The sequence below is a fragment of the Oryzias latipes genome, chromosome 1, assembly GCF_002234675.1.
Source record: "Oryzias latipes chromosome 1, ASM223467v1".
In the NCBI taxonomy this organism is placed as follows: domain Eukaryota; kingdom Metazoa; phylum Chordata; class Actinopteri; order Beloniformes; family Adrianichthyidae; genus Oryzias; species Oryzias latipes.
Window position 1 is genome coordinate 17,596,852 of NC_019859.2, and position 142,755 is coordinate 17,739,606.

Here is a 142,755-nt window from a genome sequence, read left to right on the forward strand (position 1 = left end):
CAATGTTAGCTTTTAAGCAACAAGCCGTAAGCAGTAATACCCCCCCAACACAAAATCCTCCGGCGGGCGGCCGTGTCGCGCACTCAAGAATGCACGCAGCTTGTAATGGAAATGAATACAATGGAAATGAATAATTAGAACGCAGCAAATTTGTCGTATTTCCTCGCAAGACACAAACTTATGTAGAATGAGGACATGTGTGTTTCTGAAACAGCGCACGTGCCGCGTGCTTCTGAGACAGTGACAGCCGCGGGCGCGCGCAGGCGGGTGCGACGAGGAGAGAAGAGTGATAAAAGGTTGTCCATATAGAAACTATGGAAGCGATTATGTAGCATATATAAAACGCAAAGTCAAAACCAGAAATGCTTTTTAATTTTCAAAATGAAGCTGCATTTTTTGACTCAAAAATTAAGTGAAAAAGCAATCCACCAAAATGCTTTTTCATTTCTTTCCTCAACACAGCTTCTTTCATTTAATTAAAATGAAAATGGTATTTGACATTTCATTTTAAAAAAGGTCCATGGTAAATGTGTACCAAAATTCATTTAGAAATGTCTAATTTGACAGTTAAAATGGACCTCATTTTGATGACCTCATCACCGCGGTGATGCGGTTATCGTCACAGCCCTAGATCTAACATAACTTTCTTGAGCAAAAAATGACAAATGTTTCTATTCAAAAAAATGAAAAATGTTTCTATTTGTACATAAACTCAATTAAAAAGGTGTTCAAATCAGAAGTATACATTTCTAATTATTACTGAAACGTCCACATGCAAATTTATTTTTTAAAAATGAGACAAAAATGTGTGTTTTTGAGTAAATAATAGGAATTTGTTGATTTGAAAAGCCTAGTTTTTCTATTTTTTTCAAATGTGTAATAATTACTGGTGATGGTTTTCTCATGCATTTATTAATAAACTTACCATTTTAGTTAGGACCGTAAATTCTCAGGAGGCGGCGCCTCTCCTCCTCATTCCGCGCCAATGGGAGCAGCATCCTCAGAAGAACCTGACGACAGAATAAAAAACAATATTTGACTTCACAAGGAAAAACTTCAGACAATCTGCGTGTATAAAATTGTTTAAATAAGAAAATGACGTGAAATTTTAAACGTTGGGCCTACACAAAGCATTTCTACATAGGTCAGTGTAATAGACGGGAAAAGTTTAATGATGAAAACTCTAAAAAGGCTAAAATGTTTCTGTTTTCCTTTGAAATCAATTTTAAAAGAGTATTTGTAACTATAAATTGTACTTCTTTGAAAAAAAATCGTGGAGAAATGAGGTGTGTCGTATGTGAGAAAGATGACATGTTTTTGAGCAAACACTTTCAACTCACCTGATTTTCCCACGCGATTCTTTGGTCGCGCCTCGCCCGAAGTATGGCGGAGTGCCAGACTAGGGGCCTGGGGACAGGGTTGGGGGCAGGTTGGGGGTTCCTTGGAGGGGGTGAGGGTGGGGAGTTATCTTCCTGGGGGGGTGGGGGTGGTGGGGGGGATTTTGATGTTCCATTTCTTTCTGTTATTCTGCAAAAATGCATGAAACGGTTAACGTTGAAGTATCTACAAGCTGAGTGGTTAGCTTACATTTTATTGTACAATGGGCAAAGAAAAAAAACACTGAAAGCATATTTATCTAACAAACAATGTATCTAACTATAGTTTGTTTCCACACACAACAAATTGTAATATCAAGACAAATGTCTCACCTTGACGGGGTTCTCTTCTGTGATTTGCATCCGTTAGTTTGAAAAGAAAACAAATATATTGTTAGCATTGTCGTTATTAATTGTAACTATGGATGTCACATCCAGCAAAATTATATCTATTGTAATGATCCGGCCGGACCGTCACTTTAGTGGGGTAGCGAAAGCCAACTGCTCATTTGGATGGCTTCGTTGGAGAGCTGTCCGTGCCCCATACACCGCACGACCCCGGACAGTCTCAAGCAGAATAAACAGGAGGAGAGACAATGTTAGCTTTTAAGCAACAAGCAGTAAGCAGTAATACCCCCCAACACAAAATCCTCCGGCGGGCGGCCGTGTCGCGCACTCAAGAATGCACGCAGCTTGTAATGGAAATGAATACAATGGAAATGAATAATTAGAACGCAGCAAATTTGTCGTATTTCCTCGCAAGACACAAACTTATGTAGAATGAGGACATGTGTGTTTCTGAAACAGCGCACGTGCCGCGTGCTTCTGAGACAGTGACAGCCGCGGGCGCGCGCAGGCGGGTGCGACGAGGAGAGAAGAAGAGTGATAAAAGGTTTCCCATATAGAAACTATGGAAGCGATTATGTAGCATATATAAAAAGCAAAGTCAAAACCAGAAATGCTTTTTAATTTTCAAAATGAAGCTGCATTTTTTGACTCAAAAATAAAATGAAAAAGCAATATTTCAAAATGCTTTTTCATTTCTTTCCTCAACACAGCTTATTCTGTCACTTAATTAAAATGAAAATGGTATTTGACATTTCATTTTCAAGACGTTCTCTGGTAAATGTGTAGCATAATTTATTTAGAAATGTCTAATTTGACAGTTAAAATGGACCTCATTTTGATGACCTCATCACCGCATTGATGCGGTTATCGTCACAGCCCTAGATTTAACATAACTTTTTTAAGCAAAAAATGACAAATGTTTCTATTCAAAAAAATGAAAAATGTTTCTATTTGTACATAAACTCAATTAAAAAGGTGTTCAAATCAGAAATATACATTTCTAATTATTACTGAAACGTCCACATGCAAATTTGTTTTTTAAAAATGAGACAAAAATGTGTGTTTTTGAGTAAATAATAGGAATTCGTTGATTTGAAAAGCCTAGTTTTTCTATTTTTTTCAAATGTGTAATAATTACTGGTGATGGTTCTCTGATGCGTTTATTAATAAATTGTATGAGTATTTGGCAAAAACCTTAAGTTGGTTTCAGGCTTGAAGTATCCAGTAGAAACAAGAAAATCTATCGTTTTTTGACTTAAATAAAATGTTGATTTCTTTAAATGAGCTAATAATATCATAAAAGAGAACAAAAACTGTAGGTCAATCTTTTCTTTGAATTATTATTTAATTATTTTCTATTTTGTTTTTGTTTTGTTTTTAGATTTCTTTTTTTTTAATGCACATTTGATTGAAAAATAACATCACCGACTCATCTGTTCACACAACAAGCAGGAGTCAAACTTACAATTTTAGTTGGAACCGTAAATTCTCAGGAGGCGGCGCCTCTCCTCCTCGTTCCGCGCCAATGGGAGCAGCCTCCTCAGAAGAACCTGACGACAGAATAAAAAACAATATTTGACTTCACAAGGAAAAACTTCAGACAATCTGCGTGTATAAAATTGTTTAAATAAGAAAATGACGTGAAATTTTAAACTTTGGGCCTACACAAAGCATTTCTACATAGGTCAGTGTAATAGACGGGAAAAGTTTAATGATGAAAACTCTAAAAAGGCTAAAATGTGTCTGTTTTCATTTGAAATCAATTTCAAAAGAGTATTTGTAACTATAAATTGTACTTCTTTGAAAAAAAATCGTGGAGAAATGTGGTGTGTCGTATGTGAGAAAGATGACATGTTTTTGAGCAAACACTTTCAACTCACCTGATTTTCCCACGCGATTCTTTGGTCGCGCCTCGCCCGAAGTATGGCGGAGTGCCAGACTAGGGGCCTGGGGACAGTGTTGGGGGCAGGTTGGGGGTTCCTTGGAGGGGGTGAGGGTGGGGGGTTATCTTCCTGGGGGGTGGGGGTGGTGGGGGGGATTTTGATGTTCCATTTCTTTCTGTTATTCTGCAAAAATGCATGAAACGGTTAACGTTGAAGTATCTACAAGCTGAGTGGTTAGCTTACATTTTATTGTACAATGGGCAAAGAAAAAAAACACTGAAAGCATATTTATCAAACAAACAATGTATCTAACTATAGTTTGTTTCCACACACAACAAATTGTAATATCAAGACAAATGTCTCACCTTGACGGGGTTCTCTTCTGTGATTTGCGTCCGTTAGTTTGAAAAGAAAACAAATATATTGTTAGCATTGTCTTTATTAATTGTAACTATGGATGTCACATCCAGCAAAATTATATCTATTGTAATGATCCGGCCGGACCGTCACTTTAGTCGGGTAGCGAAAGCCAACTGATCATTTGGATGGCTTCGTTGGAGAGCTGTCCGTGCCCCATACACCGCACGACCCCGGACAGTCTCAAGCAGAATAAACAGGAGGAGAGACAATGTTAGCTTTTAAGCAACAAGCCGTAAGCAGTAATACCCCCCCAACACAAAATCCTCCGGCGGGCGGCCGTGTCGCGCACTCAAGAATGCACGCAGCTTGTAATGGAAATGAATACAATGGAAATGAATAATTAGAACGCAGCAAATTTGTCGTATTTCCTCGCAAGACACAAACTTATGTAGAATGAGGACATGTGTGTTTCTGAAACAGCGCACGTGCCGCGTGCTTCTGAGACAGTGACAGCCGCGGGCGCGCGCAGGCGGGTGCGACGAGGAGAGAAGAGTGATAAAAGGTTGTCCATATAGAAACTATGGAAGCGATTATGTAGCATATATAAAACGCAAAGTCAAAACCAGAAATGCTTTTTAATTTTCAAAATGAAGCTGCATTTTTTGACTCAAAAATTAAGTGAAAAAGCAATCCACCAAAATGCTTTTTCATTTCTTTCCTCAACACAGCTTCTTTCACTTAATTAAAATGAAAATGGTATTTGACATTTCATTTGGATGGCTTCGTTGGAGAGCTGTCCGTGCCCCATACACCGCACGACCCCGGACAGTCTCAAGCAGAATAAATTGGAGGAGAGACAATGTTAGCTTTTAGGCAACAAGCCTGTTTATTCCAGCACACATACATCCCAAACAGCATGGACGGTCACTTCAGCTTCCAGCCCTCTGACTCAAGGTTTCACCCTTAAGCTCCCCACTTCCCATGAGCCTTTGGGGCTGAAGGCAGCGCTAACCCCCGGGTCGCTACACTATCTATATTTATTAGGGGTGTAACAATAAGCTAAAAATCTCAATAATTTGGTTGGATTCAGAGTTCGGTTCCATGCGGTTCGGTACAGGCCACGGCTGTTAACAAATCCGCTTGATAGAAGTTACTATTTGGGAACCATAAATCTTAACTCTTTCTATTTTCCATCTAACAATCTAAGCATAGTTTACACACACAAAAAATTGTAATCAATGAAATAGAAAAATATAGCTCACCAACTGTATGCCTGGGATGTCAGTCTGACTCTGAATCGTTTTTTCAGCCGTTGGTATTTTATATATAACTGACAAAATACCCGCGTGCCGTTGATTCGGAACATACCATCATCACGGATATGACTGCTTTGTAACTGTATCTGAAGGATTACAAATCCCGGGTAACATTTCAAATAGTTTAGTTGAAAATTATTACGGAAAACTAATTTGGAATTTGTTGCCCTCTAGTGATAAAAGTCATTAGGAAGATTTGTTTTAACCCTTGTGCTATCTTAGATGACCCCACCCTTACATTGACCTGTTCTCCCTACCATGACAAAGGTGGATAAAGGTGGAAAGATTTCATGTAATTCATGGACACCAGTGAAGATCACAAATCATTGAAGAAAAAAGGTTCAGAGCACTGTCTAGTGGGTCTAGAGGCCCACTCCCGATGGTAAAGTGATAGCACAAGGGTACCAAAAACAACTATTTTATTTTTAATTAAATCCAGCTTTCTAGTTTAGCATTACCTTGCCTTTTTTAAGTTCTTGCTGTTTGTTATGCAACAATTGTGATCAAATTAAAGATGTTTTACTTTGCTTGATAGTCAGAGCGCTTCTAGACACACCTGTCCACACTGGAGGTTATGAAAGAAGTCCGACGACCCTGGACTTCTTTTTTTAAACACTGCAGAAGAGAAGAAAATTAAAACGTTTTTGCTATGGAACCGTCCTACATAAATGAATCTTCATAGATAAGCTGCAGTAGAGGTTTCCCCTGGAGGAAGACATTTATTTGAACTTGTTTTAAAAATAAAATACTGTTTATCAGGCCTGACCTTAGTAGATTAATATATTCTTGAATATACCGGTAGTCAGATTCAAGAAAGGCTCTTCAGAAGCATCATAGCTAGAACAAATGTCTTTTAATGGCGTTTCTCAAAACCTATTACTGGGCCCCCTTTGTATTCATCTACAAACTCATGTAGGTGCTTCAAGTAAGAACTGAAACATTAAACCAATAAAATATTATTTGTTTTATACATAACCCATTAAAAGAAGACTGGGGCTGGGGGTTAATTTAGACAAAAATGTTTTACTAAATTAATCAAATCAGATGGAAAAATACCATTATAAAACATGAATGATGTATTAGACATTTTTTAAGTAATCCTTTGAAATACAAATAAAAAAGAGAAAAAAGAGAAAAAACAAACATAAGATGTTCTATTAGATGTATGAACTGCTTTGATAATCTTAAATCAAGATACAATCAATATAAGTCTCACTTTGGATTTATTAAAATTTAATAAACAAATAATCCTCCATACAGTGATGACAGTCTTCCGGGAATTCCCGGAAATCCGGGTTTTTGAGCAAACCGAACGTACTTTCCGGGAAATAAAGACCTGATCTCTACGGACAAATCGCTTTCCGGATTAGAAAATGGTCTGAAATCAGCTAATTTAGCTTTATTTTCTATATTTCTCCGCAGATCGCTTCCTCTATGGTCGTGGCCATCTCTCGTCTTCCCGGCCTAATTGACCAATGACGGGACGTTTTAGTTGCTTTCGGATGCGTCGACGGGTCTGATTGGCTCTGTCTGCACCACGTGGTCAGCGTGACTTGCTTCCCTAGAGACCAAAACTGGCGGACCCACGCTAAACTTTCACAAACACATCTGAAGAGTTTGCGATCAAATTTGTGTTAAAATAATGGCAGGCATCGTCATTATTGAGCGTGGTCACGACCTCAGTTGTGAGAAGACGATAAAAAACAAATTGAAGTGGTCTTGGCTGGAAAAAAAAAAAGATTTTTAAGGTAGTGTAGGTCAAATACTTTTTTGTGTAAAATAATCTCAAAACCACATTTTGAAATAATTTCAATTTTAGTTTTGAGTTTCAGTTTTTATTTTGAATACATTTCTCTATCTAATTTATTTGTATTTCCTAATTACCATGATTTAGTTCAGTATAGTTAACATTAATTATAAGTATTTGATGGTTTGGACCCGCATTCCCTTAAAAAATAATGTTTACAATGTTTTGTTTAGTTTGTATGTTTGTTTTGATATTTCCCAGATTACTTAGTATTGGTGTTAAAGAATTGATGTATTATGTTATAGAATTATAGTTTAAAGCAGATCCCATATTTTGATGTAATTATAGTTTGAGAAAACAGTGCAAGTGGATGTTGTACATCAGTCATTTCTAAAGCAGAAATAATGTATAAATAACTGAGGTATTTTCATAGAATATCAGTTACTGGTGTTCTTTTTGCCATTTGGGGCTTTGATGTTACTATATTTTAGCAATTGTATGTTTTGCAGCTTTAAGGAAAAGCGTAGATTGTAGGATTGTGTTACTTTGAGCAATTTTCCAAATTCTTTTTTAGGACCAGCAAGTCCTTAATGGAGAGTCAAACTAGGGGTTTGAATGACAAATCATGATGCTCCAATTAGTCTTAGTTTCTTGATAAAGAAGTGAATAACTAGCTGCCAGAATGCACCAGAATGCATCTAAGACCACGTATTTTTCCAAAATTTCGCTCTGTGCCCGCCATATCGCTCAAAGAAAAGTTCAGGGATTTTTTCCTTGCCTGACTTTCATCACTGTCCATAGGGCCCACATTTAGATTATTTTATTCATTTCAAGGTGGCTCGTAGATTGATAAATTACACAATATCATACAGAAGCTGGATACCAGTACTGAACAAGAACGCTGCAAAAAGAATCCATTTCTCTGACTGGTGGATGTTTGCAGCATGTTGCAGAGCGGCTGGCCTGAGCTGTGAAGGGGGAACGCAACTCTATACTTGGAATGCCGACGTCACCCCGACAACGAGGGCGGAGCAATCCAGGATGCAGAGGCGTGGCGTGTCGCAGGTAATCCTCACCGGCGCATCCGTCACTTTTCTAATCTGGGCTCATAAATTGGGCATCATGACGACCCCTCTGTGTTAAAATGAACACTTCTGCTCATTTACTTGATTTTATAATGAACAAAAAACATAATGAATAAAGTCGATGAGATGAAAGCACTGAAATTGCTAAACGCCACTGAAAGTGGAACTGTTGGCAAACTTTAACAGAAAAAACAAGTGCATGTAATGCGCCAAGACAAAGGAAAATGAAGACAGCGCGGCAGCTGGGAAAGAAACTGCTTCCATGTCTAGTGTTGAGTTTCTTCTGATGCGTTTCTGCAAAGTCTTTTCTCCCTCCATTCTTTGTTATTAATCATCTTCATCCTCCTCCTCGTCATCATCATCTGACGTCTGGTCCTTGGTGTCGAGGTCGTCTTCATCTTCCACCTGGAAGGAGAGAGCCAGAGTCTAACTACAGCAGAGACGACACAAAGCTGAGTGACATCTTTCACCAGCTGAAACAGCTCACTGAAAGTCAGAAGAAAACCGTCAATGGCGCTGCTGAACACTGACGCCGACCTAAAACCACCATGTGCCTTGCCCAAGGGCACTTCGACAGATGGGATGGCAGACCGGGAACTGAACCTGAGGCTCTCCAATCAACCTACAAAACGTTTTCAGAAGAAATGATCCGAAGCGACCTTTAAATTTGGTTTACTGCTCAAGTTAACCAGGAAGTCGACAGAAAAACCGCTGAGTGTGACTTTGTTTCAAGTGACAGATATCGTTATTGTATTTTAAAATCTTTGTGTTTTGCTGATTCTGATCTCCTGTTTTACATTAAGCTATAAATGTTGGTGATTAAATGCTTATTTGCATGAATAATAAAATTCATTAATTTTATTATTATTTGCATTTATTTTTATTATTATTACATTCTTTTTACTTTGTTTATTATTTTAACTAATATAATATATATATAATATTATCTTATTAGTTTTATTCTTTCTTTGGGAAGCACTTTGAGATGCTATGAAGCATGAAAAGCGCTATATAAATAAAGTTGAAATAAAGTTGAATTAAATGTTAAAGGACATTTGTTTTAGGCTTATCCTCTTTTTCCATTAGTGCCTACACTATATTACCAAAGTATTGGCTCAGCCTTCCAAATGATCAGAATCAGTTCTCTAATCACTTTGTCCAGCCACAGGTGCATAAAATCAAACACTTTGGCATGCAGACTGTTTTTACAAACATCTGTGAAAGAATGGGCCGCTCTCAGGAGCTCTGTGTATTCCAGAGTGGAACTGTCATAGGACTCCACCTGTGCAACAAATCCCAGTGAGAAATTTTGGTGGAGGAGGAATTATGGTGTGGGCCTGTTTTTGCAGGACTACTTAGACTACTTTCCTTCCTTTTTATTGTTTTATGTCGGAACGGGACGTTTCATCTGGAGGAGGGGGCGTATGTGACAGTCTTTACTTCCACATTGGTGTTCGGATGACAGGTTCATGACGTAAGGTGACAAGGCTGTGTGAATGAAAAGGAGAATAAAGGCTACACCCAAACACAATGAGTTATATTGCCAGAGGAGACCACGTGGCTCCTCATGGGAGGAGAGCACCGTCATCTTGGTGAGGTCAAGTTACTGCTGCAGTGCATGCATGGGAACATTGCTCCACCACCTTCAGCCAGGCTTCCCAAGTGGGCGTTTCTCCTCTAGCTCAGTGTTTTTCATCCTTTTTTGAGCCAAGGCACACTTTATCCTTGACAAAAATCCCGTGACACACCTGCATCCAAAAATTTAAAAAGGAGAAACTCTATGGTCTGTATTGATCTAATGTCCCTCCACAATCTCACTTGCATTTTTGTGATAATTGTGGCAGAAAAAACTGGAAGTTGCAGCTGTTTTTTTCTAAAAGATGTAATAAAAGTTAAGTTGGTTTTCAGTAATAATTTTCAACTAAATTGTTTGAAATTTTACCCTCTTCCCCGTTCGAACGGTAAAAAACTGAGGGTTCGAACAGGGAAGTGAAACCTGAAGGAAGATCCGCCTTCCACAGTCAGAAAGGTCATTTCAGTTCATGTTCAACTGCTGTTAGGTGACGGAGGTGACAGTGCGTATGTCCACAGAATCAGCATGCCTAAGGCAGACATGAGGTTCCCCCCAGCCCCCCATCTCCTTACGCTCTTTGGATTTGTTGTCATCATCAATGAAGGGAAAAGAGAATTGGATAAGTCGAATGCTGCGTGTCGACATTGTTACACAAAGATAGCGAATGCCACATTAATTTTTTTTCAGGCCAGTGTTAAGTTTTTGATTTCTGGCAGCTAATAGGTTTTCTTATTTTATGAAGCAGATTACCTGAATAAGTCATTTTTATTTATTTTTATATAAAACCAATAAATGCATTTTGCAAGTAATTTTTTACTGCCTTTTTTGTACTGAAAAATAAAACAAAAATAGATAGAAAAAAACTTTATTAATCTCCCAAGGGAGAAATTCAGGTGTCCGACAGCAAAACACAGACAATAAATAACAATAAAATAATAGTTCATAAATAGCAGTTCATATCAGATTTGTTAAACAGCCGTACCGAACTAATTACACCCAAATGTGTATACATACATACATACATAAATATACACACACACACACAATCTATATTAACAGGCTATCATTCTAACGGCAGAAAGATGATAAATTTGTTATTCTGGGAAATGTATATAACTCTGCAGCAAAAACAAAATCACGTTTTCAGACTTTACAAGCTCTGTTAAGGAACTTAACCAAAGATATCCTAACAGTAATCTCATCATTGGAGGTGATTTCAATATGGTGGAAGATGAATACCTTGACAGATTTCCTTCAGCATTTCAAAACCATCATTATAATCCTGTTCTTCATTTATGTAGAGATTTCAATGTTTCTGATGTCTGGCGCCGTGATAATCCTGATGTTCAAGCGTTCCCCTGGTTTAAACCAGACGGATCTGCTAAATCTAGGTTGGATTTTTGGTTGACATGAAAATCAACAGAATTTTACATCAATAGCTAAAACTTCAGCTGCACCATTAACAGACAATTCTATGATCAAGCTCATTATTCAATCTCGCAATAATCCTAAAAGCGAAGGTTACTGGAATTTCAACGCTAGTCTATTAGAGGAGGAATTTTATTCTCAGGCGATTATAAATGAAATCCAAAGGATAACTAACGACTGACAGTTCACCACTCAGAGGGAGAAATGGGAATTTTTCAAATTCAAAGCAAGACAGATTTCAAAAACTCATAGCAAAAGATTGAGCAGAGATGGTAAACAAAAAGAAATGGAAATGATCAGAGATATGAACTCTATTTGTTGTAAATCTCTATTGAGTGAAGTTGAGAAACAGAGAGTTGCATTCCTGTAAACCTCTCTGGATAATATGAACATCTCTAAAGCCAAAGGTGCTTTTATTAGATCCATAGCTAAATGGGTTGAAGAGGGAGAGAAAAGTTCAGCTTACTTTTGTAGACTGGAAAAAAGGGGACAAGGGAAAAATGCTGTTAACAGATTGCTAATTGATGGCAGAGAAAGTACAAATATGGAAAACATGAAGAGAGAAATTTTCCAGTTTTACAGTGGGTTGTACTCTTCTTCTTATTCATTTCAGGATGCTGATCGCTTCTTCAACCACATCAAGGGTTTGGCTCCTAAAGTGGATGAAAATTTTAAACAAGTGTGTGAAGCAGAAATCACTATGGAAGAAGCAGAAAAAGCCATGAGAAGTTTAGCTGTATATAAATGTCCAGGATCTGATGGACTTATCATGAACTTTTACAGACATTTTTGGGAACACTTGAAAGAGCAGTTTTTGTTGGTCATAAGTTGAGTTGAACATCCTTCCAACTACCATGAAGCAGGGTGTCAGTACCCTGATTCCTAAACCTGGGAAAGACGCCAGACTAATTGATCATTTGAGATCAATATCCCTCCTCAACAGTGATTATAATATTCTAACCAACATTTATGCATCTAGATTAAAAACAGGACTGAATCAGATCATCTCAGACACACAATCAGGGTTTTTAAAAGGACGTTCAATTCACAATAATAGTTCTTGATTTGATTGACTATAATCAATAAATTGAAGATGATGGCTTCATTTTATTTTTAAATTTCTTTAAAGCCTTTGACACGGTTGAAAATGTTATCAATACTTATAAAAAAAGCTCTGGTTTCTGTAAACTCAATGTCGTGGGAGAACAGTTAGCCATCACTCAGCTGGCAGACGACACGGCCACATTCAAGAAAGACAGTCATCAAATACCAGAGATCATTCAGACTGTGGATTTCTTCTCTAAAGCATCTGGTTTAAAACTAAATCTCAGCAAATGTGAATTGTTGCCAGTTCACTATTCTGATCAGTCAGTTCTTCATAACACAGCTGTTAGGACTGTTGTGAAATATCTTGGTGTTCATATTACCAAAGATAGTCAAACAATGGAGGAAATGAACTTATGGAAAACTTTAGAGGAATGTAATGTCAATTTAAACATGTGGTCACAGCGAGACATTTCTATTTTGGGCAGAGTGTTTCTCACTAAATTAGAATGTTTATCCAGATTCATTTATCCAGCATATTCACTCCCAATTCCCTAAATCTGCAAAGAAAGCAATAAACCAGGCCAAGTTCAACTTAATCTGGAAAAATAAAAATTATTACAAAAAAAGGAACTATAATTCAGGATTACAGTGAAGGTGGATTTAAAGCCATAGACTTTGAAAGTTTGGATGGTATGATTAAGATAAATTGGCTTAGGTCTTTTCTGCAAAATGGAAGAAATATTTGTTTTCATATTCCTTCAAACATTTTCTCTCATCTAGGGGCCACTGAGTTCCATCTAAAATGTGAAAAAACTTCCTATTAAACTTTCTACTTCTCATCAGCAAGTGTTACTGTACGGCAAACTCATATACAAACATAACTTTAGTCCACATAACACTCCCACATGGAAGTGTCGGTTTAATTAATGTAGGAACAAATCAATATTTTACAAAAACTGGATTGATAACGGTATTTGGTCATTACTACATATTATGAATGACAATGGAAACATTATCTCACTGGAAACTCTTTCCAGTAACTTTAAAATAAATGATAGAAAACAATAGAACAACGTGATCAAAGCAATCCTTCAGACTTTGATCAAAATGTCCTCCAGTCTGGTTCAAAATGTTCAAGTTCTGCTTTTATCTCTGCTGTTCGATGGTCGACCGCTTAATTCAAAACTTCGAAGCTCATTTATACGATCTTTGTTTGTTAGATAATTGTTTCCAACATCTTACAAAAATCTTTCTATATCACGGCGTTACACAAGAGAGGAAATTAGCAAGTAAAGATCTCAGTTTATTAAATATCCAATTTTCCCAAAATACAAAGAAATCCATTTTGAAATAATGAATGCAGTCTATCCATGCAAGGAACTGCTACACATACGTTTTGGTTTTCCTGAAAATAACTGTTCTTTCTGTGACATAAATATTAAAACACTTGATAATATGTTTTTTGAATGTATGTATTTTTACTGTTTTTGGGAGGATTTCTTTTTTTGGTGCTCCTCAAAGTTTCCCTTTGTCAAAGAGATCATGTATTTTTTTGTCTTTCAAGTATGTGTATACAGCTGGCAATGACATGAAGAAGACTGCAGTGTCATCCAGTGTCTCTATCCATCCACTAATGAAATAAAGAAAGAAAAAAAGACTACATACAAACATTATGTTGTTAACCAGCATAGATGAAGTGGGATTGCCACCAGTTTCTGGTTGATCTATAATCAGGCTTTTCAATTTAAAATATCACCAGGCTGCAAGGTTTGTTGGTTCTCTTTTCCTTCAAGGCTTTGAAATTCTGCGGCGACTGATGAGAAGTCAACACTACATGTTCCTGTTGAACCTTCACACTTGCAGAGCTTTTTTGAGGGAGGCTTAGCACCTTGAAGCTCTCCACTCTTTAGTAAAAGTGAAACCTTTGGGTGAAGTCAAGACATGTTTGTCAAAACATACAACTTCAGCCAATCCCCACCACCAAGTTATACACAGAGATTTCTTATCTAACACAAGTTTATTATCTATGAATTGAGGGTTTTTTAACCCCGAAGGCAGCACACCTTCAGGAAGCCTTTATTTGCAATACCTCTTTGTGCCACGAGAGGTCCCTCTACACCAACTACTCAACCTGTTTACAGAATGACAGGATGTAAGAGCTCCAACATTTTTTCCCCAAAAGTTTTCTTTATTCAGAATCCTTTTTGGGTTTCCCATTTTATTGCAGCAATAATCAAATCCAGCCATGGGGTTCCTTTGAATAAAACTCCTCTTCTAATCTTGAAAAAGTGTTCAAAAGAACACCCAGACAGACAGAATTCATTCATTCATTTATCTTAACCGTTTTTTCCCTCACAGGGTCACGGGTCTGCCGGAGCCCATCCCATCCACTTGTATATGATATGGCTGTTGTGTATTGTTATGCCATTGGTTAAACATAATTCTGTTAAAGAACTACAGGGTCGCATTGTTATGACGTCACAGTGGTGCGGGGGGCAGCGGGAAGGAGATGCTAAATGTGTTGACAGGGTGCACAAAAGCAGCAGAAAGTTTAAAACCAAATCACATCCAGACGTCAAACAGAGCAAATCGTGGAGGCCTCAACACAGTAAACCAAATGCACAGTGTCATAAGTGCGGCAGCTCATCACCCCATCCAAAACGTGAGTGTCCAGCTAATGAAACAGTATGTCATGCATGTGGAAAAAAGGGACATTACATGAGAGTGTGTAAAAATAGGAAGACTTTGAGTGAAGTGGAGGAAGATGTCAATGCCTTATTCCTTGGCAGTGTTACCAGCAATGGAGAGCCGTGGATGGTAAACATAATCATAAACAACAAAAGCGTGTCATTCAAAATAGACACAGGAGCTGATGTCACAGTATTGCCACTTCAGGTGTTCAAAGAAATCTTCAGAGACAGTTGCCCACCCACTCTTCAAAAACCAACCAAGCCTCTGTTTGGACCTGGAAGAAAGCCGTTGGAAGTCCTGGGGTTCACAGAGATGAGACTAAGGAAATGAGCTAAAGAAGCAAGAGAGGATGTGTACATCCTGAAACACCTGCACACAGCATTGCTGGGGAGACCTGCTATTCACAAGTTGGAGTTAGTTACTCGAATAGACACTCTCAGCATCGAAACACTAAAAGTCAGCTACCCAAAGCTGTGCAGCGGTCTTGGTGAAGTGAAGCAGCCATACAACATCAAGTTAAGGCCAGATGCTCAGCCCTTCTCATTAAAGACACCTCGGAGAGTTCCATTGCCGCTCATGGACAAAGTGAAGCAGGAACTGTCCCGCATGGAAGACTTAGGTGTGATAACCAAAATAGAGGAGCCAACAGACTGGTGTTCTGGCATGGTGGTGGTACCCAAAAAGAAAACAGACAAGGTGCGTATTTGTGTTGATCTCACACACCTCAACCTTTCTGTGTGTCGAGAAAAATACATCCTGCCATCAGTGGAAGAGACACTAGGCAAATTGGCTGGAGCCAGGATTTTCAGCAAATTGGATGCTAATATGGGATTTTGGCAAATTCCCCTTACAGAAGAGTCAGCCAAATACACCACCTTTATTACACCTTTTGGCCGTTACTATTTTAGGCAGCTACCTTTTGGCATTGCTTCTGCTCATGAACATTTCCAGAACAGAATGTCAGAAGTCATAAACAGTCTGGAAGGTGTGGTTTGCCACATGGATGATGTGTTGGTTTGGGGCAGAACACAGGAAGAACATGACACTCACCTACATGTTGTGCTTAAAAGGCTGCAGGAGGCAGGCATTTCACTGAATGTGGAAAAATGTGAGCTGTCAAAGCAGGAAGTGATCTTCTTAGGACATGTCATCTCAGCCAATGGCATTAGTCCTGATCCAAGCAAGACAGAAGCGGTGAAAAAAATGAGAGAACCAACAAATGTTTCTGAACTGAGGAGTTTTCTTGGAACAGTTAATCAGCTTGGAAAATTCATCCCTCAGCTGGCAGAAAGAGACAAACCCCTGAGAGATCTTCTTTCTAAAAAGAAGCACTGGGTGTGGGGGATTGACCAGGCTCAAGCATTTCAAGGTTTAAAAGACTCTTTGGCTTCACCTCCAGTGTTGGCCATGTATGATCCAAATCGGGACAGTAAAGTCTCAGCAGATGCATCGTCGTATGGACTAGGGAGCGTCCTACTCCAAAAATGGGGCAGCGATTGGCGTCCTGTGGCTTATATCTCACGCTCTCTCACGCCAACAGAGCAGAGATACGCACAAATAGAAAAAGAAGCCTTAGCACTCACTTGGGCTTGTGATAGGTTCAGAAACTTCCTCATAGGCAAGCACTTCCAGATGGAGACTGACCACAAACCTCTCCTGAGTTTGTTAGGGTCCCAGCAACTGGATGCCCTTCCTCCACGCATTCAACGGTTTAAAATGCGCCTTATGCGTTATTCCTACTCCAGGAAAGAGCTTGTGGACGGCAGACATGCTATCACGTGCTCCCCTGTTGAATAATGAAACACCGGATGACAAGGAGTTGCTGGAGGACACAAACATATATGTGGACAGGATAATGGAGAACTTACCAGCAAGCACCTTCTATTTGGATCACCTGAAACAAGAGCTGCAACAGGACAGTGTGTGTGCATGTGTGATGCAACTCTGTGAGCAAGGATGGCCGACTCACTACAACGGTGAACCAGCAATCAGACCCTACTGGGCGGAACGAGCGTCACTCTCAGTACATGATGGACTGCTGCTTGAGGGTGACAGGCTTGTTATCCCTTCTTCACTGAGACATGGGGTGCTCACAACACTGCATGAAGGTCACCAAAGAGTCGTGAAATGCAGGGAACGTGCACGGCAGTCGGTGTGGTGGCCTGGATTAAGCCAGCAGATAAATGAGTCAGTTCTCTACTGCCGGATCTGCAGTAAAGAGAGGCATAATCCTGCAGAACCGTTGTTGCCAACCCAGTACCCAGGAAGACCGTGGCAAAAACTGGGAGCAGATTTGTTTATGCTGGGAGCTAAAACTTACCTGCTAGTAGTGGATTATGCATCCAGATTTGTGGAAATTGCTTTGCTTTCAACCACAAAGTCTGCAAACGTGATTCACCATTTGAAATCTATATTTGTACGCCACGGCATTCCACAGCAGCTGGTGACGGACAACGGGCCTCAATTCTCTGGAGCTGTTTTTGCAGAGTTTGCACAATCGTATGGATTCCATCACATCACCAGCAGTCCCAAACATCATCAGAGTAATGGTGAGGCTGAGAGAGCAGTCAAGACCATAAAAGAACTCCTGAAGAAAGCTGCTGATCCCTATCTTGCACTGCTCGCATACAGAGCTACTCCACTCCAGAACGGATACAGCCCTGCTCAGCTTCTCATGGGGAGGAGGCTTCGCACCACAGTGCCGATATTTCCAGCTATTCTAAAACCTGCTCTTCCCGACATGGAGGCTGTTTCTCAAAAGGAGAACAAGAACAGGATGAAAGATGCACAGATGTTTAATCAGTGCCATCGAGCACGGAACCTTCACCAACTTGTTCCAGGACAAGAAGTGTGGATACCAGATTTAGGATCAAGTGGAGCTGTGGTGAGCAGACACACAACCCCTCGCTCATACATGGTTGAAGGACCTCATGGGACAGTAAGGAGAAATCAACGTCACCTTGTTGCCATGAAGACTTTACCCGAACAGAGCCAGAGCGACACAGAGCAACTGGTTTCAGGTTGTGCTCCAGAACAACAACCACCAGAGTTGCTGATCCAGAACTCATCTGAACTGACATCTACCCCCAGAACCAGGTCTGGGAGAGCTGTTATAAAACCAACCAGACTGGACTTATAGATTGTTTGAATATGAAACATTTTCAGGGATGTTGGAGAAAAAGAATGTTTTGTAGTTGTGTTTTTTTTTTAATAACTACTTTCTATAGAAACACTCTTCAACCTTAATGCAGAGTTCCTTGTGAGGGTTGTTAAACAATGATAGTCTAATGATTGTTTGTTCTATTTCAAAAAGGGGAGATGTGGTGTTATGCCATTGGTTAAACATAATTCTGTTAAAGAACTACAGGGTCGCATTGTTATGACGTCACAGCGGTGTGGGGGGCAGCGGGAAGTGTGGCTAGACCGAGACACACATGTGGAAGGCTGTCTAACGAATGTTCGAATAAAGCGCCCTAACAAGCAAACAGTTGGACCCTTATTTGCTTCCCTCAGTTAAAATAACTGAATTAAATTTAATTTAATTTTTTATCTTCTTATTTTTTTTTGGGGGGCAAATCTGTTGTTGACTTTCTGACTTACTGTTGACTTATTATTGATATATTAATATTATTTATTACTATTGACTTACATTTGATTTTATTATTATTATTATTTACTATTAATCCATTATTATTATTATTGAATTGTTACATATGCATGTTGTCATTATGTATTGTTATTTACTTACCATTGAATTATTGTAGGGCTTTTCTAAATCATTTAAATTACACGTCAAAAAGGTCTAAAACTTCTACATGATGAAAAATTATTTTTAAAAATTCTCTGTAATAATTTTTTTCTTTATTAGAAGTCCAAAAAACATATGATGTATATATATATATATATATATATATATACAGGGCCGGCCCTGGTCTTCTGGGGGCCCTAAGCGAAATTTTATTTGTGGGCCCTCTAACTGATCTGCAGCACCAACAAAGCGCAACTGTTGTTGTAATATAAATGAGATATCTCTATTAATACATTTGTGAATTATTGTTGCTGCCGAAGAATTGAATACAGTAAATTGCCTGCATGTTGGATGCACATTTAGTGGTGCACAACAAATTTTAAATGCAAAGAAATAAATATGAATGACAAATGCATATAGATATATATATTTTTAATGTAACATTAGGCACTCAACAAATGACATTCACAAAACTCCAACTTATTTAAAACAGCAACTTAATAGAAAATCAAATAACAATAAAACAATCCAACATAAAGAACACAACAGCTCAATGAGGGGGATTTTGGAAAGTCAGAGTCTTTCTCAGTCTGAAAAGGACCTCAAGTTTGTCAATTACAAAAGGGGTTTCTTCAGACATACCTTTGGTTTGTCTGAAGATGAATAACCCCTCTTGTTAAAATAAAATATGTCCAACACAAGAGGCCCTCAGCTCTCATCTGTTTGCCTAGCTGTTGGACAGGACAAGTTAAAAAAAAAAAAAAAAAAAAAAAATGAAAAGGACCTCTTTGCACCAAATCCATTCTTACTGGATCAGAGAGTGTGGTTGGCCATTCAGCTGGACCAATTGGATTGGAGGAAGGTGGAATTTTGGATCCAGTCTGCTCCTCTTCCATACACGCCTCTCTTGGAGCCTCTGGAACATGAGATACAGAACTTCAATAAAAGCAAACAGTGAAAAGTAAAACAGTCAAATGTTTGCCTTTCAACAGTAGAAGTGGTGACAGCAGTTTCTTCTGCAGCTAAAAAACAAGAAATATTATTATAGAATAATCACTAATAAAGCCAATAAAAAGCCAGTTTTTCACAATTTCATGATCTTTTTATACATTTATGAGAGATTTATTGTTTGATTATTTGCATGAGGTGATATTTATTAATTTAATTATGAAGAACTTGGGACTCCATTCTCTTCAGCTGCTGTTTATGAAAAAAGGGGTTATGCAGACACTGTTTTTCAAATTACTTTACATGCTATAAAATTACCTGAGATTACATCCTTAGTGATGACAAGAACATCTTGGGATGTGGACGCTGCACCTCCTCCAATACGTTATGAGAGCAGAAGAAACTGTTGGCTGAACATGAACATCCTCATTATGTAAAATCAAAACTGTAAAATACAAATAAGAAAAAAATGTACCCATTTATAAATAATAAATGTGAACACTAATTTGAGTATAAATGGAAATATAAGCATTTATACACGTCCTTATCTATTATTTTACGTTCATGATTTTAAAATAAGTACATTTATTTTGTTTATCATTTATAAATGAGAACATTTATTTCCTATTTGTATTTGGCAGTTTTGATTCTCCATATTCCATGCCAATGCAAGATTTAAAAGACACATTCAATGTTGAAAAAGTCAGACTACCTGACCTGCTATAATAAACAGCAGTTTTTTAATGACATAAACCGGAAAATGTAGAACGCACTATATGTGTTAGCAAAACAATTAAACAATACGATTATAACATGAGTAAAACATTTTTCAGCCACCATACCATAATCATTATTTACTTTTCTCTGCTATTAGACGTTTTGGAAGGTCATGTCCGACCTCATGATCTTGGAAACTTGGATATCAGAATTATTTTCGAGTTTTCCATTGGAAATGACGACAAACGGGATTGTTTATGCAATCTTCACCTCGGATCGATTAGTATTTATTTGACGTAAATTGCGCAGCTGCACCGAAATGCTGGATAATGTATAAATACGGCTCCAACATCCTCCAAACTTACCTTATGATTGATGTTAAAGTTCTTCATCTTTTTTCAGCTCCTAATGATGGATAAAATCTCTTTGGCATGAAGTTCTCTTGTCGTTTTGATCAGTGTGATAAAATGTGCTCGTATTTTTCTTTTTCCCAACTTTATTGAAACAAAATGCGCTCGTAAATGCACACTGTGTATGGCTCAGATGGAATGATGTTGACCAATCGTTGCTAAGAGGGGCGTGACGCCCTTATTTGGGTTGCCAGATTGGTTCAGGTGTGTTGAAGGGGGGATCACAAAAGTGCAAGCAAGTTTCTTTTGCACAACATTCAGAGCGCACGTTGGTACGGAAATTCTATCAAATGGGTTGCCAGATTTGGGTCTTTCTTTATTTCATTTTTTTCGCCACTTCGGGGCCCTGGTGATGACGGGGGCCCTACGCGGCTGCGTAATTCGCGTATAGGGAGGGCCGGCCATGTATATATATATATATATATATATATATATATACGCAGTGCTAGGAACAGCTAAGATACTGCGCAGGACCCTCAAGCTCCCAGGTCCCGAGCTTGGAGGAGAAACAACCCGCGGAGGGTGAGAGGGGCGTTTTTATATATATATATATATATATATATATATATATATATATATGTAGTGTTTTTCGAACTTTTTTGAGACAAGGTATATATATATATATATATATATGGTGTTCGGGTCTGTGGGACCCGTTTTCATTTTTTATTAAAAGAAAAATGAAACAAACAATTAATTTTTCAAACTCAGAATCACTGGCCTTGGCTCATTTTCTGTGAAGAACATTTATCAGAATACATTTTAAATGACCACACACCGTACACCCCCCAAACACATTTCTATCACATATAAGATGTTCGGGTCCACTGGACCCGGGGCTAAAAGAAGTGTGGAAATTGATGTTTTGTGTACCTACACTCTGTCCTCCACCTGTCTGGGCCTGCTGTGTGTGTGTGGGGGGGGGGGGGGGGGGGGGGGAGTGACCAGTGAGAAAGAGAGAGAGAGTTTGACTGTAAATGTGAGTTCTGTGTTTCTGCACCTGCGGTTCCCGCACAAGGTTGCAACATCAATGCAAAATTCAAGCATCAACTATTTTCGCTCTCGTTCTCCAGCACATTTGACCATTTGACTTTCTTGCGGGAATTTTTAATTTTCACTCTTTATCTGCTACAAATTGGAGGTGGGATACTATAAATATAGCTTTGCCAGTGTGGTTTCTTATCTGAACTGATCAAAATGGCCAAAAGACACTCTGTGCAGAGGGCCCTGGAATTGATTTTAGAAGAGAGAGCGGTTTTTGATGATGATGTAGAGGGAGAGGATTCAGAAGAGGTTTCAGAATTAGAGGATCACATTTCTGAAAATTCAGAGTCTGACATTGACTCTGAAGAAGATGATTAGATTGAGCATCAGCCAGTTCCAAAACGAAGCCGTCAGCACCCGTCCACAGGACCAGAACAAGACAGTCTCTGCCCCTCGGCAGTATATACCATCTAAACCTGCAAAGTATGGTATAAAGATCTGGGCTGCCTGTGATGCCACTTCCTCATATACTTGGAATTTACAAGTCTACACAGGGAAACCTGATGGAGGAGCCCCTGAGAAAAACCAAGGAATGAGAGTTGTCCTGGACATGTCTCAGGGACTGAGTGGACACAAAATCACATGCGACAACTTTTTTACCTCGCACAATCTGGGACAGGAGTTCCTAAAGAGGAAGCTGACCATGGTGGGAACAATACGGAAAAACAAGTCAGAAGTTGAAAATTTGTTCCCACTCATATCCTGATTTTAATGGATTTTCCTTATAATTTTTTAAATGATGATTTATGAATGTGATCTAACAAAGGTAAAGGGCAAATATTAACTAAATATACTGCTTGTAATTGGATGAGGTAAACATCTGTCGAGTATTTTAACATCAAAGTGTTTTATTGTGAGGCATTAAAAACCACAACATGCAACGGGTCCACCAGACCCACGAACACTGGCTGAGTAACAACAATATGAACACCACACAAGGGTTAAACTGCAACTTTTCTTTTGGAACAAATGGATTTAAAGTTTTTTTAAGGAATTAGTAGCAAGATTACTTTCATAAATCTCATAAAACTGCCAGACAATTAGATTAGACTAAATGTTTTTTTTAATTCTTTTAATTCTGTTTTAATATAAAAAAATATGCTGTGAATAATGCACATTAAAGTTGAATACTCACTTCTTAGTGTCATGAAGGTTTATGTGAAAATTCTAAAGATATATATATAAATTGACTTTGAAGCAAATTGTTATATAGTTTACTTACAATAAAAAACATGCTTCATAGGTTAATTGGCAACTCTAAATTGTCCATAGGTGTGAGTGTTGTGAGTGTTAGAGTGAATGGGTGTGTGATTGTGGACATTCTACCCTGCGACAGACTGGCGACCTGTCCAGGACGTCCCCTGCCTTCTCCCACAAGTGGGCGGGATAGGCTCCAGCACCCCGTGACCCCAAAAGGGAAAAACGGAATAGAAAAGGGATGGATGGATGAAAAATAAAATTGAATATTTATGTGATAACAAATTTATATTCCAACTTTTTTTATTGAGTTTCTCAGAACATATTAACATACAGAGCATGTTTTCAAAAGGTAAACGTGTTTAGACGACAATACAGCTCTGTTTCCCCATTCCCCTCCCAACCCGAAAAAGGTAGTGAATGCTAAAGAACGTGTGCAAGGTCCAGAGAGATTCATATCAACCGCAAAACCAAAGATAGCGGACACTCGGTTAGGAAGTAGCCTTGTTCCATATGCCTGGCTGAGAGTGTTAAAAACATGTGTCCAGAAACGTCTTAATTTAGAACAGGCCCAAAACATATGGGTATGGTTTGCTGGCGAGTGTCCACAACGGTTGCACTTATCAGAGATGGATGTGTAGATTCTGGATAGTTTTGCATTTGTGTAATGTATCCTGTAAAATACTTTGCACTGGATCAAGGCATGTCGGGCACATATAGAGGACGAGTGTATTAACTTTAAGGCTGTATCCCATTGTTCTTCAGATAGTGTCATACGTAATTCCCCTTCCCAGGTGGTTTTCATGAAGGAAATTGACCTACTGACTATTGTGTCAATCATTCCAGTTAGAACTGAAATACAGTGCTTTTGCTGTGGGTCCACCTTCAATAAGGTATCTAAAAAAGTTTCAGGGGGGCGGTTAGGATAATGAGGGAATTTTTTCTTCACAAAATCTCTTGCCTGGAGGAAACGGAAAAAATGCGAGTTGGGTAAGTTATATCTGGCTGAAAGATTAGCAAAGGTTGAGAAGATATTGTTGGTATATAGGTCCTTGACCTTTTTAAGTCCTTTACTATGCCATATTTTAAAAACCGCATCAGTGGTGGAGGGAGCAAAATTACAACTATTTAGTAGGGGAGATAGTATTGAAGGACCATGCAGACCGAAATATTTTCTGAATTGTCTCCAGATGGCAACTGTTTCCTTTACAATGATATTGCCTCCAAAAAGAGGTAATGTCAATGGAAATTGCGAGCAAAGAACTGAGGACAGCGAGTAGGGACCAGATCCCTTCTCCATTTTTTCCCAGACAGGCAGGGAAGTATCATCATCATACATCCAGTATAGGAGCTTCTGTATATTTGCTGCCCAGTAATATTGTCTAAAGTTGGGGAGGCTAAGACCTCCTATGTTCTTAGGTGACTGTAATACAGATTTACGGACTCTAGGTGTTTTCCCGCTCCATAGGAAGTGAGAAATTCGTTTTTCCAGTTTGTCGAAAAAAGCTTTATTAATAAGTATAGGAATGTGCTGGAAGAGATACAGGAATTTAGGAAGGACGGTCATTTTGATAAGATTCACTCGCCCAAGCAGTGACAGAGGCAAAACTGACCAACGATCAAAGTCTTCTCCAATGCTCTCTAGGAGGGATTCAAAGTTGCATTTTTTCATTTCGGAAGTAGAGGAAGATATGAATATACCTAAATATTTAAAGCCAGTTTCCACTTGTTTAAAGGGGGCTATTGAATGAGACATCTCTCTGGCTGGGAGGTTTAAAGGAAATTGTTCACTTTTCTGGTAATTAACCTTATAACCTGAGAATGATCCGAATTTATCCAAAATGTCCAATAGTATGGGCAGGGACTTAAGTGGGTCAGAAATATAAAGGAGAACATCGTCTGCATAGAGCGACACCTTGTGGGTAATGCCAGATCTAACAATACCTTTAAATCTTTCTTCTGCACGCAACCAAATAGCAAGCGGCTCTATCGCGATGGCAAATAGCGCAGGCGAAAGAGGACACCCCTGTCTTGTACCCCTCCTGAGAGGGAAGGGAGGTGATAGGGTGTTATTTGTCCGAAATGATGCCATTGGAGACGAATAAAGCAGCTTGACCCACTCAATAAAGTCATTGCCCAGGCCAAACCTGGACATTGTTTCATATAGAAAGGTCCACTCAACGCGATCAAAAGCCTTCTCGGCGTCGAGTGACACTATGACTTCTGGTGCTAAGCAGCAAGGTGAATGAATAATGTTCAAGAGCCGTCTGGTGTTATGGTAAGAGTGGCGCCCAGCCATGCAACCTGTCTTGTCCAGAGAAATTATTTTGGGCAAGACATGTTGAAGACGGGAGGCAAGAACTTTGGAAAGAATTTTAAAATCTACATTGAGCAGTGAGATGGGCCTGTAGCTGCTGCACAGGAGGGGATCTTTATCTTTTTTTAGAATCAAGGATATGGTTGCTTCAGACAGAGTATTTGGAAGTGATGATTTCAAAAAGGCCTCATTGTACATCTCTAACACTGGAGCCAAAAGGTCTGAATTGGCTTTATAATACTCAACAGAGAAGCCATCTGGGCCGGGTGATTTACCTGTATTTAAAGAATTGATGGCTAGTTGAATTTCAGCTATTGTGATTGGTTCACCCAAGCTTTTTGCCTCCTCCTCGTCTATCTGTGGAAATTCCGCCCTTTCAAACATCTCTCGAGCACTAGGTGGTGAGTTGGAGGTGTATAGCTCAGAGTAGAATTTTGCAAATACTTCATTTATTTCCCTGGGGTCTGAAGTGATTTCGCCCGAATCACGCTTGATATTCGAAATTAATTTATTAGATGCTGCAGCCCGAGCTTGATGGGCCAAAAGTTTCCCTGCTTTATCACCGGATTCAAAAAAATTCTGTCTGGTCTTCACAAGCTGGGTCATAGCCGCAGGGGTTGTGATTAAATTAAGACTGGTCTGAAGTTTTACACGTTCAGTATAAAGAATGGGATTTGGGTAAGATGAGTGTTTACTGTCAAGATCCTTAATATTATTTAATAAATTGGTCTTTTGGGATGACTCCTCTTTTTTCATTTTAGAGACAAAACTTATAAGCTGACCCCTCATGTAGGCCTTGTGCGTCTCCCAGAGGATGCCTCTAGATATTTACGCAGCGTCATTTAATTCGAAGAAAAGTGTAATATGAGTTCTTAAAAATTGCTTATAGTCGCTTCTTATCAATAAGTTAGAATTAAATCTCCAATGTTTAGGAGGTCGGGGTTGTGAACCGAGTGCCAGTTCTAATAGAACTGGTGCATGATCTGATATGGCTATCGTGTTGTAAGTAGAGGTTTGAATTACAGAAAGCAGTCTAAGGTCAATGAGAAAAAATCTATGCGTGTGTAAGTTTGGTGGGCATGGGAGAAAAAGGAGAATGTTTTGGTAGTGGGATTCTTGCATCTCCACGGGTCTATCAGTCCTAGTTCTGTTTTAAAAACATCGAGGGCATATGAGGATCTGGTTGGTGGAGTGGCCTTGGTAGAGGACCTATCCAGTATAACATCTCGGACTAAGTTAAAATCTCCCCCAATAATAAGTTGGTAATTTTCAAATCCTGATAATATAGAAAATAGTTTCTGTATGGTAGCGTCATCATCGAAGTTTGGTCCATAGAAACTCGCCAGCACCACCATGGAGCCCTGTAAGTTCCCTGATACAATAACATAACGGCCGTCTGTGTCTGCTATGATTTTATGCTGTTCAAATAAAACGTTACTACGGATAAGTATAGCAGATCCTCTGGCATTAAATTTTGAATGATATATTTGAGCAACCCAATTTCTTTTTAAACGCATTACTTCTTTTAAACGCAAGTGGGTCTCCTGCAGAAAAATAATGTCACCTTTCAACTGTTGTAGATGAGTTAAGACCTTATTGGCTTTAATTGAAGTTCCAATACCTCTCACATTCCAAGAAATAAATTTAAGAGTGTTAGTCATACCTTATGATATGTTGACTTTTCTGTTAACAAGTCTGCGACGTTCTGACCCTTGAAAATGTAAGGAGAGATAGAAAAAAAAAAAACACACACACACACACAAAATATTCACACAGACCCACACATACTTATACTTGACTTGGATCCCCTTAGAAAAAATAATAACATCTTGAGTGTCCATTGCACTGCCGGGCATGGCCATCACCCAGCCTTCTAAACATAGCAAAATAGTGAAGGGAGGAAGCAGAATTTAAGAAAAAGGGGCTTCCTGTCAATAAAGACTCACTAAAGTGATAAAGAATATATCACCGTGTGCAGATGTAAACCAATAAAAAGAAAGAAGAGAGATAGAAATAAAATAAAAAAATTAAACATCCTCCTGAATGCAAATTAAGCATATATGTCAAGGCAAGAAACTTTCCTATTAAATAAACAAATTGCAAAACGCAGAACCTGTGAGACAATACACCATTTGTAAAGTAAGGACCGAAAATCACCTGAAAACACAGTCAGAGCTTCTTAGCTAGCTGGCTGGTGCAGTTTAATGTGGTTCTTGGCGTCTTCGGGCGAAGCTAGCCGCTTCCAGTCCCCCTCTTTGGTCATAACGAAAAGCCTGGCCGGGTAGCGGAGACTGGGCCTGAGGCCCAAGTTGTACAGCTCTTTCATTACTCCACGATAGGCAGAACGCTGCTCAAGGACTTCTGGGCAGTAGTCTTCCACAATGTGAAGAGGCGAGTCCTTGTACCGCAGCTTCCCTCTCAGCTCTCGAGCCTTGCGCACCACCAGCTCGCGGGTCTGGAAATTGTGGAAGCATGCCACCACGGCCCGAGGCTTAGCAGTAGGCCCCGGCTTGGGCAGCAGCACGCGATGAGCTCTGTCCAACTCCGGAGCAGTTTTCAGGACCTCTTTTCCAAACACCTCCAGCAGCATTTCTGAGAAGAATGTAGTGGGGCGAGGTCCTTCTGCGTTCTCAGGGATACCGATTATTCGAACGTTGTTGCGGCGGCTCCTACTCTCGAAGTCAACAAGCCTCGCCTTAAGCTTAGCATTATCCTCCATCACCGCCGCTAGCTTTACTTCCATGTCGAGTATATCCTTACGTGAATCGGTGGCTGCGTCTTCCAGCGAGGAGAGTCTTTGATGGCGGTCTTCAATAGCAGACTGGATGTTGTCAAACTTTGATTCCAGCTGTGCGATGGAGGCATTGAACTCCGCTGAAAGAGATGCTCTGTGTTCTTCTAGCATTGCCTTTAGCATAGCCACGACAGGATCGTTGGTGATGTCATCCTTTTTTTGATGTTCTGTTCGCGATCTTGTCGTCATTTTTGTGGTCGGAGGTTCTTTAAAATATATTGAGACACCGTTCACTGCACTTATTTTAGTATGGAGAGTGAGAATTTTAAAGGTAGAAATGATAAAGGCAGGAGCCCAAACGCATCGGTCATTCCATCAAGGCGGCCATCTTCCCTATGTGATAACAAATTTAAATGCTGAAATAATTTAAGGATGTGATTTTGTTTTTGTGATTTCATGGAGAAGAATCCAATCAAAGACCCTTTGATTGTTTTTATTTTGTTGTGTTTTTTTTTGGTGTTTTGTTGATGTTCTATGTTTTAATAATTTCGTTCATAAATTATAAATTTAAACATTCACCTCACTACTCTTGCCTCTTCATTTCTGCAATTGGGTCATCCAGATACCTTCGAAACATTACACTGTGACCATGTCAGACCCAGCAGGAAGGAGTAACTTCAGTGAGGTTTTCCTCCACCTGAGGAGGGATCTGCCTTGATGCAGGACAGGCGCAGCTGTTTGTCTAAGCAGCTGGAGAGCACCAGAAATTTCGTTGTCACAAGTTTCTTGTGTTACAATGACAATAAAGGCTTTCTGATTCTGATTCTGGTATGCAGCAGCTTCATGATCGCCTTTCCATACTGGTGCAGGCACCCCTGTCTCCGCCCCAGCTGACTAGACTGGGACACCCCGAGCCGTTTGATGGAACTGCTGCTCTCTCCTCGTCATTTCCGCTTTGACTTTTGTCCGAGTGAGTTTCCTTCCCAACACAGCAAAGTGGCTTTCGCTTTGAGCTATTTGACGGGTCAAGCCAACAGTACAGAATTTGGGCATTTCTCACCAGAGGCAGACATGTACCGTTCTATATCCGGTGATTAAAGATTCCGATTGGCTATAAACACCTGGACATGAACGGGCAGGATGTTTTCTAAGACCAGACATAATTGTTGTTGATTACAGAATGACCTGGAGAAGGTGGCTGTCAGAAGGTCAGTGATTAAACTGATGGAAAAAGGGCTAGAGCTAAAGAAAAAAATGAAACCACTCCAGAAGCAGACATGCCAGCTGCTTCTGCCAACAACAAAAAGGTTCTTGGTTCCAAAAATGTTAATGTTCACAATACTTACAATATTGATTTGCATTCAGAGTTGCTCATCTGCTCAGAACAATTGCAAAAAGCTTTCAGCTCATATTCCATTTTTTAATACCTCCTTTTTTTGATAACCTTTTTGTTTCTTTATTAGAAATGAAATGATGGAAAATCACATTGTACTTGAACTTTTTAACAAAGCAAATGAATCTCATAGGAACAAGTCTCCATTTAAAACTTTCATATAAATATATCTGTAAGCTTTAAGACCTGAATCTGCTCTGGCCTTCAGTTCACATGATCTGGAATTCATGAGAATGTCTGAACGGTTGCTGGATGAGCACTTTGATGGATGTACAACTAACTATGGAACTGCCAAAGTCAAAGCTATTTTTTTTAAACCATATTTCACTTTTCTTTTTAACGTAGATGTACTTAAGACTTGTGTTTGTCCTTCTGAAATAAAGTCAGTTATGTTCCTCCTAATTTTGCCTCACAGTAAATCCCTAAACTAAAATTCTAACCTAAGGTGACCCCAACAAAGACGTTTTTGCTGATGTTTATTAATGTTACAGAAAAACAAGTCTGGAAACAAAATAACTTTATTGGAAAAATGTTACTCAGAACAAATTTACAGCCTGTTAGAACACAAAAACAGTCAAACATAATTCCCTGAGGCTTCAGCACAGAAAAGCTTTAGTTTAAAGCACCTCGATCCACATGAGGATAAGCTGAAAACTCTCCCAGTTTGTTGCCGTCAGCATCGTAATGCAGCATCCGGAAGCATTTGTCACAAAAGAGACACGGGTCGCTGGGAGCTAACTGGTCACTAGTGGTTTACCATCTAGAAGTGTCAAAAAGATGGAATTATTAGTTTAAGAAAAGACTAATATTACCGGGAATGTTTGTTTTTCCAAACCTGGCAATAAAGAGATGGCAGACGGCACACTTCTGTGTGAGGACTTTGTGTTTGTGTGTGAGCATAGGGTACAGCTTCTTATCCAAGCAATCGTATTTGTGGACCAGCCTGTAATGAGTCAAGAAAGTTAGGATTTTGAGATGTTCACATCCACGATTCCAAGAGCTGCTTTCAGCTGTGGTTAGATGAATGCAAGGCAGTTTCACTTCAGCTTTTGCTCATTTACGCCACAACCAACAAAGAAAACCAATGAGACCAAACCAAGCTGGTGTGCCAAAACTCAACAGTTTACTGTTTACTGGGTTTTCTTTCAGCGCCTTCTTTCAGGGGTTTGTCACCATCAATCACACCAGAATTCACTCTTGTGATTGGGCTTCAGTTGGAGAGCGGATGCACTTCCTGACTCAACCCCCTGGATCATGGAACCATGTGAGAGTGCCCCCATGTGTTCCCTGTAACTTACTGCATCTGGTGGTCCCAGATTGTCATTTATGTGATATAAATGTAGTAATATGGAAGGAAATGTCTAAATGTGGTGAAACTGAGACATAAATTTCATGAGGTTAATTTTTACATTCGGCGCCCCATACTTTCTGGCATTTTCAACGTTCAAATGCTAATATAACAGACTATTTTCAATCCTCTTTATTGTTATATGTTATAACGGGACATTTCATCTGGAGGAGGGGGCGTATGTAAAACTGTTTACTTCTGCATTGGTGTTCGGATGACAGGTTCATGTCGTAAGGTGACAGATGAACTTCAGGATATGTGAATGAAAAGGAAAATAAAGGCTGCAGCGGTCTACTACACCCAAATGTGTCTCTGAGCTCCTTATTTTATATATGAAACTCCGCTTTACTGACACCGATATGGAGAGAAATTAGACTCAGTCGGATTTGTGCGTGCGTAATTCATGATTTGTGCGTAAATAAGGATTTGTGTATGCATATTCTTGCTTTGTGCGCGCGTAGATGAGGATTTGTGCATAAATTTGGATTTGTGCGTGATTTGTAACTCACATAATACCTTTTGTGTATAAGTTGAAAAAATATAAAATGAAAAAAATACAAAATGCAATTTACGTATGCACAAATTAAGATTACAACAGCTTGAAACTACTTACACACACACATCTTTAAAAAAACACGCACGAATCCCTTGTTACGCACACACGAAGCCAAAGTTACGCACGGATCTACCGTGAGACTGTTTTCACGTCTCACACAATCGTCCGTAAATGCTGCGTTTAAATACCAGTGGAATGCTTGGTCATTAGAATTTTCCTATTAGCCTTCCTTTTTAAACGTATTTCCTTCAGTGGGTGTAGCAGGGCTTAACAATTACTTACTTTTTTTACAATAAGTAGGAGATACCTTGCTACAATACATAAGCTTTAAGCTTGCTTTTTTAAAAATAAAACTATATTACTACTAAGCTAAATCGTTAAGATTGATCTTTTTAGGTCATTGGATCTGATAGGTTACAGAAAGCAATGTAACACCACCACTTCCGGTTAAGTGAGCCAATTGTTGATTATTTGGCACCAGGCTTGGTGACGTAGGACTTAAAGGTACTTCCTCGTTTGTTTTCCTAGCCGGACCGAAACCAAACATCTAAATTCAAGATGCATCTGTCCAGGTAAACACTGCGTTTCAAATTTATAGAGAGCGGTTGCCTTTCTCTTTACCTCAAGATGCTACGTAGCGGATAAGAACAAGATAGAACCGCTTCGTTTCTTTTGCAGAAGAGGGCTGCTTAGCTAGTCGTAGTAGTCTGTTAGCTTTGGGGTAGCAATGTTTGGATTTTTAAAGATGAGTTTTTGATTTCGATGAGGACACAACTCGATTAATGTTTAAAATATTTAGACAAGTGTTTAGAGAAGACTATTTTTCTGCGCAAAAAAAATTAAATTGAGCTAAGCTAGCACTTGGGAATGACGAGCAGATCATCAGTTCTAGTTAACTTTAGCTTTTAGCATAAGTATTTACTAGTGATAAGCAATAAAAAGCATGTATAGTTAATAGTTTCCAGGTCAAATCCCTTTAATCTTTAATCTAATAGATACGACGTATGTTCTATAAATTAGACGCCGTGTCGTGTGTGGTTAGGAAAAACTAAATAATGTCTCCAGTCTGCTGGTGTCAGGCAGAATTCTGTAAACAAAACCTTTCATAAACCAACAGAATGTGCTTTATATCACATCACTCTCATACATTTATTTTGATAAAAAGCAAAGCTTAACTGATAAAAAAATAAACACTTTACGCTTAATATTTTAATAGAAAAAAAGGTTTGAATTAATTTAGTTGAATTATTAGATGTAAATATTTCCATGTGGTAAACACCCGACAGAAGGGATGTTCTGCTGAGTTTTAGTCAGCTGAACAATAAGTTTATTTAGCAATAAAAACACAAAGTAGAGCACCAACAACAATCTAATTCAGTCTTTCTTTTTCATTTATTGAATATGTTTGGCATGTTTACATACTACATACTTATATATTGATTTATATTTTGATATCAATTTCTTCATTTATCTTGACTCAGTACAGACAAATACAATGTCATAATATAATATAGTACTTAAATTATTATGTATAAAAGTAAATGAATCAGGCATTTTAAGTGTTTTTTATGTGTTATCTGAATTGTAGTTTGTTTTTCTTTCTCATCATAGAGGTTTGTTTCTATTTTTTTTATTATCATCCGTGGTTAACATCATGCATGCACTGTGACTGGATGGTTATGAGGGCGGGGCTGTTTGAAGCTGCTTAAACCAGGATTACAGCGTCAGGGCTTTTTTGGTTTTGTTTTTTTAAACACACTGCCTGTTCCTCTGCTATTGTGTTTACATCTTTTTAGTCACAGTCATCTCCAAATGTAATCTCTACCTCATTGTGAAAACATTGTAGGGATCTACAAACAAGGCAAAATTATGTGGAAACATTCCATATGAACATAACAACAGAGTCCCTTTTGGTTTCTTCTAGGGTTGGAATGTACACCAAGAGGAGAAAGCGGGACGTTTCTCACACTTAGACATTTCTCTGTTCCTGAATTTGACTGTCACTCGCTCTGCTTCTCCATATCGCTCCCCCATTTCCTCTCGCTTCGCCACCATGTTGTGCTGGGGGAATGCCAGAGACGGGCAGTTGGGCATTGGTGTGGAGGGGAATCCTGTTTTTGAACCAAGGATCTGTCATGTGTTCAGCGGCAGAGGGCTGAAAGAGGTTGCGTGTGGCGGGCAACACACGCTGTTCTTACTGCAAGATGGTAGTGTATACACGTGTGGTTCCAACAGCTGTGGACAGCTGGGCCATGACAAAGCTGGGAATTCTCCAGGTAAGCTTTAGGTGTCCACAAAGATGCAGAGATTCACAGAAACCTGGAAAGTTATGAAATATTTCTAAAATGTGGAAGAGTAGGACCACACCCGTTTATTATATCGGCTTTGATGCTTGCGATAGAATAAGTGAATGCATAATTTATTCATCTTGATCAATATTTTCAGCAATAATACCTACATAAACTTGTTATTACAATTTTTCAAACCCAGTCAGATATTTATAAACCTCCCATATGTACAGAAACCATATTACAGATGGGGTTTTTTAAATAAAGGTTAGCTAGTTTTCAATGTGCACTGTAGGGATGATTGGAAGCTCCAGTTAGTTCTTTTGCTTTTTTTCGTGTAGCACAGCCTGCAGAAAACACAATCTCAAAAAATCTGGAAAAAGTCTTAATTATACTTTGCGATGCTGTAAAAAATAGAATGACAGAGTTGTAGAAACTGCAAGCTTAGGTAAGGTAGAAATTGCTTCCAAATCCACCTAAATAAAGTTCTTAATGAATTTAAAATGTTCAAATGATAAAATTATATAAAAAAAAAAAGTAAAATGTTAAAATGAACAAATTTTTCTAGTCAAAAAGTTCTCACATTGTAACGTATTAATCTAAAACATCAAAACAGCAAGTTTCTTTTCTGCATTTCCTCTGGATTTATGCTTTGTAATTACTTTCTATTTACTGAAACATAAAAAAAAACAGTTTTTATGTCTTGAATTTCATGCTTAAATGTCTTTTCTCTTACCTTTTATATACCTTATATCTTCCAATAGTAGCCTCTGCCTTTATTAGAGACAGGAATCTATTGGAAACCGGCATTTATCCCATTACAGACGGAGTGATGATGGCTAATGGTTTCATTTTGCTGGGAAATTTGGTCAAGAAATACAGAGTAAAACACCAGATGAACACTATATGATTTATTGAAATGGTGAGAAGGTTTCTTTTCCCTTTAAGCATCAACCTCCGTATCAAAAATCCTTCTGGCTTTCATGCAGATAATTTTCCCGGAGACACGCACACCTTTCCATCTTTGCTCAATCATCCAAGTTCAAAGCAGTTCTTCCAATTTGTTGCTGACTTTCGTTGCAGCTTCACCAGGAAATCGGTTTTCTTCTTTTTCCTACAGCCGTCTTCTCAATATCGCCCATCTGCTTGCGCCTATTGGAAGATACGCGGTAGCTAACATTAGCTGTGTGGACTGATAAATGAATACGATGTTGCTGGATGGCTTTCCTCAAACGGGTGTGGTCTGTGAGGATGCTACAAAAGTGTTTTTTTTGTTTTTCAAAAACACTTAAAAAAAAAAAAACCTTTGTTGGGTTAAATGAACAGAAGATTTAAATCTAAATGAGTTGTATAGTCTAGACCAGAAAACAAGAGGATTTAAAAAATACAAATGTTAAAGTTTTTCCTGTTTTTATCTAGAGATTTTGCTAAAATGTAATCTTCTCTTCTCAGAGCTGGTGGGGGCTCTGGATACCCAGAAGATTACCATGGTGTCGTGTGGTCGGGCCCATTCAGTCGCGGTGAACGAACAGGGTCAGGTGTTTGTGTGGGGGGCTGGAGATGGGGGTCAGCTTGGTTTGGAGACTGCTGAGACGGCTGTTCGAATCCCAAGGTGACTCTTTTATTAAAGACAGGAAACTTTTTTTTTTTCCTTTTTTTGCAGAAAGTCTTAGGGGGGGAAAAATAAGTAACCTAGACAGTCAGGGTATGAGCTTCTTAATGCTGGACTTTATTTTCAATTATATCAAAGGATGATTCTTTAATGTTTTTCAAGATGATGCTAAATTGAGGGGAGTTCTGGACTTAACAGTAAGTTGCAAATGAGCAAAAAACAGCATAAAGGGGTTGAAACTTTTCATTAGCAGGTTCCAGTTACCTTATGCATCAATTTGCACATATTGGAACAGCTGTGACTGCTGCACCAGAATTCTGGGTAAATCCCTAAAATAAAGCTGTAAAGCTGCTGAAAGGAGGAGATAAAATTGGAAGAATTTTTAAAGAAAAATCTGTTTACTGGTTGTTAGCCTCCTGAATTTGGTTAATGCATGGCATGAGAAAATGTAACATACATTACATGTCCCAACTCTTTTCAAATGAATTTATCTCCAGTTATGAAAAAAAAAAGTTTTTCCTTTTGGAGGAGAAGTGGTTTGATGCGTGCTTGCATCAATGGATTCATGTGCTGTATTTATCCCGGCCTTCTGGTGGTCAAATGTGAAGTTTATTGTTTTTTTTTCTTCTCTTTCTAGCTTTTGGTTTAGATTTTTGTCCTTTTCTCCTCAGGTTGCTTAAAAAACTGTGTGACCACAGCATCTCCCAAGTAGTGTGTGGAAACCAGCACTGCATCGCACTTTCTCGAGGTGTGAACGATGCACTCTTCACGACGCTAAATCCGAAACTCAGAAACCTTTTAGTTTCTGATTTAGATATCAGAGCAGTTATCACTCCAGTTCAAGATCAGTCACACACTCCCAAGGAAACTCTTTTATTTAGGTTGTAATAATCTTCACAATTACTTGATCTTCTTAGTTATGTTATCATTATTTTTCATCCCGTTTTTATTTGGGGTGATTATGAGCGCTGATTTAATAACATTCTAAAATGAAATGGGGCTGAATGACATCAATAGAAGTCGGAGCTCAGCAGTGATAATAGGCTGTGTCAGCCGGCTCCATCAGGGAAACCTATACCTGAACCCAAAGCAAAGCTCTCTCAGCTGAAGTGATGTATTAGAAATAGATGGAGATGAGAATTCAGGCTCTAAGGTGACATTTTTTTAAACTTGAAATGAATCAAGATCTGTTTAAATTGAACTATATCTTATGGCACGACAAAATGTTTGAATTTTTCCCCCCAGATAATAAAGTCTTATAATCATATGAAGGATTGTATTTACCCATATGAAAGCCCTTATAATCAAAAGCTTTAGGGACCCACTCCAATGAAAATGATGTTTTTAACATGTTCTTTTAGCAATTATCTGATGACGGAGGACATGTATAAAGAAAATTCAGCTTAAACTGCATTTCTGAGTATAAAACTGACAATTAAAAGACAACTGGGATGGATTTTACAATAGATCAAAAGATGACCAGTGAATGCTTTCCATGTGTTTATTGGGGTTTTCTGGATGTGTGAATGGGGTTTCTCTGTGTGCTCACTCTCAGATGGCCAGCTGTTCACATGGGGCCAGAACAGCAGCGGTCAGCTGGGTCTGGGCAAAGGAGAGACCAGCAAGCTGTCTCCTTCCCCGGTCAAGTCCCTGGCAGGAATCCCTCTGGCTCAGATAACCGCGGGGGGAGACCACTGTTTTGCGCTCTCCCTGTCTGGAGCTGTGTTTGGCTGGGGCAAAAACAAGGCTGGTCAGCTGGGGCTCAACGATAAACAAGGTACGCATAAGACATAAAATGTTTGAAAATAAAGGATTTCTTAAGAGATAGGTACGTTAAAAAAATGTATACAGTAAAACTGACATTATATACCATTTTGGTTTCCTTTTATTCTTTATTTACATGCTTATTAAAATACCTTTTCATTCTAAGTAGTGCCTAAATGAGGAAGCTTCAGTGTGCCATTAATCCCATCTGATCTGACTGTGAGTTTTGGCTGTCATTCCTGTTCCCAGATCGGGCCGTTCCATGTCACATCAAGTTTTTGAGATCTCAGAGAGTTGTTTACATCAGCTGTGGAGATGAACACACAGCTGCCCTCACAAAGGTATGAACCCTGACCTGCAACATCATGACCAAATAAGACAAATATGTAGAGGCTTAAAACCTTGACATAGGTGTGTCTAGCAGAGGTCTGAAATGATGTTTTGGAGACTGTCCGTCTGTCCCGCTCTGTGGACTTTTATTCTTTTTGTTTTATTTTCTTCTTTTGGTTGTGAGGAATCGCGTGTCTTAAAGCTAACACAGAGAGAAACTTGGTTTCTTTGTGGCTTTTCTAGATGAAGTCCAAGGTTTTATTTCCTCATTTGGGAAATCTTCAGCATAACTAATCCCTGTCTTTGTATCTTTGTCAAACTTTGCAGTTTTTTTAAAGAGGAATAATAAAAAAAAAGCTTTCAATTTCAGTTATAAGCATAGACTGTAATAACAACAGACAGATCGAGGTGTGACGTCACCCATAGAAATGAGGCAAAGTCCCTCACCGTGGCGTCCTGATACGGGCGCCACCATGTTGAAACCAGTCGACAGTGATTGGTCCGAGTCACTCTGAATCCTCGTTTCTATGGGAATGGCGAACACTTCCTATTTGGGAACACGAGAAGGGGGGGTGATGAGCTGTCCATTGTTTTTACAGTCAATGGTTAAAAGCAAAAGTCATATTACTGTGCAAACTAAGAACCATGAGGAAGTCTTTGGTGTAGGTGGGGTAATTTTAAGAATTAAAAAAAGGCCCCCTACATTTCACATCATAGGTGGTTTTAAAGCATTTGATTTGAATCAGATAAAGATCAGCATCTTTTCTCTGTTTACTCACCAAATAACATTCTCCTACTGTTCGGCAGAGCGGGGGCTTATTTACCTTTGGTGATGGCTCCAGGGGGCAACTAGGTCATGGCTCCAGCAATAATGAACTTTTACCCAGACGAGTCATGGAGCTCATGGGAACTGAAGTGTCCCAGATCACCTGTGGAAGGTGCTGTCTCTTCTTTAACTTTCTTCTTTTTTCTCCCCATAGAACATAGACAAACTTTTCTTTTTCTTAAGTAGTTATTGATTTTCCTGTTTTGGTTTTGACTTTTTGTCCCCACTGACCTTACAAAAACAACAACCTGTTTTGAGAAAGGTGTGTTGTGTTTGTTGATCTCCACATTCTTGAATCTGCTGTGGCTTTGACCACATCATGCTCAAAGAATGAAGATGCGTTTTTAAAAAGATTTTAACATTTTAGCCACGTGTTTTAAGACTTTTCAATTCAATTTAAAATGTTGAAACCCTTTAAATAGTTCATAATCGTTGATCTTAAATTAGGCTGTGCACAGTTTCGTCTGTCTATCTCTAAATGTCTGTTTTTCCCGTTGGTAGGCATCACACTCTTGCCTTTGTTCCATCCTCTGGTACGGTGTATGCATTTGGTTGTAACAGTCACGGTCAGCTGGGAACAGGAATACTGGCTGATTTAAGAAGTCCACATCCCGTTAAAAATGATTTCTTGACTTTAAATCTCCGAAAAGGTAAGGTTTATTTGAGGATTGACACAGGCTTTCTGTTTCCATTCTTGCTGAGTTTCACATCAGAAAATTTTCTAGACTTGAAGAGCCTATATCATGCAAAAATGAACTTTCTTGAGCTTTTAACTGTATTACAGTATAACGTTAATTCCTGTAAACAACCCCAAAGTGGTATTTTGATCCACTCATACACCTTTGAGCATTCCTCTAAAACTCTGCTTTCTAAGCACCAGCCCCTCCCAATCCATGAAAACGAGAACCGCCCCTTTTTTCAGGAAGAGTCTGCACTGCCAGCACTGCCCCCAGGCTAACACACACACACACACACATACACACACTTTCTCCACGGAGCTAGCGGTATTTGGCAAAAAGGCTTTCCTTTTATTTGCACATCCATCATTGCAAAAGTTCAGATATTGTCACTGCCGGCTCTATGTTGACGTCATGAAATGGGCAGTGCCTCAGAGATCGGGACGTCTTACCTCCGGGAAGGAAAATGGCTCGCGAGAAGAACTAATATTTAATAAAAAAATCCCTTCTTTAGTGTATCAAAGGTAACATATTATCATATACTGTACTTATATAGTTTACTCTGAAAGGCTCAAGTATAGCATGATATAGGCCCTTTAACAGCTCATCACTTCTGCTAGTTTAAAGGAGCAGTTTTATTTACTGAATTGTCAAGTCTAAGCAAGAATAACTTTTCTAAAATTATTCTGTCTTTTTATTTTCAGAATAATTTAATGAAAGATTGAAAACTTTTGCAAAAATACTTTCTAAAATATTGGGTTGATTGATTATTTTTACTATTAGGTGATCACGATCTTCCTCTTTTTTTGCCTCAGATTTAAGGAAGTATACAGTGATCAAAATCATCTGTGGAGGAGACCATAGCTTTTTAATGTATTCTAGTGAACAGGTATGTGTTTCACTCTTCTTTTATTAAGCTATTATTAAAACTTAATAAGCCAAAAAAAAAGTTTAATCTCATTTTTGGAGAATTTCCGTAGTCACAGTGTTTACAGCATAAGGATTAAAATCATTTTTTTTTATTAGCTTTTAGTCAAATATTACGAAATTGAAGCTGCTAATGCCATTTTAAAGAGGAAATGAAATGATTTGTTTATTTAGCAAAATAATAAAAACTAAAGCATTATTTTCTGCTGCAGAAAAGGTTTGGGTTTTCCATTGAAACCACACGGTGGCAGTAGCATCCCAGCTTTTGGGCAGGACCTGTGGCGGATGTGGAGCATGCATTGGGGCTAACAAACAGTTAGGAATGCTGACTGATAAAGTCGCAGAGTTCTCTGCGTCTGCCCGCTAACCCTGGCAGAACACTTAAACCTCGGGCGTGGCTTGTTTATTTGATCTCCTCTGAGGACATAAACAACACTACCCGCCCGCAGAAATGTGCCACACAAGTTGCAACGAGCAGCTTGCTGTTTGATGTCTGTGTGCTTCTGCCTCTCTGCATGTCTTTAGTGTCCTGAAGTTCCAGAAGACTTCCGAGTGTTTAATGTCAGTAAAAGCCTCTCCCCCATCAACCACGACTGCTTGAACTCATGGAGGTTAAAACTGTTGTACAACACAGACTCTAATGTTACAAAGTAAGTCCAGTTGCCAAAATAAGCAACATTTCTTTACATTTGAATGTTTATACACAGAATATGTAGTTGTGAAGTCCTTTTCAATGACTTTCCTGTCGTTTCTGATTGGTTTCTTTCTCAAAGAGACATGATCGTTCACCTCTCCTCAACCGCTTGTTGGAACGCCAGTTTCTTAGACCAAAGGTAAAGGAAGGTCGTAATCATAATTATTTGATAAGTTTTATCCTTCTCTACAGCCAATGAAGATGAAGTAGAGGTGTGTGTGTGTGTGTGTGTGTGTGTGTGTGTGTGTGTGTGTGTGTGTGTGTGTGTGTGTGTGTGTGTGTGTGTGTGGGGGGGGGGGGTCATCCCTTTGTCAGAAAGTCATTATTGGCAATCGGATTTTATTTATTTATTTATTTTTCACAAAATTACATATTAAAATGATATTTTTGACCTATAGATTTGGAATTGTATTGTTTAGTATCAACCCTTATTGAGTTTGCTAATCACCCTGGTAGTTTACACCAATGTGCTAATGATGCAGAAACGCCATTAGTATAGTTTCCATTTCAAATTGACCCTAAAGGTCTCATGAAAAATTTTAGCTTTGAAATTTTTGGTTTATTACAAAAACAAGATATGAAACATAATTGTGATTCCCAGTAGAGTAAATCCTTGGAACACTGTATAGCTTATAGTGGAGGTTCGCCTGATTTGTACACATTTTTTGTAGACATTTTTGACATAGTTTGAATTTATCTGTGCTTTGTTTTTAAATTATACCTTTTTATTTTGTCTCTACACTTTTGGTCTTTTGTTATAAGACATAAAAAATAGTTTGATCTCAATTTTGTGTGACTTTTTGCTGTGAAAAAAAATGACAAAATGTACTACTCAGGACTGAGTTTTTGGTTCATTGTGGAAATATTGTGTAATATAGTGAAAAAATATCTGTCTAAAAAAAGAAGCCAGAATGGTTTTAAAAAGATGGACATAAAGCGTTGCCACAAAAATTTAGTTTTAACCCATAAGAACCCAAAACTCACATTTTCAGATATTTTTCTGTTACACTGATGTCACCGTGGGTTCTTATGGGTTAAAGATAAATCATTAGAGCAAATTTCAAAGTTGTAAAAAAAAAACTTTTAAATGGGCCAAAACTACTAAAAGGTTTTATAGTTGCAATATGTTTATAAATGAGGAAAAGAACTGCTCACAAACTGAAATAAACTAGAGCAACATAATTAGCATTAAATGTAGCTGCTTACCTAATGAAATATGTCTTCAAGAAGGATTCTTGGAAATCTATTTTTAAAGCCCTAATTATCGAGGCTTTCTCATGGCACTTAACAAATGTTTAGTAAAATATTCAAAACTAAAGAAAATTAAATTTAGTAACACGTTTTATGATTAAACTATGTTTAAATGAGTAAAATAGGGCCAAACGTTTCTTTTTAGCTGCATTTGACAAATGGATCACATAAAAAACCGTAGAGGGCAAAACTCTAATTTTAATGGATGAATAGGAGCAGACTTGGTGAGAGCGACCATCTGCTGCGACTGGCAGGGGTCAGGGAGGACAGAAAAAGAAAACAGAAACACTGAGACATCAAGGAACTGGAACACTGACATGAACATTTATAGATGAGAAAAAGAGCAGATTGGAGAAAGATCCACAGAGAAGGGGTGCATCCTGGATTTAAATGCAATAAAAGTAGATGTTCTCAATTTATAAACTAATGTGAACAAAATTGGGCATCAAAGTTCAAATCTTCAAGACTCTCGCGGACTTGTCATTGACCTTTTTGTACCACAAGCTTCCACATAATCTGATGCAGCAAAACCGATCCGACAATCTGCAGACTTATTTTAACTCGTGTTTAGGTAATTGCTCTTCAAAGCGGACCCATCAGCAGATACTTATCATGAGTTGTGGGTGTCCACGGAGCAGAAAACGGATCCCCGCAGATATGTCAAGACCTGAATACCGGGCGTTCTGCAAGCATGGGGAATTATTTGTAGCTCTGCGCTTCATAAACCTGTGGACTGTACATGAAAGAAGAAATATGGACTTAGCCAGGGAAACCAAAGAGTGAACCATCTGAAGTATGTACAGTTGTTTGGAGGACTGCATGCAAAACACCTCCGAGTCCTAACAGACTTAATTAAGCCGTCTCCTGACAGAGCGAGGAAGGATCTGGTCAAAACAGCAGTTAACAAGTCGGGGGATGTCAGGGTGGCTGTTATTTTGTTATCTTTGTAGATGTGATGCAGAGAAGTGTTTACTAGCTATATTGTTTTTCAAGATGGTCATTAAGCAAATTGTATTCATCAATTCAAATCCAATCAAGCTTTATTTACATTAAAAAAACATGCACAACTTGAAGCACTTAACATTAAAAAAAAATGCACACAATATAACAATAAAAACCAAACCCTTCCCACTCCCCTCCGTTGATGCATATGCCTCATGAATACTTATAAAAGTAACTAGATGAATATAGATTTCTTTCTCTCACACTGATTTGGTATCAGAATTCATTCTATAAAATTTGTGGCTGTGTAGAACACATTTTTGAAATTTCCTTTTGAATAAATGTATTAAAAACCAACATACACAGTATAGACCAAAGGTTTGACACACCTTCCCACTCATTTGAATGAGAATGTGTGTCCAAATTTTTGGTCTGTACTGTCATTGTATTAATTAGGAATAAGCTTAGCAGAGGAGCTGCAAGGTGGTGTCATAGTTAGTACGGTTGACATGGTTATGGTTCGAATCCCAGCTGGGCCCCTTTCTATCTGTGTGGCGTTTGCATGTTTTTTCTTTTTCCAGGCACTCTGGTTTCGTCCTAAGTTTAGCACTTATCCATGAAAAACATGCTGCTCATGCTGATTGGTGACTCTAAATGGACTCTTATCCCTGCCTGTTGTCGCAAATATGCGGCAAACCACTTCGGCTCTAAAATGACCAAAATATAGCTACTATCCACTTACAATCAAAGACAAACGCCAATGTTTTTGTTTTTTCAAAGATGGTAATAAATGTAGGCGTTAAGGGGTTAAGAATGAATGTGTGGCAGTCTGTGTGTGGCAATGGACTAGCAATCCAAACCAGGCTGCATCTCCACCATAGCCCTGTGTCAGCTGGGATGGGGTCTAGAAAATTTTTCACCAGATTCATTCATTCATTCATCTTCTTCCGTTTTGTCCCTTTCGGGGTCACGAGGCTGCCAGGGTCTATCCCGGGCTCTTACGGGCAAAGGCAGGGGACACCCTTGACAGGTCGCCAGTCTGTCGCAGGGCCACAATCACACACCCATTCATTCTCACACCTATGGACAATTTAGAGTTGCCAATTAACCTATGAAGCATGTTTTTGGACGGTGGGAGGAAGCCGGAGATATTTTAGATCCAAATCCTTCTTTCTCTTTCGGCTTTTCCCATCAGGGGTCGCCACAGCGAATCATCCTTTTCCACCTCACTCTATCATGGACATCTTCTACCCTAACATTAGCCAACTTCATGTCCTCTGTTAAGACATCCAAATATCTCCTCTTTGGCCGTCCTCTTGCCCTCCGGCCAGGCAGCTCCATCTCCAACATCCTTCTACCAATATATCCACTATCCCTCCTCTGAACATGTCCAAACCATCTCAGTCTGGCTTCTCTGACTTTGTCGCTAACACAGGCAACATGAGCCGTCCCTCTGATGTACTCGTTCCTTATCCTGTCTAACCTGGTCACTCCTAAGGAGAACCTCAACATCTTCATCTCTGCTACCTCCATCTCAGCCTCTTGTCTCTGTCTCACTGCTACCGTCTCTAACCCATAGAGCAGAGCTGGTCTCACCACTGTCTTGTACACCTTTCCTTTGAGTCTTGCTGGCACTCTTCTGTCACACAACACTCCTGACACTTTCCTCCAACCGCTCCAACCTGCCTGCACTCGCCTCTTCACCTCTTTTCCACAATCCCCATCACACTGAACTGTTGACCCCAAGTACTTAAACTCCTGCACCTTCTTCACCTCAGTCCCCTGTAACCTAACGCTTCTACCTTGATCCCTCTCGTTCAGACACATGTATTCTGTCTTACTACGACTGACCTTCATACCTCTTCTTTCCAGAGCAAACCTCCACCTCTCTAGCTGTTCCTCCACCTGCTCTCTACTCTCACTGCAAATTACAATGTCATCCGCAAACATCATTGTCCAGGGAGATTCCTGTCTTACCTCGTCTGTCAGCCTGTCCATCAGCATAGCAAACAAAAAAGGACTCAAAGCTGATCCTTGGTGTAGTCCCACCTCCACCTTGAACTCCTCTGTCTGACCTACAGCACATCTCACCACCGTCATACTTCTCTCATACATGTCCTGAACTACTCTGACATACTTCTCTGCCACTCCAGACGACCTCATACAGTACCACAGCTCCTCCCTCGGCACCCTGTCATACGCCTTCTCTAAATCTACGAACACACAATGCAGCTCCTTCTGACCTTCTCTGTACTTTTCCATCAACATTCTCAAAGCAAAAATGGCATCAGTGGTGCTCTTACGGGGCATGAAACCATACTGCTGCTCACAGATCTCCACCTTCTTCCTAAGCCTGGCTTCCACTACTCTTTCCCACAGCTTCATTGTGTGGCTCATCAACTTTATTCCTCTATAGTTGCTGCAGTTCTGCGTGTCACCCTTGTTCTTAAAGATCGGAACCAGAACGCTTCTCCTCCATTCCTCAGGCATCTTCTCACTCTCTAAAATCCTATTGAACAACCTTGTTAGAAATTCCACTGCTGTCTCTCCTAAGCACTTCCATACCTCCACAGGTACGTCATCAGGACCAACGGCCTTTCCGCTCTTCATCCTTTTCAGAGCCTTCCTAACCTCATCCTTTCCAATCTCTGCTACTTCCTGCTCCACAACAACCACATCTTCCTCCCTTCTTTCCCTGTCATTTTCCTCGTTCATCAGCTCCTCAAAATACTCCTTCCATCTTTTCTGTACACTCTCTTGGGTTGTTAGCACCTTTCCATCTCTGTCCTTAATCACCCTTATCTGTTGCACGTCCTTCCCATCTCTGTCTCTCTGTCTGGCTAGCCTGTACAAGTCCTTTTCTCCTTCCTTTGTGTCTAACCTGTCATATAGCTCATCGTAAGCTTTCTGTTTGGCCTTTGCCACCTCTCTCTTCACTCTACGCTGCGCTTCCTTGTACTCCTGTCTATCTTCCTCAGTCCTTTCTACATCCCACTTCCTTTTAGCCAACCTCTTCCTCTGGACGCATTCCTGTACTCTCCTCATTCCACCACCAAGTGTCTTTACCGTCTTTCCTCTTTCCAGATGACACACCTAGCACCTTCCTACCTGTTTCCCTGATAATCTCTGCTGTAGTTTCCCAGTCCTCTGGAAGCTCATCCTGACCACCCAGGACCTGCCTCAACTTCTGCCTAAATTCCTCACAAGTTTCTTCATTCTGTAGCTTCCACCACTTGGTCTTCTTTTCTGTTTTCCCTCTCTTCTTCTTCCTGACCTCCAGAGTCATTTTACACACCACCATGCGGTGCTGTCTGGCTACACTCTCTCCTACCACCACTTTGCAGTCGTTAACCTCTCTCAAATGACCTCGTCTACATAGGATGTAGTCCACCTGAGTACTCCTACCTCCACTTCTGTATGTCACTCTATGTTCCTCTCTCTTCTGGAAGTAAGTGTTGACTACAGCCATTTCCATCCTCTTCGCAAAGTCCACCACCATCTGTCCCTCCAGATTCCTTTCCTTCACACCAAACCTGCCCATCACCTCCTCATCACCTCTGTTGCCCTCACCAACATGCCCATTAAAGTCTGCTCCAATAACAACTCTCTCTCCTCTGGGAAAACTCTCTATGACCTCATCCAACTCACTCCAGAATCTCTCCTTCACTTCTAAGTCACAGCCAACCTGTGGCGCATACCCACTGACTACATTCACCATCACCCCTTCGATTTCTAACTTTAGGCTCATCATCCTGTCTGAGACTCTTTTCACTTCTAGAACACTGTTTACAAACTCCTCCTTCAGAATCACTCCTACCCCGTTTCTCTTCCTATCAACACCATGATAGAACAGTTTGTATCCTCCTCCAATACTACGTGCCTTGCTGCCCTTCCACCTTGTCTCCTGCACACACAGTACATCTACCTTCCTTCTCTCCATCATGTCTGCCAGCTCTCTGCCTTTCCCTGTCATTGTGCCAACGTTAAGAGTCCCTATTCTCAAACCTATGTTCCTGCCTTTTCCCTTCTCTCTCTGGCCACGGACCCTTCTGCCTCCCCTCTTTCTTCCACCAACAGTAGTCAAATTTCCACCGACACCCTGTAGGTTAACAGCATCGGTGGCGGTCGTTGTTAACCCGGGCCTCGACCGATCCGGTATGTCTAAAGTGTTGTGGATGATTCGCATGGTTATTTTGGCAATTTTTACGCCGGATGCCCTTCCTGACGCAACCCTCTCTATTTATCCGGGCTTGGGACCGGCACAGAAGTTACTGGCTTGCAACCCCTGTGGCTAGATTTAGATCCAAATCCAAATTTTTAAAATATTACATGAAATGAAGACATAATCAGTACATTTCCTTCTGATTTTAACGGCTTTAAAAAAAAAGAAGGATCAGTGGACATGTTTTGAAAAATGAACTGTTCTCAATGAAGATTTACTGCAGTCAAAAGCACGTTTTTTTAATTCATATTTTCCACCTGAAGATCCTTTTTCTTGAGTGTCAGAATCTTCCTCGGATACAGTTGTTATAGTAAAATAAACATCCGTTGAGCAAATGAACATCAATTGGTCTCATTTCCAGCCAAAACCTCATTCTAGCCTGTGTGTATATTACAGTTGTGTGCAGTTTGGCTCTTTTTGTGCCTTTTAGAACTGACATTCACATGTTCTTTAATGGAGAAACTGTGTTGAGGCTCATTGCTGTGGGTCACGGCGGCGTCCGCTCACTCTCTGCATTAGTGTTGTGTTTGGGACACAGTCCTTAATGGATGATAACAGAAACGTCTCTGTTGTGGTTAAATAAAACCTCAATTGTGAGAAAAGCTTTACTCTCAATGCTGACACTGTCAATATTGTCATTTAGCTTTGGTTTAGTCATCCATGATGCCAAAGCAACTTCATAAAAGAGTCACATGGCCTCAATTTTTTTTTAAGTTGAAGACAGTTTAGCGCTTATCCATGAAAAACTTTCTCTGTGTCAATTTATAAAAAATAAGTACTCTTCAGGCCGAGGAAGACATTTTCTTGTGTGATTATCAAGAGTCACATTGATGCTTGTTTTCTCAGTGATGATGCTCACTTCAAAACCAACCCAAAAATCCCCGGCATCGATCTCAACTCTGTCAGAATGCTGTTTGCAACACTGAGCAAACCCGCTTTCGCTGGAATCCAGGAGCAGGTATGACTAATGCAGTTGCATATCAAACATGTCGGATATTTTATTTACTTTATGTTCTTGATACATCGACAGACATGAAGCCATTTAAACACTTCAATTATTCACCTGGTTGAGGACTTCACTGTTTGTTTTTGGTGGCAAATTCGACTAAATTCGACTATTTTATTTTAAATCAAACCAAAGAAATCTGTAGTATTGCAGATTTTTGTAGAATAGTCCTTTCATGAGAAAATATTTGCCTTTTTCTTTTTTTTATGCAAACCAACTTCCTTTTTAGAAAAGAATTGTGGGTTGTTTTCTGTCAGAACACAAGCACAGAGGAAACACTGCTGTTTTGCAACAGAAAACAGCATCCATGTCATATGGAATTGATCTAACTTTGAACGTACATCAAGATTTGCCGCAGATCGTACTCTGGAGACGCTTTTTAGGGAGCTGTGTTGGTGAACCTTACATGCATTATAATTAGTGGGTGAAGTGAGGCCCCAGTCCAAACCTCATGAAGCCTCTCCCAGCATGTCATAATTCATATTCTCCCTAAAGCAGCAAGATGGGTCCTGTTTGTTTAGAAAACATCCCATGAAGCTAATGTTCTCTGGTTACAGCTGAACGTAAATGATTTCTTTATGTGACCGCTTTGCTTTTTGATGTGCAGTTTTGAAGCTGGAAGTCAAAAACCTCTAGAGCTATAAAACCAAAGAACAAGCTAGAAAAGTAGATATTTATAGTTTTTACTTTTAACAGTAAAAGGTTTAGGTGTATCTGTAAATGTGTTTCAGTGTCTGATGCATTTAAGATTCTGTGCAAACTGATTGATGTAACACACTGTAGAGTGAGAAGAACTCCAATCCCATTCAGTTGATGTTCTGCTATCTAGCCTCTTAAAAAACTTTAGTTTTCTTTCATATTTCTTCTAAAGTATATTTAGTTAGATGCAAATGCCATAACAGTACATATTGTGTTTTTACCTCATATGTCGCTTTAAAATGCTCCCTTTTTTGTCATGCAAGTGACAGAAAACAAGTCATGATGACTGAATTCTGAAGCAATTTGAGCCAAAAAACAATGTTCAATGTATTTTGACTCTGATTATTAAAAAAAAAAAATTTAATTACTGCAACTTTTTGAAGGAATTATTTTCCTATGTGTCCTCCGTCGTATTTAGGCAACCACAAGTTTTGAGAGTCTGCTGATCCCTCAGCTGCCTCGCTCCCCACCTGACGTGGAGGCCATGAGGATCTATCTCATCCTGTCCGAGTACCCAGCCCTGCAGGACTCCAAGAACTACATACGCCTCACTATCCCACTGGCAATAGCCATTCTCCAGCTAGACACCAACCCCAGCAAAGTATTGGGTACCATACTTTCATATGTATAAAAAACGAATCACACCTCATCAATTATGAATGTGTAACACCACCACTTCTAGTAATGATTTGAGGCGATCAGCCTCCTAAATACTCCGAATTGCATTTTTTTCTTTATATATGCCCTCAATCATCAGAAAAATGCCACAAGAACCTGGTAAAAACACTAAAAAACACTATTTTTATCAGAGTGGGTCTTTAAGCTCCTAAAATGTGATCCTCAAGACGGTCAAATAACATTTTAGCCTTTCTCTTGATCTCTACCATCCTGCTCAGGATTGTGCCTAAATGACAGGATATAAGGAATAGAAAGCATCAAATCCATTCAATTAGCACCTTCATTTTCTTCATTTTCCTAACCTCTAAAGAGGGAAAGAGTTTCTTAGTTTTTTTTCTATGATTTGGCTTAGTTGTTTGACAAATCATATGTAATTTGCCCCATTTTGCGATTTTTTTTCTTTCTTTTTTCTTTTCTTTTTTTCTTTTTGAGATGACACGTAGAAAAGGCTTAAAAATATCTTCTCTATTCTGATGCATGAAACTGAAATTAATTACTTTCTTCAATTATGCTAGTTTGAATTGTTACAGGTCTGGTCTTTGTGCAGATAACTGGTGGTGTGTCGTGGACGTCGGCGTCTTCACCAGAATGGTGGACATGTACAAGAGCATAGTTGTGTACATGCTGACGGGAGGCAAGACGGTCCCTGCGCCCGTGCTCCACGAGAACTATTTCATGGCCACGCTTAGACTGCTGGAGAAGCTCCACAAGGTATCCGCAACATGGATCCGTGCTGGCCCGCAGCAGAAGGAGAATTAGACTTTAAGGATGGTGTTTGCTTACGTTACCAGGTGAATTTAAAGGCCCATCATGTAGAATACAACCACTTTTATATCCCTGACATCACCAGCCTGGTGGACATCCAGGAAGACTACCTCAAATGGTTTCTGAGTAAAGCCCAGATTGTGAGTATGAAAGGTTACGTAGTTTTCTTCTGGAGTTTGTTTGGCCTCACTTGTGTCTAAATTAAATGTAGAAGTTTTGTTTTGGTAAGAATCTGAGTTGAATAATACTTTTCTCTTACATTAATTAAGATAGTTGGATTCCAGAAAATATTTAAAACAAATTTAATATGTTTTTATTTTTGTAAGATCAACATTTTTAAATGTATTCATAGTTTGGCAAAAGATTAATTTAAGAAAACATGCAAAAGACAAAGGCAAAAAGGCTTCTCTGTGTCTGAAATCCCCTGTTTTACATATTTGACCTCAATTCTTTCAGCTTTCTGCGTTTTTAGGATTAGTCAAGCAATAATCAATTTTTAAGAGCGATCCACTTAGTTGTTACTGCAGATAATTTAAAGAATTGAATTGAAAAGATTCAGTAGAAAACATTTAATATACATTCAGATTCGAGACATGAGGTCAATGTTCAATATAAAACGGTAACTTTCAATATTTTTCTATGTGAAACATAGTCACATATCTAATTATTCTGCCTTCCTGTTATTTCTAGAAAGTGGGCTCATCTCCTTCACAGGTAAAAACTATTTGTCAGAAACAAAAGCAGTATTGACCTTCATTTGTACGGGTTGGTTGTAAGTCTGTTTTCCCTGCAGAGTAACCTTCCCCCAGTGAACCTTTGTGCCTTCCCATTCATACTGAATGCCCAAGCCAAGACGACAATGCTGCAAACAGATGCTGAACTGCAAATGCAGGTACTTGATTACAGGTCAGTCAGTTCCCACCTAACTGTCTCACACTTCTCATAGAAATACATTTGTTTTGGTTTTTCTTTAGATGGCAGTAAGCGGTGCGAACCTGCACAATGTTTTCATGCTGCTCACACTGGAACCCCACCTCGCTAGGAACCCATACCTAGTGCTGCATGTGCGCAGGAATCATTTAGTAAGCGACACGCTTCGAGAGCTGACTGTCTACTCTGACGTGGACCTTAAAAAACCGCTCAAAGTGAGTGAAGCGGCTCTAAGCCCCTGCTTTTAACGAAAATAGACTTCTCGGTTTAGCTTCACTTCCATCTTCCTTTTAGGTGATCTTTGACGGCGAGGAAGCCGTGGATGCGGGCGGGTTAACTAAAGAGTTCTTCCTGCTGCTCCTGAAGGAACTCATGGATCCCGTCTATGGGATGTTCACCTATTACAAAGAGTCCAATCTACTGTGGTTCTCAGATAAAGTAAGTCGTCATGCCGAGCTGATCGCTGCCATGGCAACGGCACCACATCCACTGGCTCTTGTGTTTTATTGCCATGACTCATCAAGTCCACAGATTTACAAGCAGCAGCTATGAATGATTTTTGCCAAAAAGTGCTGCAGTTACTAAAGAAAATAGTGGTAAATACAATTTGTGCTTTGGAGTTTCAAAATAGAAGCCATCAATTCATTTTCTCAACCCACTATATCCCTCTGGGGGTCACAGGGTTGCTGGAGCCTGTCCTGGCTGCTGTTTTAAAATGATTGGGATTTTGTACAACAGATTCCCAATTAGTAGATCAAAAATTCCCTTTAAAATGCTTTTCTTCAATCAGACGAGATACAGGCATGTACATTTTTAGACCTGAAACCCGTCAGCCTTAAATTGAAGCATAATTTGTGGTCATTTTTCAGCTAAAGCAACATTTTACCTGAAGTTTTATAGCAGCAGATGTTTTTACCCGCTTGTTTTGTTGATAGGCTTTACCTTGTTTAGACTGCTGATTGTTTGGACAATTGTTCCTCTTGAATTTCTTCCACTATAGATAAGAGGAAACGTTAGCAAAGTGGAATTCCCTCTTTAATTTTTTTCTTTAGCATGAATCTTGTGTCCTCTAAGTGGATTGTTAAAGGGACAATAACAAATAAACAAAAAAGCAATCGGGGCAAATCTGAGATAAAAGCTGGTACAATTCTGCAATTGTGTAAATATTGCAGTGCACAAAATTCTGCTATGGTAACGTCGGGCAAAAAATAACGAAATGTAAAGGTGAGAAAATCTCACCTGAACTTTTTCTAACCACCTTCAGTGGATTTGACACCTGCTCCAGAGGAAAGCATGACCCCCAACTTAACAACTTGTGAAGAGAAGCCATAACAGCTTGATCATTTCTTTATTTTTAACCTTTTTTTGTACAGTAAAAGGTCAAAAAATTTTCGCCTATAAGCAAAAATGTGGTTAGAAAAATGGACTTCCCAAGAATTCATATTTTAGGAAAAGAAATGTTCTTTTTTCTTGATAAGATTTCTTTTCTTGCAAAACAGAAAATAAGAACATTTACTCTTTTAAAATGTAGTTTTTGCAGTGTGGTAAAAAAAAAAATTCTTTACCGGCCAAATGCTGTAAACTTATGGCTTGAGCTTGAAAAACCCATAAATTGTCAATTAGCTGTGATCCATCACTCTATGACCTTATGAAGATCCAATTATGCGTCTCCAATTTTATTTGATTGTTCGATAAATGTATCTTTGCCAAACAATTGCTGGATTCCATGCAGAAGCCTTCAAAATTGGGGGAAAACATTTAGACTTTGTTCAAATTTCCTTACTACTCGCTACTTAGTGCAATTTATAGAGCATTCACCATTTTGTTGGGGTGTCCGAATCTACATTATTAAGATCCAGAGCCATGAAAATTTCCCTGAAATCTCAGAGAAAAACATTGATGGTCACTCGCTTGGCGAATATAGACCACAATGCACTGTGCTTGAACTATTTGTCATTTGCAAAAACGAATGTAAATATATATATATTTTTTTAAAAGTCCGCTTTTTCCTCTTCAGAACACAATCGATTCATAAATATTCATAAAATGTTCATATTTATTAAGTTTGTACTTCAGCAAATGGGTGAGTGATGTCATATAAAAGAAAAGTAGTGAGCGTGGTGTTCAAACTACAGGGCACTAAGATATTTAATCTTTTAGTGTTGGTGATGGAATTTGGACACAACTGGAGTCTCAGATGTCTTTTTTTCTTATGCTGACGGTGAATCTAACAGGCATTTTATTTATGCCTAATTTTGCAGCACATCTAGTGGTACTTGATGTTTATCCTAATGCTGCTTCAAATGTGAGGGAAGGAAAGCGCTTTAAACCGAAGAGCAAAGCCAAAGTAAAGCAAAGAACTCTTGTGTATTTGCAGTGTTTTGTAGAGCAGAACTGGTTTCACCTGATCGGGATCATTTGTGGTCTTGCCATCTATAACTCCACTGTGGTGGACCTGCACTTTCCCCTGGCTCTCTACAAAAAGCTGCTGGATGTCTCCCCCTCACTGGAGGACTTCAAAGAGCTCTCACCCACTGAAGCCAGGTGGAACAAGCTTTGATTCTCTTGTTTTTCATTGTAAGCCTGAATTAAATGATCTTGAATAGATCAGAAACTGATTTTTTCCTAATTAGATCTTTTTGAGACGATTATATTTAAACTCTATAGTCTTAAAGGAGCACACTTACCATATTTACATTTTTAAGAAACATGCATCTGTGGGAAAAGCAGCAGGAACGTTGTGGATCAGCTATTTGGATACATTTTTCATGAAAAGGACATGTTTCTTACAAACGTGGCTCCATATAAAAGGGAGATCCAGACTCTTCCAGAGCTTTAAGGCCATTACCAAGAAATATTCACATATGCTCACCACTGATGCCTGAGCATAAAGAAGACTCTATTTTAATGAAAGAATAATGGTTAAAAAAAGATGTAAGTTTTATAGATTGTCCTTTATTTCTGCAGGAGTTTACAGCAGCTTTTAGATTATGAAGGGAGAGATGTGGAGGGGACATTCCTTCTCAACTTTGCTGTAAGTATCCGCTGATTTTTACTTGTTCTTTTCCGTTTACTTACTGATGAGTCATTGGACAGTCTTAGTTTGAGATTAGTCAGACTTTGCAGACTGATCAATCCAGAACAAACTTTCCAACCACACAGTATTAAAAGGACGAATAAGTTAAGGTTTATTTTGAAATTGCCTGAGTCTTGTGATTTGCCCACTGGACTATAAATATCTCTGTGTTTATGTGAACTGGTGTTTTTTTTAGCTGGGCCAGAGTTTGACCTGTTGTGTTTATATCTCAGATCACCAGGGAGAACTATGGGATGACGGAGGTCAAAGAGCTGGTCCCTGGAGGAGAGAGCATCGCTGTGGACAACACCAACAGGTTTGGCGGCTGTGTTTTCTCCTGCTGTCAGACTTCCACGTGTTCTCATCTGACTGCCTCTTTTTTAAGTGAAGTCTGCAACCTGCATTGACTAACAATCACGTTTTTCGTCCCAAAGAAAACTGTCACGGCCTCAGCCTCTGCTTGCATCTTTGTCCTAATTTTAGTTTTGATCCTCCAGAGAGCAGTGGGGTGGGCGGCCTTCACACGCCGGCTGCTGAACAGATGGGGGAGAGCAGCAGCAGAGCCCTTTTTTCTTTTTCTTTTTCTTTTTTAACTTCTCAAACCATGCCATGAGAGTACAGAAAAAATAACGTGTTGTGAGGCTGCAGTGTACATCTCACCATCTCAGCTCTATTCTTGGGGCTTGTTGTGTCTAAAAGAAAGGTTCCTGTGTTTTTTTTAGCTTACCTGACCTAGATGTGACCCGTTTCTATAATATTTACGGGTTTTAAATCCATCCTAAAACCTATTTTTAGTCTTTGACCCAATCTAAGACTGATTCTATTCTTTTGTTTATTTTGTTTTCTTAATTTTTTACTTTTTTTTATTATTTAGATTTTTTACAATTACTAACTATTTTTATAGCAAATGAACTGTTTTATCAAAATTCTACGTCTAAACCAAACAGCCATTTTTGTTTTTATATTCTCTTTCAGACAATGGTTCTGCAGTTTTCACTCAAAAACATTAAGAACTTTCAATAAAAGCTTCAATAGATGCGTTTAATTTCCACTTTCATTTGTCCCCGTAGGGGTATAAAGAGCCACTGTGTTAATTTTAACTTTTGTTAAATTTTTAGATGAAATAGTTTATTTTTGTGAGGATAAAATAAGTCATAAATCTGGAAGTAATTGTTTTAGCAAAAAAGTTCCATACATTTACTGTCCAGCTTCTAAAAAAGAAAGTGATTAAATGATTAGATTCAGCTGCACTTTAGAAATGAAAATCTTTTTTTTGTTTTTTTGTTCAGAAAATTCAATCAAAAATCCTGTCGCTGCTACTCATATCTAAGACTGTTTGTGCTAGTGTAAGGGATTATTTTTATTTTTTTATTTTAGCTCGTTCAGGTTGTTTTTTCCGCGTGTCTTTGGAAAAAAATAGTCAGATTACTTTAATTTTCAGTGGATTATGAAGGTTGAAATCCAATTTTATTATGATTATTGGGCCTAAAATAGCTCCTTTGAGCGAAATATGTATTTACAACCACTAGTGATTATAGTCGGTTATCACATTTACATGTCTAAATATTGTGTTCCTCTTTTAACGGTTAACTGAATTCCTGGAATAATTTATTTTTAAACATTTATAAGAACCAGAAAAAAGCACATGGAGATTAAAATTCCTGTCAATACGAGCTTTTTGGACAAAAGACACGTGAAGAATTGAAAACAGATGCACAAACATTACTGACGTTATGGAAATGACAAAAGCAAAGCATTATTAGGCTGATGCCTCTTCCTCCGGTTCTTTTCGAATGATTGAAGCGGTCTCCATAGAGACTGGCTCCTTCAGCTTACTCTGTAATTTAGTCTCAGCTGAGGAAGCTGCAGTTTCAAGTTTAGTTTTTAATGGTTCGGTGCGTAGGTTTAGCACAAAAGAAAAAAACAAAGGGAGCAAAGGCTTAAACCATCAATCTATTTTTACAAACAGTTAGCCGCATAGCATATGTGTGGCTGACTTCAATGATTTAGTATTGATTAACAAATATCAATCTTTCATACATTAGCATCCACTATGAACATGGGAAACATACTTGTGTGACGGTCTGCATGGACACAATAAAAGGGACATAATAGAATATTTAAACTTCTTTCAAGGTTTTTTGATGCGGCGGCGCAGATAAATAGTTCACTCGGGTGATGCTCTCGTTGCTGGATCCAACAGGATCTGAGCAGATTAGGGATTTAATCTAGTCAAACATCTTCTGGAGAGAAACAAAGTGAGGTCATGCTGCTCTGGGAGGGTTTCGATGAACTGTCGGCCTGCAGAAAACATTTAGGTGCTCGTAAATGAAGGGAGGTGGAAACATGGCAGACACGATGAGGGAGGAAATGAATGTTAACAATGTGGGTGCCGATTGCTAGCTGACTTTAGGGATGCAGCTGCTCTGCAGAGGTAATTTGTTTAGTATTTACTGAACCTTTGTGTGTGTTTCAGGAAGGAGTTTGTGGATTCTTACCTGCGATACGTCTTCTCGGACTCTGTGGATGAGCAGTACTCGGCCTTCTCTTCTGGTTTCCTGAAAGTGTGTGGAGGGGAGATCCTGTCGCTCTTCCAGCCCTCCGAGCTCATGGCCATGGTGGTTGGCAACAACAACTACAACTGGGAAGAGCTTGAAAAGGTCAAATCCTTTGCCCTTGAGACCTTCTGTAGTCGTCTTTCCCAAAAATCCCATTTGAATTTGAGGTTTTTGCAGATTTTGGTAAACCGCGGTGCCTTTTGACTTTTTCTTTTTTTTAAACAACGTAATCCTGAGAAAGATGAATTCCATTGGAATGGAATTTAGATTTTTATTGCAGGTTGAAATTTAAAGGAACTTTCCAAGAAATTCCTCTATTTTTTTTTTCAGTCCAAAACTTCAAAATCTGCAGAAAAGTTTACAGACATGCATGTCATTACCCTTAAAGTCCTCCTCTGATCTATTTAAAAAGCATTCCGAATGGTCTTTAAATTATGATTGTGCCATTTTTAAGCAAAAAAAAAAAAAAATCTGTCGTTTTCTAAAATGAAATTTCTGCAGAGCGGCAAGAGATTAATAGAAATTTGTCTCTTGAGTTATGTGTGGGGTGAGACTGTCGGCTCTGAGTAAGCCCTACCCCACTTCCCGTCACCCAAATGTCTACATGCTCTCCTGCTAGCCTGCAGCCCCTGACACCCGCAACCTAGCATTAGCAGTGCAACAAAAATGGCGTGCAATGTTAGAATTATTCAGCCGTACGGTTTTGAGCCAGATGTCAGCTCGGACGAGGAGAATGAAGACGTACATGGATCTATTTTTCTGCAAGTGGATGCATCTGGAGTGCAGAAGGGAGCCTGTGGCTTGCCATAGTAGGTTCTACGTCACACCTGCAAGTCACAACAATTTGAATAAAGAAATACTCAGAATTGCAATTTTTAGCTTAATTTTCTTTATTAATGTCCTCCATCATGAAAAAAAAAGGCTACAAGAACATGTTAAATGCTATTTCTTACAGTTCCAATTAATCTTAAACATCAAACAATGTGGGATCCCTAATTAGCAGGAAAGGGTTCACACTTTTTTTTCTACTTTTCCCAGAATGCTGTTTACAAAGGAGAGTACTCTGCCACTCACCCAACAGTGAAGTTGTTTTGGGAGGTTTTCCACGAGTTTCCCCTGGAAAAGAAGAAGCAGTTTTTATGTGAGTGGTCATACATTTCATGGGCTGGATCGTGCTTTGCTTCCAGTTCTTACATGTCTGTCTCCGGGCCGCAGTGTTCCTGACGGGCAGCGACCGCATTCCCATCCACGGCATGGAGAGCCTGCGGATCATCATCCAGTCCACCACAGCGGAGGAGCACTACCTGCCTGTTGCCCACACCTGCTACAACCTGCTGGACATGCCCCGCTATCAGACCAAAGAGATCCTGCGCCGCCGCCTCACTCAGGCGGTGGAGCAGTACGAGGGATTCAGCCTGGTCTGAGAGGAGCCTCGATGCACTTTAGCAGCCATATGACCACCACGTGAGTGTCAACAGTGAATGTGGGTGCAAGCTGGATGAAGACGAGGCCCCTCTTGCATGATTGTTAGGCTTTTTTTTTTTAAATATTCCAAGGTCTATATGTGTAAATGCAGGTTGATTTTAAGGTTAAAGGTTTCTCAACCTTTCGGGCCAACAAAGATGGTGGTTGGAAATTTAACAGACATTTAAGGAACACGTTTGCATCAAAATAAAGAGAACAATATACTGGAGTCTTCATTCAATGACTTGGGGTCAGATGAATTTCACAAAGCGGAGAAACTAAAGCTACATTCACACCGGGCTTATGACGCACGTTCTTGAATGCGTACTCCACACTAGCGCGTGTTCGCCGCCTACAGTTACAAGAGGTTTGGCGTGAAGTGTGAATGCGGTGCTAATTGCGGTGCAGGCTTTTGTATGACAGACTTAGTGTTATGTAATTCCGACCAGACACAAACTGCAATTATTCATTTCTCCTCCATAATCTATTTTCAAACGGTTGGCTCTTCTGTGAATCAAAAAGAACGGCATGCACACGCCAAATCAAATCAGAGTTCCTGATTGGTCGAGGTTTGACCTGGCTTAACTTTCAGCGTGCATTCAATGGACGTGTTTTGTACATAGTTCCTGAAAACGATCATAGAAATTTGAGCTTTGAACTAAAGCCCAGAGCGTACATGTATCCGACTTTACATAGACTTTTCATTGGAAGTTGCCACTTAAACGCACATTGCCACGGACGGTGTGAACGTAGCTTCAGGCTTCTGGGAAATTTTGTCTTTTTGTTTACTTTTGCAAGAATGTTGTTTTTAAAGATATATATATATAAATTCCTTAAATTCTATTTTTCACCTTAACATTTTATGTTGATATATTGAAATAATATATTTCTTTTTATTATTTTAAATTATTTTAATAAAATGATTCTATTTTGGCACAAGGTGTGGTTTGAACCCCCCACCCCTTTTGATCATTTGAAACCCAGACACCAGCACGTCATCTCTGCCAGACTTTCAGAAAGGCTGAGTGAGTTTCTGGCTGGCAGGGTGACGCGGGGTGAAGCCGATCTCCAATCGCTCATTCCCTTTGTCAGCTGTGGCTAAAACGGAGCAGCTGACGTATTAATCCCTCATTCAACAGTGTTGCCTTCAACAGGGAAGCTAGTGGTAAAAACATAAAGCAGGCTTTTTAAAGCAACCGGATATTGGGTGAAGACACTTAACCCTGCATTGACTTTCTTTTTTTTCCTTCTTTTTTTGTGTTAATATAGGGATTTGCTGAACTGCTTTACCTAATATTAAATTATTTAATCCCATGAGATTCAAGGGATTAAACTGGAGGAAAAATGGCACACGGCTTGTTTAGAATCCTCTAACAACAGTTTTACACCCTGCAGGTCTGTCGCTCATCTGCAGGTCTTAACATCTAAAATGGTTTGTGCTTCTTTTCAACACTTTGATATGCTTCAAAATCCAAAAATAAACAACAACTCTTTATTCTCACCAAAATTATTTATTTAGTTTATAATTTATCTCTCTTTGTTTATAATTTATCTCTCTTTGGAGGCAAAAAGAGTTTGTGTCAAATGACTGATTCCATCATTTTTTTTAGTTTTAAAACCATTAAACTCTCCTTTGTTTGTGTTAACAGTCTGTTTTATGAGCCAGATTCAGATTAAGTGTTTTTAAAGGCCGGGCAAACACAAATTAAATTTAAATCGTGTGTTTTCTGCTATTTAATAGCTGTATCTTTATTTGTTGCATATAAATTTAATTTGAGAAAAAAAACACATGTAAAGTGTTATCAATAGAAATTTTGATATCAGAGGTCTGTAAACATCCAACATAACCTAGATTGTCCATTCTACTAAAAAAAAAACAAAGTAACTTTTTTAAAATGTCAGTAAGGAAACCAAATTTTCCTTTTCTTTAAGATTTCATGGAGCCAGGTCACCGGCTTTTTAAATATTTTTCGAAGGAAAAACCTAATGAATATGATCATTTTACGAAGACTATTTATCAACCCATTGTATTCTGATGGTAGAAACTTAGATGGTTTATAAAAAATGAATTACGATAATTTATTTCAGACAAATATGCGTTCAAACGAAATGCATTGTGGTCTATATTTGCCAATCTAGTGAGAATTGATGCACACTGGTTTTTCGCCGAGACTTCTGGGAAATTTCGAGGGCACTGGATTTTGGTATAAGTGGTTAAGAAATGAATGTGGAGCCTACAAAAGGAGAAAGTTTTGAAACAATACCTTTTGAGTTTTCTTTCTGTGTCAAGATGAATAATCGTATATTTTCCCTTAAATTTGAATGGAACTTTTCCTTAAAACGCATTTTCAAAGCTCATTTTAAAATAACCTGTGACTGGCATCAGAATGCCGATACTTCTCTAGTTTCTGCATCTCTTTCTAAACTCATTCAGCTCAACTAGCCGTTTCCTCCAGTTCCCTGTACATTTATGTATCTATTCTGTTGAAAAGAAGCAAAAAACATAGTTTATGTCCCAAAAGTGTAATTAAAGGGAAACATAATCAAATCCTAGCTTCAGTATTTGTTAATTGTGTCCATATTACCGAAGTGATTGAAATGTAAAATTCAAAAGCTGCATATTCTGACTGTGTAAGTGAGCAGATTTATAAAAACTTGATGATGGTTTTTCTGTAACTTTTCCTCCTTATATTTTTTCTTTTTTTTTTTTACCCCCCTGCAGTTAAACCTTTACTCCAAAATGTCGTTTGTTTGTTAAGTATATGAAATGGTCTTGCATATACACACATACATATATTTTTTTATACTTTCCTACATACCAGATGTGTTCAAGCGGTTCAGACTTGATCCATTCAGCAATAACCAATCCGAAGCAGGCATTTCTGCAAGGTATTTTTGGACACTGCTTCCAATAGCTTGACTCAATATTGCATGTACACAAGCACACACACACACACATGTGTTCAATCTTTTTTTTATTTTGTATTCTAATTAAGGCTAATATCTCTGGCAGACTTTAGTCCTATGCAATTTTTTTGTGCTGTTGTGATTTTTTTGCTCTTATAATGTGATCCAGAAGATGTGATTCTTGGGATGTTTGTCTGCAAGTTACATTAAACTCTGTTCCAGCCTAAATTTTAAATAAAAGACTGAAAAAAAAAGCTTTCTGCCTCTTTGTTTCATGATTTCTAGGGAAAGCTCTGTGCTGGTTCTGGCTTTGAAACCTACTTTGGACTGGCAGCTGCACACGAACCATTAAGTAAAAAGCTGGTTCCAAGCCTGAAAAGCTGATTCATCCAGGACCTGTGACCTCAGGTGGGACATACATCATCTAGCCACATTGATCCTGCCTAAATTTGAACACTGGCTTACATCCTAGAAAGCAGGAAGATTCTGACCCCCCCCCCCCCCCCCCCCCCCCCCCCACACACACACACGTGTCCGTTGTATTTTTGAGTTTGTGTATATATATTATATATAGCTATAATAAAAAAAAATAACCTAAAAGTTTTAGCAATGTCACGACAAAAAATGACCCCATGTTAGAATTCTAAACTAACAATAAAAATCTTTTTTTGATTATTTTTTGCACGATTTTACAAAAACGTAAAAATTTATGAGAATATTTTAAAATAAAGTTGTTTTTAATTTTATTGCATTTTTTTAAACACAGTAAAGATAAGATAAGGTAAGATAGGACTTAATTGATCCGCGGAGGGAAATGAATTTGTTAAAGCAGCCAAACAAGAAATATAACATTTAGAAAAACAAATAGCAAGAGTAAGAAAAACAATATTAGTGAAAAATAGTAGTTAAAGTACACGTCATAAATAAACAAGTAAATACTTCAGCAGTTAACCATAATACAATATTCTGGTGATGAAGTATGTGAACTGCTACTTAGTTTTTGTAACCCTAGTGCTATCCACTTTAACGTTGGGAGTTGGGTCATCTAGACCCACTAGACAGTGCTCTGAACCTTTTTTCTTCAATGATTTGTGATCTTCACTGGTGTCCATGGATAACATGAAATCTTTCCACCTTTGTCATGGTAGGGAGAACACATCAAAGTAAGGGTGGGGTCATATAAGATAGCACAAAAACAATCGTATCATTCTGACTGCCAGCCATACACATTTGTCTTCTGTAGAGGACATTTCTGACCCAAACATCTCCCAGCCACTGCATACTACTGAGTTAACTCTTTATTGTATCTACAGAGGACATTTGGGGCTTTTCAATGATATCAAATGTGAATGGGTGGGGCTCTGGGAATTGTAGTTTTTAGTGGATTAACAGAAATTTTGACTTGAATTTTTTTTTTTCCTCTGGTAGTCTGGTGGACATCTTTGTCATCTTTAGTTTTTATTTCTGTCTTTCCTGAGATAATCATGACAGAGGTACAACAGCATTTCATGCAACTCCTTTTCACGCTGTATCTGAACTCAGTTTAACCTGTTTTTCTGCATAAACGTCAGTGTTTCTTGATCATTGAGGCTTTTCCTGCTTTGTGACCTGCAGTGTCAGTCACTGATCAGGGGTCAGTCAGGTCTCCGGAGATTTGCTTTTGTAGAAGTGACTCTTCAATGGCTGCAGGAAATGGGAGTCCTCAAAAGCAAAGAGGAAAGGCTTCTCTGCTCCTTTAGATTGTCCTGTGAGTTACGTTTACACAATGCGGGGAAGTCAGTGTTTTTCCTTATGTTCTATACAGTATGAATGTTTGTATTATCCTAAAATAGGCTGAAGACAAAGAAAATCTTTTTTTAATCAGGTTTGTTTTGGTAGGTACTTTTTAGTTACGTACAATTACAATTAATTATTTGGAGTCAAAAGCCCTTTTTGCTCAGTTATATTCCCGTCGTTTGTTTAGTAATAAACTGTAAAGTATTTGGTATGATTTAACCCTTGTGCTATCTTAGATGACCCCACCCTTACATTGACGTGTTCTCCCTACCATGACAAAGGTGGATAAAGGTGGAAAGATTTCATGTAATCCATGGACACCAGTGAAGATCACAAATCATTGAAGAAAAAAGGTTCAGAGCACCGTCTAGTGGGTCTAGATGACCCAACTCCCAATGGTAAAGTGCCTAGGATAGCACAAGGAATCCTGGACATTTTGATTTTTATCATAAGATCTTCTGGATTTTTCTTTTAAAAGTTTGGATCTCACCAATTTCCTGTCTCTAAAATCTAATCCTAAAAAAAAGAGAAAACAAAGGCAAACAATGTCAGTAAAAATAGGATTTCATTTATTATGTACAAAATCCAATTTATGTACTAAAATGTACACACTCGAGGTTTCATTCGGCCTGGCCAGTGTTTACATGAAGTGAAAAAAAAATTCATGCTGATAATCATCCACTTTGGAGAAAAAAAAAACGAGTATTCGCTCACAGAAATGTAAACATAAGAGGTGATCAGTATTTACAAACGACCAATCGAACTCTGAAGGCGATGACAGATGCACCATTTTTCCTCTACCGTCGCGTCAGACCAGAGACCTACTAATAGCTTATTGGACATGAAGTGAAGATGGAAACATGTTTGGAGCAAAAGTGCGCAGAGGCAATCCTCCCACCGAAACTTCTGATCTGCTGTTTGCATCCAAACTTTTGGGGTCGCAGTGAGACGGGGGGCCATTGTGACGAAGCACAGAAAGCCGTTTGTTAAATGAAAGCATTGAAGCTGACACACAAAAGTAACGTCTCCCTTAGAAAAAATACACATAAATACACAAATTCTGCACAAAATTCTTCAATAACTTTTTAACTATGCTTTAAATTTTTTCTTTTTTCTTTAGAGATTTCTACAGTTAAAACAGGAGAAAAATACAATTTGTTACTTTCAAGATGTAAGGAATAAGTTAATCATTCATTTAATATAAAACGGATTAATTGTGCGCGTCTGGGTTTGAAGGAACATCCATCTGAAGGCAAAAGAGGACTTCAGGTGAAGTCAGGTGGGCAGTAACAGGTGGGCTGCTCCCAGAGCAGCTTGACATGAAGGAATGCCTCTCCTTAAGAAAGATGTGTTTCATCGTGTCGCTAGACGTGGAGCACTAGTCTTTTTATAGTCCTGCTTTTTTTCTTTTTTTAGATGAATTTAGCAGCGTCTCTTTTGCTGATGAGAACTTCCAGCAGCCGCAGTTTGGCTTTGATGTGTTTGTATTCGTGGTACTCTACTGCGAGCGGTGAGCGATCCTCCTTTTGAACAGTTCTGAAATTTGAAAAAGGAAAGAAAAGAAGAAAAAAAACTGTGAGTTATATTATATCAGAGTTTTTTTTTTGAACCCACTCCGATTAAAAATGTTGGTTTTTTTAACTTGTTTTTGTAGCATTTTTCTTATGATGGAGCTTAAAATTGCATTTCTGAATATTTCTTTATCCAAATCCTGAATAATAATAATGTCCTAGGAGATAGTTTCCTAGGACATAGTATTTCTTTATCGTAATTAAAAGACCCCTGGGAATGCAAATCAAAAGTTGATCAGAGTGGGACTTTAAATTTTTCACAGTTGAAGTCTTCTCCATACCTTCCGTTTTGTCGAAAGAACTGGTCCTCGAACTCTTTGAGGTTCTTGCGGATCCTCTTTTTCTCTTCTTTTGCCTCCTGAAGCTGCTCAACGAGTTCCTGCCTGCGATAGAGAGGAGCTGTGTTTAAGCCTCTTGCACTAATTGATTCTGCTGACACCAAAACCCTTTAAGGGAAACTCTCTTATACTATTAAAAGAAACTACAAAGATCTTAAAGGCTTGAAGAGCTTAATACTAATTAATTTAGCAAAGAGACGTGACACAGTATCAGGACTCAGATTGGTGCTTAAACTAGGAGTCTGTAACCTGAGTACCTGCAGCCATGAGAGCCTTCGTTGTGGCTTTTTAGCATTAAAGAAAAATGCCAACGATTTGAATAAATGATAGATTTTTCACTTAAGTTTTGTAATTTATGTATAGATCTTGAAACGAAGGTGACTTTTAAACCACTGCTGCCTTTACACTAAATCAAGAAGCATTGAGATCTGTACCATTCCTCTGAAATGCAAACATGTCAGATAACAAATCAAATAAATAGTAAAAAGGTTTGATTTTTCTGTGGTTTAAACTTAAACTCATATTCTGACTTTAAGTCTAATTGCCGTTCAGAGACAAAGTTCTTAAGATATAATTGGAGCAGGATCTTATTTGACACAGAATGCATTTTATTTTGAAAGGAACTTGTATGTGCAATTGTTGAAAGTTATATAACACTAATAAAATACTGTTATAATTCAATTATTGTAGTTTCTAAAGCTACATTTATTAAATAAATGGCTTGATAGCCAAAATGTTTTAAATATTTTAAATTTAAATTTAAGTATTTTTCTAAACACTAAAGTGGGACTTGGTGGCTCTTGCTGGATTTTGGTCTGAAATAGGACCAAATGGATCCTTTGGCGCTTAAGGGTGCAGACTCCTTTGAGGATGAAATATAATTAAAAAATAAAAAGCTTAAAAAATGAGCGAAGAAGATGCTCAACCAAAGGTCGGGGCAATTCTAAAAATTCCCAAATACTGTTTTCTTGATTCTCTGTCATAAATCAAAAGCTAAAAACATGTTTTCTTTTTTTTTTTTTAAATGGTAAAATAGCAGCTGATTCACCCCCCCCCCCCCCCCCCCCCCCCAAATGCCATGTATTTCTTGCCCTTACATGGTAGCGGAGTGCAGGTTGGACAGCCTCATGTCTGTTGTTTTCTCGAGGTCATCCACAGGCGAAACAAACCCGTCCACCTCCTCGTCCATGTGGTCCAGGATGCTGAGCATGCTGAGGTCGCTCTCCACCGTCATTTTGAACTGAGTCCGGGTGTCGCCATCGTCCTCCGAGCCATCTTCCTCTTCCTGCAAAGACAAGTCGGTGGGGCGTTGAAGGGATCAGATGCCAGCCGAGGGTGCATGAACACACCGAGGAGCTGCTCTCCGGGCTCAAACACTGCAGTGTGAAGGAGTCCCTACAGTGTTAGTCTGCAGCAGTTGGGAGTCCAATTCAATCCGACTGGCCCCGTTTGTGAGTCACGGAGGTTGTTTTCTGGACAAGTACCTCATGATTTCTGCGCCTGCCAGTAAATTTAGCCGAAATGGCCTGAAGTTCATCATCTGGAAAGCTTGCAGAGCTGAACTAGCAGCATTACCGAACGCAGAGGCGGAAACCTTGAGGGCGGGGGTTTAGTGTGCATGGAAAGAGGCAAGTTTTAGACGTGAAGATGTGATCCTAAATAATTGACTTCTGATTGATTTCTGAGCAAATCTAGTGAATCACAACAAGCATCAGCTACTGATTCGAACATCTGGACAGATGCTGGTGGCAGGAAACAGGCGGCTGCCCAATCAACAGACAGCGATCATTAGAGGTGAGAGGGGGGGGTGCTAGTAAATCAAGGGGGTTGAGGTGGGATTGGAGGACAGCAGGGCGCTGAAGCTGCAGCAGCTCTTCACCTTGATATCATCGAAGAAGAGTGCGGTTTCACCCTCAATTATGGGCTGAAGGAGGGGACCTCTGCGCTTGCTGGAGGGAGAACCCTGTGGTGACGGTCAAGAAGGAGGAGTTAACTACACTGAGACGCTCACCGAGGCTTATTTATAGCAAAACCACAAGAAAGCCACATGTGGCTCCTTCTCTTCTTCTCTTTGTGAACACCTTCTCAAAACTTAGTTTGCTCATTTTCTCCATGCATCAATCAAAACACTAAAATATATCAAATTTATATAAACATAATAAAATAATAGCTGTGAATTTTTGTTAGCTTTTTTTTTTTTGAGTCTAATAAAGTTGATCCGTGCATAAATAAATCTGCATGCTAATCTTTGGCTGTGGGTCCCGTCTGCATAGTAAGGATTAGAGTTGTATATTATATAAGTCTTTAATGCAGATCATGACTTGCATAATGATAAAGAACAAACAAAAATCATAATGTCAGTGTTTTTACATTCACGTGTGACACTTACAATGACGGGGATGGTGGTGGCTCTGCACAGGATCTGCTTCACCAGGCGGTATCTGTCGTACAGAGGCTTCATGATCTGCCGCTCGCTTTTGGTCACCTGATGGAGGAGCAGAAACAGCCAGGGCTTAAGCGATTTACCGACATATTTTCCTTTTTATCACCTGTTTGCTCGCAGACTATAAGCTAGACACAGGGCTAGCATTAAAGTCCAGTCTTCTACTGATGTATTGTAAACGTGTTCCCAGTGGTGTGTTTATTGTGATAACGATGTTTTGGGGCAAAATCCAAAAACCTGTGTCATTTTCTAAGACATGGTTTCTGCAGAGTGGCAGTAGTTTATTAGAAATTCACTTCTGAGTTGTATTTCTTCCTCTTTCGGCTTCTCCCATCAGGGGTCGCCACAGCGAACAAGTCGCATGGTAAACTTGGCAATGTTTTACGCCGGATGCCCTTCCTGACGCAACCTTCTCAAACCGGGCTTGGAACCGGCACAGGGGTAGAGAAGGGAACAGGGTGCAGCCCGGAATCGAACCCTGGTTTCACGGACGGAAGGCGCCGCAAACCAGCACGAGCTAAACCGGCTCCCCACTTCTGAGTTGTATTTACCAGGTATTATCAGTTTACACTCTTTCCTGCTAGCTTACAGCCCCTCACACCCCAACCTAACATTAACACTGTAACAACAATGGAGAGCAATGTAGGAGCCATCCAGCTGCATCAAATAGTAGCGCTTACGTCACCCTTACGGGCTTTTTCCAATGGCATTTTGTCGTCTGCTCCTGATTCACAACGATTTGAATAAAGAAATTCTCAGAAATTCAGCTTTAAGCTTGATTTTGAGAAAAATGCCACAAGAACATGTTAAAAGCACCATTTTTATCACAGTGGGTCTTTAAAGAAAACGACAGCTGCTGCACTGCGCCCCTCTGCAACCCGGCCGCTCTTTGTTTAGACAATGGAGGTCATTCAACACAATCCAGTGGAGGTCACTGTGTGAGGAATGAGCAGAGCAGAGGGGTCAGCTGCAACCAGGGGGATTCAGGACAGCCAAGTTTGGTCCCCACAGTTTATTTTGATTATCTTTTTACAAAAGGCTAAACTCCAATGTTCATAAATGAAACTACATCGGTCCAGACGCCTTGCTAACAGGGATGTTTGTAAACTCGCAGGCTTTTTTTTCTGCCTCGACACATATAGGTCTTAATCCCCTGAGGGATGTCGGCTGGCAGGAGATGAGAGTCATGACGTGAGAACGGGTTTGTTTACATGTGGAGGCGGAAGAGGACTTACCGGTCGGCCGTGTATGCTCTCGTAGTAAAGAAGAGCTTTCTGCAGGGCGACTTTCTCCAATCCGATTTGGTCACGTGTCATGTCCTGTCAGCAGAGGAACTGAGTCAACACATTTGATGGCATTTGGTGTTGCAACACAACGTGTGGCGTGAAGTCAAGAGGCCTTTACAGAGTTGCATTTAGGGAGTTTTTACCTTGATGTCTTCAGGGCGGTTCACCTCCGCCCTTTTCTCCTGCAGCTTCTTCTCAATAGACTCCAGCGTGCTCTCCACCGGCGGCTTCGGTGCCTTCTCCTGCTGGGACTTCCTGTCGAGCTGCGAGCCGAAGCTCTTGGGCAGTGTGTTACTGCGCTGGCGTGTCACGGGAGGAAGATCCTCCTCCGACTTCATCAGCTTTTGTTCTGGAGAAAACAGCTTGAGTTATGGTTGGTTTGAGTCCATGGCTCGTGCTGAGGGGTCATGGGACTCACCTTTTAGCTCTTTACGGAGCCGAGCTAGTTCGTTGACCCATCGGAGCACCTCTGGGTTTCCAACTTTATCACTGTGGGATGGCTGCAAGGAAAGGAAGATGCGTCATGAAAGCGACTGCTGCACATCCCACAGTACCTTCAAGGAAAGTGGGAGCTTTGTGATCATTGTTAGTGATTACCTACCCTGTATTTACGGTCCTCCGCAAACCTATCCTCAAACCGCTGGATCTTCTTCTTTAGTATGTGAATTCTCTTTGTGAGCTGGGCAGAGGTCAGTTCCTCCCGGTCGTCCTCTCCAGAGCCCAGAGACGAACTCCTTCTGCGGCTAGACATGGATGAACCGCGCCGTAAGCACTCGCCATTCCCCATAACAACGGCAACGCACACAACTTCACCCTCCTACCTGACAAACGAGTGTGCGTTTGGCGGGGAGGGGGGCACTTCCGTGTCATCCAGGTACTGATGGCTGTGCTCGTAGGCGTAAAAACGAGGGGATACCATGGGGTCGCTGTCCTCCTCCAGGAGCTGGCGGATCAGACGGCCCCCGGCGTGAGGCGAGAGCCGAGCCTCTTCGCGATCCATGCTCTCTCTGTGTAGCGAGTACGCTGGAGCGGGTTCTACGGCGACACGCAAAACAAATCCACAGGATAGTCACACATTTTGTTAATCCTAGTGGGCAGATTCTTTTCAGTGAAACTCTTAATAAAATTTAAGGTTATTCATGACTTCAAAGAAGAAAAAGTAAACCACCACGATCATCAGCCCTGCAGTGTGAGAGCATTTAAATGACTTTTTAAATTTTTTCTCAAAAGTACATTTAATTCAGAGTCAAAGGATAAAAACCTTCTTTGAACAGATCTTGTTTTTACAACACGCCCCCACCTCCTGCCTTTCTGCTCATCTCCTAGTTACAGTCTCTGCTGATAATTATGTCTGTAGGAAATAACCACGAAGAAAGCCCTGACGATCCCTGGACTATTACTGAAGCCAGGATCTCTGCGGGATAATGTCAGGGAGTGATCCCTGTTGTGAAGCGTTGTAATAAGCCTGTTTTTTTTAAAAACATTTGTCTGTTTCCACGCTGAGTGGTGACAAAACAAGAGAGAAGACAGCTGGGTTGTTCATCTAAAAAAAAAAGAGGAAAACTGTTCCAAAAGCTCGGCGTGACTTCTTTTGTGAGAGTTGTGACAAAAAACACACATGGAAGATCTTGTGTCGGAATACAATGATCCGTTGTTGCACACAGAGCCATGGATAGAGGGAATAAAAACAAGCGCTGAAGGAAACCAACTGTCTATGCAAACACCCAAAGTGTCAGTATGCAAGTGTGGAAAAAATGACTATTTTTTTTATCTGAGGTGAATGGAGTCCTGTGGGGAAGGGATTTAGCTCAAATTCCACTTCTGGTGCCCCTGGAGGTCTACCTTTAATTCGGGCAGTTTATCAAGACGCCCCCCCCCCTTCTGGTGTGAGCTCCGGCTAACAGCCGTAGGTTGAACCTCCAACCCTATGAAAGTCTGCCTTTGAGGCCCAAGCTTTAACTCACAGTAGCTGTGTCCTATAAGACTCTGTGGCATTTGAAATGAGTCTTTTAAATCAACCGCTTGCTGATGGTTCAGGATTAACTAAATTGATGAAACAAAATACTTGCCATTTCGGAAAAGGCTGAGCGTGTGCACGAGATGCTCAGTGGTTATGTTCCAGGTCGTTCAAGCATGTTGCTATGCACGAGAAAAGGTCATTCAGACAGCCGACTCGTTCTTCTGAGCAGTGAGGCTTACTGTTGCAGCAAAAACATATACATCTTTTTTTTGCTACAGCTGTGCCTTTTTTTCATAAATCAGGAAATATAATCCTCCTAAATTTACAGTAAATTGTGAATTCAAGACTTTGAAAAAAGACATGCTGGGCCAGCACCACATACCAGGGCACAATGGTGAGCCATGTCCTACAGTGGGCTTGCACTAAGACCCCCTGCATTACACTCCCATCCATCCACATGCTCCTTATTACAGTATGATAACCTATATGTGTTTGCAATCTGTTCTCTGGCAGGCCAGACTCCTCTGATGCCTGAAAGGCACCTTGAAAAAATTTCTTTTGAACCAGCTTGTCACAGTCCCATCATGCAGTGCAACGCAGTACTTTTAATATCAATTATGTATTCGCTACGCAGGAAAAATATCTAAACTATACATACTGGGATTGCAACCCAAGCTTTCATGCAAATAATGAAACTTCTGCAGCTTGGGAGCAGCATTTTCTTCCAAGTTTTTGCATGTTTGCATGCAGACAAATGCTTAAAAAAACAAGTGATTTTTTTCATGTAGCCGCTAGGGGGCTCCACTTGTCACGCAATTAAGTGTATTTGTGCTGCAACTGCAAAGCTCCACTGAAGGTAGGTTTTTGCGCCACAAATTTATGCAGGAGAGTTATGGGGACAGAAGGGCGTGCAGTTCACGTTGCTTTTACGCAAATCTTATGGATGAACCCGCCTGTTGTGGTCCACGGCATAAACCCGCGTCAATGTAGTTTTAAATGAACGGTTCCTTTCTGTCCAAACACTACACAAACACAGGATAATATATAGTGGTGGGGAAACATATAATGGAAATATTCCAGTTCTGTTCGTATACTATAGGAGTACCCCCCACCACCTAAAAAAAAACAAAAGAGAAGTGTGTACGCGCCCCCTCCAGAGCGCATGCGCGGACCCTTGGGCATCCACATGCCAATTTTCCTGAAAATGTACCACTTTTCTCCCTTCAATACTCCTTAGTTGGGCTACTTTAAAACAACACATTAAGCATTTAAGATACATCTTTACAGCTTAGCAAGAGGGCACTATGTTTTTAAAACCAGCTTTAATTCAATTGCAACCCTCGCGCGCGCCTCCAACGACAAAACCTACAGCTGTAGTTTTTCTTTTTTGTCACACACACACACACACACACATATATATATATATATATATATATATATATATATATATATATATATATATATATATATATATATATATATATATATATATATAAAGCGAGGAAATCCACCAACTAGTGATTTTATAAAGAGGTCCTTACAAATGTAGTTAAAGGAGCATGTGTGGCTGCAATAGGAAGAGGAGGAGGAGCAGGGGGTGTGCAGCTGCCCCCCCCCCCCACACGCACACATCACACCCATGTTTACAGATGTATATCATTTGGATGTAAAGGAAAATACAGTTGCAAGTCTTTCTACGGTCATGTTTACAGCGGCAGCCTCACCTCCCCAGCAGTCCTCAGTCAGCGCTGTCAGGTCGAGGCGAGGCACGTCCTCGCAGCTCGTCTTGTCTCGATCCGGGTCCGAGCTTCGTACCTCCACGCCCCCGACCCTCGCCGTGTCACAAGCAACGGGCGACTCCTGGATCTTCATCCTTAACGCCTGCACAACCATGAGAGTACAGAGAGTATGGCTCAACAACAACCTTCTGTCTAAAAGGATGTCTTTAAGTCAAGGGGAGACACGCACTCCATCCAGCCCAGCCCTTCTTTAGGGGGTGTGTCCTTCAAGCTGATAGGTTGCCTCCGGGGGCCTAAACTAACGCCCATTCGTCGTCAGCTGCGTCTTGACAGTAGAATCGGCTTTGATCCCGCCTCGCGCCTCCCCAACTCCCCCCATTCCCAACCGCCCTCCTCCCTCCTTCTGTTCTCTTCCCTCCACAGTAGTTTTCCTTTCCTGTCTCTGTGGGCCGTCATGCGTGGACTCGGCTCGGCGCTTGTAATGGTTTCACAGCAGCCGGAGCGGCGGGGAGGAGCCTCAGAGCAAGGGGGAGGGGTCAAACTGCCAGGACAGGAACGCAAACAGAATGTGCGCTGGCACACGTAGCCTGATTCCGGGATGTACTTTCTCTCTGTATCTGTACATAATTGCTGCAAACAATCAAGGATAAGACCCACAATACATATCAGATGTTAGAGATTATATTCCAGAGAGATTAAAAAAAACTATTTTTCTTGTGTTTAGAAAGTAGGTAATCCCCCCCAAATTCTTTTTCAAATACATTTTTAAAAATTGTTTCAAAAGCACAAAAGATAAAGGCTGTAAATAGATCAAAGAAGCCACATCTTTCAGGAAAGAACCAGTTAGATCTGCCCAAAGCTGGGTGGTTTTTTTCAAGTCCCACTCTGATCACCTTTTGATCTAATGTAAAAGCATTTAGTGATCTTTTAATTATGATTGTAAAATCAGAGGTGTGTTGTTTTCTAGTACATAGTTTCTACTAGGGGTTTGTTAGAAATTCGAGACGGACCTGGCTGCAGACAAGATGGCGTGTGACATCCTTGACCGAAAGCAGAAATGATTGTAACTAACCCTAACCCCAAAGTGTTAAAATTTGTAGAAAAACTTTTCTAGATGTTATAAACGTAACTTTTTGGGTCGCCAGTTAAAATAAAGTTTTTTTCAAGCCATATGAGGAACTTCTGGTTCCAGTTGAGGTCTTCCAGTTCTGGACGACGTTAATGTCTCTTGGGAAATTTGCCTCTGAGTTGTGGGTGAGATTGTTTGCATGGAGTAAGCCTGTGCTCATTTCCCATGATCCTTTTGTTTACATGCTCTCCCCCACACAACCCCAACCTAATATTACAGCTGCAACAAAAATGGCAAGCAATATTGGAGTTATCCAGCCATACAGTTTTGAGTCAGGTGTCAACTCAGACTAGGAAAACAAAGACGTACACGGATCTAGTCATCTTCAAGTGGATGCATCAGAATGGAGCGGAGCAGGGAGCTTGTTCCAACTGCATTTTTTCATCTTCTCCTGATTCAAAACAATTTGAATAAAGAAATGCACAGAATTTAAATTTTGATCTTAATTTTTTTATATATTTACCCCTTCATCAGAAAAATGCTACAAGTACCTATTAGCACACTAAAAAAAAACCAAATTTTCTCTGAGTGTGTCTTTCAGTTATTGTGTTGAGATTGTTGCAAAGAAGCATTAGGTGTGTGTGTGTTTGGGCTTCTGAGGATGGCTCAAGGCCAAGTTCTGGGAGTTATCAAGTCCCCTCAGCTGTTGCACGGGAAGCAACAGTGACGTGAGGTGAATTTTTAGAGGATACAAAGTGGACCCATTGCCCGGCCAGAACGTGCGAGCTGTGACCAACAAGCTTTAAAAGTCCCCCCTACCCGGCACCTACTGTCCCCGCTTGATGTAAAAAATCTACTGTGTGCAGTTATGAATCTCTCTTCAGTCAACAGGTGCTTTATTACAGATCAACAGGCCTGAACAAGCACATTTATAGCACAAATTGTTACTTATATTGTAAACAAAAATTTTTATATTTTCTATTAATTTTGGGTGAATTTTCTTTCTTTAATGTGGTTTATTGCCAAGAAACCTGGTCTTACTGTTAAAAATCAAGTTTTCCTTGTTTCCGAGTATGATTGCTATAATTGCTTACCTCACACCTCCATCCTATTTAGTGAGTTTGTTTTGCTTTTTCATATTTAGTTGGGGGAGGTGGTCACTTTCTAAGTATTTCTCCTTTTAAATCGCTGTTAATCAAACTGTTGCAAAGAAGTTTGAATTAATGAGTGCATGCGCATGCAATAAAGCGTGCACATTAGCTCAGATGCCGGACATGTGCAGATGACACATTGCTGCATTCCCCACATTTTAAGTGTGTCCAAGGCTGGATTTTGTTGTTGGCCGCTCGTATTTAAATTTAAAATTAAAGTCCCATGTGAAATGTGTTCTCCGCATTTGTGTTCTCTCGCTGACCGAGTTTGATGGCTTGTTGTCCGGAATTAACCAGAGAGGGTAAAAATAAAAACAAGAATAAAATCTGGGGACCTTTTTTATAGTTGCCTCAATGAAAATAAAAAAAATATCATAAAGTTTAAATGGCAAATACTTATTTAGCACTTTTCTACCTACAAGGCCCAAAGTGCTTTACAGTCACAGACCCATTCACCCAGTCACACATTCACAAACTGGTGGCTGCTCTGCTGCCAAACACAGTTGCCCGCCTGCCACCAGAGGCAAGGTGGGGTTCAGTGTCTTGCCCAGGGACACTTCGACTCGTGCAAGGTGGGAATTGAACCTGCAACCTCACGATCATGGGTTGATGCCCTACCGCTGCACCACGGCCACCGCAAGGCCTGAGCAGGCTAGCTCCCTTTCCCGCAGCGGGTCTCTGTTTGGCCACTAGCTTGCCTCCTTGGAGCCGGCATAGTAATCCGGATCGCTCCAGCTCCATCAGCCCTTCGACAGCCTGTCCAGGGTGTACCCATCTTTGCCCTGGCTACTGTTGGGCAATTTGTTTCAGATGGGTACCACATTATGATGGGCCACTAAAATTGTGCTGCTGCCAGACCTTTGCACCGCGCCCGTCACTCAAATCACGCCGCAGGACTTCAGATCGCATCTGTACCATTGACTTAACATTAAAACTGTCCGCCTCTGCCCCATGAATCACGTTCGTTATGAACGCAGCTCAGCCGTAACCTGCAATCCTAAACTTAACTCTTTCTCTGGGTCTGTGCGACCAAGAAAAAAGTTCAGCACTGGCCGCACAGATTTGTGAGTAGTCACTTTCTTTGTGGCTTTTCATTTTATTTGTTGTGCAGGTGAATTCAACAGTCTGCATGTGCTAGCATATAACAGTTATGAGCCACAGCCAGTGCTGAATGCTGGTGCAATTTAAAGTAATTCAAACCATTTTAATTTTGTTAAAGGGCAGGGTCTGGTACACACATTCGTTTTGTCTTTCCACACATTGTTCAAACATTGCAGAAAATATAGTGATGGCAAGACATTTGAGCCATTTGAACTCTTTAACACATGAAAACACCCCCTTGGCTTGTCATTGTTTAAACAAACAACCTATTAAAATAGTAGAAGCTGTTTAATGATGGTTCTTTTTCGCTTCATTGGTCTGTCCAAGCGTGCCGTAAAATCAACAAGTTGGCAATGATTACTAGGTTAAAGGCTGTTTAAAGCGTTTGTGTGAAACGCTGCAGCATGCATCTGAAATCCGCTCTAGAGGGACGCATGCAAGTCGGCATGAGCGCAGATGTTACAGCTCCCATCGTCCTGCAGTGAACGACCATCTTCCAGATCCACGTGTGCACAAACTCACGCATTCACACCGCTGAAACATCAGCCAATCATGTGTTCAAGCACTTGAGCCAGGATTGGTTCATCACGAGGACTCAAGTGATGAGAAGGAGCGCCCCAGTTGCTGAAACAACACAGCACGTTTGTGTGTTTGGTGGGACTGGAGTTGAAATGATTACACAGTTTTTAAGCCACAGGTTCACACACAGAGTGTACAAACAAAGACAAGGACTTCTTCTCAACTGGCTCAAGAGAAGTGTACAATCATCTGCACAAACATCATAAGTCTATCTTTAAAGAGACCTGCGACTGATAGTACATTCTCTAATCTGAGTATGTGGACACACAGATAAGCTCACGTACATCCTCAGATATATTACCTGCTAAACTCTTTGCAGACTCATGGACATTTCAGATCTAGAAGTCTAGAATAAAAACCTTTCTAATCCTAAAGGGTCTTTAATAGTAAGATCCCACCTATAAAAAAGACTTTTATTTTAAAAAGTTAACAAAGTTAATGTTAGAACGTTCAAGAGGAATCTATTGACCCACATCCTGTTCCTTTAACCTAAACCATATGTGCAAAAAGCTGTTGTTATTTTAATACTATTTTTTGAACACAAATGTTATTCTAAAAGTCACAGGATTCTGTTCTTCAGATTAATGAACTTTGGGGATTGATTTAGAAGACGTGTCTCTGCTCATCTGCACCTGAAGAACAGTCGGTAACGTGAACTTTATGAATATCAACGAAGAACTTCACTCCCTAAACACTTTTTGCTACTTCCCTAATACGTCGATTTGTTTGTTGTACATCGGAAATTCTTAGTTGTTCTTAAAAAGAAAATATATTTTGTTTGACACCCACAAAAGATGACAAATAGAAAAAAGTGCACTTACCTTAGAAGTTATTGAGAATGACGAAACTTAATATTAATACAAATATAGTCAGATCTACTTGCATTGATAAAAAAACATATCATTTTGATTTTATTGTGTATTATTATCAACTTTTTTAAAATCACCAACAGGTATTGAGATTTTTATTTAGGTGGCAGCAGTTCCTTGGTCAATGTTCAGTCCTTTGTTTAGATTTTTTTATGTCATTTTTTAAGCCAATTATGTCATAACGTTTAGTGTGATAACAGCGTTGTAAATAAACTTGATTGATTTATGCAATCTGGAGCTGACTGAACAAAAATATGACCAGGATGAACATGAAGAACATTATTGTTCAGAAGATTGTTAAAAATTTGAAAAAGGAAGAAATGCAAAACTTTTCATGCATGTCTGACTTTTAAGTGCTCCCATTCTTCAGTATTTCAAACAAAACTCTGTACTGCAAGTACATAAAGTAGTTTTTCAACAATTCCTGAGGTCACATATATAGTACGGCAGGGGTGTCAAACTCATTTTCACCGAGGGCCACATCAGCATATTTGTTGTCCTCAAAGGGCCAGATTTAACTTATACATGTAACTAAATTTGGTTAAAAATAAATGTAACTACTCTTTAATGTTAAATAACTAATTTAATTATTTATTGTAACTTTTTAAAGTGACAATTACAGTTGCATAGAAAACATATTTTTTCTTGTTACTTTAGCATAAATCCTTTTAAATTTGATTCTGTCAGGTTAGGTTATGTGGACAGCGTTTAAGTCCTAAGGTATAGTTACCCGATCCGATATTTCAAGTCCAATTCCTCCTAGATATGAATAAATACACATCATTTTTATATTTAATTTTTAGAAATTAAAAACTCTCGCGGGACATGGCGGGTCACATTTGGCCCACGGGCCTTGAGTTTGACACGTGTAGTACGGGGTGAAGATCCTGTTTGAGTCTTGTTTAAAAGTCTACGGAGTCTTAATTTTGGTGTGGCAAATCTCTGGGTCCTCCTTCATCCTCCGCACCTTAAAAGCATCAGTGACTTTAAATGGACAGTGGATGTTTCCAAACAGCAGTGAAATATTTAACATATGCACCAACTGATATGAACACTCATCAAAGCATGAGGTCATCAAACAGACCAGATCTGCGTAGTAATTAGCCAAACTTAAAAGAAAAAGCTTAGCTGATGGTAACACATGTCTGTCACACTCCTGATGCAAACCAAGCATGGGTGAGCAGTTGGGAGGGAGCTGCACAAGCTCGTTCAGAGATCTGCAACATGCCTGCTCCAGATGGCAGCTCAGTGGCACGGTGTGGGTGTGGTGACAGAGAGGCAGCCTGCTCTGCAACGAAAATCCATCTGGTCTGCTCAGAAAACGATTCTGCATATTAGTTCAGTGCTGCACAGCTTTATTCTGTGTCTGGATTAACACTAGAGGTGAGCAGATGGAGAAAACGGCTTTGAATCCTTGAGTCCTTCGTGCTTTAATGAGGAATATCTGTGTGGTAATATCAGCTTGAAACATCATGAATTTTCTTTTTAGTTTAGAAATTCTTTATCACTAGGGATTTATTCTTTCCCAAACATCCAAATTTATGTGTAAAAAGTATAGACAATCTTTGCTTCAGCCTATTCAGTCATGACTGAGACTTGGTCATCCTCCCTTACTCTGAGTTTCATTTAAAGCAAAACTAATTTCCACCAGTTTCCCCTTTTTTGGGGATGTTTACTTCTGTTTATTATCTGTGACTACAATCAACACCCCAGCCGGTACAACCTGCCATTATAATAAACAGACTAATGAGAAGCGTTCCTACCTGTGAAGCAAATCCAAGACCATTTTTCCCTGTAATGTAAGTCCTGGAGGGACAAACACACAAACACACATAAGCAAAACACACCTCATCTTTGAACAGGCTGGCAGTATTTTACTGACACCTCAAAGGCACAAAACCCTCAAAGATCTAACTGGGACTCATGAGACATAAGATGGGTTAGGATAAACTTTAGCAGACTTATAAAACAAACATTTGCATTTTGCAATGCCCACCCAAGGCTGCTTGTTTGTGTGTTAAAACAGACACATTTCTTAAATAAAAAATGAGTGTGTACAGATGAAAGTGTTTTTTTTTTATCCCCTGCACTCCCCTTATATCTCAGAGGTACATATTGACCAAAATTTGAGAGCCAGTGAATAAATGGAACGTGCAGGTCACGCAAACACTGTTATCAGAATGTTGCTTCTTTTTTCAAAAAGAGGTCAGTACATGCAAACATGTACAGCTCAAAAGTGGTAGAAAAAATTTAGACAGGAGTTAAAAATGGGAACATTTACCCTTTGCGAAGAGTGTCCATGTGATTTTCATCGGGTCCTTCGCCAACAGGCTCTCTAAACTGCAAGCAAAGAAATTCATTATTTAGACTGTCAATAACAAATGAATTAATCAGTTTCTACTAAAAATAATGTTTATTGTTGAACCAAGAATAGTCATGCTTCACAACTTCTTCCATCACTGTACTCAGTATTCAGGTTTTTATGGGGTTAACTATTCAATTCAATTCAATTCAATTCAATTCAATTTTATTTGTATTGCCCAAAATCACAACAACAGTCGTCTCGATGGGCTTCGAAGTAAACATGAACTCAAAAGGATCATGAATACAAAGAGTTCATTAGGAAAATACTAAAATGAACTAACAAACTGACTAAGTTATACTGGCATCCCTGCCCTTAGACCCCCCTAGCAGAAATGTTTAGGATTTTGTGTGTTTTCAAGCATTATTTTCAGACTGAATGCCTAAAAGCAATAAAAGTCAGTTATATTTAACCCCCTGATGTAAATTTATATATTTCATGCACATTTAATCATCACTGTTGCAGTTTAGCTTCTAGTAAATTTTATACCATCAGGAGTGGTTTGATTGATTTGATTTGATTGATTGACTAATTGATTGATTTGTTGATTGATATCCGAACCCAAAATAAAACAGATAAACATGACAAACAGAAAGTAATAAAGTGCTTGAAAAGAGTGTGTAAAGGAAAAATCTTATTAACTCCTACCCCCAATCGTACTCTATTTGATGCGTACATTTTTAAACATTAAACATAAAATTATTGCTCATGTAAACACTAAAGAATGACAGATAAAAGCCTAAAATGTACAGATGGTGTCACTTACTTACATATTACCATATCTCTAATAGGGAATACATAATAAAGGTTTTCATGAACAGAATGTACGACTGACTTCTCACGACATTCTCAGCGGATTTCAGTTATTTCATTGGATATTAGATGAAAGAAAATCTGTTTTTCACATTTTTAAGTTTAAATTTTTATTTAATCAAGACATAGACCCAACCCCTTCCAGAGTGTGTACAGCTTTCAATTACAGTAGAGCTCATTTATTCTTTTTGTATAAATTGGTCCTAACATTTGATGAAACACCTGTAAGCCAAAACTCCAGCTTTCAGAGGCTTTGATCGCTCTGGGTGCCTCCTGACCTAAGGGGCTTACATTCTCGGACACAGCTGCTCCATCCAAAAGGGACAGCTCCTGTCCAACCCTTTCTGTTATCATATGTCATTAACGCTGTTACATAAGAGGCTGGCATGCCGGAGAAACCCCCCAACAACATATCAATCTGCCCATCTGCAGTTCTGTTCCTTGAATGTGAGAGTATAGGCAGTATTTTTCAGTAGATCGGTACATCAAAAGGCTGTGAAGTTTGACTTTATGTGATCAAGTCAAAAGCTGCACTAGTACTGTCAGGCAGGGTAGCAGAGAAATTAGCACAGCGGCTTGCTCTCTTTTTTTGTAAGTGTGTCACAAATCAAAAACTCACAAAACTACTTTCTCATTAGAAGAATAAACTAACCACCTTTTTTATGTTTATCAGCTACAAAGCATAAAAAAAACTTTTAAACGCAATGTATCACCAAGTCCTAACTGAGTGACTCATAATTTAATTCAAATTAGAACTTCAATCTGATTAGTTAGCATTTAATTAGCATGTTAAAATCATAATTTAATTATATGATGTGACAGATGGTCTGTTAACCAGCACCATCTGGAAAGCCCTGATTGGGAAAAAGGTGTTTGAAGAGGTGCACATGGTTCCCAAGAAAATGTTGGCTGCTGACTAAACAACCATTTGAATTTTCAAATTCTGTTGTGTAGTAGGTTTCCCCAATCAGAGGATGTCCGGTTCTGTTGCACACTGATCATGCAAAAGCTAACTGGTGCAAAAAAGATAAACATGTAAGTAATGAAATGAATGAAAAAATAGAAGATCCAAAGGTTTAAATTAATAGGTAGGCTTGAGATTTGTGGCATCAACACTGATGTGCATCCAATCAAAGATAAAAAAGTCTTGTTTAAATTTAATTGGTTAAAAAAGGTACAATAAGGGTCTAAACAAAGACTAGTCCCAATAAGGTGAGACAAATGTTTTAAATCTGGTTCTACGATATGATCAAAGGTTAGTGGTAAAGCATGAACTGGTCATAGTCAAGCTTTTTGCGAGGGGTCTGTGCAGCATATATAAAGGTCTATGCAAGATTAACAGAGGATCATTTGAAAATTATTTTTTTATAGATTTTTTTTATTTTAGTAGGAAGAACTCCTGCAGGCTAAGCTGTTAAAACAAGCTTCTGAAAGTCCATAATGTCATGTCCTTTAAATAGAACTGTTGTTTCAGTCAAAATGGAGAAAAACAGCTGAGTCAGTGGAGCCGCTACAGTCCTCCCTCTAAGGCACAGGTTTAAATATTTTGTTTAAATGGGACTACGGATTAGACTGTACACAAAATCTAGCTAGTCCTTGGAATTATGAACCTTAATCTGTGTAATTTGGGAATGCCCCATTAAACAAAAGCCCTTTATGTGAATACCAGTTTTTCAACGTCTTTGTCTTTGGGAGCGTTGCTTCAGGTCAAGGTGATTTCAAAAGAGCACACCATGTCTGTTTTAGTTTAAGTTTTTCTTTTAGAGTTAAGATTTTTTAAGATGGTAAACAATAAAGATGTGTTCATTTTAGAAAAAGTTTGTAGTTGCAACACTATGTCCAATGTGAAAAATGTTTAAGTCTGCACTCAGACTGCAGTCAAGTGGAATCTCCTGTTTTGAACCAAAATCATGTGACTACAGGTCTCTCCAGTTATTGGTCAGAATGCAACTAGAGGCGGAAATTATGGAGAATTTGTTCCGGATTATTGGGGGAAACGAAATCTGGTTCACTTTAAGAGAACCAAATATATCCAGTCTGAATACACCATATGGTTGAAAAAAAACTACTTTCAATAAAATAAATGTATTTTGCTCTATGTATTATCAACCCCCCCCCCCCACAATTTATGGCATGAAATAGGGTATGGAAAATTGTGCCTTGTTATTTTCTTAACTAACATTTGATAAAAAGTATGTTCTGTCCCTTCATCTTAAGTATATTCAAGCTGCAGCTAACCGCCACCTAAAATTTGAAATAGCATTTGGATGACTTATGGAAAAACTAACTGTCAGCATGACACTGCTCCCCCCCCCCCCACTCCTTAGATTTGGACAGGTATCAAATCTCTTTCTTTTTTTAACTGCAAAAGTACTGACAGTCGTCCAAAAAACCCTTGTCAAACACCAGATTTAGAGGAAAAAGATCTGAATTTCATGAAAATATATGTTGATACTTCAGAATTTAGAAATTAAAAGATAAAGAGAGTTAAGAGATTAAAAAATGTTTGGACTTACTGTGTGGCCGGCCTGGTTTTCAATGAGCTGTGCTGTTGTTGGGCTGTGTGAAGACTTCCTGGACCTGGGGATTTGCTCACAAGTGCCACTCTGGCTTCCCGGTGAGACCTCACTTCCAACCGTGTCCTCTACCAAGCTGTTTGAACTGCTGCCAGCGCTGGATGGGATGTTTTCTTTGTTGTTTTCTGTTCTGTTGGGCGCAGCTCTGTTCCCAAACAAAAAAAAAAGACTTATTTTGCTCCGTCTGTATCAGCGTGACAGTGACTGAATTGTAGCATCTTGAACACACCAAATGCCAGGGTTATGCTGGTGGCTCACTTATATCTTCTTAAGCAGATAATGTGCTGTTCAGCATTTGTGTTAATTCTGTTTGATGATCCACATTCTTCCTGATATTCTCTGTGTTTACCAGACACCTTTTAAAAATCCCCATGCCACCAATCTGTAACATCTTTATCAACAAAGATTAGCTTCTCACTGGGGTGACAAGCTGGTAATGTTAATGTCTTTGGGCTTGCTTTTCCAAAAACATTACCTTTTTCCACAAGTGCCTGAGGTTAGGCTTTAAATGTTATTCAGTCTTAGTAATGTGTCATTTAAAAACAACTAATTTAGCTTAACAATAAACCTATGAACATGTGTAAGTCAAAGTTTTTTCATATGAGACTCCAATCAGGAAATAACTATCTTAAAGACCCCCTCCAATCATCTTTTGATTCATTTTCATGCCGTTCCCAGTGGTCTTTTGATTATGCTTCTGCCATTTTTAGCCAAAGTCCTAAACCTGTGGAGTTTTCTAGTTCCTGCAAAGCAGTAATTCATCAGAAATTTGCCTCTGAGTTGGCATGGTGTAAGTCTTCCCTAATTTCCCATCATCCCTTTATGTAAGATTTCTGCCGCTAGCTTACAGACCCTAACTACCCCAATCTAACATTAGCAACATCAGAGCGATCCAGCTGTACAGTTTTGACTCAAATGCCAATTTGGGATCTATTTGTCTGCAAGTGGATGCGTTGGACTGGAGTGAAGGAGGGAGCTTGTGACCCTGCCTACTCTAGCACTCATGTCACTGGAACAGGTTCTTTCCAACAGCATGTTTTCATCTGCTCTTGATTCGAATAAATACATTTGCAATTTTAATCTGAATTTTCTTTATATATGCCCTCCATCAACAGAAAAAGGCAACAAGAACAGGTTAAAAATGCCAAAACTTGATGTTTTTAGGATTGAGGTCAGGGTTTGGGAATACTTCCTTAAATATTATTTTAGATCTGTACAGTAAGTATGTTTTACAGCTGGGATATCGATGGCAGTGATAACAAAAATGGGCTCACATGGTGGAATGTGAATGACATCCGTCTTAAACTGAAGTACCCTTTTTAAAAAAGCCACACTTCTTAGTACTATTTAATAACAAGCTTCCATATAAGAATGCCAAGAGTTTTTTTCTAAATAAGAATCTTTCTTTGTCTTAATCTGCATAGAAGTGACTGCTTATCAGTTTAGCAGTGACCGTAACTGTCTAAACTTGTTCTCACACTGCACCCTAGCTTGACCAGGGTGTGCCTTGGAATGTTTTAAAAGCCGTTATTTATAGGAATATATAACATTTACACAGACAGACAAAATGTTTTGTTTTCATATCAAGTTATATAAGTACATTTTTTACACAAAGGTATGCCTTTGGTTTGGATTTTTTCTTTTGCTTTTGGTGGTTTTGCTGATGTTTAGTTCTGGTCACACCTGGTTTGTGAAACTAATCATCACAGCTGCCTTCACTTTGTTCATTTGATCTCCACTGATTTATTGTTGCTCTTTCTCAAATCCTTCATGTCACCGCATTTTCTTCCAGTCATTTTATAGGTCAGTTATGTTCCAGTTTAAATAGATAATTAAAAAAAAGTTTCACTTTTACGACAGAGTTTTAGGGCCACCAGTATTTCTGATTTTGTCAACAATCTTATTCATGTGTTTTCTTTTTTGTTTTTTTACTACATTCACTCAAAAACAAACTTAGCATAAATTTGTTACAATATAAGTTGCAATGCCTCTCTCACACAAATGTTATTTTAATTTTATTACAACCATCTGTACCCCACCAGAGGGTTTTGGTACAAATCTCCACAGTGTTTCTGACAACATTTGTATAGCAATGTCTCAGAATTACTGCTTTTAACCTAAATTGTGTTGCAAATGTAAAATTTTGTGGTGTCTGTGCCCCAAACAACACATTTACAGCACAACACACAAAGGAACATTAAAACTACCTATTATTTCATTTTACAGCAAAGAAATATGTTGTTGCTGCTTTACACAGATCACTGGTTTTATGCCGACACCATCAACTGTACCTGTTTTTTTCTTGGAGGCCCTCTTCCTGTTGCTCCCTTTGGCGCCGGCGTCTCTGCCGTGCGGTTGGCTTCACCCTTGGGCTTGAAGGACACGTGGTGGACTCACAGCTCTCTTGAGGTTGATCTGCTATTGTGTTTGCACTAAAGACATGCTGCTCCACTGCTGAGCGAATGGTTTGGTCTAGGAAACTTTTAGGGGAAAACTGTGATTAGATAAATGTAATAAAAGAAAACTTTTTTCTGAAAAAACAAACTCATTTTGTGAATGAATGAGGCAAGGCTGCATTGTTGTCTGTCAAAGTTGAAAAAAAAAAAAAACTTACTTTGTTGTGTCTGGTTTGCAGCGGACAGGGTGGAGGTGGTTGCTGCGAGGAAAACAAGAGGGGGGGGGGGGGTTAATGCTTCATAAAAGAATTGGTCACAACAGGTCACTGAGCAACTCTGAAAATCCCCCCAGGGCTTTGGGAGCTGGCCCTGCGTGATCCAGGCATCTACGTGCCTGTGTGAATGTTAACCTCAGCTGTGATCAGGCTTTAAGTGGGTCCTGTGAGAGCGAGGTGGCCGGTTTCTATGACTACCAGTGTCCATGAACAAATTAGCAGCGTTAGCCCAGTCGGTGACGTCATGTACAGTTTATTTATTTTTTAAACACATAGGTAGGTTTTTGCGAAGACAATAACAGTAATTAACAGACTAAATGAAAGGAGTTTAGGCTGATTCTGCAACTTTCTACTCATAAATTAAAGTAAAAAAGTAAAGCTTTTGTTTTTTTTATCTAGTCAAAATTCACTGGGTGCACCCTTTCAGGTATGTGGTAGTTTTGTTAAAGGAGAGAAAAATATTCTTTCATCCGATCAAAAAACTATTATTTGATGGTTTTTAACCAGAAATGTTTGAGAGACTATTTTTTATTTTCTGCAACAATGATTGCAGATTTGCATTATTTGCAAAATTATGCTGACATGTTGATTAAATATGTTTGGGATTTAAACGTAATTTTATTTTATTTTTAATTTTAGCAAGAAACCAAAATAAATGTTTCTTTAAAGTCAGACTCCAATCATCTTTTGATCTATTTTCAAAGCATTCCCAAAGTGTTTTATTTTATTTATGATTATGCTATTTTTTTTTGGCTAAAACCAACAAGCCTGTATCTAGGACATAACTTCTGCAGAGCAGCAAGAATCCATTATAATTTGTCTCTAAGTTGAGGGTGGGACCATCAGCGCGGAATAAGCCTGCTGTCATCTCCCATCATCCCCTCATTTATGCTTTTTCCTGCTTGCATAAAGCCCCCTCACACCCCAAAGCTAACATTAGTGGTGCAACAAAAAGAGCAAGCAATATTGGAGCTATCTGGTTGTAAAGTTTTGAGCCAGACAGCAGCTCAGATGAGGAAAATGAAGATGTACATGGATCTACTTGTCTGCAGGTTGATGCTTTAGAATGGAGTGGAACAGGAAATTCATTGCCTGTCATTTACAGCACCTACGTCACTGTTGCAAGCTTTTACAAACAACATTTTTGATTCACAATGATATGAATGCCCTAATTTTTAGAAATGCAATTTTAAGCTTAATTTTCTTTATACAAATCCTTCATCATGAGACAAAAATGTCACAAGAACATGTTAAAAACTCTAAAAATATAATTTTCAGTGGAGTTGGGCTTTAACATGTTGACACTCAAATTAAAAAGTTCTCTGCTTATTGCAATCTATAGAAATCTTACCTTGTAAATAACATCTGAAATGCTGAGATTAAATTAAATCTAAAGATGACAAATTATTATGTCTTTAATCGGGCATATGCACTAAAAACAGATTGCTTAGATTATTACATTTAAAGTAAACACTAAAAAAAGAATAAAGAGAATTTAAGAAAGGGTCAAAGCTGTTTTTACTCTGACTTCAACTTTACCTGGATTTCAGCTCACTCAGCACACATGACAAAGAGTTAAAAATATGTTCAGTAAACAGTTGTGTTAGCAGTGATAGCATGGTTTGGCAGTGGTCCATGTCTGAAGCACTGATAAAAAAGAGATAACAATGTATAGCCGGTGCAATGTGAAGGTTGTCCCGCAGAAGCTCTGCAAAACAACTTTCTAAAAAGCTAAGCAAGGACTTTTGCTGTTTTTCCATTGCCATGCAAAGTGAGGTTATGACTACAGATTTGAATTTGAATACCACCTTAAAATCAATATGCAATACTAACATAAAGAAATTGGTCATCAGTTTAGTGAGAAAATTTGAAAAGTAGTAAATTTCTAAAGTTATATGTCGCTGAGAAAGCAGGTTAAAACAACCAAAAAAGGAAGGCATAGATTGTTGTTAACCTTGGATCTTGAGCTAAAAGTTATCAGGAGTAGCAAACACACCGGTCATTTATCGTGCAGTAGATAAATGAGACGGGGAAGATTCTGAAGCCTTTTAGAATTTTCTAGAACTTGTCTCCTCCATATTGTCACAGCAACATGCAACACTTAGCCTGCATTTATATTTCTAAAGTACAAACACACGATTATCGTGCCTCTAGGAACTGTTACAGTCTGACACTTGACTCTCCAGAGTAGTTTTATAATTAACCTTGACAAGAGGGTTTTATGACTCCTAACCTTTTAGCCTTATGAGAACTAAACAGTGCACTTTTGTTTATGATTACATTTTAGATTATACTAAAAAAACACATTATGTTGGGAATCTGTTTATCTGATGGAAGAATTAACCTAAATGTATTAGAAAAAGTGTGTACTGCATGTTTGATGGCCATTTCAGACACATGAGAGTTTCTAAATGTTTCTTTTTTTACAGCCAAATAAAGTATTAGTGGTTGTCTAACTCTTGCAAAACCATGAGATTTGTGGGTGCATTTTAGTGCTAATATTGTTAATATTGTCCCTGTTCTTTATTTTATCATCATGATATCTTAATATGATAGTTTTGTGTCAGGCTACATCAGCTTTTTTCCTAATGCACTTACTTCCTTGCCAAGTTAGAACTGTGGCTTGGAAAGCTGAGTGTCACTGCTTGTAAGAATCAAAAGAGAAATATTACGCAGTCAAATTTCGTGCTTCAATGGGCCTTCAGGCTGAACCAGGACAGAATTTGTCACAGTTCAATAGAAGGATCTGGCATCCCGTCTACAGTTAACTTTGTTCCAGTGACTTCATTTTAACTACAGAGGTCACAGTATCAAACAGCTTTAGAATGAGATAGTTGTGCTGCTTTGTGGACAGTAGAATGCGTCATGAGTCACTGCAGCAAACTCATGACAAGAATATCACAACCAGAATAGAAGTGTGTAAAGTCATCTTTTAATAAATAACTTGTAGAAAAACGCCACCAGGTTTAGTTCAGTACCTAATTTGATTAGTGACACACACGGTACAAGTAAGAAGTATCATGGAGCAGCGTATAAGAGTATTTTTTTGGAGTAACAGTCACAGCAGGAAAAGAAATCCATATTATATTAGAAAAAAATCATATAGATGGCACTCCTGAGTATAAGTCGCACACCTTGCCAACCTATGCACAAAAAAATGTGATAATTCGCATTAAAGACTTTCCAGTCTTTTAATTCTTCAAATAGCCCTCAGGAGAACACATTTATTATGAAATTGACTTGAGACGATATAATAATTTCTAACAAATATGGATTTGTCAATGAAAACATTCTTAAACTTAAAAAAAAAAATCTTTTTGTAATGCATGGATAATTGTGGGTTTCAAGAGAAAAAACAAGGTTTGAATTTTCTTTTCTTTCCTTTGACAGAAAGCACACATTAAATGAGAATGACTTTTTTGAAACCTATTTCTAGATGTACACAGCTATTTTTTTTAAATCTATTAAACAATTTTTAAAGATGCAAAGTCTTATTAAAACATTTTACATTTTTTAGCAGAGCAGCAGAATCCAATCCCAGAAACTTAATCTGAAGGCCTTAAAATGGCCAATAACTTAATGACCATGTTTTTCTTAAATCTTCGATCTGAGCTAAATCTTAGATCAAATCTTTTTATCTATTTTTAAAGCGTTCCCAGTGGCCTCATAATTAGGATTATGCCGTTTTCGCTCAAATATATTAAGAAAACAACTGTGGTTTTCTAGAACATATTTTCTGCAGAGTGACAGTAGTTCATCAGAAATTCACCTCTGGGTTGTGGGGACTGTTAGCACACAGCAACCACACCCCCATTCAGCAGAATTCAAAATTACAGAATAAACTTGCTTTTGAAAAAGAGCCTGTGTTTAACACCTCTTTCAGAAAAAAGCGTTACAAATACACAGATGGTGAATAATAACTAAAAGCTATAATACAGATTGGCCGAAGATGTTTATCAACATGTGCTAACCTACCGGTAGATTTTTAAAGATGTTGCCTCCTTGGCCGGTCAGTCATGTTTACTTTGTGACATGGTGCAAATATTTGATGATCTGGAAACTAAAACTTACTAGTAAAATAAAATTTACAATATTCTCTCAAAATGTTGCCCTATTGTTAGACTGTAATATATTGAAGCTTCCTCAAAAATGTCATGTTTTGTAAGAATAAATATATTGAATATGAAACTTGAACTATTACAAAGTATGGTTTCTAGTCTGTCTCCCCAATGACCAGTTAAAATCTTTGAATATTGACAGCTTTGCTTTTGTGTTTAGTGGTGCCTTAAAGGTTTGCTGAACTGTCAAGTGCGGTCTGTAATGATATGTTTGGCATTTGAACTCCAGCCCTGCTTCTGTAGTGCTGCGTTTGTATTTAAAAAAAAGGAAGCAATGCATCTCATTGTATTGCAAAAACCAGTAGAACTGCTTAGTACAATTGCATCACTGTGAGCCTAATCATTTGCTAAACTCCTCTGCAAACAAAAGTAAGCGCAAAATAGCATGCTACTGCTAGCACCTGTGTTGACATTTCAGAGTCAACTGATCTTTATAGGCAGAAAAAAACCCTCTGTGGTGGAAACAGCTCCAAAGCTTTCATAGCGGAAGCTTACACCAGCTAAATCCCAAGCAGTGTGTACCCAAGGACGTCCGCTCAGGTAATCCAGTATTACACCACAGTCACATATTAGCCAGAATCCTCAGAGTCTTTAGTCAACACACACTGAGAAACATTACATTCATTGATGATCTGCTTTGACTGGGCTAAGGCTAAGCTCCCACGCAACAGCCTAAGAGTTTGTGCATGGCAAGGAATGCAAGTGGACTTTGGTGGATGGGAAAGTATGCAAGAGAATGAAACTTAGTAGGCCATGGAGTCAGATTTTTTTTTTTAAATAACTTTGCACTTTCATACCATTTTTGCCCCAAACACCCAAAAGTTTATCAGCTTAAATAGGTTTTGTTGATGTCACTTAAATCTTAGTATGTGCAAGAATAATATGGCAGAATATCTAAAAATGTTCAGACCCTGGACACCATATCAGAAAGAACAGCAAAGAAACATCTTTTGAGCTTTTGAGGGAAATAGAGTAAAGGACTGACTGTAGAAGAGGTCACTGGCACTGTCTGCACAAGCTGCAGGTTTTAGCTCAAAGTACAAATGAAGGGAATGACCACAGTCATTATCATAATCACTCTTATTTTCCTCAGCTACTTTAAGTCCTGTCTGGGAAAGTTATAGTCGGGTGTTCATGTTTTAATGAGAGGAAATGAGTTAAAGTGGTGAGGCAAAGGAAATGAAAAACAGCTGACAAAAAACAACAAAAACACTTGACCATGTGTCTGAGTGTACTGAATGTTCTGTTATGGTAGTACACTTGAGAGTTTGCAGTCTCACTGACAGCTCAGATGTTATCCATTCATTTCAAGAAAAACTTGCTCTTTTGCTTTGAAATAAACACGTACCCTCTCACAGTTGTGAGCTATTACAACTATTTCTCCCTGTTACTGTAACTTCACCTGTGCAAACACATGCTATGCTGGGTAAAATCGGATTATTAATGTAAATCTTGCTCTATTTATAAAGCATAAAGCAGGATTTTATATTGTGAAATAGAAAAGAATTCAAGCAAGTTATTTTAAAACAAATATTTTGTCTATTTGCAGTTATTTACTTAACTTTGTTATTAAACTGACTACAAGGGCATGTATGTGTTGAAGCATTCACACATACAGAAGAAAATAATGTAGAACCAGAAAAAGGTGGATCCATTTGAATCTTCAGTGGGAACAGTGACATCACAACTGGGCGTGTTCAATTCTATTTAATAGAATTGTGTTTGCTGTACACAAGCCCCTTTAAAACATACTCACAGACCCACTCCAATCATATTTTCATCTACTGTAAAAGCGTTTCCAGAGGTCTTTTAATAATGGTTATTAAATCTGGGTTTTTCTAGGACATAGCTTCTAAAAAGTGGAAGTAGATGATTAGAAATTCACCTCCAAGTTGAGGGCAGGACTGTTGGCATGAAGCAACCCCGCCCCCTCTTCCCTGCTCCTGAGATTTTTCTGTTTACGTGCTCTCCCTCTAGCTAACATACATCACAAACGGGTCTTTTTCAAATGGCATTTTTTCGTCTGCTCCTGATTCACAATGATTTAAATAAAGAAATGCAATTTTAAGCTTAAGTTTCTTGATATATATATCCTCCATTGTCAGAAAAAGGCCTCAAGGACATGTAAAAAAAAAAACACTAAAACTTTAACATATTCCCTCACAGCAGAACACTGAAAACACAGGTTTCACCAGAGTGGCTCTTTAAAATAACAGTTAATTGAGGTGACGGTATTTCCTCTGACCCAGAGAAAAAACTTGGAACTAAAGAGAAAAATGGGAGCTTCTGCTGGATACATCACCTTTATCAACTGATAAGCATATGTACCTCCTCACATTTACTAATGAGTCATTTTGAAACCCCTTCATAATTCATTATTATTTTCCTAACTTCTACATAGACTATTATTTTTCCTTTCTTGTAATGTTTCTGTGCTTCTGTCACTTTCTCTTTTGCCCTGATTTTTAATCTTTTAATCTAAAAAATGTGGTTGCTTTCGCCGTCGCTGAACTGGACCTGATTTGGTTCTCAAGTCAACCAAGAGCCATGTTTTCAGCTGAATCCAAGTTTGCTTTGGTTGTTCTGCCCCAAAGTTCAGGTGAGCTATAAGTTCTGCCAAATGAAGCACCGTGTCTGAGAAATCAAACTCTAGTGCAGACCAAACATTTACCATGCGACTTGTTCGCTGTGGCGACCCCTGATGGGAGAAGCCGAAAGTGGAAGGAAGTGCAGACCAAACAGGCCAGTCTGAAAACATACTTAGATTCCAGGGGGGAAATGGAGGAAAAAACAAAAATGAACATCACAGTTTGCATGTTGCCTCATTTACTGATATTTCATCATCACTTTCTCTCAAGCAAATCTGTGAATATTATTTTGAAAGGGAAAATTCCAGACTTTTTGTTTTGTTTTAAACTTTAAAGTTTAGTTGTTTGTGCAGTTTTAGTCTTATGACTATGAATTTATTTCAGTTTCCATTAACCTGGCTTCATCTGTCCTGCATTTGAAAACACCAACTATGAGAGATGATCAAAAATCTTTTTTTCCCTTTTTATCAACTAATAAACTCATTGTTCCGTTGTAACTGCTGGTTCAGTTGTTTCTGTTGAAGCCCTCACAGCCTCTTCCCCCACATCTCCAATTCAAACAACAACCTCGCATTCTGTTTTGTTGGATTTCTAACAAATGGACAGGAGACCTACCTCATATAGAACGGAGATATTGGTCTGTCATCATCTTGAGAGCTGAAAGCACACAAAAACAGAACTCAGTTTGTGGGATCTATCTGTGGGGAAACAGAGCATTGAATCCTGGGTACCCGCCCTTGTGCCTTCATGCGTTTGCAGCTGAAGACAGGCGACTAAAGCTGGCTTTTGTCTGCAGAATAACAGCCATGCAGTGCTGCAGATGGTTGCTTTTGTGAGACGTGCCTCTGTTAACTCTGGTGAACAAACAGAGATATGGCTGCTGCTCTGAAATATAGGCAGGGCTCTGCCACTACATGAATTCCAGCAAAGCATGGTTGCTATTATGCAACAGGAGGGGGAACTGAAATCTGGCAGTCAATGCTGAAGTAACTAAGCTTTCATATCCAAACACTGACAGCATGAACATTTCACAATCAACTTCTCTTGTTGGCCTTAGAACTTCTCTAAACCCAAAACAAAACCTAATAGACAAACTTAAAACAGATAAAAAAATAAAAAGCCCAAGTTTAATATTTTATTTTATTTTATGTATTTTAAGTCGTGCTATGTTGTTATTTATTAAAGATAAACTAAATTACTAAAATTATTCACTCACCCATCTAAATGATCAGAATTAGGTGTCCTAATCACTTGGTCTGGCCACAGGTGTATAAAATCAAGCAGTCAGGCATGTAGACTGTTTTCCTTTGTGAAACATTTGTGAAAGAATGGGCCGCTCTCAGGAGCTCAGTGAATTCCAGTGTTGAACTGTCTGTGGGACTGTTGGTAATATAGTGTATTTTAGGAGAGTTTGGGTCCACATGATCCATATTTTGGATAAGTAGGTCATAGAATGTATTTAAAACTTTATGTAGTATTTCATAAAGTGCATGTAGGTATCCAGAACAATTGTTTTTGTGGCAGTATAAGAATGATAAGTGTCTTTCTAAAAATAGATTTTTGTTTTTTAAAACTTTAAATTTTAATTAAATATGCACGGAATCTTGAAAAACAGTTGCAATGTTCTGTTCTAATGAAGGAATGTGAGATGCACAGAGGTCAACTTTAACCAGAACCCGCTTACTTAACATGTAGAGCTGTACACATGTTGTTCTGCAGATTCGATGGAAAAACAGAGGAAAAAAAAGTTGCAGTGTTTTTCTAACGATGTTCCTTCACATGATTTGCTGTAATAGGCAGTTATGTTCAGAGGGGTGGGGGAGTCACTATGGTCATTTGAGCAGCACCTCAACAAGTTCAAAACACAGGATTTGGGTTACAAGTCAGGCAGAAAGAGAAATAGGCCAAAGTTCATTAATCTTTTAAAGTCAACCTTGAAATTAGAACTGCTGATCATTCACATTGATAATGGCTTTTAAATATTAAGAATATTCATTCTTAGAACCTCGTTGGGGTCTTTTATGTTGTAAAAATGAAACACACACATAACTTAGCCAGTGTTACTGAGTCTAGCAAGCTTATTAAAATAATGTGTGCTGTCACCGAATTACAAAAGCGGAGATACTGCTTACCCACTACCTTGGTGAGGGATAACAAGAGGCTTTGCGAGCATACCTGGAAAAATGCTTGATCTCTAATTGAAGAGCGAAAATGACTAATGACAAGGCGCTTAATTTGAAACTTTAAAAACTTTTATAACAGCTCTGCAGTTAAAAATAAGCTCAAATTTTTTATTTTATTTTGGGGAATGGCTCTAAAATCTATGTTGTGTTATAATTTTGCCGCCAAAACTCAAGTAGGTCCAATCAAAAATGCAAACATGAACTTAGAAGACAGACTTTTTGCACGAGACTTTTGTTTTGCAAAGCATTTTGTCACAGCAAATGAAAACAAGAAACTTTTGGTCATTAAAAGTACCTTAAAAACAGATTAAAAAAGTGACTACAATGATTATATCTGTGGAGAAAAGCAGTCAGCAGGTTGTGCACATGCTGTCAGACCTTCTCTGATCGCCACCAGCCGTAAAACAAACTCAACGGGGAGCCTGGGTTCACACCAAACTGTAGTTTTCTTCACTCCCACATATTTCAGAGAGTTTCTAAGAAACCAATTGATTACATCACAAGGTTCGGTGAACTGCGGCGAGTGCTAACAAAAGGCTGCATGCATCCTGTGTGTGAAGCTGTGCTGTACTGAGAGGCCAACATGCTCACATGGCACAGGCCTGTGTGAAGAAAGGGGTTGGTATCATGGGCTTGACGGGGTGGCCGTAGTGCAGCGGCTGATGTATGATTGTAATATTGCAGGTTCGATTCCTGCCTTGCACGCCCATGTGTCGAAGTGTCCTTGGCAAGACACTAAACCCCACATTGCCTCTGGTGGTAGGTTTGCACCAGTGTTCGACACCATTATGTGAATGTGTGTGTGCGTGGGTGAATGGGACTGTGACTGTAAAGCGCCTTGGGCCTTCAAAGAAGGTAGAAAAGCGCTATATAAGTATACACCATTTACCACACCTGTCCCTGCGGTGGCTGCAGCTCCACCTGTCTCTTACAGGTGGAGTTCAAATTAATTTTGTCTTAATTTGAACTGTTAAGTAAAGAAATCAGTCTGTCAGGTTTGAGGGGGGGGGTTATTAGTTTAGATAGATATAATTGAAAAAGCAACTCAGAAAAACAAAAAAATAAACTGTTACAAAGAGTAAAAATGTACAAAAAATTAAAGGGCTTTGAGTGGTGTAAGAATACCTGAATAAAATATAAACCATGGCCTAAAAAAAAGCCACCCTCTGGATTTAACTTCGCAAATGGGTCAGAGCCTCCCACTGGAAAATTACTGAGGGATTCATATGTTTCAGCTGGCAACAAATGAGGTCAGTGGACAAACCAAATATCGGGCATGATCAGGTTGAGATTTTATTGTTTTTTACCAGATGGCATGGAAATATTCTGAGGTGACAGTGCCAGGATGGATCAGGCTCAAAGAGGCTTCAGAGATGCCAGCTTGGATCTCAGAGTGCAAAAGCCCTTTTGAGGTTTTTTACTTTTTGACTCTCCTATCATGAATGTTGGAACTTGGCAAAATATAAATGCAGTTCATGAGGGTAATAAATACCAAGACGGCATAACGTCACAGAAACGATGCCAGGGCAATTGCACACTCTTATTGAAGCCAAATGTGTTCCAGCAAAGTATAGCAAGTAAAGCATTTCTACTTTTGTTTGCAAACTGTTATTTCCCCGACACTTAGCTACGAAAAGTACCGTAAGCTATCAAAGTTTGCATAAAAGTAGCTAGAGATATTAAAGAACAAAAAAATGTTTTAATGCTTTGAATCAATGATTTGAGTCACTAAAAATGGAAACAAACTTTTATAACTCTTTAAAGCATAAAAACAAAACTGTTCAAGTCATTTTTTAGTTGTTTTTTTCTTTTGTTTTCTTCAGTTCATTTTCCTATAGGATGTTTAAGTTCATCCTGTCAGTCCAGCTGTTGCTCCCTTCTTTTGAATTTCCAGTGTTTCATAGATTTCATAGCCATGTTTGGGTTTAATTTAAGCTTATTTATTAAAGTTTTAGTATTGTCTACCAACACCCTCCCCAAAAAAACAACACGCATTTCTATTAAAAAAAATGTATTTTTTATACAGAGAACCGCAACATTTCATTCCAGATTCATAACTCCTCCATCTTTTTTCTGTGTTGCACATATTTGACAAGTACGTTTGCTGACGCACATTACTAGGGATTCTGTCTATCTGTGGGTAGGTCAGCCTTTAGACCTGGCAGGAGACGTTTAGACACGAAAGAGGATCCACAGAAAGATTTACTGTTCCCTTCTGTTGCTGAGGGGAACTCTGGAAGTATTAGATTGGCCCGCACATGTTTTGCTCCAGTCAGAAGAAATGACAGGAAAACTAATGTATTCATATCTCATAAAGTTTGAATAAAAACCAAATAAATACATGTAGATTACCAATAAAAATGAATTAAATTACATTGTTTTAAATATTGTTTAATATCAACAATATCAAGTATTCTTAAGCAATAAAAAAAACTATAAACTCTTCACAATGAACCCCTTAGCCTGCATCTATTATGGGATAAAAATAAAACGCATGTGAGGCATATCATGTGTAGTAGCACAGTCACTTTATGTAATCTGTTAATGGACCCTGTGCTGACATGGTTTCAAACCTTGATTGATGTTGCCCCAAAGGCCACGGGTGCGACACCGCTGTGCACAAGCCAGGACTGAGCCGTCAGATTTCAGTAAAACCTTTCAGCACATGCGGCGTGAACTCTGCATGGCTCTCACGAGGGCTTCGCTTTGGTGATCCTATACTCTACCGCTAGTATTTTTGCTTCTGCATGTGTCCGATCTGCTCTCTGTGTCCTGAGTAACTTGCACTGCGGCAGATGATGTTTGTTTGTTGCCCCTTGCATCAGTCACCTGAGAAAGATGAACGGACTCCATCGAAGGATTTCCTCTCCCCACTGCAGGCACTTCTTTATCTTCTTGTTTGGAAAATAATCTGCTTTACATTTTCTTGTAAGGCAAACTGAATTCAAGTATTGCTTTAATTCCCCTTTAGTTTTTTTTCAGTTAATCAAGAGGATTTTTTTATTACAAAATATTGATTTGCATCAATAATCCACATGTAACAGGGACAAAAGAAGGAGGTGCAGATTACCGTTAGGTGTACTGCATGCACAGCCAGCACAGCTGTAGATCTGCTATTCTAGGACTGAGGACACTCGACACTGAATCATCGCTTCCCGTCCTACAAGCTTGTTCGCCTGCCAAGAGCACACTGACACATGGTTTAGGGTCTGATGCCCGTCCGCTCTGAAAAACGTCTTCACCCTTAGCCTCGGCTGACGGGCCCGCCACCTGTGCCCAGGGTAGTCATAACCCAATTATAGTTTCGCCATGTAAGGTTTTTGTCCACAGAACAAAAACAGAAATGACCTAGTAAAGTTTAGCATTTTGCAATTCGCCCTTTGGTTTTATTTTTAATCCAGTTGTAAAGTTTACTAGATAGGAATATGACCGAGCTCTATGACTGTAATAAAAATTCATAGTTATAGAAGTTGTTGATAGCATTCTTAGAGAGGAGCATAACTTCCTGTTTGATGATTCTTGTGATTTGATTGTGATAAAATAGTTTTTTTGGAATTAACAGAAATGGAATCCCGGACTGGGCTTTGATTTCCAAGCCCTGGACTCACTAACCTGCTGAGGGCCTCTGTGCTTTCCGAGAGACTCGATTCCATGCGTAGGAGTGGTGAGGCTGAGGCGTCCTGGTGTGGCGTCCAGTCTTTCACGCCTGAGCCGGGACTCCTCAGGTGTGAAGTTAGAGGCAGAACGATGGGGATGGAGAACGACCATCTGTGTTGTGATCCAGTGGACGCGCTGGATTGTGGAACAACTACAGGCTTGGCATTCTTCCCCCCTTTTTTGACCTGTTCGACAGAAACAGAGAAATCTTATCTGTTGAGAGGAACATGAGAACTTGCAAGAGGAACCTGATACCCTGTTCATCGGTTTACCAATATTCTTTAAAAGCACAAACAGGTGTTGAAATTTAGTGCATTGTGCTTTAGGACATGCAGGAGGATCAGAGGTGTAAAAAAATTGCTACTTTTTTTGTTGCATTTGGCTTACCGTATGGACGCAGAGCGGGTACAATTTGCGTGAAGCTCCAACTTGAGTGTAGGAATAAAACCTTAATCTGATCACAGCAATGTTTTGACAGGAACCCTTCTGCATTTTCAAAAAGCCACAACCAACAAGTTCAAGAATGTTTCAAAGAGCTTTTCCTGTTCATGGAAGCCGAAGCCACGTCTGTGGGTTACCTATAATAAAGTATTAAATTGGCCTGACACCAGCAGCTGAACTACAGATAATGGTCCAAAACATCCAGGGCTGAAAAGGCTTGTCTGTAGATAAACGTCTGATAGCTGAATTAAAAGGCTTATCAGAGGAACTTTCCATTCGCTGTTTAATCTAATGGGCTTGTTCAGAAATCTATGGATGCAGTGTCCATTTGGACGTTTAGTCACTTAATGGGTGGATCTCTGCTAACATAATTAGTTGCACAAATTTCTTTAACGAGAGCCATTAGAGATTTTGCCCCTTGGAGCTTTGTGATCAATTTAGCCGCATTTACTATTGAGAGCACACTATGGAAAAGTAGAAAGGGATAATGACCGTATAGAAGTCAGCCTCTTTTTAGCAGCAGCTGGAAATGGCCTCACTTAGATGAGACCTAACAGTGATGGGGACAGCAGAAATGACTGCTGAGGTAAGAAACTGGCTTTGTGATTAAAGCTGATTATGATTCATTTTTGACTCTGATTCATTATAAATATGATTCATTTTTCTTCTTACTTTGCCTACAAATTAATCATTAAAAAAATTTAAGCAAAAATAATCTCCTTAGATATATATATTAAATTGTACTTGAACTTTTATTTATTTATTTTATTTTGTTATTACTGAATTTAAATTATTTTAGTTTTATTAATTCATTAATTAATTTTATCATTTTTTTTTATTTCATATTAAAAAAATATTTATTTTGTGCTTTATATAATTCGTATGGTGCGTCAAGTGTTTCGTGGAACTAAGCTGTATAAGATGAGCTTCAGTTTTATAAAAATCTGATTTTCTTTCTGGGCTCTGATCCAAAATGGCTTTTATCTTTTATGAATAAACATCACTCTTGATTAAATGTTTGAGCAATGCGGCATGCAGTTTTAAAGTATCTAAAAGTAGTGTGCAACCTCCTCCATTTTTTCTTACATTTTATTATAAAAAGTGTTGGAGATCCCTAATAATGGAAAAGCATTAATATAGCATGCCAAACAGAAAGTTGTCGGATTGAATCATAGAGTCCCAGAGTCCCAAATCCAAGTGTATTCCCTGTTTTGCATCTGGATGGATGCTGGGTATCACGGCCAACCCTCTAAGTTCAGTGCAGGTATAAATGTATTTTACAGCGCAAGGGAAATGTAATCAAAGGGTTTTTGAGCCACTCTTCACAACAGACTCTCTAAAAAAGGCATCATAAACCTACAATGTAGATCTAACAGGTGTCCCAGTCACTCATGGAAAGTTTAATAGCAAGATAAATCAAACACTAGTCCAGGTCAGGCCCTGCAGGGTGGATTCATGCGGTTCTTAGATTATTAAAAACAACCGTCTGGACTAAAAACCACACTTCACTCCCTCCTCACAACTGATGGAGCTCCAACAGCATGCCCTCTGCAATGTGTTGGTTTGCAAATAAAACAACAACAAAACCTCAAGAGGATTATAGCAACAGAAATGTACAGCTAAGGATTTAGAAATCCCTTTGAGCCTCAAATTCAGAAATGAAGATAGAAAGTTCAACCAAGGTCCTCTTTTATCTCAAAGCAGCTGTTTAATTGCAGGCCATAAAGCAGATAAAGTATTTAGAGCTTTTTACTGCAGCGAGAAGTTTGTTTCTCTCATGACTAGACTCAAGCTTTTCTGTCTAGATCCTTTCACATTTCTCAAAGGGTGATGTGGGAATCTTTTAATGTATTTATTAGTTTTCATTTTTGCTTGGTTCTTCAAAAATATGACAATACAACCTAAACAAAATGACAGTATGCAGTGAGCCACTAAAGCTATGCCATTCTGTTAAATGTCAGTTAAAACACTTGTTCGTGTACCGCTCATGGCCAAGCACTTCAGTCTAATACACTGTTGTTAGTAGCAACCATAGGACAAGCAGTAAAGCTGCTGTCGGTGTGTGGAGGTGTTGATCATCACTTATTAACACCCCTACAGTAAAACATGGTGAAAACTCCCTTAACTGGAAAAGGGTTTCTACTAAGGAAGTTGGGAAGACTGCATGGAGGTACTTCAGGTGGTATGAGCGGTCATTTTACGGTATGAAGATTATTACTGGGTTTCCTTAAAATGACTGCACGTTTCATGGAGTGTCAGGACCCTTTCTGGTTTTGGTTCTCCGTTTTGACTGAAACACGTTGTGTTCTTGCTTTGAAGCTTCAAACCCTGTCAGATCTTTTCTCAGATGTTCCCTGTAAAGAATCCGGTGACCTTCAGGCGAAGCGGTCAGAAATACTTTCCCACAAAGGCCACCTGTACCTCCTCTGCCATAGAGGCTCCGCCTCCTCTGCTGTGCAGTCAGAAGGGGGCAAGCAGAGGCCCCCATGAGTCTGTAGCCCCCAAGGTCAAATTTAGAGCTAAATGTGTAGGGCTTTCATTTAAGAGGGTGGACGTTATGCTACTTCCAGCTGTCTGGGAAAAAGACAGTCAAATACTGCTTAATTAATAGCAAGAGTGTGGATGAAACACTCTTTTTAGATAAAGGTTTTATGTTTGTGTTTCCAGATACAAGGCAGAGTGACTCCTGGAATTTATGAGCAGGAAAAACTGGAGAAACTGTAAAAAAAATCACACAGAAACCTTGATCAAGTCAGTTTGGCTTTTGATATTTTAAATTACGATCGTTTTACAAAGGTTAGTAACATACCTGTCAAATACCTGTAATAGGATTTCCTTATACAACATAAAAGATGCCAGCCAGAGAAAATGTCGTCTAAGGTTTCGGGGTTAATTATAATGAAAGCTAGCAAAAGTTTTTAATCTAGTATTTTTCACCTTTCCAACGATAATGAAGCAAACTTCCCTAAATAGCAGATTGTTTTTCCATCCACCGCTTATCTTTCAATGTTGGGCGTTTCTTTTATCTGGAAGTGCCAGCTGTCTTTGCTATAAATTATACATTTATAACACCACATGTGGACTTTAAAACCCCTTCGAAAGAACCGAGAATTATAAAAATGCATCTATGAATACCAAAGTAATTCGTAACATAGGCAAATTAAGGTCAAGACTTGCATTTGGTGGTTTCAAGGCATTTTTAATTGAAACGTTAAAATGGAAATCTCAGTTTTGTAAACAGGAACTCCCAAGGCTGTAAATGCACACCAATCTGTGACCTAATGCATTACTTGGACAGGGTTTATTTGTCACAACGAGAGATATGGACTGTGGTTTATGTGCAGGAGGTGCTGTTGTTTTTGTGCTTGTAGTAGGTCAGCTGTTTACACGCACACAAAATGCAAAATCTGGCCGATCACCTTCAGCGCAGAAAAAAAAATCTTTTTTCAGGTCTAAATAAAGTCAACCTTAGTGCAAGTGGCACTGTGGAAAGATAATTAGGACATTTTTCCAGTGTGGCAACAGGAATAGACAACAAAGAAAGGGGAGAAAAGAAATATATTTAAAATTAGGTTGATACTGACATTGAACAAAAGCTTGATGCCAGTTTACAAAAGATCAAGTTTCCAATTTTTTTTTTCATTCACCACTTATGTGCCATTATCCACTCTTGTTTTTGAAAATAAACATAATATTATAGATCAGTTTTCAACTTTCACTAAAGTTGACTTGACCAGTTGGCTTGTTCTGAAACCCTTAAAGAAGGAGTAAAATTATGACATGTTACAATAAATTACAATCTAATATGACACAAACAATCAACTGAATATATTCCCTTTTTATGAAGCACCATCCCTCACATTTCACCTTCAGGTGCAGTAACAAAGTAAATGTTTGCGCACTGTACTTTTCCTTCATGTCCCCCCCCCCATTCACCTGCCGCTCCGCAGGCTTTCCCCCTGTCACCTCTGACAGAACAACAAGAGATGGAGGTCACTAATCTGCACGTAAAGCTGGGGAGGGATTGAGTTGGTGCCGTGTATAGGTGTGGATTTGTCCCTGTTTGCGTCAGAATACGTGCGCCGTGAATCCGGTGGGGAATCTGTTTATTTTTTTTTATGTCTGATTTTACTTCCAGGACAGTCATGTGAGAGTTGAGCTGTAATACAGCCAGATAAACACAGAGGGGGCAGAGAGAGAGAGAGAGAGAGAGAGAGAGAGAGAGAAACAAGCATTGAAGAAAGCATGCATCTCTGCATGCCCATAAAGCTAACAAAAGACTTAAAGCATGTATAAAGCTAACATCACATGATGGAAAGCTCAGTTTAACTCCTCGTAGTAACGGGGCACATAGCTGTAAAGCTGTTTAAAGCTATGTTTTGCTCTTTGTAGAGAAGTGTGCCATTGTTTCCTACAGGAAACAGTTTTCACCAAATTGCATCATGTGACCAAAAAGAAAAACCACGAGCATCAGAGGCCGTCAGAAAGATGACCTCTAGCTACTCAGTTCAAATAAAGTATAGCACATAAAAGGAGCAGTGCAAACATTTATGGATAGTGTGAAAATAAAACTGTAACAAAAACCAAAATAGACATTTTAAAATGAACAAACACCAATATTATAAACATATTGCTGTTGTTATTTCACCTTCTTTTTGCTTGTCCTCACGTTTGGAGAGTTGGTGCAGGATTTGTTCACAGATTCTTCACTTCCTGGTGCATTTAGGTGTATCGTCTTAAAGAGATTTTAAAATGAACAAATGCTAAAATTAAACAAAGAAACACCAATATTATCAACGTGTTGGTTTATATTTTTTACCTTCTTTTTGCTTGTCCTCAACTTCGGAGAGTTGGTGCAGGATTTGTTAACAGATTCTTCACTTCCTAGTGCCTTTAGGTGTACCGTCTTAAAAATTGGGTAGTAGAAAAATATTATTCCAGTGTAGAAACATTTTTGTAAGTTTAATTAACCTTCGTCTTTGTATTGTAAATTGTAAATTATATGTTTTGGTAAAAAAAACACAGTCCTGTTTACAAAGCTTAATGTCATTAAGCTTTGAATGAAAAAAACCTGAAAACTGTTTTTCTGTTTAAAAAAGAAGGAGATTAATATCTTCATACTTATGAGGAAACATCACTTGTCTATTGAGTGAATGTTAAGTCACCAGTAAGGTCACCAGCAAACCATTTTTCAAAGTCAAGAGAGCGCCCTAAAATACCATTCCATGGTTCAAGTCAGCTGACACAGATAACATCTACAGGCTTAGAGAAACCCACTCAAACTGGCTATTCTGCAAAAGCTTTTCCAAAACATGCTCATATGTGAACACAGATCACATGACGGGTGTTAAAAGGACCTGTGAGGGGGAATTTGAAAAGCCTGTCCTCTGAGGCACAAACACAATAGATGCTCCCATACCAGAAATGAAACATACAGAATTGCAACCGAAAGACAAACCTACTTTTGTCTTTGGAGCTGCTCTTAGGGTCTTCTCATGGAGACGTTTGGGAGAAATCGTTATCTGTGCTCCCTTAGACTAGAAAAGACACAAATAAAACAATGGCTTGTTAATAAGTGACATACAGAGGCAACATATGCTCAAATTGCAGAAAAAAGGGGAGCTTTGCACACTAACGTGCACAGTTTTACAGTAAACAAATCACTATGTGTAGTGAAAAAGAGTAAAAACTATTGTAAACTTTTATCTGTTCTCTCATTGTTTTTCCTACTTTTTAATAACCAAATAATTTAAATCTCTATATATGTTAAATTCTTAACGTTTTAGCTAAAATCTAAAAAATTAGAAAACCTGAACAGCATAATGCACCCAGCCTACTTGTCAGCCCTTAAACCAGCGTTCAGATACACTGAACTATAGTGCAGGCGTCCCACCTGTTCTGCACATGCAATGTGATCTTTTTTTGACTGAGGAGTTCCCATGGCTCCGTGGGTTTCATGTGGCACTGCCTTTTTACAAGCAGCCACAATATAGTCCACGCATTAATGTCTGAAAAGGCCTCAAACCAATTAAAAAAAATGTGGATTTGTTCATGTTGGTTGTTTTTTGCTCCTTTTGGAAGCGTATAATCCCACTGATGATAAATTATGACAAGCTGTGTTAAAATGAGAGGAATGCCTTGAAAAGATGGGAATGTCAGACACCACGGCAAGCTTAGGAGCCTTAGTTGACGCTTCAAGGTCAGATGTCACGTTTCTGACGTGTTGTTTTTGTTCTGGAGAAAAATGTTATTCTAATGGTGGTAACACAGAAAAATGTTGAAAAACTGCTATTTAAGCAATGTAGGGTTTTTTTCTGATGTAATCCATAGTTTAAATGGTTTTAAGCTTTCATACATTTAAACATGTTTTTTATGTAAAAGATTCATCAAATATGTCTGATCCAGGATTTTTTGGTGAATATATTACACTTCAATTTAAAAAATAACATTTAATAAGCACAACTTTGAAAATGTTAAGCCTCCAGTCAGGTTTTTACCAAATGTAAATAATAAACTAAAAGATTTCAATTTCTATAATCTATCTATTCTAAAAAAATACATTTACTTTTAAGCTCTTGAATTTTGTTAAGTTTCTCAAATCATAAAATCAGGAAAAATCGAAACATTTCTTCAAACTGGTGACAAAAGACGTGGATATAAAATTAAAATCAATTCTTTATATAAAAAATATACGTCCCCCACTAGTTTTGAATCAAATTCTGAAACTTTTTTTGACAAACCTCACATTTAATGGATTCATGTATTGTATGTATAATTACCAATATGTATATTTATGATTAAAAGTAATTGGCATAATTACTATTGTAAATAATGGCATCATTTATATGGGTTTTTATGGATACGCATCTTCTTTTACTTGTAATTTCTTACTTTTCCAATGAAGTCATGATTAATTATCCAAAGCTTGATATTTTAATGTACAGATTAATATGTGTTTTTCTTCTCTTAGTTAGTATTATTTTGTTTTGATTGCTTGAATAAACCAATTTTTAAAGAAATATAAAAATCTAAACCCGGGTTCAGGATGTGTGCAGTCAGCAGTGGAGTGCAGGTTCATGTTTTCCAGCTCCTTTTCAAGTAATGATACAGACAACACGCTGCTACCAGGAAAACCAACAGACCACAAAATCCAAGAAATCAATCAGCCCTCTCAGCCATTCAAGTGGCAAACAGAAATCAAACAAAAACATCAACCTGCTGAGAAGCAGTTTCTGCTGTCACAGACGATCAACACTTTTCTCCTGAGACTGCTTATATTAATGGTGTTGAAAATGAATAAGCAGAAGGAGCTGTCACAGACCACTGAGAGGATGTTTGAATGTAAGGGCAAAACAGGTGACTCATGCAGGTCTAACCAACTGCACTGCCCACTGATTCTTATTCATTTAAAAATGAGCATCTGGAGTTGTAGAGTGTCAACAACACCTTGACAGTGATAAGTGAGCACTGCTCCCCTGTGCCAACCTCCTCAGCGCTGCCTTCCTCGAAGATGCAGCGGTAGTCCTGGATAAGTTTAGCCATGATCTTGTTGCAGGTGTACTGGTCTTTCATGGATTCAAACCCGGGAGCCACTCTACAAAAAAGAGAGGAGATAAGAAAAACAAGGCATTTAATTACATTCTTTAAACACAACAACAGAAGTAAAGCTGAAGTGATCCCAGCCTCATTACTTAGCACAATGTGTGATGTTCATGGACAGCTGTGGGTCATGCACACTTGGCTGCGGGCCTTACAGTAAATCTAATTATATAACCTGAACACACACTGAGCAGCCTGCCATGAGGAGAACAGACTGTACAGTATGAGAGAGTATCTATCTCCTCTGTCCACTCAGACTTGATTGTGTTTCCATTTGGAATTCCCAACGCGAGCTTTATTACTGGCATTGATGGCTGAGCCTCCATTCTTTAGATGCTTGACATGGAGAAACATGTGGGTACCATTTAGGTCAAAGGGCAAATAAAGGTGGTAAAGTGACCACATTGTTGCAGCAGCAGACAGAAGAAAATGAAAACTGGTCTGCATTTGACATCTTTACATACAACTATAGATTTTTCTTACTATCCTAAGTTTGATACGTCGTTGTATCAATGTATAACTGCTGATTATATTATTTTGTGCCTCATTCTTGCTTTGATTGCTTGAAAAATCAAAATCAAATCAAATTTATTTTAATTAATTAATTTGAAACTTTTAGAGAAACAAAAATGCAGAGATTTAGCTTGTCTGGATTTTACAGTAAAAGGTTAAAAAAATATATTTTTGAGTTTTAAAACAAATGTGTTTTAGCAGCTTAAACGATCCAACTCTGATTTTGACCTGATGGTCGCTTAAACATTAAGAACTATTTTCATCAAAAGAGTGAGAATATAATATGAGTACAACATTTTTTTGACATTCTTTTAAAACTAGTTTACAAGACTAGTAAATACTTTTTATGAGGCGGAGCTTTCACTCACATTACATAGCCTACAGTGCCACCAGCTGGACAAAATGTGCAACAGCAACACAAGCTGGGAATGAGGGATTTAAGAACTAGCAGCACATTTGTGCTACAAACGAGCGCCTAGGTGAATGAGGCCAAATCCGTCGCATAATTTGGAAATGCACACAATCAGTTTCACAAACATATATTTTATGCAAACATGTGAAGTAAATTCACAATTGCATATGAACTGGTGGCAATAGCGAATTTTTTGGTTTAAAATGATAGTTTAAAGCCAAACTACATACTACAGTAAGTAAAAGCCTAATTGAAAATGTCCTGTATAACTGCACTAATGATGCAAAACAAGCCAAAATCTTTAACATACCGTAAATAGATTTTGTCACTAAAAGACACATTTGAGCATTTACGTACCTGCTTATATTAGGGACATTAGTGCATGAATACTTTTCCTGTAAGTTTTTCTTCATTGGTTTTCATACATTATACTGTACATCAATTGGAAACATTTAGGGGAAGAAGAATGCTCAGCTTTTCTGCAAAATCCTTTCCAGTAACTTTGAACCTGGTATCACTCTCTGATCTCACCTGTGCGTTTGCCAATCATATCTATTGTTTACGATGACGTAGGAATGACACCCACCCCTTCATTGATCTAGCTTCCATAAAAGTCTTCAGCTTTAAAGCAAACACAACAAGAGTTATGACACATTATTGGAGTCAGTCCATGGACCATTGTAAGTAGTCAAGGTTCACCTGTTTTCTTAAATACATTTTCAGTCAGTTTTGAGTTGTCTTTGCTTTGTTTTAAGTTTTATTTGTTTTTTTTTTCTGTTGTCTGCGCATGTTTGATCTTTTACATTTAAAAATGACTAATTTACAGTTCTGAATTGAGTGTTTTCGACAGTTTCGGGTTTGTTGTGGAATTATTGTGTAAAATAATGATAAAATGCCTGTAAATTAAAAAAAGAAGATCTGGGTTTGCACTAAAAAGATGAATATCAAGTATTTTAACAAACAAAAACAAAAAACAGTTTTAAAGCTTTCTTATCAGAGCAAGTTATAAAGCTGGAAAAAGGCTCAAAAAGGCACCAGACTATCAAGGGTTAAACAAGAGGGATATATATATATATATATTTTTTTTACCAAATAACAAATTTATATATTTTATTTAATAATACAATCTCTTGAATTGAACATATAAGGAGAGAAGAAAAAGTTTGTAGGAAATAGGTGAGAGGTCTTTCTATTTTACGAGCTCTACAATCTTCCTAAAAGCTCCAGTGAATATTTATGTGAAGGGCATTACATCTTTTCATTGATTTCCACTCACTGAAAGACATTGGGCCCAAACACAGTGGCGAGGTTGTCTGCCGTCATCAGGTTGTGTTTGTGGTTGCCCTCCACGAGGGTGAGGAAGTGGCAGAGGTAGCGCAGGAGCTTGTGCTGGACGTCTGGAAGTTGTTGGAGGAAAACGCTCAGATCTGAGCAGGAGCCATTTTCACCATTTTCTACAGATAAAGGACATGTAATCATCATTTTTCTTTACATCTTTTTTCTATTCGAGTCAGTGTATTCATAAATGTGTTTGATATATCTGAGTTTGTAGTTTTTTAAACGTATTTTTAATGCTTTAAAATCAATCAATCAAATCAGACATGGCAGAATGCTGCAATGATTTATATTCATCTTAATTTTTCTACCTTTGCAGCAAGGCGTGTCAGGAAAAAAAGCTGAACTCATCCAAAATGTCTTAGTTCTATTTATACTTTTTCAAAAAGTAGATTTACGTACATCTTATGAGGAGTCATGCATAAAATCTATACTGTTTTAGTGTTTTCCTGGAAGAAATTCCAGTCAATCTGATCATGGCCACTGTGCAGCTTTACACAAATAAAGAATGAAACAGATTAAAGATGAAAGCTTCACTAAGGTTTATAAATTTGCACTAACAAGATCCCCAAAATGTGTGAAAATATTCATTTAAGTAAGATGAGACCAAGATGGAGATTTACAGAGACACATTATAAACACACACACATACAAACACAATAGGAAACCACACAGAAAACAGTGTTTCAAAAGTTCTTGGCTTATCAAATCATCTGTGAATTAATATCTGACATCTTTTATTATTGTCAGACTAATAATATTAGTCTAAGAATGAATCAGAAGTAGTACAGACAACGACAGGCTGATGTTTTACCTCTGTAGTTCTGGATCAGAGCCTGCTGGACTGCCGAGTCCACCAGGCCCCCCGGCAGATCTCTCAGGTATTTTTTGAGCAAGCTGGCCACAGTAGACGAGTCGGACTCGGAGAGCAGGTCCACATCATCCCCGCTCTCCAGCCGCAGTTTGAGGGTCTCCACAGCACGGACGTTCCCGTTTATCCTGAACAAGCCCTCCTGATGCAGCGCTGCAGAAAACAAGATTCAGAGCACTCAGGATGACACCTCATCAAGATCGAACTAGATGCTTCTTTATAATGCTTATGTAACAGAAGAGGAAAAATACGCCTTTGACATGTCAGTGTGAAAAATGAATCAAAAACAGAAATATTTACATATCTAAACCACAAAAGACAAAAATACCTTTTGAAAACACCATTTAAGGTGTTTTTTTTTGTTACATGAAGTGTTTGGAATTCGCCAAATAAAATGTTCTTCACTAATTTGTGTTATTAGTTAATCAATTAAAAATTAAGGCTGTGTCCATAATTTGTTAAAGGTATCAATTGTGAATAGAAATAATATACTGACAGACCTTTACCAAAAAAATAGAATATCATCGAAATATGTATTCATTTCCATTATACCATTCAAAAGATTTAGCCTTCTTAAACTATAGATTCAGAGCCCACTGTTTTATTGATTTCAAGTACTGGGATATATGTTTATATTTTTACATAAATTAGAGTTCCAGCTCATAAAACCCACAAAAATAAGATTTCAAGAAATTAGAAAACTGTGGAAAAATCACCATTTACTGCTCAGTTTTTGCAAAAAGATAAAAACAGAGATTATGATCACATCAAATCAATCAGAATGAACTATTTTCAAAACGACATGACCATCTTCAATACTTCAATAGTTTGGGCAGAGGCCCGATCCCAATGGAAGATGAAATCTGCATCTCCATCCAGATCCTCAGCAGACGGAATCATGAAGTCCTCTGACATTCTGCTAGACTGTTGCATCGATTTTGGATTGAAGAAAGCAGAGTTTACCAACACCAGCGCTGAACTTTGCAGCCCAAATCATGACTGACTGTGGAGATTTCACTCTGGACCTTTTTGGGTTCTGCTCCTCACCAATCTTCCTCCAAACCCTTGGACCTTGATTCCCTTTCATCAGAAAACTTGGACCTTGGAGCACCGTATGACCAAACAGTCCAAGCCTTCTTCTCCTTGGCCCAGTTGAGACATTTGCTCCATTGGTCCAGACTCAAAAGTTTCTTTACCTAAAGAACCCAACAGTTGTAGCCCATCTCCCAAATGCATCTGAATGTGTTGGTTATTTAAACTTTTCCTCCGCCTTATTCCACTCTTTCTGGATGTTTGCAGGCTCTTGAATCTTATCCCCTTAATATCCGCTGAAGGCCACGGTGGTCTCTTTGCTGGTGCATCTTCTGCCACATTTTGGTCGAACATTAGACTTTGCGAGGACACAGTGCTCTGTGAACCAGCCTCCTTAGTTGTGAATTTTCGTGACTTACCCAGAGCATGGAGGGGATCAATGATGCTCCTCTGTCTAGCCGTCATGTCTCGAAGTCTTTTTGAACCAAACTGAACCAATTTGATGACATCTGAGGAACCTGTGTGTGAGCTTTGAGTTTCGCAGATGTTTGAAGCAGTCACGTCCTGTGAAATTTGAGCACATTTCTCCACAGTTTTCCAAATTTTCGACAATCCTGTTAGGTGGGCTTTGTGAGCTGGAACTCCAATTTATGGAAATGAATACACTGGAAAGGGTCGGCAGATCTCAATTATGGATCAGAGAAACATGTAAACATGTGTTGGTAAACCTGGACAACGACAAGACATTAGGTAACTTCTTTTAAAAATCTGTTTTCTTTACCATTTGAGTGCAAGAGGTAGAATAGAGAGTAAAATCCTTAAACGTGGAGTCAACAGAAGTTGGGTATGGAGTAGTCACAGCTTTACTTTTTGTGTTTTTCATAGTATTGCTTTGGAGCAGTGTCATAAACTCTTAGGAAACAATTAGCTCAGCTCTCAAACAAACAGAATTAGTACAGAAACATGTGACCAGGTCAGTACAGCCTGTGGAGTTCTGTTTTTTTCAAATTTTGCAAGACATAATACATAAACTTAAGCAAAACATGTTACCTATTTTTCCAAAATAAAAAAATAATATACTCCAATAAGATCTCCGAGTTCAATAAACAAACATGTTGCTTAATTTATTTCTATGTTAGTTGTTCATCCTTTTTAATTTCCATCTTCTTACTGAAAACAGCTGTTATGCTTGTTAATCACGAAAAAATCAGGACAGCGATAAAAACTTGAGAGAAGGAACTGCTTACTTTTGTCATCCATCCACAGAGTTTCCGCTTAGACGCAAATCTTTGCTAAATAATCCACTCAGGAAATTTGGATTGGAGCAGCAGCTGAACTGATGCATCACCTGAAGTCTTGCTCACAGGTCATGTGAACTGCTGTTCTGCTGCTTCACTTTCCCTTGTCTTACCGTGTTTGGCGAGATGCTCCACCATCCTCTTCACCACGAACGGTACTCCTTCCTCCTCCAGACCCTGCTCTCGCAGCTCAAGCAGGGATGCTCCAAACAGTTTGGTGTGCTGGGCAGCCACTGCTCTGGATCTAAGGATGGGTATCTGAACCATCTTCTTCATGTCCTCCTTGACCTGCACTGCTGCCTTGCTGTGCTGCAGGAGGGAGCAGAGAACAGGGATCAGCTGATGAAACCACAGCCATGGGATCAGTGTGTTACAGCAGAGACTCTGCAGAGAGTATTCGTGTGCACTTCCTGCATTTGCTCTGTCATCCTCTTAAAGGACATAGAGTGCTGAGTGCTGGAGAGCAGCAAGGGTTGACTCAGAGTGTGTTGCTACCACAAATTTCAGGTTGCCAGGCAACGCCTTTGATGTCAACGCTGTTTGACAGGATAAAACCACCATCACAAACTTGTGCGCTAGCAAAAATAGCACACAAGTGATGATACTTTTACACACAGTCAAATATAATCAGCTGTGATAAATGCTTCCTGAAATAATATATGAAATTACAAGGAAGTGGGATCAAAGGCTCAGGAGAAAACCATTGGAGTTTGTTAGTCAAAAATAACAGCAACACATCTAAATATTACTAAAGATAATATGCTGACTTAATTAATTCTGATACATTTTTTCTTAGTCACATGAGTTTGTAAATATATTTTTAAACTGTTGCTGGAGTTGGTGGCGAAACTGAATTTAATGCTTCAACAGATATCAACAAATTCTGACCCTTCCGTTCAATTTATGAAGAAGAGATCAAGTCTCTTCAGTTTAAGGGGAGATCTTTGGAATCTTTTGCTAACATTTAAAAAAAAACTTCAAAAATCAACATCAAAATGAAAAAAGTGAACAAAAAATCACCATCAGAGCTTAAACAACTATAATAACAAAAGAAAAAATTCCAGCAAAGCAATTTAGGCATGCTGGGAAGGGAGTAGGCAGAAGTCGAGCTTTTAAATGTAGAATAACTAAATGTAGAATCAGACCCCACACTATATATTAATCCTTGTTTCATCTACTCTTAAATATAATAAAAATATTCTGAAACGTTACAGATTCAAACAATCCCAGGATTACTGCACATAGACAGGTACACGCAATATTCGCATTACCGATATTCATGAAGAGAGAAAAGGCTGAAAGTTATTTCACTAAAATTTGGAAAAAACAAATGTTTGTCTGCAAAGCTGCCAGAAGTTCATCTGTTTAAACAAGTGGACTGACACACTAATCTGACAACCATTCAGCCTGTTCGATTCATTAAAGCAAAGAATTTAGTGGGTGGAAGGAGCCAACAGCTATACTCTCTATAAAGCTAAACAGCATGGGTTATTTTCCTGCATAAATTTCACCTTGACTTATCAGTTCCAACACTTTTACCACAACATCTTCAATGCAGCATCTGAGTGAGAAGCCTCTCCAAGCAGAGTGATTGATGGAATCGTGGCCGAGTGAGACCATCTGGCAGCAGCGTAAAGATACTTGACTGCACCTGCTTGGTGAATGGAAAATTTACTACACTAACCTCTATGCCCTTTTAATAGGATCTAACATTGATTTAGCTAAATGTGGCAGATATACTAGAATAAGAGAAAAAAATGGAAAATAATATACACCTTTTACAAAACACTCGCTACGCTTTTGTGTACAAATGCGGAGTAGTAAACTGCTTCATGTGTTAAAGAGTTAAGCTGGTCTGAGCTTGGTTTGATCGCACAGAAGGAACAGATGCCCCCTTAATCTGTCTCTACCATCATGCACACCCTGAGGAAAACATACACTAGTTTTGCTTATATGCGCATGACAGTGTGTGGAATTCTAACAAAAACACACAAAGATATCTTAAAATCCCACTCCAATCAAAAATCTGTGTTGTTTTCTAACACATTGTTTCTGCAGAGCAGCAGTAGTTCATCAGAAATTTCCCTATGAGTTTTGGATGGAAGTGTCTGCCCGGAGTAAGCGTGCCCTCACTTCCCATCATCCCTTACTTACACTCTCGCCCGCTCGCTTACAGCCCCTCACACCCCCCAACCTAAAATTACCGGTGCAACAAAAATGGCATGCAATATCAGAACTATCCTTGCCGTACAGTTTAAAGAGCCAGATACCAACTCGGACAAGGAAAACGAAGACATGTATGGATCTATTTGTCTGCAAGTGGATGCATCGGAATGGAGCGGAGCAGGGAGCTTCCAGCTAACCATAGTAGGTCCTGCATCACAGCTACAAGCATTTTCCAACTGCATTTTTTGTCGGCTCCTGATGTACAGGGATTTGGATGAAGAAATACTCAGAAATGCAATTTTAAGATTAATTTTCTTTCTCCAATGCCACAAGAACACATCTATTGGAGTGGGTCTTTAAAATGATGGCTGACCAACTGCACTGGTAAACATTAGAATCTGAAATTGATGCAATTTGTCACTAGATCTGAGTTTCAATTGAACATCTATAATAGACCCTTCGAAGCCCCAAACTGGCATTTACACCTTTGTATTCATAATGTCATAGTGCAAAAAAGTTAAGTTTAAACATAGAAACTTGACACCCCTTGCTCCAAACTTCCACTGACGGTTTTAAGTATTTCTGTGTGAACAAAGACATTTTTTTAACAAAAACGCTGCTGTGACACTACAGTTGTGCTCATCTTCCACCTTTCTTTTTAAAGTTATTTTTCCTTTGTTCTTCAAAGGAGATCTGATGACAGATCTTCTCTTTTTCAAAATTATCTTTCATTCGTACTGTACAATACAATTACAGGTTAGTCTCATCAAATCTTTGACTTGCACACAAAGGAGACAGCAAGCCCCAGCAACTCCCTTCCCCTGTTCCTCCTCCTTCACCCTCAGCTCCTCGCTTCAGCTTCTCCACTAAGGCCATTGAAACAACGGATGGCAAAAGCTCCACAGGCAGCAGAGCAGAGCTGAAAGAGAGAGAGCTGTTTAAAAGCAACCTTGTGCCTGCAAAGACACTGGATTAAGGAAGTGGTGTAGAAGTGACCTCATCTCTTGGTTGAATCATTGACTGAGAAAATATGTCCCTATTTTTCTTAACTTTGATTGACCAAAGATTCGTTTTGAGCTGTGATGAACATGTTTCCAGCAATATTAGTCATAGGAAACTTTTTCTCCTGCCTCTTTTTGGCAAAGTAAGAAGGAAAGTTGGTTCAACTCCGGTTGGAATTTTCCATGTCTGCCACTGTAAAAGCTCATTTTATCTTCCTTTATGATCTGATTTTGACTCTTTTGCTTTCCTCGCGCATTCTTAAAACTTTCCTCCTGAACAGACTTTGAAGTTTTGACTCACACAGACGGTCATAGCTCCTGCCCCCATTCTTCAACTGAAGACTGCAGTCCCAGAAATGTGAATGTGGTAGAGGGGGAAATGCTGATGATTCCTCCTTCTTGTCACTTTCCTCCAGAAGTCACTCTTGAACTGTTCCTGTGTATCCCGATTTTCTTGATCCTAAAACGAGCCATTGGAAGAATCCAAATGTTGGTAATCCAGGTGGATTTGCAGTTTGAAGAAGTGTTGTCTCAGCCGGCAGCCTCAACTCCTGCCCATGAGCACAGATTAGTTCTTGCCTCTTCTTCCCTCCTCTTTCCCTTCTGTTCTCCCTGGCTGAAACCTGAGCCGAGCTCTCCTATTGGCTCTCCGTCTCAGTCATGTGACCCCAAACTTAAACACATCCTGCAAAACTCACTCACTACCCCCTACTGAGATCTGAGGAGCAGATTGAACCAAAGCAGCTCATGCAGGCGATGTGGTAACACCAAAGAAATTAGATGACTTCAACTGTGTGACTTTTTATTTTATTTTAATTTAGATTTAATAGAATTTGCACAACTTTTTATATTTACCTTTTGTGATAACGTTATTTAAACTATGAACTGCACAACTAATCTGCTGTTTGCTCAAATTATTCTAAAAGTAAACTTAGCCTGAATCCCAATTTTCCATTACTTGATAAATCTGTCTCATTCATTGTGGATTTTAACTTTCTTTAAATTAAAAATTTGTTCGAACAGGTCAGTAATGAAGTGCATTCAACGTGACAAATGGATGGTAATAATGACAACAATAGCAACAACAACAACTCAGACACATTTCTGACAGGGAGCATGCAGACGCATTAAAAAAGAAAAAAAATTAAAGAAATTCAATTAAACAGAATAAAACTATCAGCTCAATTGCTGCTGAAATGCATCAGTTAATTGTGTTAAACACTGAACTATGAAAGAAAAAATGTTAAGATCTATAGGAGATTTTAGCTTGAAATGTTACAAAAAACAAAATCCTTTGCCATATTATTAATTAGCAAAAGTCAACATTTTTTAAAATGAGTTTATACTAATAGTAATAAAGGGAATTTTTGATCCTGGAACTCCCAAGTCACTTAAACGTAAAGCAACACAAACACTGCAAAAACAGGCCCTTTAGAAATAAATTCAAAATTCTTACCAAGTATTTTTATTTTAAAAAGACATTTCTAGTCACCTTAACATGTTTTCACAAGACTATTTCTCTAGTGAAAAGATTTCTTGATGAAATTATTTTTCTCACAATACAGAAAATAAGACATTTTTTCTTGAAACAAGTCTTTTTACTTTCTTCAGATTCCATTTTTGCAGAGGACAATACATTTGATAGTGATTTTTAAACGTAATCAACCGAAAACCTGTCAGAGTTCTTTATGAACATGCCAGCATTCACTTTTTTTGAATTATCTCGTCCCACTGCCATCATGGCGGCTCGTTAAAGCAAAAAAATCTTTACTTTTTTGTGTGCAATCATGCCTGTAAACAGAGCTGCAGCCACATCCGGTCAAGGCTGAATGACCACAAACAAAACTGTTGGTATGCTAAAGTGAAACCCATTTGTGAGACGCCAGAACACTTACATAATGATTGGAATTTGTTAGGACAGTGAATAGTTGTTAAATCTCCTCTCAAACTGTGAAGAACAGACTCCCTAATGTTTATTTAACCTTGGAGGAAGACTTAAATTCATTCGAGGACATTTCTCCTGAAGGTTTTCATAAGTGCAGAATCATTGCAACTCAGTGATGGTTTGGTTCATCTCAGCAGTTACTTTTGGGGACAGGTTACAAAATTAGATTTAGTTTCTAACAATTGTTGGTTACAGATTGTGAGGCGTAACGATCCATTTTAACATAAATTAGAGTCATAACATCATTTGTGGTTGACGATATGATTCAGTCGATATTGGTTCATTGATTCCATCCGATTTTCTGACCTAAAATCAATCCAGGACATTTTTAGCCAAAAAAATCAACCAGTGTGACTCAGAGATAAATGCCTGGTACTGAACAGTACGGGTGAAATGTTCCAGATTCCTTGTATTCCTTGCAAGATGATCAAATTAAATATGTGTACAAACAAACTATTAAATGGAAATTACTGTCAAATCCAGTCACTTTTTTGTTTCATAAAAGTTCAATCCACTGTTGTTTTTCCTCATCAAAATAATCAAAATGGATTATTATTAGAACATTCTGCCACACTGCTTGGTCACTTGTCTAGGCTAATTTCAAAGTGTTCCCACACATTTGACTGGAATGATGACTTGATCATTTTTTTCTGCCATCACATGAGTGTTATCTGCTGAGGTGGTTGTTTTTAAATTATAGTAAAATCAACCTAATGTGTCTCAATCCAAATGGTATTTTCCAATACCAATATAATCGATTTATTTCATTTGAAACAATCTTTTGAAAGGGTTAGGTCAATTTCATTAACAACTTGCCTCAGGCAGATCAATCTTGTGGGTTTGCAGACATATTTATCGATCAATCAATTTATCAATTTATTCCTAGTAGAGAACCAAACATTACCTGCAAAAAAAGGTATTAAGTACTTTGTTTTATTTACGGCGCCCTCTCTTTTACAGGATTTACTGTTTGCATTTCATTATAATAGCATTTCGGTGATGATTTTGTAACAGAAAAGAGCAAACCAAAAGAAAAGCTTTAAATTGAACTGTTATGAAAGTTTTTCTCATTAGAATTCAATGATAGCACTGAGATGCAAAATTATGGATTAAATGTTGCTCTCTGTTTTCAGACTTGACAATTGGTTATATCAGAATGATAATTCCTATTGGAAAAAAACTATGAAGGAACATGTAAAGTTTTCATAGTTTTTCTGAGGTTGTCATTGGTTTGGCATCAACATCCATCAAGATGATGCTGCGGATGAAGGAGAAGTGAAAGAAAGAGAAATGGGGAAAGACATTTAAAAGAGAGGATAACAATGGAACAAGGACAACAATGCACCGAAAGAATGTTCTGTTGGGGCAATAAGAAACGAAAAGAAACCACTTTAAAACTTCTTGTCATCCTACATCTTACCAATGAGAGATATCCACATGCACAAATCGATTTTGTTTGGAGACCACAAACGCAGCAAAGAAAGTATAGATACCATTTTGAATAAGAAGTTTCTATGCAGTCCTGTTTCCCATCTGGTCCTGCAGTCACAGTTTTGAGGTCCAAGAACTCAACCTTTTAAAAAAACGTTTTGTCACGCAAACAGAGTTAAAATTTAAAACAAAACCAAGGGTTAAAAATGAGACACAATGAGAAACAGGAAAAGGTAGGTACTGTGGGACATTGCTTATTTGACAAGAAGCAATATTGAATATTATCATCCAATCAGCAATGCCCGAACTTTTCCGGTTTCTCATGTTTTGTTTTTAGCATTGTATTTTGTTTTCTGTAACAAATTTTTTTGTTTGTTTTTACGTTTGGTTTCTGAATTTTTGTTTTATCAAAATGTGCTCTTTTTTTTTAAATATTTGTTTTGCTTTTTTAATTGTCGCCATGATCTTTAAAATGTTTTTGCATGGATTGATTTGTTGATGTTATTTGCACTTCAGCACCATATTAGTTCCCAGCACTGCTGCTCAATGCAACACTCAGCCAGTATCGTTTAAATGATGCACACAATGGATATCTGTATTTTTAGAACCTTTGCCCCAAATCCTGATTGTTGCTACAAGGGGGCCTAAGTCTGGATGCTCCTGTGCTGGTCCCTAGCCCGGATAAAATGCAGGGTTGTGTCAGGAAGGGCATCCAGCGTGAAAAAAAAAAAACCTCTGCCAAACCATCAGCGCAAATCAGCAAAAGTTGATTCGCTGTAATGACCCCTGAAGGGATATGTTGAAAGGTGAATAACTTCCTGAACCAGTTTTTTTTATTCACTTGTTCTTCGTGTGAACAGTTTGTTTATAAACTGAGATTAGTGAAACAAACTTTATTTCACCATTAAATGTATGTGATATTGATAGTGTCATCCACATCCATCCGCCTCAGGCAGACGCTGCAGGAATGCAGGTGCAACAGTTTTTCTGCAGGTATCTGGCAGGGATTTTTTATTTTACTGTTGCTGTCAGGGTAATTCTTAGAGGATCCCAGCTCTGGCAATCAGGTTCTTTGGTTCTCTGCATGCAGCTGCACACAGAGGATGGAAGGTAAAAGCCAGCAGAACACTGAAATTGTCACATAATTGACTTAAAACTGTGGACATAACTGATGCAAGAGACTCAGTCAAAGAAGAAACTAAACACTGACAGAACCATATTTATGATAGAACCAAGGGTAGCTATATCCTGACCATCTCAGGGAACATATTGAACATCCATAGCTAACCAGTCTGTGCCTTTCAAAGTATCATGTCAGCTTGAAGAGAGAAATGTCAATGTTGGCCAGAGAAATGTCACCCTGGGTTCCAGAGGGAATACTTCCACCTGACACTCCTCCGAAACTCATCGGGATTCGTGTCACCTCGCTAGATCAGAGACTGTCCGGCTGGAAACCGTCAGTTCTGTTGTACTTTACACAGAGACCATCAAGCAATGCAACTTGTTAAGGGTCTCTGGCCAAAATAAGAATTGAACCACCAGATAAAGCACACAAAATGATTCAGGTTATTTTGAAGACTGACGTTTACAATGGATTGTCCCTGCACATTAAAACCACCAGATGGCATAGCAGCCATCCTGGGGTGGATTTGTAGCAGCAAATACTCTGCATGTACATATTTCAGTCATAAATGACTAATATGCAGACTGCATTACTTTTTTTTGGCTGAAAACAAAAAACAAATTATAAGTTGAATATGTCAAACAAAAAATTTGGCATAACAAACCAAGCATATTTTTGTGGCACCCATCCTGACATCTATGACAGCTTACAAGTTAACATACCTCTAAACAAAACAGCTTCTGCAATGTTCCTTTGTAACAAATGGTAATATTTGAAAAATCTGGTGCAAAAATGTAGCACAAATTATGATGAGAACTTTCATTTGTTTCTGGTTTGTAAACAAACTTGCCTCAATCTAAAGGAAAATCATTTTCATTTTTTGACATTTTATCTATTCATTTTTCTATCAAACTGAAAATATAGACATCATAGAAAGAAGTACAACGTTGAATGACACTATTCAAAAGTTCAAATAGGGCTTTAATAATAATAATATAAACAGTTTTTTTTACAGAATTACGAAAAAATTAACACAAACACTCAAAAGTCTTCAAGAAAAGTATATCGTAGTGAATCTTGTTGAGTCTCTTCATTACAACATTCATTACAATCGCTTTCACCTGAACAGCAGTGGACCCCCCCCCCCTCCCCCCATCATCATCATCACCAGGGCTGAGTAGGACAAAATTGTTATTAGCTGCAGAGTCCATCTATAAACTGGTGCAGGAATTGGTTTGGCAGCGGCCGGCGCCACCTGGGGCTCATCTCTCTGTGAAGAATAAGAGTCAGGTGACAACAGGCAAAAAGAAGAGCAAAGCATTCGGCCACTTCACATTGTGTTACATGCACTTTGGATCACCTTGCTCAAAACCACACTAGGGAGGAGGAGAGTGGGTGTGAAGAATAGGAGGGGGGAGGGGAAGCACATATCACATAGGCTACGTTCACACTGCAGGGCTTAATGCTCAATTCGGATTTTTTGAAAAAATCCGAATTGTTTTCTAGACCGTTCACATTTCCAAGTAAATCCGAACTTTTGTGATCTCCAGTGTGACCGTGACACGACCCAAACGAGACCCGCATGCGCAGAAGCCAGAAGAATACTCAACGGTGAACGACGTCACTTGTTTGCGGAGCAGATGTCAACAACAGTGTTGTCAAAAGCGGAGCTCTTTTTGTAATATTAAATTTATTTTCACGAAGGAGCAGCACAATTACAATCTTCTCATTTTAAGAAGGCAATGGAGTCGGGATCGTCTGTACCCACTGTTGTGGAATGGAAATGTGTATGTGTTGGGCCCGCGCGCCCCGTGTGTGAATGCAAGCGCGTGCCGCGATAGAGAATAGGGGGGGGGGGGGCAGTGTGGGCGCGCATTCATGTTGTGTGTTACGGAGGACGGTAATAAAAGAAGGTTCCCCCCAGAATAAATGCTATGGACTCTTTATTAACCCGTTCTGGAGAATCTAAGGATCAGAAAACAGGGAGGAGGAGGAGGATCGCCTCGGGTCCCCCGCGCTTCTGAGCACGGTGGAAAGGGGAGAAAGAAAAAAAAGTTATCGCGGGAAAGGTTCAACACCACGCTCTGCCATTTATCTGGAAAATTTTTCAAAAACCGCCCAGTTGCAATAAGAGCCCTGGAGTTTGGCCTGAAAAGAGCGATCAGCCCAAATATTAATCCAATCGGGGATCTCGCTTCCCTTCCACTGACTGATCTCAGCAGCATCGTCCACCATGGTTGATGTTTACGTTCTCGTTCCCGCCTACTTCAACGCAAAATGATGACGTTTGTTGCGTGTCGATGACGTACAGTTCGGAATCAAGTCGCCTAGCCGGTCAGACGGCGGTCGCAATAGAAAAGAACGGCTACAATTCGGATTCAGGACGGCAAACCCACGGGGCCTGGGTCGCAATTGAAAAGATCGGATCTGTGTCATTCAGACTGTCATGAAAAGATCGGAATTGGGCCACTTAGGGGCAAAAAATTCGGAATTGGGTCGTTTCAGCCTGCAGTGTGAACGTAGCCAGTGACTTCATTCCAAGACCAGGGAAAGTTTTGAGGCAGAATAAAGAAAAAAAAATTGGTTTGGTAAGGCTTTGCAATTCTTATAAGCGTCAAACCCTAATTCTGTGAAAATGTGTAAACTATTAAAGGAGAATTGTTTTCAACATTAGAAATCTGATAAGAAGGGCTTTGATTTTGATCTAATGTTCAGGTTAATTTTTTTAGGCTCATTAAGGAAATTTTCTATTATTATTTTGATTAGATTTTTGTGTTGATATAAAATAAAATTGCCATTATATGGCAATGTTTTGATTTAAAATTGTTATTATTTTGACTCTTTCTTTGCTCTGTGTGATAACTTTTATGTCCTTTTTTGTGAGGGAAAAGGGAATGAAAAAAACCTATTTGAGCAAAATGTATTAAACAATTAAACAACCGTTTTCAATGTTTTGTAGCTATTCTTTAAGGACGTTTAATTAATTATCTGAAGCTTATAATAATCCCACTGCAAATAAGTTGATTATTTTTAACCTTTGAGTTTGTCAATGTTAAAAAAGCCTGTAATTTGGAATGATCATTTATTTAAAATATACTTTTTTGTCTAAAAAGTACTTGTTGTATTGAAAATGAAGAGAATCTGAAGAAATAAAGTGAAACACAGTTTCATAAAGCAGAGGGAAACAGACTTAAATGAGTTACTTTAATGAAATGATTCTCTTCACACATTTTAAGTTTAGTACACCTGAAAACATCACACACAACTTACTTAACAGTTAATGAAGTTATTTAAATAAAAGAAATTGAAATAGAATTCATCGACACCAAGCCATAATTTAAGGGACTGTCATTGAAATAATCATCTGATATTAACTCAAATTAAGTTTTATACACAGAAATGTCAAAAAAGGAAAATCTAGTGAATTTAACTGTTCTAAACAATAGTGGACCTATTGTTTATGATACACCATCATTTGAAAATAGGTAAAAGATGAAATTCCTAAGCTTTTCAGTCAAAAGTGGGTCATAGTGATATTTATTTCCAGAGCTGAAGTCGTCTTCCCCTCTGCGCTGTGCGGCTTTGTCAGTCTGAGAGATAAATGAAAATGCAAAATGCAGAGCAAAAGAAAAACAAGAAAACTAAAGTCCTGAACATTTCATCTTGATTTACCTTCTTTTAAATTAGTACAAATTTATAGAAATTGAATGTTTATTTAAAAAAAATGTCTCATTATATTGCTTGACCATTTTTCAATGTGTGCATAGGAATGTTTACCTGCATAATCTTTTAACATGAAATCTCTGTAAGAACATCTTTTGAGTTCTTTTATTTTTGGATTTGCCTAAAAGATTATTGAAGATTATTAGGCAAAAGCAACTTTTTCAGGGTACTGATTCAACTGGGGTTGAACAGTGGTGTACTACTCACACTCTCATCTCACAACACAGAAGATGCTGGTTCAAATACCAGCTAAGTCCCTCCCTCCATGTTCTCCCCAGACAAGTATGGCCTTTCTCCAGGACCCCGGCCTCTATCCACTCCCCAAATCTGTGCTTCACAAGCTAATTGGGGACTCTAAATTGTCCTTAAGATTTGAATATGTGTCTGGTTGTTTATCTCTGTGTGGGCCGACAATGGACCTACAAACTCTCCCTTTAGTAATAGGTAGGCTCCAGTGACCCTGATCAAGAACAAGCAAGTACTGTTTACTAGCACGTCCGCCACCTACAGAGAATTGGTGCGAAATGTCAAAGCAGTGCATGGAAACCAATTGGTTTGTTGCCAACATCCGTGCAATGGTCCATATGGATTACCTTCTATCAGGAGGGTGGCTTTGGTTTATCTATATTTAAAAAAAAACAAATGCAGCTGTTGTCAGGCTCACCAGGTGTCTGGGTTCACCAGATAAACCAAATCTATGCATCACAATCAAATCTGAGTCTCTGATTGGTCAAAGTTTGACTCAATATAACTGCATGGCAACGTGTTCAATAGTCACACAATTTATACATAAAGCTCAAAGACGGTTGTAAACACTTGTGTATTTACACTTGAAAGAGAGAATTTTGAATGCGGACGCCTGAAACACACATTAACGTAGACATTTCAGTGGAAGTGGCCGCTTAAACACGCATTACCAAGTCGGTACAACCTAAGCCTTAAAGTTCATCGTAGTTTGGTAGACCAATAAAGCTTTCATCCATTTTAAATAAAAAGATTTGATTGTGCTAAAAATATGTTTTCAGTCTGAAATTGTGTTGGTTTCCACAAAATAAAAACATTTAAAGGGTTAAATAATGACTACAGCTGATTTACAACTGTTCTTCTAAAAAAGATTGAAATTTTGATGTCAAATTGATGTACAATTGGTCTTTCTGAAGATAGAGTGACTTAAAGTTGGAGCCGGACTGTAAACCTTTGAGCTCCTGCATCGTCATGATTTTAAAATTTCACAAGGACAACTTTCACTGTGATTAACAGGAGTGAATGACACCATAAAGTCTGACAGAGGCCGTTACTCAGCAGGTCAAATCATTATCATCCAACCAAGAAGGTCAGCAGTTTGACCTGCGACAACGTGTCAGTGTGCTCCTGCATGCCTCTTCTGTCTCTCACTCTTTCTGTATATAAAATTATATATATATATAATTCTTTATTCAAATCGCTGTAAATCAGGAGTAGATGAATAAATGCTGTTGGAAAAAGATTGTATTTGTGACGTAGAAAATACACTGCTGGGCCCTGCTTCCTTGCTTCGCTACATTCTGATACATTCACTTGCAGACAAATAGATCCATGTTTGTCTTCGTTTTCCTTATCGTGTATGGCCGGATAACTCCATCACCATTTTTGTTGCACCAAAAATGTGAGCTTGGAGTTGTTAGGGGCTATGTTACAGGCACAGCCCTCTGCTTTGCTTTCATCCTGTTGTGTTTCACTTCAGTTAATTTCCTGATGATGTTCACCTGGGACTGCAGCTTCATCAGCTGTGACTGGCCGCCTGCTGGTCATGTGATGCTCCTCTACCAGGAAGCCGGAGCCTATTAAAGCACACCTGGGAGCTGAGCCTGGCGGAGTCTGGTGAACTGTCTCTGGCTGACACTCACTGCGATCCTGACTCTCTTTTGGCTGCATGCTTCTGACTAAGCTGTTTTCCTCAGGTACGTGGTGGGAGGTTGTGATCAGGCAAGTTTGGGGCCCCATACATTTTCACACGCAGGCTGAACTTTGTTAGACACACCAGGTAAGGGGTTGGTGCCATTTCTTGTAATGTTTTGTATGTTTGTATTTAGACTAGTTAGGTAGTCTTTTGTTGTTCTTTTGATTTATGGGTTTAGTTGCAGAGTTAGGCCTGGTTTTGTTATATTGAGTTTATTTATTTGGCACAACCCAAACGTCACTTCCTCCCCCACAGGTAATTGTTTGCAGCAGCCTGAGTCTTTGAATATTATAAACCATATTTATATACATCATCCTTGACTACTTGTCTTATTTCATGGTTGTACTGTTGCGCCCTCCCCAGGGACGTAACAAGTGGGGGCTCGTCCGGGATCACGCAACCCTGGAGTAAGCAAGTGGGTTTTTTTGTTGTTACCGTTTGCGTATTCTTGTAGAATCAATAATGATCTTTACTTTGCAGGCGTTCCTTGATAGTCCGAGGATCGAAGTCCTTGAGTCTTGTCGTAAGGCCGACTTATTGTGTGTTGCCGCCCATTTTGGTATACCAGTGTCTAGACATGCCATTAAAAGAGAGCTCAGGGCTGAGCTTATAGAGCATTTAGTGGAGTTAAAGGTCCTTGTTGCCAGTGTCCCGTCTGTCTCTAAAGATGAAACTGCCGGTGTGGCTGTTGACAGCAACGCCGTGGGTGTTGTCACGCCTCCAGGAAAGGTAGAGGAAGCTGAGGTCCCTCCTGCGACTTTACCACGCTTTGATCCTTTGTCCCCCGAATTGGGGAGTTCTAGCAGGGATGCTAAGCTTAAGCTTCGCCTCACGCGGCTACGTCTGGAGACAGAGGAGAGGGAGAGAGAAAGAGAGCGACGGGCAGAGTATGAGCTCCGCCTGCAGGTTCGCAGGATGGAGATTGAGGCGGACAAGGAAGTCCGGCTGAAGCAGCTGGAGGTTGAGGCTTTGCAACACTCTGCAGCACATTCTTCGATGGCAGACACTGCTACTGCTTTAGCGGTTTCTAACGGGAAAAGGGGGTTTGATGTAAGCAGAAACATAGCGATGGTGCCTACGTTTCGTGAGTCTGAGGTGGATTCCTACTTTAAAGCTTTTGAACGTGTGGCAATAGCTCTTGACTGGCCAGAGGACATGTGGTCCATATTGCTTCAATGTAAGCTGGTGGGAAAAGCTCAGGAAGTTGTATCCTCTCTTTCTGTTGCTGACAGCTTACAATACACAGTGCTGAAAGAGTCTATATTGCGTGCCTATGAACTTGTACCAGAAGCATACAGGCAGAAATTTAGGAATCACAAGAAACCTAGTGGTCACACATTTGTTGAGTTTGCAAGAGAAAAAAGTGTTCTCTTTGACAAGTGGTGTTCGGCCAGTGAAGTTCAAAACAATTTTGAGTCTCTCCGTCAGCTTGTTCTTCTTGAGGACTTTAAGGGTTCATTACCAGAGAAAGTCGTTGTGTTCCTCAATGAACAAAAAGTTACATCATTGTCAAAGGCAGCAGTGATGGCTGACGAGTTTGTTTTAACCCATAAGACTGTGTTCTGGTCTCATTCTGAAGGGTTAGCAGGACCCCGCCCTCTGAGAGTGGAGCCTAGATCGTTTCCTCAGGATAAGCCCAGAGAACTATCAACTTCCCCTCGTGGTAGTCGTGAATGTTTCTACTGCCATAAAAGGGGCCATGTTGTTGTAGATTGTCCTGGTCTGAAACGCAAATTGTCATCCACATCACCTCAACCTAAAGGCATGGGTCTGCTCAAAAGTTTGCCAGGTATGGACAAGCCTCAAACTTTAGACCCATGTTTCAAACCTTTTGTGTCTCAGGGTTTCATTTCAGAAACAGGCCATCCAGACTACCAACAGCCGGTGACTATGCTGAGAGACACGGGCGGCTCACAATCTGTCATACGGGAAGGAATATTGCCATTAACTGAGGGCTCTTCATGTAAGTCTAATGCAATAGTCCAAGGGATTGGCATGAAATACTTTTCAGCTCCTTTGCATCTTCTTCACGTGCGTTCTTCTCTTGTTGAGGGCTTCTTTAAAGTAGCAGTTCTCCCTGCTCTGCCCATTTCAGGTGTGGATTTCATTCTCGGAAACGACATAGCGGGTGGAAAGGTTGTACCAGCTCCTGAGGTGACAGAAAACCCTGTTGTGGACTTAGGTGTTGAGAATCCACAGCCAGGTTTTGAAGGTTTCCCTCATTGTGTTGTCACCAGGGCTCAAACACAGAAGTACGGTCTTGATTTGTCTGATTCCTTTCTTGCTGGAGAATGTGTTTCGGTGAAGGGCAGATCTAGCAGATTGCCTAAGGTTTCACCTAAGTCTTTAACATCGTGTCCTACAACAGTTGAATTACCAGCTACACGAGAAGAATTCATCGCAGCACAGAAGGAAGACACATCCATTAAGAAATGTCATGCGCTTGTTCTTTCTCTTACAGAGGCTGAGAAAATGAAAACTGCATATTTTTACAATGATGGCTTACTAATGCGCCGATGGACAAGCGGAAACCCTAGTGAGGACTGGGCAGTGACTAATCAGGTGGTTGTGCCTACAGTCTTTCGTCCTCAGGTGTTGATGCTGGCTCATGATCACCTGTGGTCGGGACACCTGGGGGTTACAAAAACCTATGATCGTGTCCTTAAACATTTCTTTTGGCCTGGACTCAAGTCGGATGTCATTCATTACTGTCGCACTTGTCACATATGTCAGTTAGCAGGAAAACCAAACCAAGTAGTTCCTCCTGCCCCCCTCGTTCCTATTCCTGTGCATGAGGAACCATTCGAGAGGGTCATTGTCGATTGTGTGGGACCACTGCCGAAGGCAAAAACCGGAAACCAGTTTATACTCACCATCATGTGTGCATCTACAAGGTTCCCTGAAGCGGTCCCTTTGAGGAGAATAACAGCTAATGTTATTACTAAGGCTTTGGTGAAGTTTTTCTCTGTGTTTGGTCTACCAAAAGTAATACAAACAGATCAAGGCACTAACTTCAAGTCCAAGGTTTTTAAAGAAGTATTAAAAGGATTGAATATCCGTCATGTCACATCTAGTTCCTATCATCCGGAGAGCCAAGGAGCACTAGAACGATTTCATCAAACACTGAAGTCAATGGTCCGCAAGCATTGCCTGGCTTCTCGTATGAGTTGGGATGAGTCCCTTCCCTTTTTGATGTTTGCTGCCCGTGGAGCAGTACAGGAGTCTCTGGGATTCAGCCCTGCTGAATTAGTGTTTGGACATCAGGTCAGAGGACCACTACAGATTCTACAGGAGAGATTAGTGGATCTTGAGAAGCTTGTTCGACATCTCCCTGAGTATGTTGTAGAGTTACGAGAGCGACTGAAAAAAGCATGTTCCCTCGCTCGTGACACTCTAGCCTCCTCTCAGGAAAAGATGAAAGGACACTTCGACAGAAAAACAGTGGTTCGCTCTTTTCAGCCCGGTGATCAAGTCCTACTTCTCTTACCTATACTCGGTTCTGCGTTGTCTACCAGGTTTTCTGGTCCATACATAGTTGAGAAAAAACTCAGTGAGACAAACTATGTACTTAAGACGCCTGACCGTCGACAGAAAACTAGAGTATGTCATGTAAACAGGATGAAAAGGTATTGTTCAAGGGAAGGTGAAACCCTGGGGTCCACAGCTAGTTCTTCAGTTTCACCTGTTGTTCCAATAGCTACAGCCATTACAGAGTCTAGTTCGGCTGGGCTGGGGCTATGTGAAAAAACACCAGGGGTGGCTAGGCTTAACAACTCAGAAATACTGTCCAACCTCCCCCTGTATTTATCACATCTTTCTGACTGTCATAGGAATGACATCCAAGAGCTCATTTCTTGCTTCCCGGATCTTTTTGGTGACATCCCTACGAGGACTACTGTTGTGTCTCATGACATTACTTTGACCAAGCCCGATCCAGTCAAGCAGCATGCTTATCGGGTCAATCCAGTAAAGCGAGGGATATTGAAGCAGGAGGCGAATTATCTCCTTGAACATGGCTTTGCAGTCCCAAGCCATAGTCCCTGGAGCTCTCCCTGCTTACTGGATACTAAATCGGATGGCAGTCCAAGGTTCTGCACTGATTTTAGGAAAGTAAATGCCGTGACAGTGCCAGACGCATATCCATTACCTTTAATGGATGACTGTATTGATGAAGTTGGTCCTGCCACATATGTTACCAAGTTGGACATGGGTTACTGGCAAGTTCCCTTAACTGCAAGGGCTTCTGAGATTTCCGCCTTTGTGACACCAGATCACTTTCTACAGTACACGGTAATGCCCTTTGGATTGTGTAATGCTCCGGCTACGTTCCAAAGACTCGTTAACAAAGTCCTTGGTGATGTGCGGAACTGCCGAGCATATTTAGATGACATTGTTGTGTATTCTGATGTCTGGTCTAACCATCTTGCTACATTGAGGGATGTGTTCGAACGTTTATCAGCGGCATCCCTCACTCTAAACCTTGCCAAATGTGAATTCGGTAAGGGTACCATCCTGTATCTTGGTCAGCAGGTAGGTGGAGGACGTGTGTGTCCTGCTGACGTAAGGGTGTCTGCTATTATTGCATTTCCGGTTCCTACAGGTCGACGGGAACTGAGAAGATTCTTAGGAATGGCCGGATATTATCGACGTTTCTGCAGAAATTTCTCATCTGTGGCCTCTCCTCTGTCAGCTCTTACCAGCCCCTTAAAACCGTTCATATGGTCTAATGAGTGCCAACACGCTTTTGACGGCCTGAAAGCCATGCTTTGCTGTCCTCCTGTGCTGTCTGCTCCCGTTTTTTCAAAACCTTTCAAGCTGGAGATAGACGCCAGCGCGGATGGTGTTGGTGCTGTTCTCCTACAGGAGGATGACTCAGGAATAGACCACCCAGTGAGCTACTTCTCGAAGAAGCTCAATGATCATCAGAAGAGGTACTCCACCATTGAGAAAGAGGCTCTGTCATTACTCCTGGCGTTACAGCATTTCGAGGTATATGTTGGCTCAAGTACAGTACCAGTTAAGGTCTTTACAGATCATAGTCCCTTGGTATTTCTTAGGCGGATGTCTAACCACAACCAGCGCCTTATGCGTTGGGCGCTGTTCATACAGGACTACAACCTCGAGATGCACCACAAGAGGGGTTCTGAAAATGTTATCGCTGATGCCTTATCGCGATCTGTGTAGGCAAGTTTTTTTTTTTTTGTTTGTTTGTGTGGTCTGGACTTGTAAGGGTGGGGGTGTTACAGGCACAGCCCTCTGCTTTGCTTTCATCCTGTTGTGTTTCACTTCAGTTAATTTCCTGATGATGTTCACCTGGGACTGCAGCTTCATCAGCTGTGACTGGCCGCCTGCTGGTCATGTGATGCTCCTCTACCAGGAAGCCGGAGCCTATTAAAGCACACCTGGGAGCTGAGCCTGGCGGAGTCTGGTGAACTGTCTCTGGCTGACACTCACTGCGATCCTGACTCTCTTTTGGCTGCATGCTTCTGACTAAGCTGTTTTCCTCAGGTACGTGGTGGGAGGTTGTGATCAGGCAAGTTTGGGGCCCCATACATTTTCACACGCAGGCTGAACTTTGTTAGACACACCAGGTAAGGGGTTGGTGCCATTTCTTGTAATGTTTTGTATGTTTGTATTTAGACTAGTTAGGTAGTCTTTTGTTGTTCTTTTGATTTATGGGTTTAGTTGCAGAGTTAGGCCTGGTTTTGTTATATTGAGTTTATTTATTTGGCACAACCCAAACGTCACTTCCTCCCCCACAGGTAATTGTTTGCAGCAGCCTGAGTCTTTGAATATTATAAACCATATTTATATACATCATCCTTGACTACTTGTCTTATTTCATGGTTGTACTGTTGCGCCCTCCCCAGGGACGTAACAGGCTATAAGCCAGCAGGACAGTGTGTGGACTAAGGGGTGACGGGAAGTAAAGGCGGGCTTACTCAATGCCAACAGTTCTGTCCACAACTCAGAGGTGAATTTCTAATCAACTACTGCCACTCTGCCAAACTATGTCCCAGAAACTATGCTCATAGGTTTTTTGATTTTGGCAAAAAACAGCATAATTATAAGTAAAAGACCAATGGGAACGATTTGACAATAAATCAAAATATGATCGAAGTGGGACTTTTTTTATTGTGCATATCTTGGATTTTCTGAAGTGAGTCTGCATGGTGGCACTCTTGTCTCACAGCAAGAAGACCCCTGGTTCACCTCCTGGCTGGGGGACCTGAACCAGAATACCAAAGGGGGACCTTTCTGTGTGGAGTTTGCATGTTCTCCCTATGCATGAGAGGGTTTTCTTCCTCCAACAGTCCAAAAAACATGCTTCACAGGTTAATTGGTAAATTGGGTGTGTGGTATGTGGCCCTGCGACAGACTGGCAACCTGTCCAGGATGCCTTCGCTCACAAGTTGCCGGGATAGGCTCCGGCAGCCCTGTGACCAAACGTATTAGAAAATGAATGAAAAAGAGTCTGAATGTTTGGCACTCTTTAGATGTGGCATTCAAAACAGACCTGCTTCTGTTTCCTCCTGTATCTTACGGCATGCATGCTCACCATTCTCCTGCAGGTGTGGGTCTTGCACAGGAAATGTGGCTCTTGACTTCAGTGCTTCCATCTTTGAGGACGCTGCAGCAGATGAAGCCATTTCAGCCGGTCTGTAGGCAGTGAAGAGAATTTTGAGAATTTAAGTCTTTTTGATTTACAACAGTTGCATTGTTACCAAAACTCTCTGTTACCCTTTTTTTTTTGGTTGTGTGAGTTTTTATACATATTAAGTATACTCATAAGCTAAATGTATGACCTGTCCTATAGGACATTTATAACTAAATTGGAAAGACTAAAAGGTAAAAATTAGATTTCACACTTTGCCGCTTTTCCATTATCAGAAGTTTACCAGCAATCTTCTTAGGAATAGAACAATGATCCGGCAAAGCCCAGGCTTATGAAACTTTCTCTTTTGCCCATAAATACCTATTCTGCCTGTTGTGAAAATCATATTTACTCCTCGTTATATGAAGCATTTTTAGAGAAGTGTAAGCTGAATCACAGGCTGAGTTTTCCCTGCGTCTGATATAATGAGGTTTATTCTCTCACTTATTCAGAGCTGATGAGGAGCAGCTTGCTTTGATACAGAACTGCCCCATGAACAGATTGATTACATACCACTGTAATTGGCCACTGGAGAAAACTGTTTGTCAAACGCTTGGATAGGAATGATGAATACAGAGAGGAAAAGGGGAACCCAGAGCCGCTTGCTTTCATCCCAATTTGAAAGCTGTCACAAGATTGAGAAAAACTCCAGAATCAACAATCAGAGTTTGTTGGCGTACAGAAGTAGATGGTCAGGAAAGGTGATAATCTGTCTGTCAGGAAATGCATACAAGTGTCTCTCATTTTCTTTCATGTAAAGCTGCGCTAAAATTGCCCTCTGCAACACTCGTACAAGCAACTACTTCTATTGAAAAATCAATGTAAATGCTCGCAGGAGCGCATTTTGGATTTCCGCGTTCACCGTTTTTGGGCTGTATGTACACAGCGCAAATTAGGATTTGCAAGATTTGCACCAGTACGACATTTCGCACCAATCCTCTTCCAACTGTAGGTGACGGACATGTGCTAGTATCTGGTTCCAACAGTTCAGTATGAACACCACATGCTAAAAGAGCGTCACATGCGTGGTGTGAAAATAGCATGCATTTTCATCCATGCACTATTTACAATAAACGTTAAAGTCTCATTAGCTGTTACACACCTGGGTGTGTAAAATTTGATCTCTGTGTTTGCCCATCCCCTGGGGGAAGCAGTGAGCTGCACTCAGGAACCATTTAGTGGTTTAACCCCACAACCCTTTAATGCTGAGTGTCAAACAGGGAGCATTGGTCTCATTTTTAGTCTTTTGTATGACTCTATCATGGATTTGAACTCTCAACCTAGCAATCTCAGGACAGACATTACAGAGCCACTAAGCTGGATTTGTTGTATTACCAAAAAAAAAAAAAAATAGAAAAAAAAAATTAAGTATTAGACTGTTTAAAAAAACAAAGCAAAAGGCACATAAATGATAACAAGCAGATATTGCTAAGATATTTTTATAACTGTAGGAAGTGGCTGCAGCTAGCTAGGGATTCATAAAAATGGGACAACATAGCCATCTAAATGCTTAATGCTCCTTCTAGTCTAACGGTAAGTACATGGGCAGAATTTTAACATTCTGTAACTCATAAATAATTCCAGCTCAGATTCTGTCTGTGCTCGGACAGCCGGTGATCTGTCAGCCTAAAGCACAGCAGCATGAAATGATAATGACATCCAGCCATAACACCACATGAGCCCCCCCTTGATCCAAAGCCAGCAAACACAATCATCAAACATTTCAGGGCAAGATCTTTTTATTAGTTAAACTCTCAAAGTCAAAGAAAAGCATTTCTTGCCGTGTTCTTCATCTTTTGTGACTTTATTTAATTGGCATGATTTCAAGTGGCACTTTAGAATAGGTCTGATCTCGATTTAGCCATTCAAGCCGCTTTCCACTAAGACTTTCTTTGTCTTTACGGGTTTGCTCTACACTGATTCAGGGTACTTCCATTTTGTGCCATGGTGCGCTTTATCATACTTTTTTAGAACACAAAAGGCTGTGGTTCCTACTGTGCTGAGTGAGGCTGGATTGGAGCATTACTGAACTCCAAGCCACTTATAGGCCAGCGAGTAAATACTGCTGTTGTTCAATGTCGAAAGAACAGCAACTGTGTCCCCTCTAAGACAGAAATGGAATTGTCACCCGTTGTCACCCGTAGTCTTTTTTTGAACGGCTTCAAAGTCCCACTCCTGTCATCTTTTGATCTTTTGTAAAGCGTCCCCAGTGGTTTTTTAATTATGATTATGCCTTATTTGGCCAAAATCAAAAAATTGTGCCATTTTCAAGGACAAAGTTTCTGCAGAGTTGCAGTAGTTTTTCATGGTTTTGCCTCAGAGTTGTGAGCGGGACTGAGCAAACCCTGCCATCACTGTCCCTTCCCCGTTACTGAGAACTCTCTACAACACTCTGTCCCGCCAGCTTACAGCTCCTCACACCTCTAATCAAACATTACTGGTTCCAAAAAAGAGAGAAATTTAGAGCTATCCAGCTGTGCAGTTTTGAGCCAGATGACAAAGACGTACATGGGTCTAGTCTTCCACAAATAGATGCTACAGAGTGGAGTGTAGCAGGGACTTTGCATCCCTTCTGCATCACAAGTACAATCTTTTTACTACAGTATTTTTTCGTCTACTACATTTACAAAAGTTTGAGTAAAAAAATACTCAGAAATGCAACTTTGATCTTAAATTTCATCATCAGAAAAATGCCACAAATTTTTTTTATCAACAAACAAGATGATGTTGCTGGACTTAGAAGGCGGTTTGCAAAAGTTTTGGGAAACCTCACTACAAGAAGCTTAGTGAGTTAGAAGTAACAAAATTCAACTCAAGCTAAGGTGTTTCAAAACATGGAGGATGACTGTAAAATGGAAATCTGGCTTAAGATATTGGAAAAGACTCCTATTCAAGATTAAAAAAGCCCCCCCCCCTTTTTTCTTCTTCAAAAACTCAAACTATATCTTAATACACCTCTTTATTCTGCTTATTTTTGTGCTTTTCCCCCCCTTAATAGTTTCCTTCTGGCACCTGCTTCCAGCAGAAAAGTCTGATGGTTTACCAACTCTAATTTGACGTTGTCCCGCCCAATCAGCTGTTTCTAGCACTTTGTTTTGATTTGCCGGAGTAAGCTTAAGGATGTGAGTGGACACCTTTGGTTCATTTACAGTCAACCAGAGTTTGTTTCCCCTGATAATCCAGAACAAATATTCAGTCTGAATACACACAAGTGGTTCCTGGTCCCAGACCATTCCCTGACCCATCTTTCAACATTGTCTCGATTAGTTTCCAATCCGACTGACCTTCGGTTTTCTCTGAGATTCCTCAGTCTGATAAATATCCTTCCTTGGAGCAGAACAACTGAACCAAACGAGCACCTTAGCTGGTTGTTACGTGATGTAAACACAGTAGGAATGTAGCAACTGATGAGCAATATAAAGCTGTGTTATCAAAGAGGAAAAAATGGTTACTTGTTAGAATTTTTATTTTAACACTGCTGAAAACGCTTTGCTGCTGTAAAGTCACCCCTAAAGCTACCTTGGCGCTCCGTATGTCCACACTACAACGATGAGACACAGCCACTCACTGAAATGCGGTCAGATGAACGCAGGCTCATCAAAACAACATTTAATGTGATACACGTTGCTTCTCACACTGTTTTCCGGACAATTTATGTGTCATAAACACTTATCAGCGTACCTTCTTAGTTGTCTTCTTGCCGGCACCATGCAGCATGTCTCCGATTTTCCAAAATAGCAAGTAAAAAGTGTTGTAACCGACTTTGATACAGATGTTCAAAATTGGTCAAAATAAAGTTTGAATAAACTATCCAGACAAGGACTGCAAAGCGCAGGACTTCCATAATTTCTGCCTCTAGTTGCTTTGTCCCGACTGATGAGTGAAGAGATCTTTAGTCATTGGTTTTGTTTACAAGCTTTAGTCCAGAACAGGAAAGTCTGCCAGACGGCCATTTGATTACAGGCCAAACACCTGAAGTACAGACTTGTTTTTCCTACATTGCTCATGTCAGAGATGGTGCATAGATGGTGCTAAGAGAGACTTTCTCCCATAGTCTGTCTGATATGTGCTTCAGCTTTACAGCACATAAACCTCCAACCCCTGCTTTTTTCTCTGTCACTGATTATGAAGAAATATTGAAACTGACATTATTAAGTTTGACAAAAATCGAGTTTTAACATCAGTTTTGGAAAATATTGTCTTGAATTACACTGATTACCATGACATGTTAAAATTGGACTGCAGACCTGTACCCAGAGTCCATCGGCGTGACGCTGAACAAAATGTACTTTTGGAGAAGCATGGAAAGAATGCTTATCTTTTTCCAAATATGCTAATTTTGCAGCCAATAATAAAACAGCACTGAATTAACAAAAGTTATTTTTCATTTTAGGTTTTTAAAATCAGTTATCCTTCCAAACTATACATGCTTTTGGGTTGCATGTTTGAGCCCTACATCCACTATGCTTCATCTTTACACACCATTGAGGAAATCTGGGGCAACGTGTAAATCGCGTATTTGCCCAAGGACACTTTACGAGGCTGCAGTGCTACAGATTGAATCTCTGATCCACCAAGCCAAAGATAACTACTGTATTTAATAAAAAAACTATCATTAAGAAAACCACACCATAGTTATCTCTCCAGGAGCAGAAGCATTTTTACTTTCTCAAAGACATTGAGTACTGGCAGGGCTAAGCAGGTCTGGCAGGACTAGCTGATGGAGCGATCTACAAAGAAATGTGTGTGAGAGAATATTCCTTAAAAAAAAAAAAGTCAAAATCACGACAGAAGTGTGATGCAGCCACGCTGGCAAAGAAGTGTGGATCACGGTTTTTATTTGGTCCTGTGGGTCTTGAGTAGCATAGCTGAGAAAAATGAAAAAGACGACACAGCCATCTGTCCAGAGTGCTGCTGCTGCGTTTGTCCCAGCTGTCCTTTACTGGTTGGCCTCACATTAGACAGTTCCTATGGTTGTAACTCGATAAAGTCTACAGATTTGGGGACTTGCCTCGACTCTGCAGTCCATATCAATGGGGAGCATGTAAAGAGGGTCCACACCGTCAGGTTCCTCGGCATCATCATCTCTGCCGACCTCTCCTGGGCAGCTAACACCACTGCCATCATCAAAAAGGCTTTGCAGCGTTTGCACTTCCTGAGGGTCGTAAGGAAGTTTTTTTTTCTTTTTCTTTAATGTCATTGTACAATGGACAATGACAATAAAAGCCAATCTAAACAGGAGCAAGTCTGATTCACAATCACAAGATACTTACTTCTGTGTATGTTTTATATGAAACAATGGAACATCAAAAAAGTTACAATTCTTTGAACATCAACGCCTGGCTAGTCTCTAGACATTGTCTTTATGTCTATTTGATGTAAAAGTTTCTGTGGAATTGTTTTAGTTTTTAAAAGTTGCATGGTCTTCCTTTTCACTTCCTTTAAGATGCTAAAAATGTACAATTGTTACGTACTGTATCTAAAGTTTGTTTGTGATGTTTGTAGTAAACTGTTTAAAGTCCCACTCCGATCATCTTTTGATCCCTTGTAAAAACAATCTCAGTGGTCTTTCAATTATGATTACGCTGTTTATTGCCAAAATTTGAAAACTTTATTGTTTTCTTGGAAATAGTTTCTGCGGAGCGGCAGGAGTTCATTAGAAATTTGAGTTGTGGCTGGGACTGTTGGCGCAGAGTAAGCCTGCCCCCATTTCCCAAAATACATCTATTTACTCGCTCTCCCGCTATCTCACAATCTCAACCTAACATTACAACAGTACAACAAAGATGGTGAGCAATATCAAAGCTATCCAGCCGTACAGTTTTGATCCAGATTCCAGCTCAGAAGAGGAAAACAAAGACGTACATGGATCTAGTCGTCTGCAAGTGGATGCATCAGAATGAAGCGCAGCAGGGAGCTTGTGGCTTACCATTTGTAGCTTCTATGTCCAATGGCATTTTTTTTGAATAAAGACATTTTTTTAATGTCTGTCTTCAATCATCAGAAAAATGCCACAAGAAGATTTTAAAAACACCAAAAACACATTTATATATATATATATACATATAACACTCCCTGCTATCTTTTTGCCAGGATGAACGTAGATGGTTTTAGTGGAAGTGTTACTTCTTTAGAACTGTCTTCTAAGGTTTTCTTTCAGTTTCCTGTTCATCATTATGTCCCCTTTAGACCTGATTTGCATCTTTTTTTTGCTCTACTGGAAGGCTTCTGATTTATGAGCCTTTCTTCGAGCCATAATAAAACAGTAATGAAGTCATTAAAGGTGCCCTTTTTAATGCACTTCTGAATTTGTGTCTTTTTAGAGAAGCCATGCATCATAACATTGACCACTGACACTTCAGAAAACAAAAGACTGTTCAGCTGCAGAGTTGGAATAAAGCAGGCAAACGTGCTGCACTGCATAAAATCTGGAATTGTTTGCACAAGCTCACACTCACATAGGCTTTGACTGCACTGCAAACAAATGTAGGCCACATATTCCACTGGGAACAGAGCGGCTATCACTAGGAAAAACCTACTACCAGCTATCCGGCTAATAAAATACTAGAACGAGAAGTGGAGAAGGATGGCCAGTGCACGATTTATAGAAAAAAACATACAGCAGAGAGGCTGGCAGATTGAGACTTTAATTACTTTTATTGTGTTTCAAGAGAGAACCAGGAACACGGGGAGCGAAGGTTCACGGAGAAGGCACAGGGAGGAAGAAAGATGAGTGCAGATGGGGATGACAGAAAGCGGAGATGTTCAAAGAGAAAACATCAGGGAGAAGCTGAGGCTCAGTCTCCCGCCCCTCCTCTCCAGTCACCACTCCTGCCTATTACAACACAACCTGGAAATATGATCTGCAAATGTTATTAGCATCCATTCCCCCGTTAGAGGTGAATTTAACACGCCTCAAATGATCTGTGGGTGTATGCGTTGGAACTCAGTGACGGTCTGGATAATTGCGATGGCTCCTCTATATAAGTGCTGTGGCTGCTACCAGGCTTCCTATGAGACGTTCCACATGGATTGGGAAAGCTTGTGTGTTTATTAGACTAACTGGGTCACCGCCAGACAATTTCAAATCCAATAAATGCAGAAACTTATCTGTAGGACTTCATTTATAGCTCAAAAATGCTGCTTGTGCTGCTGCCCTCAATTTCGCTAGAAATCCAATACAGCCACACATGATGGGATAGGATGCCATGATTTCGTTTGTCATTAATTTTGAATCAATATGTATATCCTAACTACCATGCACTAAATAATCTGATTTCAAGTTGCAGGGAATGTGCACCGCAGATTCCTTTAAAGCCAGTCAGCTCAGTCACAGAGGGTGCTGGCATTAGTTATGGCCTCTCTGTGTGATTCAGGGGAGACCCTTAGGCTGTAACAATGGGCTACTGTTTCAGCTCATGGATGGTCAGTCTTTAATTGTCCATTCTGATACTACTGGGTCTTTCCTTATGAAGTGACTCATTTGAGAGTTTTTTTTTTCCATGTAAAGCTAATTGTAATAAAACGTTCAACCCAAATAAAAAGAAACGACAGAATGAACTCAAATTTTATTGGTTAAGTGCAGGACTGGCACATAGGAAATCATAGTTTGATTCCCAGGGGGTGCAATGACCTTTATCTAGGTCCTTGGGCAAGACCTTTCACCTTAATGTCTATGTAGTCACAAGGAGGCCCAAGTCTGGGTCCCCAGCCCAGCTGAAATACAGGGTTTCACTGTGGCGTCCCTTGAAGGGATATGATGAAAGGTGAACAACAACAAAAATGTTTAGCAGGAAGAAACAGTTTTACACATGAGAAGCAGTTTATTGATCAAAAATACAAAGTTTTGCCCAGCTGTGTTTCAGAGATTCTCTGGAATTAGTGGCATTTATAGCTTTTCTTTTCTCTCATTTATAAGTTTACTCTGAAACCAGTGCATCAAAATCTGGAGACTGTATCGAATTCTGCATGTTCACAAGCTCACCATCTTTCATTTGTCCCCATATGGTAGCTCTGGCATAGCTTAGATTTAGATTTGAGGTCATTATCTTTCTGTTAGACAGACCTCTGAATATTTATGAACTTGTGCATAGAGCATCGGAATGCCCACAGAATGCCCCTCTGTCTGTAAGACCCAGCAGAACCTGAGTTTGACTATTAATCCCTCAACATACTTTTTTGTTTCCTGAAATTGCATTCCTTTGTGATTCCAACATCAAAATAACATTTCCGTTTTATTCTGTTTATGTTTCATTTCACTTATTTCATGAAAACATTTCAGGACTTTTTAAAAAAACTTAAATTGTTCTCAAGTGTTTAAAAGAGGACAACACATAATTGGGAGAGCCAGGAGTTTGTCACAAAAAAATCCAAAGCTAGTACACATCAAATTAATCGTTACCAAAACTTTAAAAGATATGAATTGCTTCAAATAAGTTGGTGCAATTGGCAAAACGGGTCTAAGCTTACTTTAAACAACCATTGAAAGACACACAACTGTTAAAATGGTGTTTTTAACATTTTCTTGTAGCATTTTTCTCTTGATGGAGGACATACAGTATATAAAGAACATTAAGCCTAAATTTGTATCTCTGATTATTTCTAGCAGGTGTAACGTAGAAGCGACCATCAACAAGCTCCCCGCTCTACTCTCCACCACGCTCCACCACGCTCCACAACGGGGAGAGGAAAGGAGGGAGCGGCTGTTGCTCTGTGGAAATGATCTTGCCCACAACTCAGAGGCAAATTTCTAATGAACTCCTGCCATTCTGCAGAAATGATGTCCTATAAAAAACACATCTTTTTAGATTTTGGCCCAAAATGGCAAAATCATAATTTAAAATCCATTGGGAACGCTTTTGGAATAAGATCAAAAGGTGATCAGGGTGGGACTTCAACGCTTTCAAAGTCCCGTATTATCTTGATGTAATTCGAATTTCCTACTTATTTTCTGCACATGTCTCAGAAATTTCTCTCCATGCTCATTATAATAAGAAATCTTCCAGTATAACAAAACTTCACCTGCCATTATCCACAATAGTTTGGCACTTATTAAAAAGGAAAAAAATAAAAATTAGCTATTGAAAGGTGAAGTTGGAGAAAAAAAACATAGATTTGGTGTGTCAAAAAAAGCCTCAGTTTATGATGGTTGAGTATATGCACACATCTGTGACGGCTGTCTTCTTTTACTGAACAAACCCTTAAAGACCTGAAGAGGTGCTCAATGGCTGATTGATCCAAGTGGATCAAAAGAAGGTTTTACATTGTACTCTGTGTAATTCAGTGCAGGTTGTGACATTTCACAGCAGCTTGGAAGATGAAGAGTACTTTTTTATCCCTACTGTTGTGTCCTGACATTATTATGAAACAACATGCTTTTAAAAACAGCAACAGCAGTCGACCAGCTTTACTGCTATACCAGTTATACTTGAGTTCAATCGGAAAGGAAGTATTCAGCTAAATACAAGTGCTTTAAAAATGATTACAGTTAGAGAATAAAATTAAAGCAGTGATCTCATTTTTTGTTTTTGTTTTCAGTACAAGTTGCATCTTTTTTGGATTTTTTAAATTCTAAACGGAAGGGCTGGAGCTGGTGCTGCTCTGATGAACTAAATCAGTCATTTGGAAGCTTTTTTTACACATAATTCAAAGTAATAAAACAATTCTCCTTTTGAATTATGGTACCAAAAACCAATGACAATGTAAAACGTCCATACTATGCTTATCTTAAGCCTTTCAGAGTAAACTGTATCCATATATATGATAATATATTACCTTTGACACTAAAAGGTACCCGGGAGTAAGACTTGATCTCTGAGGCACAGGCTTTCACTTCCTGTGGGTGCCACCCCTTTCATGACATCATCCTAGAGTCGGTCTCTGCAACGTATCTGCGTTTCATCCACAATAACAAACAAGATCCAAACTTTTGCAAAGACAGATGTGCATATTGTGCTTATAAAAATAAAGCATTTTGCCGATCACCGCTAGCTCCATGGAGAAAGTGGGTGTGTATGCTGGCCTGGGGCTGGAGGCAATGTAGACTAAGGGGCTGTTCTCACTCAATTATGTCACAATGTCAGAACCCGTTCGTTTTCGGAAATTGGGACGGGCTGGTGCTCAGAGCGCCTTTTTTAGAGAAATGCTCAGAAATGCGATAATGGATCAAAATACCGCTTAGGGGTTGTTTTCGTGAAGTATTAACGGTCAGGACAGACCTCAGGACTGGACTCAGATGCAGAGTTTAAGAGCTTTACTCTGATTGCAAAGGCTATAGCACAGGATACAACCAAACAAACTGGCACAGGACAAAGGGAGACTCATGAGGAAAGGAAACACAGGTGGAAACAATCAGGGAAGATCAGACAGTCACACCTGTAGGGAACAGACAAGGGCAGGAAGTAACAAGGCCTGAAACAAGAGGAAAGTGTTTCAAAATAAAACGGGAAGTGCAACACGAGACAACACAGGTGACAGACATTGACCAAAAGTGCACAACTCAGGACATAAAATGAGACTGATGAGACATGACATTAACATGATAATACAGTTAAAAGCTCAAAGAAGTTGATTATGCATAATGTAGGCCCTTTAAAATGTAATTGACTTTGCTTTTATTTAAAACTGTATTTTTAAAATTGTAGGACTTAATGACTTTTTAGGTTGGAATCTAAATTGCAAAATGCATTTTCACATTGCAAGCCTGAATTGCCTATCAAGGTTGGATATAATTTATTTGTTTCAAGCATTACCTGTCAATACAATATTAAAAAACACACACAGATTTATCAAAGTCATTACAGAAATGATGAAATGCATAGATAAACACTTAAATCACATTTGATTCATTAAATATAGTGATCATTAACTAAAGTCAAGTAGAGCTTGATTTATTGCTTGAAAAAGAGTGGGAAGTAAGATAATCCCACCCCTACTGAGTTAATTCATTGTTTTGCATAGATTTTGCAATCCAGTCAATTGCAAAAATGCATTTTCAAATGAATTATGAGATAGCAAATTGCATATTACTTTGATTTATGGATGGAAAAAAAACGTCTATATCGTCGGAACATTTGCCATGTTACAGTTTTAAACGTCTGAAGACATTTTTTTGAAAGAGTTTCATCAGATCCAATAATTTCCCAGGCTCAAGATTATTCAGATGAGGAGGCAAGAGGGAAGCTGATAAACATGCATATCTGGAATATTTATAGAATCTTTGCAATCAGGGTTTTTATATCCACTCAAACAATTATAACAATTAATGAATGAACAAATTAACATTTTGATATTGTTTTTTTTCCTCAATGTAACTTGTCATGATTATTTAAATGCACGTGAAAACAGGCTTGCAGAACGGGGACTGAGTACACTTCACACACACTGACCCTAATAATGTTAAAAATTTTCTTTTTAAACATTAAAATAACTGAATAAATGAATGAAGGAAAATGTATTTAAATGGTAACCAATTAGTTGCCAACTGCACACTGCAACATTTCAGTGCATCAGAGCTTTTTTTTTTTGCCTCTCGTTCACT

At 39.2% G+C, this 142,755-nt stretch overlaps 3 protein-coding genes and 2 long non-coding RNA genes across 6 annotated transcripts; 3 read left to right on the forward strand and 2 right to left on the reverse strand.

The window, feature by feature from the left end:
* The first annotated feature begins 7,833 nt into the window (after window positions 1-7,833).
* LOC111947745 lies at window positions 7,834-8,976 on the forward strand. The gene is made up of 2 exons (XR_002873673.1): window positions 7,834-8,095; window positions 8,528-8,976. It is a non-coding gene; the product is annotated as an uncharacterized LOC111947745 (long non-coding RNA).
* A 20,848-nt stretch (window positions 8,977-29,824) lies between these two features.
* Window positions 29,825-30,958, reverse strand: LOC110015935. The gene is made up of 2 exons (XR_002291202.2): window positions 30,198-30,958; window positions 29,825-30,122 (listed from the first exon to the last, which is right to left on the reverse strand). It is a non-coding gene; the product is annotated as an uncharacterized LOC110015935 (long non-coding RNA).
* Window positions 30,959-31,731: 773 nt separating this feature from the next.
* herc3 (HECT and RLD domain containing E3 ubiquitin protein ligase 3) lies at window positions 31,732-61,136 on the forward strand. Its single transcript, XM_011476465.3, has 25 exons — window positions 31,732-31,838; window positions 33,191-33,542; window positions 35,007-35,166; window positions 35,838-35,914; window positions 36,722-36,943; window positions 37,180-37,271; window positions 38,068-38,198; window positions 38,588-38,736; window positions 39,579-39,652; window positions 40,216-40,340; window positions 40,464-40,523; window positions 47,646-47,757; window positions 48,923-49,112; window positions 49,730-49,893; window positions 49,974-50,087; window positions 50,638-50,661; window positions 50,741-50,839; window positions 50,922-51,092; window positions 51,172-51,315; window positions 53,255-53,421; window positions 53,845-53,911; window positions 54,187-54,269; window positions 56,430-56,613; window positions 57,550-57,652; window positions 57,727-61,136. Exons 2-25 carry the CDS (start codon window positions 33,320-33,322, stop codon window positions 57,933-57,935), a joined length of 3,144 nt encoding a protein of 1,047 aa, XP_011474767.2. The 5' UTR covers window positions 31,732-31,838; window positions 33,191-33,319; the 3' UTR covers window positions 57,936-61,136.
* A 2,068-nt stretch (window positions 61,137-63,204) lies between these two features.
* Window positions 63,205-114,962, reverse strand: fam13a (family with sequence similarity 13 member A). 2 transcript variants are annotated; one of them, XM_011476476.3, is made up of 26 exons: window positions 114,702-114,962; window positions 111,347-111,542; window positions 108,847-109,056; window positions 107,974-108,151; window positions 105,620-105,767; window positions 103,636-103,710; window positions 102,993-103,079; window positions 102,822-102,908; window positions 97,688-97,917; window positions 92,508-92,549; window positions 85,130-85,171; window positions 84,807-84,995; window positions 82,456-82,660; window positions 79,046-79,104; window positions 78,528-78,570; window positions 71,981-72,137; window positions 69,118-69,331; window positions 68,898-69,039; window positions 68,715-68,796; window positions 68,440-68,645; window positions 68,246-68,329; window positions 66,957-67,052; window positions 66,447-66,530; window positions 65,665-65,852; window positions 64,511-64,612; window positions 63,205-64,194 (listed from the first exon to the last, which is right to left on the reverse strand). In XM_011476476.3, the coding sequence occupies exons 1-26, from the start codon at window positions 114,726-114,728 to the stop codon at window positions 64,071-64,073; spliced, it is 3,297 nt and encodes a 1,098-aa protein (XP_011474778.2). In that variant the 5' UTR covers window positions 114,729-114,962; the 3' UTR covers window positions 63,205-64,070. The 2 variants fall into 2 exon arrangements, with proteins under 2 accessions (XP_011474778.2, XP_011474783.2); XM_011476481.3 differs by lacking the exon at window positions 66,447-66,530.
* Window positions 114,963-124,982: 10,020 nt separating this feature from the next.
* On the forward strand, window positions 124,983-129,745 carry LOC111947296. Its single transcript, XM_023953834.1, has 4 exons — window positions 124,983-126,524; window positions 126,657-129,091; window positions 129,377-129,550; window positions 129,671-129,745. The coding sequence occupies exons 1-4, from the start codon at window positions 125,024-125,026 to the stop codon at window positions 129,743-129,745; spliced, it is 4,185 nt and encodes a 1,394-aa protein (XP_023809602.1). The 5' UTR covers window positions 124,983-125,023.
* The last annotated feature ends 13,010 nt before the right edge of the window (window positions 129,746-142,755 follow it).

Coding starts and splice junctions, on each gene's coding strand:
- fam13a (XM_011476476.3), bottom strand. CDS start 114,728: ATGGGGGCAGGAGCTATGACCGTCTGT. Junction 105,768..107,973: donor TTTGGGCCCAATGTCTTTCA/GTGAGTGGAAAT, acceptor TCTTTTTTGTAG/AGTGGCTCCCGGGTTTGAAT. Junction 103,711..105,619: donor GCTCACTTATCACTGTCAAG/GTGTTGTTGACA, acceptor TGTCTTTTCTAG/TCTAAGGGAGCACAGATAAC.
- herc3 (XM_011476465.3), top strand. CDS start 33,320: ATGTTGTGCTGGGGGAATGCCAGAGACGGGCAGTTGGGCATTGGTGTG. Junction 33,543..35,006: donor CAAAGCTGGGAATTCTCCAG/GTAAGCTTTAGG, acceptor TTCTCTTCTCAG/AGCTGGTGGGGGCTCTGGAT. Junction 49,894..49,973: donor TGCTGGAGAAGCTCCACAAG/GTATCCGCAACA, acceptor TTACGTTACCAG/GTGAATTTAAAGGCCCATCA.
- LOC111947296 (XM_023953834.1), top strand. CDS start 125,024: ATGATCTTTACTTTGCAGGCGTTCCTTGATAGTCCGAGGATCGAAGTC. Junction 126,525..126,656: donor ATTAACTGAGGGCTCTTCAT/GTAAGTCTAATG, acceptor TGCCCATTTCAG/GTGTGGATTTCATTCTCGGA. Junction 129,092..129,376: donor TCCTGTATCTTGGTCAGCAG/GTAGGTGGAGGA, acceptor AAACCTTTCAAG/CTGGAGATAGACGCCAGCGC.